General features: G+C 38.8%; 1 protein-coding gene across 1 annotated transcript; it reads left to right on the plus strand.

Annotated features, from left to right (window-relative positions):
- Nucleotides 1–9755: 9755 nt before the first annotated feature.
- On the plus strand, nt 9756–11977 carry LOC124778688 (52 kDa repressor of the inhibitor of the protein kinase-like). Its single transcript, XM_047253664.1, has 5 exons — nt 9756–10443; nt 10497–10967; nt 11081–11417; nt 11612–11785; nt 11890–11977. The coding sequence occupies exons 1-5, from the start codon at nt 9756–9758 to the stop codon at nt 11975–11977; spliced, it is 1758 nt and encodes a 585-aa protein (XP_047109620.1).
- The last annotated feature ends 132202 nt before the right edge of the window (nt 11978–144179 follow it).

Below are 144179 nucleotides of genomic sequence, written 5' to 3' on the forward strand. Positions count from 1 at the left end.
TGTGTTATGTGGACATGTGTCCAGAAACGCTTACTTTCCATGTTAGAGCTCATTTTATTACTTCTCTTCGAATCACAGTAAATGTTCAAAATGTCCTCCGTTAGCGAGAATACATGCATCCACCCTCCGTCGCATGGAATCCCTGATGCGCTGATGCATCCCTGGAGAATGGCGTATTGTATCACAGCTGTCCACAATACGAGCACAAAGAGTCTCTACATTTGGTACCGGGGTTGCGTAGACAAGAGCTTTCAAATGCCCCCATAAATGAAAGTCAAGAGGGTTGAGGTTAGTAGAGCGTGGAGGCCATGGAATTGGTCCGCCTCTACCAATCCATCGATCACCGAATCTGTTGTTGAGAAGTGTACGAACACTTCAACTGAAATGTGCAGGAGCTCCATCGTGCATGAACCACATTTGTGTCATACTTGTAAAGGCACATGTTCTAGCAGCACAGTTCGAGTATCCTGTATGAAATCATGATAACATGCTCCATTGAGCGTAGGTGGAACAACATAGGGCCCAGTCAAGGCGTCACCAACAATGACTGCCCAAAATCTGTGTTGTTGACATGATTGCACAATTGCATGCACATTCTCGTCAGCCCACACATGTTGATTATGAAAATTTACAATTTGATCACGTTGGAATGAAGTCTCATCCGTAAAGAGAACATTTGCACTGAAATGAGGATTGACACATAGTTGGATGAACCATTCGCAGAAGTGTACCCGTGGAGGCCAATCAGCTGCTGATAGTGCCCACACACGCTGTACATGGTACGGAAACAACTGGTTCTCCCATAGCACTCTCCATACAGTGACGTCGTCAACATTACCTTGTACAGCAGCAACTTCTCTGACGCTGACATTAGGGTTATCGTCAACTGCACGAAGAATTGCCTCATCCATTGCAGGTGTCCTCGTCGTTCTAGGTCTTCCCCAGTCGCGAGTCATAGGCTGGAATGTTCCGTGCTCCCTAAGACGCCAATCAATTGCTTCGAACATCTTCCTGTTGGGACACCTTTCATTCTGGAAATCTGTCTCGATACAAACTTACCGCACCATGGCTATTGCCCCGTGCTAGTCCATACATCAAATGGGCATCTGCCAACTCCGCATTTGTAAACATTGCACTGACTGCAAAACCATGTTCGTGATGAACACTAACCTGTTGGTGCTATGTACTGATGTGCTTGATGCTAGTACTGTAGAGCAATGAGTCGCATGTCAACACAAGCACCGAAGTCAACATTACCTTCCTTCAATTGGGCCAACTGGCAGTGAATTGAGGAAGTACAGTACATACTGATGAAACTAAAATGGGCTCTAACATGGAAATTAAGCTTTTCTGGACACATGTCCACATAACATCTTTTCTTTATTTGTGTGTGAGGAATGTTTCCTGAAAGTTTGGCCGTACCTTTTTGTAACACCCTGTATACATAATCTCTTACACTCACCTATCCAATGTAGCCCCAAACTTTTCAGTAGTAAAATCTTGGGTACCTCACCTAGCAGCATTCTCCAATTAACTACTCTCAGAAGTACTTTCAAATTACTCACCATTACCAATGTCAATTTCATCTGAACTTGAAATTCCTTATAGAGTTCAGATGATGATGAAAGTAGTATAGAGCAAGATGCAGAAGAAGATGCTGTGCACTTTTGTTCCTCTTGACTTTTCTCTTCTTCCAATTTTCTCTGCCTCACTCATTTTTCTTTATGCACAAGTATTCAGTCTACTCCTACAAGTTAGGCTTTATGCTCTGGCTTTTTCTGTTGAAGTAAAACCATCTTGTCTTCTTCCAACTTGATTATCTGTAGAGCATGGGAATGTGCAGTATCAAATAAACTGTACAAATTATTTATAAACTTCTTTTACAGCACTCAAACATGTCTTGAGATGATTTTGCGATTTTCTCCAACCCAAATGCAAAATTATAACGTTTTGTGAATAATGCTGAATATCTCTTGCCAGAATTCTTGTTCTCTTCCAAAATATATGTACTTGGGAACCACAAGATCAGCACTTCCATTAATAGTCAACTGTACTTCTTGTATGTTGTAAAAAACTTCTCTATGTAATAGTTATTTGGCATTTTATATTTCACACTAACAACACATGTCTCTTGGCACCACATAATTGCTGCGACATCTTAAACAGAGACTGTAAAATACATGTGATACAATCAGAAACAAATAAATAACTGACTGCACTGGACATACACACACTCTGGCATAGGTTACAGTGCTTCTATTGCAACAGAATTTTGAGCAAATGTGTTTTAGAGTCACATGAACAACACAGGATGGAGAACACACAAAAATATTAAAGTCGGAAAATATGGGACACCTTAACTGACACATTCCATAATAGATGAACACTGTTTACAAGTTCTCAAAAGATTCCATCACACATGTGACCACTGAAATCATGACATCACCACAACACACATAACAAAACAGCACATTCTGCTTTGTGTACTAGTGATTAGGCGTTACATGCAGGTCCAGTGAAGTTACAGCAGTGGGATCACATCAGAAACCTCTGCTTCATACACTTAAATTGGGTATACAGTGGGATGAAACTACTGCTGATATAAATAGGACTCAAAACTCACAGCCTCCATCTTTGGCATCAGGGGCTATAATTTTATGTGGACTGTCACAGCCTCATACTAGCAGTATTGTACTGTAGCCGATGCTGTAAGCTTGCTACTTGACTAACCATGCTGGCAGTGCCACCTTTAGGCCTGTACTGTAAGTTCACAATTTTCCCAGCAGACCATAATACTGTGGCTGACTGACCTGTGTGACTATCAGTTGCAGTCACATCGTGAACATCTTTCAGGTAAAGAATAATTGAACACTGCAGTCCCTCAAGGGAATGTGTTAACCCCAATAATGTTCCTCATTTATGAAGCTAGTGTGAAAAATTTGGAGTCATTACCACATACTAGAGCTATTGCAGTGATGATCCCACATAATAATAGGTCATCCTTAATGGGTAAATACATGATGTGTAAGTGCTCTTGTGCAGAGATTCATGGTGCAGATGTCTTCCTTAGCCCAGTCATCAAACAGCAGAAAAAGTCAACTAGGCAAAAGAAATTGTGTAGTCACAAATTTTTGCACGGTGGTACAGGGGAGTGTCATGAACAACATACTACAAATCCCGACTAGTGGGATGTCATCGAGGAGGGATTGTTGAAATGTCACTTTTTGTTGTTGTTACTGAATAGCTCAAAAAATATTATATATTAAATTTCCTGCAGAAAAAGTTCTATTTATTTTCCTCCATACCTGTAGTTTCCAGGTCACAGTGGACAGAAAAACTGCACATTGTCAAAATAATTGTTTTAGCAGTATGTTCTACACTGCTAGAGAGGAAATTGATTCTTAGTCACCCTTTACAGCAGCTGTAGTTTTCTTCTGGGAAAGACGATATTCTTGACTGTGAGCACTGCTTGAGTTGGAGTTTACAGACAGACAATACCTCCCCAGCATTTCCTGTCGACTTCTCATATGTGAGTAGACAAAATAACTTTCACTAAGCTCATGTTTATATAGTGGAGTTACCTTCAGTTTATCAAGTGAGTACTTACTCACAGTTGTTAAGTCAGCTATTATGTGAAACAATTCAACAGCTTGAACTGTCAACTCTCTATCACATTGAAGAGCCTGTCCCAAGCGTAATGTGCTATCCACATATTGATTTTATTGTATTAACTTTAACTGTCTGGAATACTTTTCAAAGCCTGAGGGGTATGAAATACATCACCCTCGCCTCTGCACTCCCAACATCTGAACTGACTCAGAGGAATAAACTATACCCTTCTATAATAGATGTGGTAGGTCACGTGTGTTATAGAATTTCAGATACTTCAACAGATACTGAGATGACAAAAGTCGCGGGATAGCAATATGTATGTATACAGATGGCAGCATTATTCTCTACACAAGGGCATAAAAGGGCAGTTCATTGGCAGAGCTGTCATTTGTCCTCAGGAAATTCCTGTGAAACAGTGTATCATGTGATTATGGTCACACAATGGGAATTAAAAGCCTTTGAATGTGGAATGGCAGTTGGAATTAGACACAGGGGGCATTCCATTTTCAAAATCAATATTCCATGATCCATGGTATCAAGAATGTGCAGAGAATACCAAATTTCAGGCATTACCTCTCACTACAAACAACATAGTGGCCAGAGCTTTCACTTAACAACCAAGAGCAGCATCATTCACATAGAGATGCCACTGTTAACAGACTAACAACATTGTATGAAATGACTGCACAAATCGAAGTGGGACACACAACAAATGAATCCAATAGGTCAGTGTGATGAAATCTGCAATTAATGGACTATGGCAGCAGATGATTGATGTAAGTGCCTTTGCTAACAACACAAAATCACCTGCAGTGCCTCTGCTGCACTCGTGACCATATTGGTTCGAGCCCAGATGGCTAGAAAAATGTTGCCCAGTCAGATGATTCCTGATTTCTGTAGGTAAGACCTGAGTGTGGCACAGACCCTCTGAAACAATAGACCCCAAGTTGTCAAGAACTGTGGAAGCTAGTGGAAGCTCCATAATGCTGTAGGCTGTGTTTATAGAGAATAGACTAGGTCTTCTGGTCCAAACTGATCACTAACTAAAAATGGTTATGTTTGGCTACTTGGAGACCTTCTGAAGCCATTCATGGACTTCATCCACCCAAATAATGATGGAATTTTTATGGAGGACAATGTGAAATTTCACCGGGCCACAAGTGTTCATGACTGTTTGAAGAACATTCTGGACAATTCAAGTGAATGATGTGTCCATCCAGGTCGCCCGTCATGAATCCTACCAAACATTTATTTGATATAACTGAGAGGTCAGTTCAGGCACAAAATCCTGCAGTGGCAATGCTTTCACGGTTATGGATAGCTATAGAGGCTGAATGTCTCAGTATTTCTGCAGGGGACTTCCAATGACTGGTTAAGTCCATGTCACTTCAAATGGCTGCACAATACCAGGCAAAAGGAGATCCGACATGATATCAGGAAGTATCCCATGACTTTTGTCACCTCAGTGTAAGTCAAGCAATCGATTATAGTAGGTTATTGTTCTAGACTGTAACATATCAGGTCCATTCAATCATACATATCCACACTTATCTTGAAGACACAACATGAATGTGTGGTTAGTGACACCACTTGGTGCAACCATGCAAAAACCTCCAACTACACAGTTTGTGGAGGATGGAAAATACTGAAATAAAGAAATGTATGAAACCAAAGGAAACTCATACTGATTTTCTGGGCATACTGGAGGACTCTGTTCCTTCATATTCAGTGGTCATCAAGTGACCAAGTAAGTTTAAATTTGGTCAGGAAAACTCTGATGATAATTTGCTTAGTCATCAGCCAAGATATGCCACTAACCCAGAAATAAATGCAGATGCCACTATCCCAGAAGTAACTGCAGAAGTGCATAAAATTGTCTTGGAGGAATGGAAACTGAAAATGCGTGAAACTGCTGAAGCTATAAGTATGTCATCTGAATGTCATATCACATTTTAACAGTGGAATTGAATATGAGAAAACTGTGTGCTAGATTGCTGCCGTGACTCTTAACACAGGATCAGAAATGCAACAGAATGGAAATGTGTGAACTATGTTTGACCTCTTTTCAGAGCAACCAACATGGATTTTGTTTTAGTTTGTAACCACAGATGAATATTGGGTCCATTACTACAACACACAGACAAAAGAACAGTCGTAGCACTGGAAACATGATGATTCAACACAACTGAAGAAATCAAAGTATTGTGTTTCTGTGGTCTCCTACAATGCTACCAATCCACATTGTCACACTGCTATGTCATTGCTCCAGCCCCATAGGAACACTAGCAGAAGCCAGCTGAACTTCTCCTTCCTGCAGAAAGCAGGCTAGATTTGAGGGCATGCACAAGAGGGAAGCAGAAATTCACCACCATCATGTCACCGCCCAGACTTGATGCCGTCCTTGCCATCTGGAACCAATGCGCATCGTGACCTGCTGCTCCAGCTGTGAAGTCTGAGGCGCAGACTCCTGGTATTGCTCATGAGATGGGATTTTAATTTTCTGCCTACTGGGCAATCTAAGAAGATAGCTACTTTTTTCAAGAGAACTTTTCAAAGGATAGTCTCACACAAATATTTATTTGTGTTGTTTTCCTGAGAACTTTAAGTTGTCCAAGAAGTCTTCCCTTTATTGTCAAGAAGGATTTTTCCTATTTGTTTTGAAATGCCAACAGAGTGCAGAATTTACGTTTGTGAAGAAAAAAGATTGTGTCAACAATTTTATTCATGAGTATAATCACTTACTGGAAAATTGCCCCAAGTCGGGACTCTTCATTTTCAAGAATATCACATAACTGCTAAAGATAGGGCTCCTGTGTTATTGTCACTATGTCATTGGCAGGTGTGCCTGTAGACCTTACCCATCTGATCCTCCTCCAGCAGATGTAGAGGGCCAACAGGGCTCTTCTGGTGAAGCTCATGGGTCAGCTGCACTTGTCACTGGAAGTTTTGAAGCACAGTGACACAACCCTCATCCCAACCAGGAGTTCCCACAGACACTGCCTCCCTTCCGTGTGTTTGACCACAAAGTGAAGCCAGATACCTAATGCAGATGGAACAGCATTTCCTCCTCCACAGACTGACAGGTGACACCCGGCAAAACACTTATCATCGGACAAAGCCAGCCCCTTTGTATACCAGCTTATCCAACAGCTGCATCCTTAGGCTGGTCCAGACATTGTTTTCTATGACATTCTGAAGTCCAGTGTCTCTGACTGTTTTGATTCCAATGTTAATGTGCCTGTGGCCAACCGCAGTTTTATTAATTGTCACAGTCTGTCTCATGAATCTTATCAGCAGAGGATTATGCGATTCTGGGGACACTTTCCTGATTGGCATTTCCAGTGTAAACATTCATGTATCCTCCCTTGTGCGTAAGTCTCTCCATCACAATTTCCTCAAACTTAAGGCTACCTCCCTTGAGTCTGTTATTCTTTCAAATTTCAAATAATGGTTAACAATTGTCAGATGCTAATTTAAATTAGTGTATCATATTATGTTCCTTTTCGTTTGCTGAAGAAGTGTTTGAGGGTACTGTGTGGCCACTAACATCACTACTTGTCTGTAGAAGTAGGCAATATTTGTCATTGGAACTACCGTCAACAAACATGATCTAGCAGGGTGTGGTGTGAGCTACCTACATTTCCGGAACGTTCTAGATGAGTCTTGCTATGTTCTAATAGGAATATTTCCCATAAATATTTCCACATCCATCGCAAGAAACTGCGCCAAACGATCGCGTGAACCTCAAAGTTGCTGGCTTGCTGTCTAATGGACACGCACTGTTTCATTGTTGAACCAAGACCCCTCCCTCCCTCCCACCACTGTGATATGATTTCAGCTTCTGTTCTTTAGTCATCGCTCAGCTAGGTTCGGCACCGCATCTACATCTACATCTACATCTACATTGATACTCCGCAAGCCACCCAACAGTGTGTGGCGGAGGGCACTTTACGTGCCACTGTCATTACCTCCCTTTCCTGTTCCAGTCGCGTATGGTTCGCGGGAAGAACGACTGTCTGAAAGCCTCCGTGCGCGCTCTAATCTCTCTAATTTTACATTCGTGATCTCCTCGGGAAGTATAAGTAGGGGGAAGCAATATATTCGATACCTCATCCAGAAACGCACCCTCTCGAAACCTGGCGAGCAAGCTACACCGCGATGCAGAGCGCCTCTCTTGCAGAGTCTGCCACTTGAGTTTATTAAACATCTCCGTAACGCTATCACGGTTACCAAATAACCCAGTGACGAAACGCGCCGCTCTTCCTTGGATCTTCTCCATCCCCTCCGTCAACCCGACCTGGTACGGATCCCACACTGATGAGCAATACTCAAGTATAGGTCGAACGAGTGTTTTGTAAGCCACCTCCTTTGTTGATGGACTACATTTTCTAAGCACTCTCCCAATGAATCTCAACCTGGTACCCGCCTTACCAACAATTAGTTTTATATGATCATTCCACTTCAAATCGTTCCGTACGCATACTCCCAGATATTTTACAGAAGTAACTGCTACCAGTGTTTGTTCCGCTATCATATAATCATACAATAAAGGATCCTTCTTTCTATGTATTCGCAATACATTACATTTGTCTATGTTAAGGGTCAGTTGCCACTCCCTGCACCAAGTGCCTATCCGCTGCAGATCTTCCTGTATTTCGCTACAATTTTCTAATGCAGCAACTTCTCTGTATACTACAGCATCATCCGCAAAAAGCCGCATGGAACTTCCGACACTATCTACTAAGTCATTTATATATATTGTGAAAAGCAATGGTCCCATAACACTCCCCTGTGGCACGCCAGAGGTTACTTTAACGTCTGTAGACGTCTCTCCATTGATAACAACATGCTGTGTTCTGTTTGCTAAAAACTCTTCAATCCAGCCACACAGCTGGTCTGATATTCCGTAGGCTCTTACTTTGTTTATCAGGCGACAGTGCGGAACTGTATCGAACGCCTTCCGGAAGTCAAGAAAAATAGCATCTACCTGGGAGCCTGTATCTAATATTTTCTGGGTCTCATGAACAAATAAGGCGAGTTGGGTCTCACACGATCGCTGTTTCCGGAATCCATGTTGATTCCTACATAGTAGATTCTGGGTTTCCAGAAATGACATGATACACGAGCAAAAAACATGTTCTAAAATTCTACAAGAGATCGACGTAAGAGATATAGGTCTATAGTTTTGCGCATCTGCTCGACGACCCTTCTTGAAGACTGGGACTATCTGTGCTCTATTCCAATCATTTGGAACCCTCCGTTCCTCTAGAGACTTGCGGTACACGGCTGTTAGAAGGGGGGCTAGTTCTTTCGCGTACTCTGTGTAGAATCGAATTGGTATCCCGTCAGGTCCAGTGGACTTTCCTCTATTGAGTGATTCCAGTTGCTTTTCTATTCCTTGGACACTTATTTCGATGTCAGCCATTTTTTCGTTTGTGCGAGGATTTAGAGAAGGAACTGCAGTGCGGTCTTCCTCTGTGAAACAGCTTTGGAAAAAGGTGTTTAGTATTTCAGCTTTCAATGTGACTTGTAAGTGGACAGTGGTTTGCATAGACGTTTGTGCATTGTGAATGTAAAAGCGCAGCGTATACAGTGCCAAAATGACAGATATACATAAGTTTTTTGTACCTCAAAAGTGAATTAAAACTACAAATGAAAGTGGAGGTGTCAAAGAAGATAGTGTCTATGATGAGGTATCACAGGAAATTGGTGAATCAAAGGCAACCATCACTATTAAAAATTCCAGTAGTTGTGCTGATGGAGAAAATAAAGACGAAGCCAGTACCTCTGCTGGCTTCAAGTGCATTGATGAAAAGGGTAGCAGTATCCTGTTCAGTATTCTCGATGTCTGAAATTACATTGAAAAAAAGGATATTGACAATTGCCTAAAGTATAGGATTTTATTGAATCCATAGCAACCTGAAAAAAGTTATAATTTTAAGAATGACATAGACAGTACAAAAAGAACATTTCAACCAGACCGGCTGTCATTATATCCAATGCTGGTATATTCTAAAGCAGTTAAAGGTGCCCTCTGCAACTTTTGTGTGCTTTTCAGCTAACACATAACGCATGGTAGTCATCATGGTACATTCATAAGCCGCCCATTCACAAATTTCGAAAAGTTCCATGAATGTGCAAAAATGCATATGAATTCCGAGTGGCATAAAGATGCAATAGAAAAGTCAAATAATTTCATTAGTGTTGTGACAAACAAAACTAAAAGTGTGGAAGAACTCGCCAACGAGAATCTTCCAAAATTAGTACAAACTAATCGTGCAAAGTTAAAATCAATTGTTTCTTGTGTATTGTTTTGTGCATTACATGACTTACCTTTAAGAGGAGAAACAAATTCAAATGCTGTATTTGATGATTTGTTACAATTTAGATTAGAGTCAGGTGACGAAACACTGTGGAAACGCTTTGAGGATGCACCTAAGAATGATACCTATGTTTCTCATAGAACCCAAAATGATTTATGTGCCAAAGTACTAAGAAATGATTTGATTAATACTATCAATAACAGAGAATCATTTTCAGTTTTGTCAGACAAATCAATGGATATTGCAGGCACAGAACAACTTTCTCTTTCAGCGCATTATTTTGACCATGCAACTAATGTTGTCAGAGAAGTCTTCCTTGGATTTACACCATTAGCAAGGTTAGATGTAAAACATATCTCCAACACAATAGTATCTACTTTATCTGCTTGGGGTTTAAATCTAGATAAAATGGTAGGGCAAGGCTATGATGGGTGCAGTACGATGGCCGGTAAAATTGGCAGAGTACAGAAGATAATTGCTGAGAAATATCCCAAGGCTCGCTTCTATCGTTGTGCTAGCCATAGACTTATTTAGTTGTGAATGATTTGAACACCTTACCAGAGGTTAGAAATGCCATTGGTACTATCAAAGAAGGAATTTCTTTTTTCCGGGGGAGCACGCAAAGGAAAGTCCTAGTTGGGAACCTTCAAAAACTGTGTGAGACACGCTGGTCTGAGAAGCATAAGTCTAGAAGGAAATTTAATGATAAGTTTTTAGAAATTGTTGAAGCATTAGCAATTTTACATAAAGAAGGAGATCGTGAAACTGGTCAGAAAGTCTGGCAACTTTACTGCACACTTACTTCTCCAACATTTATTCTTACATTAAAAGTCATAGCAAAATATTCAGCCAAACTAGAACCTGTCACCAATATCCTACAATCAGTAAACATTAACTTGTTAGAAGTTTCAGAACACATTCAAGGAATTGTAAAAATGTTATTGGATGACAGAGAAAATGCGGAAGCCGAATTTGAAATGATAATGAAAAGTGCTGAAAGCAACTATAGTGCACTTGGAATAGATGTCACTGGCATTTGACAACTGTGAGTGTTGCACAACAAGTGCGTCATTCAAATCATCCATCAGTTTCTGTCACTGAGTACTACAGAAAATCTCTCTTTATTCCATATTTGGATTCCCTAGTCCAGTCCTTGCAAGAACGGTTTTCAGACGATAACAAGGCATCTTTTGAGATTTTCTGCTTGCACCCAAAGGTAATGAAATCCCAAAGCAACCTAGATATGAAAAGGATAATTGAAAATATCAAAAGATTTTATGGCGATCTTTTAGATAATTTCACTGAAGAAGCATGGACATGGATCAGTATGTGGAAACGCAATAAAGTAACTGAAGGAGATATTGCTCAATTAAGCCTGACTGATCTACAGGACAAAGCCAAATTCATGCCCGCCGTAGCTTCAGCTTCAAAGATAGCCCTTAGCTTACTGGCAACCACCTGCTCTGCGGAAAGATCGTTCAGGTACTTAATTAACACAGTAACATTTTTCTGATTGTAATTACTTAATTAGAAAGACTTTGAAACAATTTCGTAAGTCAGATGAAACATTTCTTCTAATTATTTTTAAATCTTGTTTGAAATATTATCATAATAGAGTAGTTGAAGAGGGTTACACTGTATGAATTAGTATAGGCCTACGTCATGTTTGTTTGCAGCACTCACAGGAGTGTGAAAACGTGGCTAAGAACTACCATGGCAGATAATCGACTCAGTTGTTTGTGTATGGTGTCAGTTCATCGTGATAAGATAAAATCAGAGGAGGAATCCTTTATCGAAATAGTGGTAGATAGTTATGGGAAGGACCCGAGACGAATTCAATTTCTGTTTGAGTAATGCGGGTATGTGAGTGGTCAAGTTTTGCACATTATTAGAAACAGAAATGACTTCCACAATTGTATGCCTTCTTTTGTTCTTAATATTAAATTTACAACAGTATTTCAAACTACATTAATATGTTTGTAACAATAAAACAGCCACATCATCCTTACAACCAAAGTTCAAAAAAATTTGTTAAGACATGAATCTGTTATGGGTTGTGGAAATTGTTGTGTACATTTAGTTTTTACTTTACAAAATAGAAAGTAAAGCCCTGCTTTTTTCACTTTTCAGGGAACTAACAGAGAAAAGTGTAAATAGCAAGAAAATGTATTAAGGCAGGCAAAAATGAACGATTCATTCTTACTTATAAAGAGAAAATCATTTATTTTTACCTATTTAACAATCTGAAATTGTTATTATTTATTTTAAGCACCTATTAACATCTCTCAGCAGTGGTGCACTTACTGACATGGCGTTGTGCCTCAAAATGTCCATTTACGAGAGCAATTCAGAATATTCTCACAACATTAACTCTTAAAATGAGACACCTTAACAGCAAACGTGTGAGAAACAGCGAATTCATTTAAAACTGATGTGGCTGACACTAGGGCGTCTGCCTCTAAGAATACAGCATAGCACATGAATCTAAACTTTGCAGAGCTGCCAAATTTTATTTGGAAATGCATTTCCAGTTTTATTTGTCTCCTCTCTATGACCATGTGGAGTCGCCACACTGGGACCAAGTTTGAAACATTTGCCAGTTGCCATTTACTTCAGTATTGCAAGCGAGGGTATGCCGTTAACCATCCAGGCATTTGATCAATATTGCATATTGTAGAGAGATGGTAACTAATAAGGGACTGATGATTAATGAGACAATGATGGTTTGTTTGTGATAGTTTCATAAGGACTTACAAATGAGTGGTCTCAATCCCTTAGGAGTCACAAGAGCCGCCTGTGTTTCCAGGCTACGTTTCTATAATATATCCCGGACGTGCCAGTTTCCAAACATACAGGAAAGATAAAAACTGATTTTCAGCATCTTGAAGGCCTGGTCAGACACAACACCACAGTCTGCCTGTGCAGGCCAGGCACAGCGGATGACCAGGACAAGGAACACTGGACAGGCAAAAGTGGTTGCTGCTGCATCAGCTGTCACACCGTGGAAACAGGCGGAACCTCATCACATAGCAGCCTGCACGTGTAGCATGGTATCAAAGATCTGCCTCGCACCGTTGCTGTTAAATGCATCAGCAAATGCAAACAGCTGCTCCGGGCTGCTGCGAATCTGTCTGTGATGAAATTCGACGTCAGCTGGTGCGGCGACCCAGCCAGAGTTGCGCTCTGTGTGACCGACACCTATATACAACAACGATGCGGCCTTTTCGTTGCCATTGCTGTTCAAGGCCACAGGTCGGACCACCAGGCCACGATGTTTCTGACCAGGTCTTTAAGACCGGTTGCACTCACCGTGGATATTTTCCGCCATGTCAATTGACCGTCACCATTGTCAGAAGTCCAGTGTTTACACACATGGCAGTAAAATCACCATCGCCACCCCACAAGTCAGCAGATTAAAGGCAATGTACTTTCATCATCAAACCCATTCATTTAATTTTAGTGTGTTACGTAAATTATTCATTGTTTTTAAATGTACAGTTTTGTTTGAAATGAACAGACAGTAAAATCTAAGTATTGTTATTGTGTCGACTAATGAAAAGGAGAAGGGAAAACTGAACAATTTGGGATCATCATCCAATTAATTTAAGAAGAGGGGAGGATGGAGCTTTCTAAACATTGTTTGAAGGGAAGAATGACAAGATACACTTCAGTTACTTCCGAATGTCGAATTTTTAACAGCAGGAAAACAAGTAGTTCAGAGAGAAAAAGCTTAGGACAGGATCAAACGAAAATGGCGGCAAAATGTACAGTCTGCTAATGTAAAAACAGGTTTTACTATAGTTATAATGTTAGTTTTTTATGTTCATAACTCTGGAATGGTACTAAAAGTGCATCAGTATTTCTAAATTGCATATAAGGATAAAACATCTGGCTTACCATAAAATGACAAATGCTCTTCAGAGAACAATTTTAATTCAGTAAGTATATTAGAATGTGTAGGCCTATTCCAAAATAGAGCTCTATCACATGAAAGAATTGTTCTTAGTTAGTACACTACGCAGCTGCAGAACACTATTGTTAAGTGCATAAAAGAAGCTTTCACAGTAGTGTAAGTGACTTTGACCAGGTTTACACAGTTGAGTGTAGTGAACCATTTTTTTCCGGACTGTTAATTTAAATCCAACTGCGTTCACTGCATGAGCAGTGTTTTTAAGCGCTTAAACAATTATTAGTGGTAAGAAAACAATTTATTGGTAGAATATGGGTCAGAAACACATCTGCAGCATTTTCAGTGTCATGGTCCACTCTTAGTCAGTAGTGGACTCTTACCCTATCCCCTAAGCTAAGGAGATTTTGTCTCAACTGGGTGCTAGCAAGATTTATGCAAATCTGATCTTTTGACACATACCTGCAAATTCCTTTGGAGGCAGCAACCAGGACATTTTGGTTATCAATATCCCGTTTGGTCTTTTACAATACAATCAGCTCCCCTTCATTATCATCAGTGTATTAGTAATTTTCCAGCAGTATCTTGAACAACTGTTGCTGTATGTTACCCAGGCTGCCAACTACTTGGACAATATCCTGGTTACTGGTGCCTTTGCCTAAGACTTCTTACACAATCTGAATCTTTTGTTTGCAGTGTCTGGTCATGTGGATCTCCAATGTAACAAGGACAAGCGTGACCTGTTAGTGCAATGAGTGGAATATCTTGGCTACATCCTAAGAGCTTCCAGCATCTACCCTGTCATGCAGTCCATTGAGGTGATCCAGAAGCTCCCTGTGCTTTGCCACAAGAATCAACTCGAATCTGTCTTAGGTCATTTCATTCTCCATGCAACAGCTGTCGCAGAGACTCTTCTTCACTTCCTCTGAATGAATGTCCAGTGCCTCTAGTCCCCTGAGTGTGGCAGGGTGTTCTGCTTATTAAATCAGATGCTTCTCAAGCCTACCTGCCTTATGACATATGATAGCTGTGTACACTCACTACTGATACCTCCAATTATGGTGTGGGAGCTGTTCTTTTCCAAGTGATCAATGAGATGGTGCAGCCAATTGCCTTTGTCTCTGAAACTAGTCTCCGAAACTATTTTGCCCAGTGTAATTATGGCCAAATCAAAAAATAAGCACTGGCCATTATTTTTGGGTTCAGAAAGTCCAATGATTATGTCTATGAGCGCCCATGTACCCTCAGTATATACCACAAGCTCCTGTTGCCCTTCCTCTGGGTTTCAGCACCACACAGCCCACCGCCTCCAACACTGTGCCCTGTTCCTCACTGTCTATTCCTATGAGACAATTTTGTGCTCCACCCTCCACCATACCAATGCTGACCTCCTTTCTCGGCTTTCACTAGGAGAGGACCCAGTGTTCAATACTGATCCAGAAGTCTACTGTCACCTTGACCGCAGTTGCTGCCGACATTGCACAGCTACTCCTGGATGTCAACCTTGTCTGACTCCACACTGCAGACAATCCAGTCTTCCACATCTCTTCCAGCACATCTGGCAAAGCTGGCCACCCAACACTAAGGCTGTGGCACACCCAGATCTTCAGCTGTTCTGGGATCAATGACAGGACCTCTCTTCCCAGGACAGCATTGTCCTGCTCCAGGGTGACAACAACTGCACTTGGATGGTTATTTGGCGGCTCTCTGCAATCACATCCTCCAGTTGCTCCACAAAGGACACTGGTGGACTGTTCTTACCTAGTGACTGGCTCACCATCATGTCTATGAGCCATGGATTCTACTATTTGAGATTTGGTCACTGCTTGCTCCACCTGCCAGAGTTGGTGAGGGCCCCACCTCAGCATTACTTAACATGGCCTTCCACTGCCGGTCCTTGGTCCCACATTCATCTGGACTTCGAATACCCCATCCTTGACTCTATGTGGCTTACCATCATGCATGCTGGGTCCTGTTTTCTGTTTGTGGTCTGCAAGTCTTCCAATTTCTCTTCCCACACCATTTGGGCAATTACCCAGATTTTCGCACTAGAGGGCCTCCATAGATCTGTCACTGATAATGGGCTTCAGCTAACTTCCACTGAATTTTCTGCCTTCTGTGCTGCTCACAGCATTGCATTAATTCCCACCGTGCCTTTCCACCTTGCCTCTAATGGCACTGCTGAGCATTTTCTGCAGACTTTTAAATTTCAAATGTCTAAACCACACAAGTGCCACTCCTCTCATGAGAATCTTCATCTTTTTCACAGATCATACTGAGGCACTCTGATGGAGGGCTCCTCTCTGGCAGAGAGGCCCCATGGTTGCCCTCTCCACTTTTCTCTGTCCATTCTCCACCCGACAGACCATCCCCCTTCTCCTCTTCTTCCCACCAACATTGTTTGTCTCCCAGGGACCTGATGTGGGATATGAATTTTTTCTGTGGCTAGCCCCGGTGTCTGACAACCACTGTTTCCCATCTTCTAAGGCAAGCTATGCTTCTCATCACACTCCTCGAGTGCTCCCAACTCTCACAGCACATCAACCAATACTGCCCCTGCCATGGTTTTTGGCCTCCAACAGACTCTGCCATTCAGTTCTGTGTTTCAGATACAAAGGACTCTGAGTAGCTTGCTGCTCACCCAGCAGATGTGTTGCTTCCACCTTCCAGTGTGCCCAGCCAGACGATGCCTCCATTCACCATCCCAATGGATGTCAACACACCAACAACCCCTACCTTGCCCTCTGGCAATGCTTCTGGCAGTGACGATGCCACTGTTTCTCACTCCAGTCTCTGCCCTTCTTGGTCTTTCTCGAGAATTGGGGAAGATATGGTGTGTTTCTGGGGTCTCCTATAAGCTGCCAACCCACAACATTACACAGTTATGCAGCTTCTTGCCCCAGTTCTGCAGGCACATTGGTCAAAGTCAGCTGAACTTCGCCTGTCCTGCAGGAAGCAAGCTAGTTCTGAGGGCACCCACGAGAGCAGTAGACATCACCATGTATATGGATCTTTGGGTGCTTCTGCAGTCCATATTCCTCAGCCAGTTTGGGCACACATTGCCAGACCAATAGCTATCTAGTAGTCGTCCACCACATGTGTGTAACTGCCTTCGTCCAGCGAGCAACAGACAGTTCAATCTACGCCAGCAGAGGCCGAAGTTTCCCAGCATTCTGTCACCGCCCAGACTTGATGATGCCCTTGCCACCAGGGACCAATGCGCATCATGACCTGCTGCTCCAGCTGTGAACTCTGAGGCTCAAACTCGTTGTATTGCTTATGAGATGGGACTTCTTTTTTTGCATACTGTGCATCCTAAGAAGAGAGGCACTTTTTTTTCAATAGAACTTTTCAGAGGATTGGCTCACATAAATATTTATTTACATTTTTTTCCGAGAACTTTAAGTTGTCCAAGAAGTCTTTCCTTTATTGTCAAGAAGGATTTTTCTTATTTGCTTTGAAATGCTGAAAGAGTGCAGGACTTACGTTTGTAAACATAAATTGATTGTGTCAACAAACTGATTCATGAGTGTAATCACATACTTACTGTAAAATTGTCCTAAGCTGGGAAACTTTACAAAGACAATAACGTCAGCTTGGTAGGTCATGGTGTTAGTTTCCGGATATGCAAAAGGAATTCTGCTGATATGTTACCTTGACTCAGGTGAAGCAATTACAGGATAATGTTACACTAACTTCCTGGACCAACTACAGCATAAGATATACAAATGAAGGCCAGGTTTGGCAGGAGAGAAAGTAATCATTCAACAAGACAGTATGCGCACACACAAGTGTCAATGCCATGACAAAAATACATCAATTTAGATATGAATTGTTGCCAAGCTCACCTTATTTGGCCCCATCAAACATCCATCTCTTCCTCAAGGTCAGTATTTTCTATGATGGATAGAGATTGTCTTCAAACGAAGAACGGACAGCCAAAGTTGACAGTGTTTTGCAAGCACAGAGGAATCTAATTTTTTAGTTGAGCTCAAGGTATTGGAATATCACTGGGCCACATGTATTAGTACAAAGGGAGCCTACACTGAAACATAAAAAAGTTACACTAGTGTGATTCATATCCTTCTATTCCACTCTAAGAACTTTTTGAACTACCTCATACATTACTGGCTTGCCACTACAGGCCACACAAGATGAAACAGTGTTACTTGCTGACAACAATAATATAATAATTACAAATAGGACACCAGAAATGTTAGGAAAAAGCTCACACAGCACTTATGTCAGTCCCCAACAGGTAACTCTTAATATAAAGGAGACTAATCACAAGAACTTCTATATAAGTAGAAAACCTAATAGAAAAGCCTTAAAGTACAAAATGAGACCATAGAGGGAGTAGCTGTCCATAAATTTCTCAGTATCTATGTTGATCGACGATCAAAACAACATTTCATTTTATTATCCATGTTATATATGTACAGATTTTTCGAATTTGCTACCCAAGAGCAAGCTACGTGTAGCTGACCATGAGAGGAGCAGAAGACTTTGAGGTTGATGGAATGAGATTTTCACACTGCAGCAGAGTGTGCACTGATATGAAACTTCCTGGCACATTAAAACTGTGTGCCGGACCGTGACTCGAACTCGGGACCTTTGCCGTTCGTGGGCAAGTGCTCTACCAACTGAGCAGGAGAGCTTCTGTAAAGTTTGGAAGGTAGGAGACGAGGTACTGGCAGAAGTAAAGCTGTGAGGACGTGGCGTGAGTCGTGCTTGGGTAGCTCAGTTGGTAGAGCACTTGCCCGCAAAAGGCAAAGGTCCCGAGTTCGAGTCTTGGTCCGGCACACAGTTTTAATCTGCCAATGCACCCATGTATTTCCCCCCAGCCACCCAATCATCTGTCTACCTCCTGACTGTGCCTAACTGCCCAAACCTCTTCACACCAGGTCCCTGTCTGCTCATAGAGTAGAGCCACTACTTGGTCATCCCAATCCCTACCCTACTATGCTTTGATGTCCAAATACTTATAATATAGGTTACATAAAGCTATTCCATCTGTACATTTTGCAAATGTTTCTTGGATGAAGGTTTAGGTACAACACCAACATTTCAATGAAAATGGAAACAATATTAATCAGATGTAATAACATCAATATGATGTCCCTAAGAAAACTGAAGGGAAGGTGGTGATGAATTTCGTGTGCGGAACAGTGAAGCCCTTCTTGATTTCATCCATGATGTGGGATGGACAGGAAATAGGGTTGATCCAAGGAATGGTAGAATGATGGTGATCTGACCCACATTATGCCACGTCAGCAATGATGGCATGTGAATATACAACATACTTGAACATAAAAGAGCAAAACTTCATTGACATGAATCACTTTAAGGGAACTTATTAGTTTATCAATGATAATTTGTGCCGAGTAATTTGTTTTTATTTATTTATTTATCCATCCATAGACAATCAGGATTGTATGGATGTTGTCAAATGAATATATACAATAGGGAAACAAATTTATAATTATCACAATTGGAATTCATGAATATTGTAACATAAAGATACATTGTTAAATCACTTAATAACACAGTTGATAATTTTTACATATTGCTGTATATTTACATCATTCCAAGTAATCCTTGACAGTACAAAAACACTTTTCCTGAAGATATCTATTTCGCTTATGTCTTTGATTTCTCATGGAAGATTTTTGTATAATTTCATTCCATTGTGTAACATGCTGTTTTGAGTTTTTGATTTGTTTTTCCTATAGATGTGAAAGTGTTGCCTGTGTCTTGTTTCATGTGCATGTATGGAACAGTTTATCAGAAACTGATCAATATGTTTTTTATGTATATCACTGTCTGCAAAATGATATTCACAAAAAACTGTCAATATACCCAAAGATTTGAATAATTCTGTGCAATGGGATCTATTGCTACTTTTTGTTATGATTTGAACAGCCCTTTTTTGCAACTTAAATATTGTTTGTCTGTTCTGCTCATTTGCTCCCCAGAAGGATATGCCATAATTATTTATAGAGTGGACATATGCAAAAAATACATTTCTAGTACTCGAGCTACTACACATTGAATTTATTATCCTAAGTGCGTGCACGGCATGCTGAAGCTATTCATTTTCCAAGTACCGCAGGCATGTGACTACGGCCTCCCGTCGGGTAGACTGTTTGCCAGGTACAAGTCTTTCGATTTGACCTCACTTCAGTGACTTGCGCGTCAATGGGGATGAAATGATGATGATTGGGACAACACAACACCCAGTCCATGAGTGGAGAAAATCTCTGACCCAGCCGGGAATCGAATCCATGCCCTTAGGATTGACATTCTGTCATGCTGAAGACTCAGCTACTGGGGGCAGACAGTGCCACAGTGTGCTCGGTCCAATTTAGTTGAGAGTCGACGTGCGTGCCTAAAAATTTTGTTGTTGGTACACATTCTATGTGCTCGTCATTAACGTTTAGCGTGGTACTGTTCAGTTTTCTGTTTAAGTGGAAACTAATACTGTTTTTTTTTTTTTTTTTTTTTTTTTTTTTTTTTACATTTAGGGTTAATTTGATAGCCTCTATCCACTAGCATACATGCTTAAGTGTTTCTGAGCTTTACCATTGAGTACACTTGGTGACTCAGTTTGATTAAGATGTTACCGTCCATCATCAGCAAACAGTAGTGATTCACCATGTTTGACAGTTCGTGGAAAATCATTGATGTATATTAAAAAGATGATTGTGCCCGCAAACTTCCTTGGGGGACTCCTATAATGATGTATTTTCTCTGTCTGAAAGGAATGAAAAGGTATGATTGGAGTTAGTTTGAGTGACCTCCACCTGTTGGATGTTTGCAGGTATGAATGAAACCACATGTTTGTTACTCCTCTTACTCCTAGTGCATTTAGTTTGTTTAGCAAAATTGTGTGGTCTACTGTGTCAAAAGCTTTGGTCAAATCAAGGAAGATCACTGTTATGTGGTCCCCTTTGTCTAGTGCTACAAGGACAACACTTTAGAAATGAGCAACAGTTGAATTTGTGCTTTTGCCAGCCCAGAAACCCAATTGCTCTTTACTCAGAAGATTGAACTTTGTAAAGTGCCCCATAAGCCTGTTTTTCATTATGGTTTCTATGACTTTTGAAAAGGATGAGAGTAACGAGATTTGTCTTCAATTTTCTATAAGTTCTGGGTCACCTTTCTTATTTACAGGTAGGATTTTTGAATGCTTTAGTATGTCTGGGAAGCAACCTGTGATGAAGAATTAATTGATGATGTGACTTAAAGAGTCTTTAATGCTGTCTATGCAGTCCTTCAGTAAGCACGCAGGTACTTCATCTATGGCTGCTGAATTTTTACATTTTGGGTTACTCATAACATTGCATACTTCTTCTGCTGTAGTTGATTGTAGCATCACTGTGTGTGGTATTTTGCTCAGCGTTTGTAAATGCTTTGTTTTGTTGAACTTCTGTTGTAGTTTGGTTTGTATGCTGCTGAAATACTGATTGGCAAAGTTTGCTAGTTTTTTGGGGTCATTTATTTTGGTATCATTGTGATGAAACTGCATGTTTATTGGCTATAATTTTTTCCTGTTAGTTTCCTGTTTGGTGATTTTCCAAGCTAATTTGATTTTATTATTAGCTTTTTCTACAAATTTGTCTTTTTGGTACCTTTTAGCTGCTAACAAAACTTCTCTATACATCTTTCTGTATGTATGATAATATTTATGAAATGCTGAATCATTACGGTAGTTTTTCATTTAGCTAAGGTGCTTGAGAGTTTAAGAGGATTTCCTTATCCCATTGGTTACTCAGTTGTTATTGTTGCATGATTTAGTGATTCTTAGAACTTTAGGAAACATTTCTTCAAATCTGAATTTAAAATTGACATAAACTTTGAAAGCTCCCCATTTATAGTAGTTTCTCTGTACACTTCCTCCCATGTTTCACTATTAATTAGTGAGGCAAATAGAGATCTTTTTGTCTCAGAGAAATGCCGGCCGTTGTGGCCAAAAGGTTCTCGGTGCTTCAGTCTGTAACCATGCTACCACTACGGTCGCAGGTTCAAATCCTGCCTCAGGCATGGATGTGTGTGATGTCTTTAGATTGGTTAGGTTTAAGTAGTTCTAAGTTCTAGGGGACTGATGACCTAAGTTGTTATGCCTCATAGTGCTCAGAACTATTTTTTTGTCTCAGAGAAAACCCTACAGTACTTGTGTATTTTAATGTTATTATTTAACTCTATGCCTAATTTTAATAACTGACTTGAATGGTCTGAGATACCAAGGTCATCTATGGCAATGTCACACCTATCTTTCTGTATGTCCGTTAGCATATGGACAGTACTTGAAGCTAAATGTATGGTTATCCTAGTGGCAGTGTTACTTAATGGTAATATACCATTGGTATACGTAATGTTCAGAAAGCTGTTGCACCACATATCTGGGTCCATCATGTGAATGTTTAGTTCTCCAAAAATGATGATTTTTCTTTTGGGGCTAGAGACCATATCTAATGCTTTGGTTAACTTTATAGTGAATGTGTCCATGTCACCACTGGGAGCACAATATATACACAGTACAGTCAGTCTTTGGAATACATCTAGGTTTTCTTATCTCTAAAGCTGATATCTCTATGCGAGTATCCTCACTTAATGCCAAAACATTGTTTCTTATTTTATATATAATCCCCTCCTTCACATATATTCATGATCCACCACATTTCACAGTGCTTCTATTGTAATGACAGGCTTGACTGTACGAATTTAGTGCTACATTTGTTAATTCTGAATGATTACGCCAATGTTCTGGTATGCAAACAAGTGAGCTGTCAATAAACACTTCTAATTGTTGCACTTTGTTTCTTATGCATTGCATATTTTGGTGGAAGACTGAGAAGCACTGAGCACTGCTTACCTTGAATACTTTATGTTTCTCTTGCCTTGGTCTAAACATGCTTTTGGTGATGAGGTGTTACAGTTATCCCACTGATTGATGCACTGACCACTGTTTCTTCTGTTGGACCCTCACATTTTCTTGCTGTTTTTGCTGAAGATGATTCTGGCACTGCCTCTATTTGTTCAAATGATGATCCTGGCTGTGCTGATACTGTGGCTGCAACTGACTTTCTAGTTATGGAGTTGTTATGGTTTTTTCCGTATTTCCTTCCCTCGACTGTGCACTTTACTGGACATTTTGTCACTGATTTTGGTTTGTCTGTGTTTGCTGTTTTATTACAGTCTTCATCTAGAACCAAGTATTTATTTGATAGCAGTATCACCAGAGCTGCACTTACTGTTTGTTTACATGCTTTAGTCGGGACTAGCTATGTTTTCTGCATAGAAAGACTATTCACAGCAACATCTTGTGCTACGTGATGATTTTACTCCAATCCTTGGTATTTTATTTCTAGTTCTTGATATTTCTTCTGGAGTTCATGGTATTGCATGGTTATAGTAACTAAATTGTATGTAAGAACCATTATTATTGTTTCTTTTGATTTTAGTGTGTTAAACATTTGGTTTTTCAAGGCACTTGTAAAGCACTGATGGCATATCTAGTCATGATCAACTTTTATATACTTCAGATTCACTTTTACACATTTATCGTGGTACCCCAACTTGCACTCAATACACAGGGTAACTCACATAACCTTTTTTAAACAAACTTTACACACATAACTATCACATTTTATAGTAACTGAGACATCATTACATGAGGAGGTTTCACCCGACACCATATTGACCAATAATTTTAAATTATCAGCTGTGCTGAATTTGTTGGATTTGGGAGAAGTTTAATTACAAGGTTAATTATCATGCAGTCATAAATGTTCCTTAGACTATCATTAGACCATCACTTGAAACCCAAGTTTCACTGGCCAACTGGTTAATGCCAATACAGTACAGTCACACAATTTCTATGGTACATTTCACAAATGTTTCAAATAAAACAGGATCATTATACACATTAGCTTCACTTCAGTGGCAATGCTACAGACGTTATGGGCCAATTATCATATTACATTCATGAGTGATCATCTGTCATTTGATACACTTTGTGCGCACTGAATGTGTTCCCTTCTTCAAAACACTGTACTCACATATGTTCATGATTCTATGCCCATTTTATTGTCAAAAAATCAACAACATTTTCTCTTGATGTTTATTGTTACACATATTTATATAAACCTCTCTCATTAAAGTTCCAAAAATCATGACAACTACAGCAATTGAACAGCACCACCTCATATTTTCATGAATTCATTAAGCTGATATGTGGAGCAAGTAGCTTAATCTTAGCCAATGGAAAATATATTATGTCAAACACAAAAGATCAATATTCAGAAATCATGCATGCATCTCTGAAGAAGGATGAAACTTACGAGTGTAGAAGACATCCCACCAAATTGTACAAAATATCCCACCTCTACGAATGTTGGTTCAGCTTTAGTCACACGCAAGACCAACTTCTAAATGAATGACTATCATGTCACCTCATAGAATTGGGTGTACTGCCGGTGGAATGCATCTTCCCAACACGATATTTCGATGTTGTAACTCCGCGTCTTCATCAGGTGTTCCCTGAGACTGGTCGACGAGCTGACCTTGTCCCATATTTATGCCTGGGTGGTGTGTGGTGCTCCCTATGCAGTCCGCACCCACCGTGGTCATTTCTGGTGGTGGTATCAGTCTCTAGGCACTCCATCTTCAGTCTGCGCCTGTTGCGGCTCTCTTCTGAAGTAACGGACATCCCAAAGCGTTTCCCATTGGTTCCGTGTCTGATAGGCACAATCCCATCATTATCATGCCTCTGTTGAAGTTCCTTATGCTGTCCGTGACCGCGCGAGTTTCTCTCCAAGGAGCTTGCTGCCACCTGGTATAGTGTATGCTGTTCTCTTCTGTTAATTATGCCCTTGGACGTCTGTAGTCCATTCCTGTAGGAGGGAACTTTCTTCCGCTGTTTCTGTAGTAGTTCCAAAGCAGGATTCCACACAGTACTAAGCTAATATCCTGCTTCCCGGTTGATCAAGTTCTCCACCATCTTGATTTAAATCAATTCATTAATGCCACTAGCCCAGAAGTGGGAGGTCTGAGCCAGGATTCTGGTTTTGTCATAATCCGTGGTGTGCTCAAGGTCCAGGCAATGTTCTGCCATTGCAGATGTAGTTATCTGTCGTGGCCTGGTGTGTCTCTGTTGTTTTTTACATCTTATTTCAACTGTTTTGGTAGTCTGACTGATGTTATACATCCCACATTCACAGGGTGTATGGTAGACACCAGTTTTCCTTAACCCCAAATCATCCTTGACAGCTCCAAGGAGTGTCTTTATCTTGCTAGGTGGGCAGAACACACTCTTGATATTTTGTATCTTCAAGCATATGGTAGAAAGGCTACTTTCCTGGTCTCTTCTTCCTGCTCCTCTCCTGCTGCCTCAGGCCATCTGGTGGGTTCGAGGGCTTTGCGGATTTCCCTGGTGGAGTATCCGTTGTCTGTGAACACTCTTTGTAGATGTTCTAATTCTGCTGTCAGGCTGTCTGAGTCAGAGAGTGTTTTGGTTCGGTGTGTGAGTGTTCTCAGCACTTATGCATTACACTCATGAAAATATTCTGCTCAACCATTCCAATTGATCCTGTGTTCCTACAATGACGCACACAAATTCCACATGTAAAAATTAAAAAATCCAATTTTATGCATTACAATAATGCAATATTCTGCTCAGCCATTCCAATTGATCCTGTGTTCCTACAATGATGTACACTAATTCCACTACAAATAACATTTCCATAAATCTTGAAGAGGGTAAAATCCTTTAATTCAATGACGACTTGAGTTTCCTCATAAATGTGCACCAGGATTTGAAATTCTTAGAATGAAAAAAATGTCCCATATACAGTGGCTGGCACATTTTGTTCCTTTTGTTCAAAAAATGGGTGGCTTCTTAATAATATTTTCTTCGCCACTAGATACCTTACTATTTTTACCACTTTCTTTTAACACTTCTGAATGCTTTGTCCCTCAAACTGATCAAAGCTTTCTAAACCTTTTCTCCCACTAATCTCTGACATTGGCAACTTGTGGGATGTGGTCCATCCATTCATTCTTTCCCCTCATGTGAAACATTAGCTGTGCTGTTGTGTAGTGTGTTGACAAATGAGTCAGATGATTCACTATCTTCTCAAATGGATTCATGTAGTCAATCTGTAGCATTACCTCATCATGAGAATATGTCCTTATGAACCTCTTATGTTCTCAAAGCATCCTTCCAATTTCATTATCTAGTGCTTTCCACTGAGACCATGTGGTAAGATAGAAACTGTTGTAAAAGGTCATATGTATTTCCTTGGATTATTCCAGGTTTTTCTTCATTAGTATCCCCACACTGATTCCATGCTACTGCTGTCTTTCCTTGCTGGTGAGGTTCCCTGGCTCTTCTACTTTCTGTTATACTTGTAATGTGACTTCAACTTCTTTGTTCAACAGTATTACAAATGCTCTTATCCACTGTTGTTCCTTAACAATAGAATTTGATCTGAAAACTTGGGCACTACCATCTGAGGCTACCATCCTTCCACAGTAGCTCCACTTTAGCTCTTTCACTGCCAGTGAGAAAGAAAATCTTACCAGTAGAGAAGTCAATATTGTGTCCTCACAGATAAAATAAAGGCTCAGAATACAGTCAACAATCAAGTCTTCAGCTAGTAGAAGGGTGCATGGTATTGCTACATTTTCTAGTTTTACTGACATCTCCATCTTTCTAACATTTTTGGATCACATGCAAGTGCCTTCAATAATCTTGCAGTTCTGAACAGGAATGCCATGAAACTTGGTTTTTGTGGACAATTTACTGAAAGAACTTCTTGAAATGACATTGACAAATGCTCCTGTGCCTAGAACAATAGTTACTGGAACATCCTCAATCATAGTAGCATGCCATATTAAGTTATTTTTCAAAATATTTGCACAAGCTTCCAATTTGAAAAGATTAGGCTCTGAATAAAAACTTTCTTCCATAGTATTACCTGTACACCACTGAACCCTGATTGGGCAAGAAATGCCTTTTGAAAATCCTCATACGTTAAGGGGTCAAAAGTCATGTGATACCACACAATATAGTGTTGAACCCCCTTTTGATTGGATAATGGATGGAGAGGGTTGTGTGGGTGCACAACAGCAAGGTCTTCAGTGCCCGCTCAGTAACAGATTGAGACGAGTGTCAAGAAAAGACTCAGGACAGTAAGATAAAACAGAACCTAAAACATAGGTAATGAGCTTGGAAAAATGTGGGCCTACCTACACTGAAGTGTGGGATGAAGCATGCCGCCAGCAGTAAAACATGGACAACACAGGAAGAAAGTGGTAGAGGGAGCTAAAACAATATAGCAGATGCAAGTGGCTGGCTGACTGCAAGGAATAGTGCACCATCTCAACATGGCATGGACTCAACAAGTCATAGTAAGTCCTCTGCAGAAATATTGAGAGGTACTAACTCTGTAACCATTCATAAATGCAAAAGTGTTGCCAGTGCAGGATTTTGTACTTGAACTGGTTTCTTGATTATGTACCATAAATGTTTGATAGGATGCATGTTGGACACTCTGGGTGGTCAGATTATTCACTCAAATTGTTCTGAATGTTCTTCAAACCCACTGCAAATAATTGTGGCTCAGTGACATGGGGTACTGTCATCCACAAAAAATCTACTGTTGTTTAGGGACATGAAGTTCATGATTGACTGCAAATGGTCTACAAGTAGCTCAACACAACCATTTCGTGTCAATCGTTGGTTCAGTTGGACTAGAGAACCCAGTCTATTCCGTGTAAACACAGTCAACACCATTATGGAACCACCACCAGCTTGCAAAGTGTCTTGTTCACAATTGGGATCCATGACTTCATGCGGTATGTGCCATACCTGAAACCTACTGTCAACTCTAACTACCTCAAATTGGGACTCATATGACCAGGCTTCAGTTTTCCATTCATCTAGAGTACACCTGATATGTTCAAAAGCCCAAGACAGGTGCTGCAAGCAATGTTGTGCTGTTAGCAGAGGCACTCATATTGGTAGTCGGCTGCCACAGCCCATTAACGCCAAATTTGACAGCACTGTCTCAACAGATATAATTGTTGTATATCCCACATTGATTTCTGTGATTATTTCATGTGACGTAATTGTCTATTTGCATCTCTGCACAAATGCTGCTGCTCTCAGTCATTAAGTGAAGACCGTCGGCCACTGTATTTTCCGAGGTGAGAGGTAATGCCTGAAATTTGATATTTTCAGCACGCTCCTAATATTGTGGATCTCAGAATATTGAATTCTCTAATGATTTCTGAAATGGAATGTCTCATACATCTAATTCCAATTACCATTCCACATTCAGTGTCTGTTAATTCCTGTCTTGTGTGCATAATCACATCAGACACCTTTTCACACCAATCATGTGAATACAAATGACAGCTCTGCCAATGCCTTGTCCTGTTATACCTTGTGTATGTGATGCTGCTACCATGTATATACGTTCATATCTCCATCCCATGACTTTTGTAACCTCAGTGTAGGTTTCACATGAATCATTTATTTCAGTTACCCATAGGGCTCCATCACCATTTATATATTCGTTTACATAACTTATCTTTTGTGTCTTGTTGCATGATCATGGCAACACAACTGCAAAGTAACAAATGAATACCACAATATCTTCTTATCTGATGAAAATATTTAAAAATTTATACTCTTAAGCATCTTCCATCATTACTGTTGTGAGTAGTGTTGTTGCCAGCAGCATGTCATGTGTAGAAAGTGAAATATTTTGAACTGGTTGATTTGAATTCAGATTGTTATAGTCTGATCTGGGGCTCAAGGTCAGTGTCATTTTGTTTTCATTCTATTCACATTGACATTACTGCACTGCCCCCCCCTCCCTCCCCCCCTCCCCCAACATCTATTGCCTTTTTCTTCACAATTCTGACTGTTTCAACTATTTTACATTTCCACTGAGAAAAAATGGATTCTGTTTGTTCCCTGATCTTGAGTAATTCACTGTTAAAAGGAACTTTATCATCAGATTACTAACAGCAGTCTTGATTTCCTCATTCAAGCATTGTGGGACTTGATCTTCCTTAGACTTCGCCTAAGCATCTATCTTTATGAGACTTGCTCCTGTGCATGGTCAGCTGTTCTTGTATAATTTTTTTCTTGCTCTAATGGCTAATTCAACACTCAGTCTAAAAGTCAGCCTACCGTGTCACCTAGGGATTCCTGCCTACCATGGTTCTCATTCACTTTCGTTGGTAGCTTCTCCATAGTTCCAGGAATTCTAATTCCTTCACTCTACCTTCCTGTTTCTCCGCTAAATCATAATTTGAGTGCTCACGAAAGCCATATCTCGCCTAATGCGTCTTGCTTCCCCACAAGTACTCATACCTTTTTGCTTTGTGACTTATGCTGCAACCTGAGTGGCCATCTCTGTTTGTTCTGCAGCTAGAATTCACAACTGCAGCAGAATTTCATTTTAGGGATCTTGAGTTTGTGGTCTACATGCCTCTGCTTTCCACTACCTCTTCAGCTGAATGAATATTGACTAAGTCCACCGACTCCATATTGTGTTGAGCATAGGTTTTTACCGTAACACATAAACAAATTTGGATGAGGACCTTGAGCCTACTATTAGATTACAACACAGTTTATCCCTAACACACATACACACAAAATATCATCACATAGATAAGGTTGCTATATTGATAATTGCTGTTAAAAGTAGATCAGAAATACAGTTTTTTATGACACATATTGTGAAAAATACTACACGGACTCAGCACAGATTGCACCTGACCTCCAACCAGAGAATTTTCAATACTTACAACAAAAAATACAATAAATGGTTAACAACAGAATACAATAATAGAATACAAAGTGATGTCTCCTCAAGACCTTTCTAAAGGGGCCCATTAGAATTTAATTGATGCTGTAAGGGTCTACGGGCTGCATGCAGCCGTATGGTATGTAACACGCGTTCGCCAGCCGGCCTATCTGGAATGCTGACAATTTGCTTGGTCAGTAGACACAGCGTCCAGCTGGAGTGCAAGGCAGTGAGTATGCCTCTGGCTGCAGTCCGTAGTATTAACTAGCGTGTCCTCGGGTTGCAAATATGTCTCTTTTCTTAGCTCAACATGGACCCTTTGAATATGACCATAATTAACCGCTGTTAGGATGTCACACACAGTGATGATGGTTATGCAGGGTGTGCATGTTTTATAATCTGCCCTTGTTAATAAGACTGTTTAAACTTACTTCTCCGTGGTTGCGTATTGCCGCCGTACCTCAAAGACCCACAGCTTACAAATCCTGACAAAATATTCATGTAATCATCATCCGGCGAACACTACACAACACCCTTATAGATGTGGTGTCAACATGGGATAATTATGGAAAATCTACAGTTGTGAAGAGGTGCAGCACAACATGAACTTCGAGCACCAGCAGCCTGAACATCTTTCGACTACTCATTGACATCCAACGCTGGAACTCAGGTTGGTCTACTCCAGTTTGGCTAGAATACAAAAGGCAGTGATGGATTTTTATTTTACATTTGAGTGACTCATTGGTGTTAAATTAGACAAAAGATCGCAATCCAGTCATAGTAACATTCTCAGTCTACAAACTGTTATTAATGAACTGCAATAAGAGATTCAACAGTTAGAAGCAGAAAGAAGTGAGAGTAACATTCCAAAAGACTTGGTAAATGATAGTTCATGCAGTACAGGTACAACTACAATAAAGAATTTTTCATTATTGCCATCAATACCAGAGTTCAGTGGGAAACCTGAAGATGATGTGAAACTGCTTTTTCATAAACTTGAAGGTGCCACCCTGTTAGGATCATGGACAGATTCCGATAAGTTAGTGGTTGCCAAATTATGAATTCAGGGAGCAGCACTAGATTTCATTATCATGGAGCCTACTTGCATGAAAACAGAAGATAACAATTACTTTAGAACAATTGTTGTTCAGAGATTTAAATGTAAAAACGCAATCAGATTTTACAGAGAGTAGATTTACAGTATGCGAACGCGATGAGATGAATCTATCAAGCAGTTTGCTGACAGAATTCAAAATATCAACTTTCAAATGTACGAGTTAGTAGAAGATGAAAATTGAGATCGCATTCAGTTGTTCGAAGCCAACCAGGGAGCCTTGGACACATTCACTCATGGGTTGCACGGAGAGGAAGTAAGCAAAGCTGTTACATTGGCACAATGTAAAACGTTTCGGTAAGTAGTAGAATCAGCTGTTGGTTTCGTTGAAGCTCTAAGATGCCCAAACGAGAAGCAGAAACAAGAACACAGAGTTTTCAACACAACAGTACATTGTTACAGATGCAATAATCTGGGTCACAAGCATAAGGATTGTAAAGGGAATTGAATCTGCTATCATTGCAGGATGCAGGGTCATGTTTCGAGAGATTGTTGCAACAAGAATAAAGGTAATGCAAACAACAGACAATCTGCCAGATCCTTAAACGGGTACATGGACATACAGGCCACCACTTCGTCTGCCCCTTGCCAGAGACAGTGATTCCTGTTAGTTCCAGCGAAAATCAGACCAAAAATGACTTCGTGATAGGTGCTGTATACCATGGGAGAAACATCAAACTACTTATTGACACTGGAGCACAGACCTCATTAATGTGGTCTTGCATAGATAAATGGGATAAATTGAAACCACCACTATTAAAAGTGTGAGGGTCAAATGGAGGAAAGCCATGTAACTATGGAGAAGTTGATGTAGAATTAATTCTTGGCCAACACCAAGATGAAGGTGAAAATAAAGATAAAGAGAAATACACAGCAAGGGTGCAAGTAGTTTCAAATAATGGAATGCATTACGATGGTGTACTTGGATTTGATTTCTTGTCCACTAATGAGGCAGAGATATTTGTCACGCAAAGAAAGATCAGACTAGGCCATAGCAACTACAACCTAGGAAATCGTTCTTCAGATCGAACTCAAAGGAGCAGCAATACTGACATCATAGGAATGGACTGCCCAAACAATGCATCAGTTCAAACCATCCGAGTTGATGTTCAAATTGATCAGCCTCAGCAAATTCCCAAGGGAGCAAGAAAGACAATATATGTTGAAGTTAAGTCATCCCGATGCAAGGAAGGAACTCTGTTATTAATTGAGCGATCCAAGAAAAGTGAGTTACTAGATACAATGAATTGTTATGTAGCTAGAAGTGTAGGTGGTGCTACTATGGTGAGACAGAATGTCACAAAAGTCCTGGTTACAATACCGAATAAGAGCAATGAGGATGTTGTTTTGCCACAAGGAACAAAAGTTGCTGAAGTGTCGAGTGTAAGTAACAGTGACGGTACAGATTGCAGATGAGGTAACAAATAGTGCAGTTATAAATACAGATTTTTGTAACAGTACCACAAAATTACAATGAGGAGATGTAGTTAATAATGAACTGAAGTGCACGATTTGGAAGAAGATAGAACATTTGACAGCTGATGAACAGAAGATTTTAGCAGCTGTTTTGTTGGAGTATACAGATTTATTCTGAGAATGTACAAATTTACCTGTCACTCATTTAGTTCAGCACCAAACTCATACAGGGAATGCGTCCCCAATCACACAGTAACCTTACCGAATACCATTTAGTCAAAGAGAGTTGGAAGAAGACACGGTTAAAGAACAGTTAGAAGCCGGAAGTATAAAAACCAAGAGATCCTTTAGACCCACTGTGGTGTTCACCTGTTGTAATTGTAAAGAAGAAATCAATTCCTGGAAAATCATAGTTCTGTTTTTGCATTGATTACCGATCTTTGAATGCCATTACCATACCTAACATTTACCCCGTACCAAATTTAGTGGAAGCCTTGGATTACTTGGGCAGGTGCCGAATTTTTTCAGTATTTGATTTAACAAATGGTTACCACCAGTTGACAGTGCATCCTAATGATCAAGCAAAAATTTCATTTGTAACAGCAACAAGAGTATGCAACTATCTTCGTATGCTGTTTGGACTTCGTAACACTCCAGCTACATTTCAACGCCTGATGGATTCAGTTTTACAAGGGCTCATCCCAACACAAGCACTCGTTTGTCTTGAAGATGTAATAATTTTTTGGTGAAAACATGGAACAGCATACTGAGAGTCAACAAGCTGTTTTTGAGCATATAAGAAGCACAAACCTGTCTTTATCAATAGATAAATGTCATTTTGCACAAAGTAAAGTTAACTATCTTGGTCATGTTATAACCAGTGAAGGTGTTCGACCTAATCCAAAATAAATTGAAGATGTAAAGAATTTTCCTGAACCACAAAATTTGAAAGAACTACAATCATTCTTGGGATTGTCAAATTTCTACAGACGATTTATAGTCAGTTATGCGAATATAGCGTGTCCAGTGACACAGCTACTGAAGAAAGGAGCCACATTTAATTGGTCAACAGAGTGCAAAAAGGCAATGGAAGAACTTAAAACTGCTTTAACTACAGCCCCAGTGTTTGCCTATCCAGATTTCAGTAAACCTTTTATTCTTTCAACAGATGCATCCAATTTTGCCATAGGTGCAATCTTGTCTCAAGAAGTTGATGGTCATGAACGTCCAATCTCATTTGCTTCCAAACAATTAAACAAAGCAGAATGTAATTATACTACTATTGAGAAGGAGCTTTGTGCTTTGGTTTTTGGTATAACACATAACAGATGTTTCTTAACAGGAAGAGAATTTACAGTTATTACAGATCATGCCACACTTAAATGGTTATTGAGCTTAAAGGATCCAAGTTCCAGATTAACAAGATGGGCATTAAGACTGAGTGAGTACCAATTTAAGGTTATTCACTGACCTGGTGAACAATATGTGAATACTTATGCAATGAGTTGAAAAGCCAATGTTTGTCTTACAATAAGTTGAGAAGAAGAGTTAAAGGCAGCTCAAGAAGAAGATCCACAATGCAAATTATTGAAAAATGATCAACATTTTGTCAAAATAGCTGGAATATTGTACAAAATCACTAGTAAAGGAAATTGCCTAGTTATTCCAGAAAGCATGAAAGAGCAAATCATGAGAGAGCAACACAATTCTTTATTATCAGGACATTGCGGTAAAAAAGCAACAAACATTAAAATAGCTCAAATGTTTTGGTGGCCAAGCCACAAAGTTGACGTTTTCGAGTTTGTTTCACAATGTGATTCCAGTAACAGATGAAATAATTTAGGAAAAAGTAGAGAACCATTGCAAGAACTGCCAGAAACAAATGAATGATTTGAACGAATAGGACCAGATGTCATAGGACTATTGCCTAAGACTAAAGATGGAAACAAATACATATTGACAATGTTGGATCATTTCTCTAGATACCTTCTCATTTTACAAATACCTGATCAGAGCACAGAGACTATAGCTATAGTTTTTGTAAAAGAATGGATTCTTAAGTTTGGATCTAATTAAGTATAATTAGTGATCAAGGACCGAATTTTATGAGTGAATTACTTAAACAGACTTGTAAGCTCATGCAAATAACTCAGTTAAGGACTACACCAGCACACCCTGAAGGAAATGGCAGAATCAAGTGAGTCCACAGAACAATTATTAAAATGGTTAGCCATTATGTGAGCAGCAAACACGACAATTGGAATGTCTGTTTATCATACTTGGTAAGTAGTTACAATGCCAAAATGCACAGCTCAACTGGCCAAGTCTATATGAGATCGTCTATGAAAGAAGAATGCATTCACCCTTGGACTTTGTACAGTTAACTATCGGAATCACCAATGAACACATAAGGGATCTAGCATGCAAGCTAAAGGAAGCATGGAGGGGAGTAAAACAGCGAAATTATCAATCCTTTCTTCAGCAAGGAAGACAACATGACCACCAAGTAGCAGTGTCTCAGTATCAAGTTTGAGATCTTGTGTATCTGAGCAACGTGGTGTTAAAGAAGAGTCAAGTCAAAAAGTTTATGAAGTTTTGAAAAGGACCATATCCGATCTCGGAGGTGTTGTCGACAGCCACTCTTAAGCTCTTGATTGTCATACATGTCAATCGTGTAAAGTCATTTCTGAGTAGATTTCCTGTAGTATCGCAATATGACGAGGACCGACCAAGAGGTTGACTGTTCTCAAACCCAGGAAGCAAGAATAGCGAGCTTGCAGTCCAGACTTCAAGGCCAAGGCATCACCACATTCTGAGCGATCCTGTAATTTGCGTAAATGTGTGTATTGTCTGAGAGTGCAATGGGAGTGTTTATTTTAGCTATGTGTTTATGTGAATGTGAAATATTGAAGCTACTGCACAAGTGCAAAGAGAAACTAAACCCTTTATTGCACAGGTTACCCACAAGAAACTCATTTATTTTACGTGCATTGTTAACTCTAGTATTTAGAACTAATTAACCATGTTCATTAGATTCATTTAGAGTCACTTAGATCCAAACACTCTTTTGTTAAGGATTACTGATAGTGTATCAAATGCTAGAGTTGATGCTCTTAACTAAGAAAAGCCTCAGAAAGTAGTTCAAATGATTGTTTGAACAGTGTACTACTACATCCAGAACAATTTTTACAGATCCTACAATCAATTGAGCGAAAGCTAGATGCAATCTATACTATGATTTACCCAGTTAACTCTTACATTTTATATGCTTACAATACATTAACCACCACACACTCTTTAGTGATTGAAGATGAATTAACTGTTATTTTTTCTATACCCATTTCTAGATCAGAACATAATTTTGAAATGTATAAGATTTATAATTACCCTGTGAAATGGAGACAGACAGGTACTCATGTAAAGTACGTACTGAGTGATTATCTACTGATCAGCAAGGATCAAAGATATTTTGTGTCCCTAAACAAAAATGATCTGCATATGTCTAAACATAGTCATAAGTTAATTTCCCTGAATCGACAGTATTCTTAGACAGTAGAGTGTACAGCTGTGAGAAAGAATTGTTTATGAATCATCCTCCAAGAAATGATTGCCCTAGAATTTTAATGCATCTTTATCATCCATTTCTTAAACAATGTTCTGAAGGTACAATTTTCTCATTTAACTCCACCCTTGATGTCACATTTACATGTAAAAATTATGATACACCTGAGCTACCTTTTACACTCATATTGAATAATAGTGTATTAATATTGAATGAATTGTGATTTATCATGTTAACTATTTGATATGCCTAGTGTATTGCCAACTACATTTCATGCAACTGGACATTTTCCACTAACGTGAATGTTATCTGTTTATTACTATGATTCATACATATTAAAATATGGAAAGCATTCCTTATCATGTTTTTCTGAAGACAATAATTTAATTAAGGATGCCCATGAAAATGTAATTTCTTCCAATAATGAGTTAAACTTCAAAGAAGCAGGGAATAGATTAAATCCTTCGATTCATCCAGTAATGTTAATGCATACTTGATTGTCAGTATTGTTTTTCTATTACTGTTGTTAATTTGTCTTTTGTGAACCACATTTGTCATGTATGAAGTTGTCATCCTGAAGGCACACTTCCCTGTACCAAACTGTGTCTGCAAATGAAATACATGTTGCAATGCCTTCTGATGCCACAAATGGCAAAATAGTTTAAATGCCCAGGAGGTTGTTTTGAGCGAGCTATGGTTGCACTTTTTCTCTGGGGAGAGTGATGTAAGGGTCTACAGGTTGTACACAGCCATACAGTAAGTAACACATGGTCGCCAGTGAGCCTATCTGGAATGCTGACAATTTGCTTGGTCAGCACACGCGGCATCTGGCTGGAGTGTGAGGCAGGGAGTATGCCACTGCCCGCCATCTGCAGCACCCTGTATTAACTAGCATGGCCTCGGGAGTGAATATGCCTCTTTTCCTAGCTCAATATGGAGCCTTTTGATACGACCATAATTAGCTGCTGTTGGGATGTCAGACACAGTGATGGTGGTTACGCATAGTGTGCATGATTTATAATTCAAGTTTGTTAATAAAACTGTTTAAAATTACCTCTTGGTGTTCACGTATTGCCATACCTCAGGGACCCAGCACTTACTAATCCTGACAAAATATTTATGTAATAATCATCCGAGGCAACAACACAAACAACCCCTTTATAATGCATTTTACAAGATGAAGATTTAATCATTGTATTATTATATATGAGGTTGATAATTTTGATTTTTAGATTCATCTGATTATTTACTAATATTAGAAACATTATGAGCCTACATTATGTGTTAGATAGAATGTTGGCTGCAAATTACTTACCTTATATGAAAAAATTCCAATCTTACATAAACCAGAGTTTTGCATGTAATGCAACACATAGCTCTGTCATTGACTAATGGCCACAGCTGCAATACTGTGTTTTAGGGAGTTAAATGAAAATTTTCTCCAACAGGGCTTGATAAAAAGTGTAGGTTCTTGTTGCTGGTCCACTTTGCAATGATCCCTCTGACCTGCAAATTCATCAACATGTGAACATGGGTGAAGCTAATAGTAATCAGAGGTAGTTGAAATAATGAGCTCATCTTGAGTTTTATTCTTGAGAAAATACAATAATGTTATACTCTTGCCTATTGCTATTGTGAGAAATATTATTATTGCGCACAAATCAGACAATTTAGAATAATTATAACTTGTTTTGCATCACATTAAAAAGAAAGTAATTACTTTTTTGTGCACCTCAAAAGATGTTTAATGACAGAGAGTAAATTCTTTTCTTTGTCCCCAGAGCCTAGGCATAAAATGATGGGCACCTTGTCTGCTCCAAGGCAGTAGACATACCTGGAGCAAAAAGTGTGCATGTTAGACAAAATACAAAAAGATATACTGCACCAGCCAGAAATGGTCAGAAGTATATTCAGCAACACATGTAAATGAAAAATTCAGCAAATTTATGATTATATTCTAACTAAAATTTAAGGAGAGATTTCCTAAAATAGCACATACTGTGGAGTATCTGCCAGAGAAAACTGGGTAACAAGAGTAACACAGTGCTTAGAACATTCAAATACCTCAGTTCTAGCAAAGATAATGAGAGGGTCTTCTTACAGTTTTTCCTCAAATACAAAAGGACATATAAGAAACTGCTGCATGATGCAAACAGAATTCAAATTAGTAAGGCCATACAGATGTTAAACAATAAGAGCAAAGCAATAACAAATATAGTAAAACAAGAAACTGTTAGCACAAAGCCAAAACAGACAAATACAAAAATCAGAAATAAAGCTGATTAAATAAATAAGCCTAAGGATCTGAATATCTTTATAGACATTTACTTTAGTAATGTAGCAACCAAACTGCAAGAAAAGTTACCAAACACAATATACAGCAACAAATAACTATGAGCCTCACATAACACTGCTGCTGCTGAAATGGGAGAGGAAATCACTCAGACCGTGCATTAATCTAAGAACAAATTGTCCACATTTCTACATGATGTTCCCGTGTGTCTGCTAAGAGACTGTATTAGCAGCATAAAAGCATCTCTAAAATATATCGTAAATAAGTCATTCCCATCAGGTTGCCTCCCTAATTACCTAAAGAAAGCAAAAGTTCTTCCCGTCCACAAAAAAATGTGATAAGGAAAATGTAGAGAACTACCACCCAATTGTTTTCATTTTCAAAAATAATATTAAATATTATGAAAAACTGACTTATGGATTGTTTAAATACAGATCAACTTCTTTGGAAATGATGGTTTGGTTTAGATCTTACCTAGCAAATTTACATAAGAAGTACAATAGGCACATTCTTACACATAAAAGACATAATTGCTCACTAAGTTAACAGTTATTGACAGCAGTGTTGATTCAAGAAACTATTGACAGAAAAGATCACAATGTCACAAAACGCCCACTGCAGGGAGACCACTAAGTCACGGTAAAGGGCTTGTTGCAAGAGCAATCACTAAAAAAAAAAAACTTAAAATAGTCCATCGCTCAGGTGAGAACTGCACTCACTGACACATCCTGTGAAAAACGCATAAACTAGCCCATCGCTTAGGTGAGAACTGCACTCACTGACACATCCTGTCACACAAGCAAGCACTAGTTTCAGTACAAGATCTGTCACTTGTGTGACAACTAACACAACAGCATATCACATCATACAAGTAACCAACTTTTACACCACACAATCCATCAATTAGAGGACCATTGAAATCACAATGCATTCCATCACACATGTGATCACTGAAATCACTAAACTGCTGGAGGACACACAATGAATGGTCACATTCTGTCTTCTGCATGTGTGAGTATACGTTGTATGCACGTCAGTCGAGTGAAGTTGCAGCAGCAGGGATCCATCTGAAACCTCTGCTCCATAATTGTGCTGGACCCCTCAAACTGAGCACACAGTGGGACAAAAATTCTTTTGATATAACCTAGATACCAAACTTGCAGCCCCTGTTGTTTGGGTCCTGTATTATATTTCTATGTATGCTGGCACACTTGCTTACTGACACTGCTACAATGTCGTCAATGCTGTAAGCTCACAGCCTGACTAACTGTACTTCCAGAGCTACCTTTTGGCCTTTGCTATAAGTGCATGACTTGGCTAGATCGTAGCTCTGTGCCTGGTCAAACTGTGAAGCTGCTGGTTGCAGTCGCTACCCCAAACAGGGGAGTAGCAGAACGTTTTGGCAAATTGACCTGGTTAACACACTTGATGCCCAGAGTTTTATAGGACCAGTGGTTGTGCTAACTGGGGAGGTGGTGGCAATGACATCTGAGGGGAGTGCAAAGAGAGGCTCAGAATGGGGATCAACAGAAGTGTCCAATTCAACCCATCTGCTCTGACCCATGACGTAAGGGTGTTGTGTTGTGGTATGTGACATCATTACAGCGTGGAGTTTATGAGTTGGTTGTGTTTGTAGAGTCGTCATGTTGTGTTTGATGGCACCATCTCTCTCTCTCTCTCTCTCTCTCTCTCTCTCTCTCTCTCTCTCTCTGTGTGTGTGTGTGTGTGTGTGTGTGTGTGTGTGTGTGTGTGTGTGTGTGTTTGGGATGGTTGACCTACTTTGCAACACAGAAATATGTTGGTGGTAAGCAATTGTTTTTTTGGGGGCTCTATCTTTCTCAAGTTGTAATGTTTTGTGTACTTTATTGTCTATTGAATGTGTTTTAATTTACATAGGGATGTTTGACTTTTGAATTTTTGAGATGTTTCAGTTTTTCTTTTGTTTTTTGTAGTTGTAGGTGTTGGTTTTTTCGTATCAGTAGTTATGGTTGACCTATATAGGTCAACAGAAATGACTGATTCCAATTTTCATAGTTTTATGTGTAGGTATTGGTGTTTTGGTATCATCAGCTGTCGTCAAGGGAAATGTCTCATTCCAATTTTCGTAGTCTTTGCTGTAGCCGTTGGTGTTTTGGTATCGTGATCTGCAATTGACATATATAAGTCAAGGGAAGTGTCCAATTACTGCAGATTTCGATTTTTTTTAATTATGTGTGTTTTGGGATCATGGGGTGACTTTTTTTTTACAATTATATTTAGCTGTTCCTTACCCCAGGGCCACCAATTTCCTGCAGCTGTCCCATTAGTTTGATTGTAGGGAGATGTTATTGTCCTATTTATATGTATTTTCATGTTTGTTGCCTTGTGTATGTGGTGAGAACATAGGCGCCATATTGGAGACACTTAGAATAGCCATTTCCACTATACTGAAGATGTCATGGGTCAAAGCAGATGGGTGGAATCGGATAATTCCATATGACCCAGATGGAAAGTACATATCAGCTTGATATTGCCCAGTGTCTCTGCCTGAGTGTTCCCATTTATGGAAATTTTCACAATATGATGACCTTATCTAAAAGTCTTATCAGGACTGGAATATAGACAATTTTGACAAGACATGATCTTCTCAACCCTGACCATTACACACATGGCAGTGAGTAAATCTGAATGAATGAAGGAAGCTGGGATGCCATGCTGAGAGTAAAGTTGAGGACTGGTGTGTGCAATATGGGAGTGCGGGCCATCCAGGAATGCTGGAATGTCAGAGACAGAAATGGTAGCAGAGAATTCAACAAATTCTCTGCTACCTGAAGGTGCTTACCACAGACCATACACCAGCACACCCACTGAAGCCTTGAGGTGGGTCTTAAAATGCAGTAGTTCATGGTGTGTAATAGCAAATTAGAGCTGCTATCAAAGTTTGGTGCCATCACTCAACCATATCATTGTGGGCTGGATGGCGATGATGAGTGCCAAAGAATTTGGCAAGCTTGTTGAACGCCTAGGATTCAAATTGCCTTTCACATCCTGTGGTTATGCAGAGAGGGGAAACATAATGAGTGCTCTACTTACTGACAAATGCTCTTGCCACAGTTTCATCTGAGATGTATGGAATTGGTGTCACCTCTGGTCAAAGTGGGATATAAGCAATGTGAGTTAGAAGATACCACAGACCATCAGAGATGAGGAAGTGACAATATTAACATGGACATGAGTAAGCCTCCCTTTAGCCTGAGGGAAATCACCAAAAGGGGCATGGGTGTGTAGGTCAACCTTAATAGGCAGACACACACGCAGAATAGGTCCCAGCTGCAACAGTCTGAGCAGAAGAAAGGCCACACATAGCGATGAATCCTAAAAGTAGCTTTAATATCAAGGTGTCACAGATTGTGGATGGTGTCAAAGGCCTTCTGGGGAAAAGTGGCTGGTAGGAAAGTTTGTAATTGGGCAGTGGAGGTTTCACAGTACAGTTTGTGTCTGCACCAGTCTGAGGCCACTGTTTTGGTTTTTGCAATAAGAGGCCAGCTCCGTACTGACCTCTTATGCTGCAGTGTCTGTTGTGAAATTGATGCAACCAGTGACCCCAGTGACACATGACAGACAGCTGCATTAATATTGTCCATTCTGGAGATACACCAAATGCCAATGCTGGACTGAGAGATATAGTCCAGGTGGTGGAACTGACATGGTGAACAGTGATTGTTGTCTGTTGCAAAGTATACATGATGGGCACATGGTCTGGAAATGTAATTAAGTTCCCGGCCTCCAGCAATGGGCAGAAGTAGCAGATTGGCTCATTGATGACAAGCACCTTCCCATCATAAGCACTCTAATGGTGTTTTAAAGCAGAAGCATCTTTGAAAAGAAGACAAGTGGCTGTCATGAACCACTGAGGTGTTGTTGCAAAGCTGCACCTAAGGCATAGTCTCTGGCATCAACCGCCAGTGCCAACTGGACATCACATGCTGCATGAGCCACAAGTGCAGAATGGGCAAGGCTCTTCTTGACAGCAGTGAAGGCGGTATTAATTTAGTCCATCCAATAAATGAAAAGACTAGGAAGAGCATCGGTCAGTAGCTCTTGAACTGAGGCTGTGCTAGGGAAGAAATCTGGTGTCCCATGAATGTCACCTGGAAGACACCAAATATGCATTTGGAAGGATTAATGGTAGCCCCAAAACTGTTTAGCCATTAAAGCACTGCTGAGAAATATTCAGTTAGTTAGTTACAATATTATGAAAAAGATAGACTGCCCCTCACTATACAGCAGAGACATTATGTCGCAGACAGCACATTAAAAAGACTAGAAAACACCAAAGCATTTGGTCAGGAGGTCTTCCTTTGAAATAGACAAAACACTCAAACACACGCACACACACACACACACGCACACACACACACACACACACACACACACACACACACACACACACACACACACACACACACGCACACACATTCAGGCAAACACAACACAAACACATGACCACTGTCTCTTGCCTCAACAGCCAGACAGTGGTCACGTTTTGTGAAATGCATTTGTGTGAGTTTGTATAATGTCTATTTTGGGAGAAGGGCTTCTGACTGAAAGCTTACACGTTCAGTAGCCTTTTTGATGTGCCTGTCTGTGACTCAATATCTACACTATATAGTGAGTAGCAAACTATCCTTTCATAATATTGTCATTATTCCATCCTGAATTTTCCATTGCTTGATTTAGTTACTTAGTAGTTAGTTATTTTTGTGTTGCTGGGATCGTTTTGCATGACAATTTGTAATGATGTGGAATGAGAAATTTTATATTACATGCTGAACATTTATATGGCTTTTTTAAAAATATAGGTTTAGTTAGTCATTTTAATTTCCATCCACTACCTTTCACACATTAAGATAAAGCAGTTCTCCTGCTGAATAGAAGCAGACATGAAGGAGAAACTTTTAAGTTTGTTTTCAAATTTAATTTTGCTGTCAGACATTTTATGTTACTGGACAAGTAATTAAAAACTTTTGTTGCAGCACTATGCATCTCTTTTTGTGCTAAAGACAACATAAAGTAATAAATGTATTTTTTATTCTAGTATTCTAATTATGTATAGCAATGTTCCTTTTGAACTGTAGTGAATTACTTACAACAAACTTCATGAGAGAAGAAACTCATACACGGTGAAACAATAGTCAGAATTCCCAACTTTTTAAACAGTTTACAAGATGTTCGTGGGTGAGCACTGCATATTATTCTTACAGCATGTTTCTGAGAAAAGAATGCTTTCTTTCTTAAACATGAGTTACCCCAGAATGTTATATGATATTATTGAATAAAAATACACAAAATGTGTCACCATACTGATCAGTCTCGTCACAAGATCTACTATGATACTAAGTGTAAAAGTGGCTGAACTAAGTAGTTTTAGGAATTACAAAATGTGCTTTTTCCAGTTTAAATTCTCATCAATGTGGATACCTATTTATTATTTCCTTGCTGTGTATTACACTTATCACTGGTGTAGTACAACTAGATGTGCAGAACTGAATATGTCACATCTTTTTAAAATGAAGCGTGAGACAATTTTCAAAAAACCAGTCAATCATACTTTTAAGAAATTTTCTAACCATTTTTTCAGTTTCTGTATGTATGATGGGATTGATTACAATACAGGGAGTACATGGACAAGAAAAGAAAATCCATTTTTTTCCATACCTCCCAGTTAAAAATACACTATTTCCAGGGTGAAAATGTACTATAACTCTGGTAAAAGTAAATTTTTTCTGTGTGACTACATACATTGGCTCAGAGCTGTAAATCTTGTCATTCCTTTGAATGGTGAATGTGTTATGCAGTGGCAAAAAATTTCCTGGGGCTTTGGAAAACAAAACCCAGCAGAAAAACAATGCATTTTTGAAAGATCTTTAATGCACAGCAACATTTACAGTTTATACATTTGCATTATGGAAGTATAATAGAACTCCTGCAAATACAGCATAGTAACTACTGAAACACTGAAATCAAGTTTGGGATGTGGTTTTGTCAGACGGTCATAGTTCATGTCACATGATCCTGCAAGCTTTTGACAGCAGATATTCAGAGCACAAGACATGTTATGTACTCCCCCAATAGTGACATCACTGTTAAGTAGTGCAGACACACAAATAGGAAAAGCTGATTATTTAAATTAATGTACATACAGCATAGCTGCAAGAAAAGCTAAGCTTTGACATATAATATTAGTCCCCAAACATTTTTTGCTGTTTTTCTTTTCTGATCTCATGATTATGCAGGATCCTAAGAACACAGCTTAAATTGTGCAACTGAATATTTCTGACAAGCCTTACTATAAATTTCATTGCTGTGTGTCAAATGTTTCATGGGTTACTTGCCTGAATACATGTTCTGTTGAGCATTTTTACTTTAGCATAGAAAAGCCAGTTATATATGTAACTGCTCAAGAACTCACTTCTCCCATTTTCCTTTTTAGGACAATTAAACTTTTTGCCAGTCTTATTGCATAATTTATAATCTATGAAATAACTAAAATAAATATGAAGAACTAACCTTGAAACTTGGTGTTTTTCAACTTGCTTTACCCTTTAAGATATAACAAACCACAAATATGGCAGTAAAATACTAAATAACAGCATAAATGTCAGGTCTTCATTGTTAATTTGTGAATGAATGTCTAATGCTCTGTGATTTAAGAAAAGCATTGCACATTGTCACACATAAGATAATTCATCTTGTATAAAAAGAAATATATTTTGAAAGTAATACTTCTCCAACCACCATTCATTATATTTTCCCACAACTTGTAACAAATTTAAGCAGCTGTAACATTACACTGACTGAAACAAGGGCCATGAGAAAGGCATGTTGAAAGCAAGTTGTTGTTATGAATTACTGCTTAGTCTTTGATGTATTTTGCTGCTGGCAGAAACTTGTGTGTGCACTGTGTACTTCTTTTCTTTGTAAATGGCGCTTTTTCTTTGTAATTAATGTTTTATTTTGGAATTATTCTCTCATTTTTGTTTAATTGCTGAAATATTATGCTGCAGCGGTGGCCTACAGTAAAACTCTTTATTAGAGATATCTATTACTGCCAATCGAAATTTAAAAAATTTAACTAAAAACTAATAAAATGAAAAACTCACAGAAGTCTAAAAAATTCCTAGGTTTTAACCATTTGCCCTAGCGCGTATACAACCTGGAATACTACTGTTATCTGCCTGTTGTGTATTTGCTGGCATATTGTTTCCACTTACAAGAAATATTTTATTTTCCCCTGTCAGAATTATGTCCCTGGACTACATTGGCTATGTATCATCGATACCATAAAATGTCAGTTTATATCAGAAAATACTGTGATCCACACAGTAAATTCCATAGATAGGTCTCAGAAAACAGATATCAACCAGAACTTTTATGTGAAGATGGCATCTGTTCTGCCGCGAGTAGTGGGTATAATGGCAGGGGCACTACGAATGTATTGTGTGGACTGTAAGTTGAGAATGTGGGTCTCATGGGGAGCATGCTGGCAATAAATCCCTGCAGTCGCACTATCCTCTGTACCCTCGGTGGCTCAGAGGGATAGAGCGTCTGCCATGTAAACAGGAGATTCCGGGTTTGAGTCCTGGTTTTGGTACACACTTTCACCTGTCCCTGTTGATATATACCAACGCCCATCGGCAACTAATGGTATTGATTTAATTGTAATTTCAGAACTATTTTATTATTTAATGCTTATAAAATTTGACTAGTGAACATGTAAATGCCATTCTCAGTAAAACAACTCTTCTGAATCCTAAACTATCATTTGGTGAGGATTTCGCTGTGAAGGTAACACACTATTTGAGAGAAGGAAAGTGGCTACTTACCATATAGGGGAGATGGTGAGCCGTGATAGGCACAATAAAAAGATTCACACAATCATAGCTTTCGGCCAGTAAGGCCTTTATCAGCAGTAGACACACATACACACATGAAGACACACACTCACGCAAACGCAACTTGCACATACATCTGCAGTCTCAGAGAGCTGAAACTACACTGCGAGCAGCAGCACCAGTGCATGATGGGAGTGGCAACTGGTGGGGGTAAGGAGGAGGCTGGGGCGGGAAGAGGAAGGGATAGTATGGGGGGGAGTGGCAGACAGTGAAGTGTTGCACTTTAGACAGAGGGTAGGAGAGAAGGTGCGGAGGGGGGAGGGAGTAAATAGCGGAAAGGAGAGAAATAAAAATAAAAATAAAAATAAAAGAAATTAAAAGACTGGGTGTGGCTGTGAAATGACGGCTGTGTAGTACTCGAATTGGAACAGGGAGGGGCCAGGATGGGTGAGAACAGTGACTAACGAAGGTTGAGGCTAGGAGGGTTACGGGAATTTAGGATGTATTGCAGGGAAAGTTCCCACTTGTTTTTTGACCACAGTTTGTTGTTGGCCGTTCATGCGGACAGACAGCTTGTTGGTTGTCATGCCTACATAGAATGCAGCACAGTGGTTGCAGCTTAGTTTGTAGATAACATGACTGGTTTCACAGGTAGTCGTGCCTTTGATGTGATAGATAATGTTAGTGACCGGACTGGAGTAGGTTGTTTATGGATGGACGAGTATATTGTGTAGGTTCAGTGGACAGTGGAATACCACAGTAGGAGGGGTGGGAAGGATAGTGCGTAGAGCATTTCTCATTTCAGGGCACGATGAGAGGTAGTCGAGACCCTGGTGGAGAATGTAATTCAGTTGCTCCAGTCCCGGATGGTACTGAGTTATGAGGGGAATGCTCCTCTGTGGCCAGACTGTGGGATTTTGGGAGGTGGTGGTAGACTGGAAAGATAAGGCAAGGGAGATTTATATTTGTACAAGGATGGGAGGATAATTACAGTCAGTGAAGGCTTCAGTGAGACCCTCGGTATATGTAGAGAGGGCCTGCTCATCACTGCAGATGCGACAACCACAGATGGCTAGGCTGTACGGAAGGGACTTCTTGGTATGAGATGGGTGGCAGCTGTCGAAGTGGAGGTATTGCTGGTGGTTAGTAAGTTTGATATGGACGGAGGTACTGATGTAGCCATCTCTGAGGCAGAGGTCTACATCTAGGAAGGTGGCTTGTTGGGTTGAGAAGGACCAGGTGAAGCAAATGGGGGAGAAGTTGTTGAGATTCTGGAGGAATGTTTAAGGTGTCCTCACCTTCAATCCAGATGGCAAAGATGTCATCAATGAATCTGAACAAGGTGAGGTGTTTAGGATTCTTGTTTTTAGGAATGATTTCTCTAGATGGCCCACGAATAGGTTAGCATAGGATGCTGTCACGTGGGTGCCATAGCCATACCGCGGATTTGTTTGTAGGTACTGCCTTCAAAGGAGAAGTAATTGTGGGTGAGGATATAGTTGGTCATGGAGACTATGGAGGAGGTTGTTGGTTTGGAATCCATGGGGCATCTGGAAAGGTAGTGTTTGATAGCAGTAAGGCCATGGACATTAGGAATATTAGTGTACAGGGAGGTGGCATCAATAGTGACAAGCAGGACACCATGTGGTAAAAGGAGAGGAACTGTGGAGAGTTGGTCGAGGGAATGGTTGGGGTTACTTTCCTCCTTTCCGCTACTTACCCCCACCCCCCTCCGCACCTTCTCTCCTACCCTCCATCTAAACTGCAACACTTCACTGTCTGCCACTCCCACCATACTATCCCTTCCCCTCCCCCCCCCCCCCCCCAGCCTCCTCCTTACCCCCACCCAGTCGCCACTCCCATCATGCACTGGTGCTGCTGATCGCAGTGTAGTTTCAGCTCTCTGAGACTGCAGATGTGTGTGCAAGATGCACTTGCGTGAGTGTGTGTGTGTGCATGTGTGTATGTGTGTCTACTGCTGACAAAGGCCTTACACAACCTTCTCAGAAGTCATCAGTTCAGTGTTGCTACAGTGAAGAAGAAAGTGCCAGTATGAAGTTAAGGCAGGGGAAGTAAAAAGTCATGAAGCACACCATCAATGAATCTGTGCTACATTTATGCAGAATTTTGGAGATAAAATGATGTTCAGTGTGACTCAAAGAGGTCAAAGGGTGTGCTGAAGGCTGTCTTTGGACTGTTTCCTATGGTGACTGGTACCTGGGTGAATGAGTTAATTCAGTGAAGAATACTGAAGTGCAGCTTAGGGCAAAGGTTGTAGAATAGCATACATGTCTGGGATGGTGCTTGCATTAGGAGTGCAATATTTGCTACAAATTTGTCAGTGTGAGGTGGAGAAGAGAGGAATACAGTTGAGTTGCTCTAAGTTGATCCCTGACAGTTGCAGTGGGCCAGCTATGGTACCTTCACTGGCTTCTCTCAACCAATATCATAATGCCATTTTGTACACATCTCTGTGGCAACACCTCAGTAGATGACTGCTGTTATCACCTGCATCTATTATTGCTTCACAGGTGAAAGCTGGCAACAGAGCTGTCAGGGATCTTCTTATGCTGTCTCTACTATAGGTTCCATTCAGATGGCAAATGAGGCCATTCCAGTGCATAAACTCGAATTCGCCTTAAGCAGCAACAAGTTGCTCCAGTGTGAGGTGTCATAGTCTGCTGAAAACTGTAGGGCCAGGTGTGATGTGAATGTGATCCACTGTGCTGCGTCATATTTCTCTTGGTGCTCCAGGTGGGAGTACGATGGCTGGATAAAGGTCAAGAAGATCTTGCTACTGCAGCTACTGGATGAGCTTGAGCACAAAGTTTTGCATAATGCGACAGAACCACCGTTATGCCACTGGAGTCATTGTCAATGAGATGGGAGACAGGAAAGCTAAGGAGCAGCTGAAAATGAGTTAAGGAATCAGCACCAATGACTGTTTCTGTGACAATTGTGATGGTGAATTTACAGCTGAAGGTACATTGTAATCCTAGATCCAACTGGAAAGAATAGGCACCACAAATGGTGACAGACGAGTTGTTGGGAGCTGACTGCTAAAATAGTGTTGGTCAACACCCATGAGCACGGTGTGTGTGCAAGTCAGACCATACGTCTACAAGAAAACAATGGTCAGATTCTCTGTCTGAGATGAAAAAGCACTTTGAGGCAGCGTGACAACTGTTTGTCCTCATTTGCAGATGCTGCTGGCATTTGGGTGGTTGCACAGTGGGCGAGATTGGGAAGTTTGCTTGCCAAAGGTGGAGTGATTCCAGCACATAGAGGGTTGGTCTTTGGAAGGACAACATTCATGAGTGTGCTGGTAAGGATGGGGTGGTGTGGGAACAGCAGCTGGCTATGCATAACCTACAGACACTTGAGCTGTGAGGGCTTCAATCTGAGCCATAAGCAGCTGGAATTACTGGCTGACCAGGTGGGTACTGAAGAACTGTAGCCCACTGTGCAGAAAGGTGGTGTAGTTATCATGTCAGAGGTGGCGTTGCTTGTGTTGGTAGTGGCAACATGAGCTGCATGAGAACATGTGGCTGCACTTAGGGCTGCAGCTACAGAGTCAGTGCAGGATGCTAATTCTTACAGTGCAAGTGTCTACTCAGTTGCAAGGCAGGCGCGTGCCTGCCGAGGCAGCCAGATTGACAAAAGCACATTGAGCAGCTCGTCTGGAACTTTTCTAATGTTTGACTGCAACAGAATTTTGTACAGACGTGTTTGAGAGTCATTCAAACAACATTGGAGGGTGAGTACAGAAAAATACTGAATTTGGAAAATAAGTGGCACCCTAATAACAAATCCCATTGCTCAAGTGACCAGTATTTATGCTACCACTGCAGCCACAACAGGCCCCATCACACAAGTGGCCACTGAAATTAGGACACCATCACAAGATACATAAAAAACCAGTGCATTCTGCCTTGTATCTCTGTGATTAAGCATTATATGCAGGTAAAGTGAAGTTACAGCAATGGGATCACATCTGATACCTCTGAATCATACACTTAAATTGGGTGTACATTTGGATGAAAATATTGTTGGTATAAAATGGACTCAAAACTCTCAGGCTCTACCATTTGGCATCAAGTGTTATATTTGCATGTGGACTGGCGCATCATCATACTAGCACTGTTGGACACTGGGCAATGCTTTAAGCTTGTTGCTTGACTAACCAGTGCCATGTTCAGGCCAGTGCTGTAAGTTCACAATTTGCCCATTAGATAGCAGCACTATAGGAGGCTGAACTGTGTCACTGTCAGTTGCAGTCACTACATGGTGAAACATCTTTCAATTATAATATAACTGAACATTGAAGCCCCTCAAAGGGATGTGGTAGGTGCTAGTTTGAAAACTTCAGAGTCATCATCACATATCAGTGCTAGCGCAATGATGTTCCCACATAATAATAGGTCACCCTTTATGGGTAATCACATGATGTGTCAGTGCTCTGGGTAGAGGTCCATGGTGCAGATGTTTTTCTTAGCCCGTTAATAACAACCAAAACAAAAAAAAGGGGGGGCGTCACCTACAGGAAAGAAATGATGCAATCACAAATTTTTGTACAGTGCTACAAGAGAGTGTCACAAACAACATATTGAAACTCCTGAGCAGTGTGGTTTAATGGGGGTGGGGGAGAGGGGGGGGGGGGGGAGGAGTTGTTGAAAGTTTGCTTTCTCACGTTTTTCCCAAGTAAATAAAAAAATGTGTGTCCTAGGAAAAATGTTTCCCAATGAAAAATCAAACTACATTAAATTTCCTACAGAAAGTTTCCTATTCATTTTTTTATCTAGGCCCAGTATTTCCTGCGTTGCAAAGTATGGAAAAATTGCATGCTGTCAAAATTATTGATTTAACAGCCTACAATTAATGTTTACTTTTAGTGGTGTGGGTTGAAAACGTGTACTAAACTTGTGTACCACATCTAAGTGCCATAGAGCCCTATTAATGGATGAATTATGTTCCGTGGGTATAACAGCGTGAAAGTGGAATATCTGGAGTAGAAGAACGAGGGAAGGTAGGTTGTCAGATTGTGTTCGGGGACTTCCTTCCTTCAAAAATTGGCAAACTGAATGTTGAGCAGGTTATTCCCCATTGTATCTATCCCACTATGTCATAAGAAGAAACTGCAGGATGTTCCATGAAATTATGCTGATCCTTCACAGTGGGCCATATCAGCTACTGGTGGCACAACTCACAGACATATACGGGGGTTGTTTATTGTATACTAAATGCATTAACACTACATGAAATGCAAATATGAGTACTAGTAACACTAACACAAGAAATGCACATGGACATAATATACATAGATACATGCATACTGTTCTACACTGCCAGAGAGGAAACTGATTCTTATTCATTCTGTAAGGCAGCTAAATTGTTCCTCTGGGAAAGGCTATTTTCTTGACTGTGAGCACTGCTCAATTGCCAGGTTACAGATGGACTTTACTCTTCCGGGATTTCCTGTCCTGTTCTCTTATATAGGCAAAATAACTTCACTAAGCTTGTGTTGTGTTTATGTAGTAGAGGTACTTTCAGTTTACTGAGTACTTATTCACAGTTGTTAAGTGGGCTAGTATGTGAAAATACTCAACAGCTGGAGTTGTCAACAGTCTATTATACAGAAGATCCTATCCCAAGGGTAAATCTGTCAGTATATTGATTTCATTGTATCCACTTTCATTATCTGGAATAATTTTCAAACCTTGAAGTGTATGCCTCCGGTCTGCCGACATCTGAACTGACTCAGAGGCATAAACTCAAAAACTCTATAATGTAAGTGGTGGGTTACATATGTGTTATAGAACTTCAGATATTTCAACAGGCACCGAGGTTACAAAAGCAATGGGATAGCAATGTTCACATATGAACATGGTAGGAGTATTGTGTACTCAACGTATAAAAGGAAATTTCATTGGTGGAACTATAATTTGTACTCAGGCAATTCATGTGAAAAGGTTTCTGATGTGATTAAGATAGCACAGTGGGAATTAACAGACTCTTGAATCCAGAATGGTAGTTGGAGCTACACACATGGTGCATTCATTAGGGAATTCAGTATTTCACAATCCACAGTATGAATAGTGTGCCAAGAATACCAAATGTCAGGCATTACCTCTCATCACAGACAAGGCTGTGGCTAGTGGCCTTCATTTAATGATGGAGAGCAGTGGCATTTATGTAGACTTGCTGCTGTTAACAGACAAGGAACACTGCTTGAAATAGCTGCACAAGTCAATGTGGGATATACAACAGATGTTTCCATTAGGACAGTGTGGCAAAATTTGGCGTTAATGGGCTATGGCACAGACATCTAAGGCAAGTGCCTCTGCTAACAGCATGAAACAATCCACCAAGATACACCAGTAGCCCAGAAGTAACTGCAAAAGAGCATAAAATTATCAGGAAGGAATGCCAACTGAGAGTGCAAGAAATTGCCAAAGATATAGGGATGTCATGTGAATGGGCATATCACACTTTAACAGTAGAATTGGACATGAGGAAATCGTCTGCTAGACAAGTGCCATGACTCTTTAATGGAAGATCATAAATTCATTGTTATGGAAATGTCTGATCAATGTTTGACCTCTTTTCAGGGCAACCAACAGGAATTTTGTGCCAAGTTTGTGATCACAGATGAATAGTGGGTATATTACTACAACCCAGAGACAAAACAACAGTCAAAGCACTGGAGACATAATGATTCATCACTACTGAAGAAATCAAATGCAATTCAGTCAACAGGAAAGTAATGGCATTAGCTTTTTGAGTTGGAGAAGGAATTCCGCTGATAGATTACCTTTACCGTGGACATAAAAGTACAGGATAATACTATGCTAACTTCCTGGTCAAATTACAGCTAAAAATATGTGAATACAGGTCAGGTTTGGCTGAAATGAAAGTCATCATTCATCAAGACAGTGTGTACACATTCATACCAATGTTGCTGCCATGAAAAAATCATATGATCTAAGATACGAATTATTGCCTTATTTGGCTCTATCAGACTTCAGTCTCAATACTTTCAATGGTGGACAGAGACTATCTACATACAAAGAACTGACAGCCAAAGTTGTTGTTTTTTTGCAGGCATAAGGGATCTAATTTTTGAGATGAGATCAAGGCTGTGCAGTCCTAAAGCACAAAGCACGCATTGATCAGCACAGTACCGAAAACAGAGTCGAGTAGGTACTGTCTCATATGCCAATAGGAAGAGTAGGCAGAGCCACACCTCCAGAAACTCAGAGTTTGTCTCCTCCAGTCAATGCTGATTTAACAAGTGACCCGTAGTTGGTCAGCCCAGTTTGCTTACAGACTTCAAGAACATCAGTACTGAGTATTAGAAAGACAATACTTTGCCTACATTCTGTGAGTAGTAATAGACTGTCAGTTTACTTGCAGACAGGAGTCACAACAAGTTAAGTAATAGTTCTCTGTTTTGTAGAAATAAAGTGTTATATTAATCTTCAAGTGTCTTGTAGATGATTTTGGATTCCTGTCACCTACCTTCATTGTACTTTGCTCGCAGCTCGGGATTAATATCTCTCCATTTTCTTTGAGAAGCACATTTCAACAAATTGTTCTTTCTTTTGCCTGGCTTCTACTTATAATTTTTTGTGGTGCACCTCTCTTTAAAATGCCCTCTAGTCCAGCAGCTCATTACGACCTCCATGCATTCCATCATTCCTACCTTTTGATGCAAAACAACAGGAATGGAATGAGTACTATGCTCAGTTCATTGCTCATTGTGCCAAACATCAAACGTGAGGCACTGCAAAACTTCATTATTTCTTGTCAATGGCTGGCACAGGAGTTTACTACCCCACTCAGAAGTCATTCCCAACTAGTATGCTGGAGTTGCTAGATTTTGATGATCGTTTCCTGCCTCACTAAGTATTATGAGAATCAGGTACAGGTTGTTGCAGTTCATTATGAGTTCTTTTGTTTGAGGAAAAAGCCAGAATGGTCATATTGTCAGTGGATCACTGAACCTCAGGGTTTGACACAACAGTGACCTTTTTGTTGTAGCTGTGGAGAGTACTATAGTGCTGCAATGATCTGTGATGCAACTACACACAATGTGCCAGACAACAGGATTCATTAACAAATTCTAAAACATTTTGATCTTAAATTGAAACAAATTAATGAACATCAGGACTCACGATACATCATGCAAAACTTTGAGGTAGCTCGAATTTGCAGTGCAATGCAAATTGTCAAACCATTATGGCCTAGCAACTGACCACCACACACAAATAGGCCACCTTGCTGTAGCCAGAGTAAAGGCATTTCAAAGAGTGTGTCTGCTGTGAAATCATGTCCCTGCTGCCTTCCACACATAAAAGACAACATTAGCCTTCATGGAATATGACTTGCTTTGCTTGTGGAAAGCCAGGTCACATACAGTCTGTGTGCTTGCAACAGAAAAAGAATTCCACCCACATTCACTCTTGTAAGCTCACTCAATGAATGGAGATTTTTATAAACCAGCTACCAGTACTGGTAACAATCAAACTAAGGATGTTCCTTCACCCCACCTGACTGCTGTGCAGTGACAGTTACCCAATTGATAGAGGAGCTTCCTAATTTATTTTCTGAAGGATGTGGCAGAGCAAATAATTTTGTGGTGCACATTACAAATGAAGGACAATGTGCTACCCAAGTGTTCTTGGTGCATCCCATCCATTATGCACTTAGAGAAAATGTTCCAAGTGAGCATAAAGAATGGCAAGACAATGGTGTTATTGCTCCTATCCAGGCCAGTCAATAGGCTTTTCCCTTAGCAATCTTAGCAAAGGCCTTCTGGAAGACTTTCTCTTTCTGTTGACTTTAAATCCATGGTGAATCCACAATCAATAATTGATACTTATCTGTTGCCTCACCTTGAGGAATTGATGTACAGGTTTTGTGACAGTCACTATTTTTCAAAAACTGACTTACACAATGTGTATTTGCAAATTCTGCTAGTTGTGGATCTCAGAAAGTTTTATAATCAACACACATTTTGGGTTGTTCAAATTTTTGTGCATACCCTTTGGCAGCACTTCCACACTTGGCATATTCCAATGCTACTTGGAATAGCTTACTGCAAAAGTTCAGCAGTGTTCAAATTACGTGGATGCCACTGTGGATACAGAATGTTCACTGGAGGAACATATCAGTACCCTTCATATGCTTTTTCAAGTACTTTCAGCTGCACGTTCAAAGTGTCACCAGGAGAACTGTATCTTTTTCCAGACTGAAATTCAGTATTTCGACCACATTCTTAATAGCCAAGGTGTTCCTTCCTTTCAATCACATTTGTTGGCCATCCAGGACCTCTCAGCCCCGTAGAACATGACAGAATTACTGTCAGTTTGTGGGAAGTTGACATATTGTACATATTGTAATGACAGGTTGTGGCTCCACAGTCTATGGACCACAGTTTAGAGGCTCAGGACCTTAAACAGTTTTGTGTGGCCAATGATATCACTCCTATTACCTGTGGTCTGTTTCATCCTCAGTCAAATGGAGAAGCTGAGCGATTTGCGCATATGTTCAAGTAACAGATGACCAACCTATGTGCCTCCCACACATGGGAGAAAGCATTACTACTCTCCCTCATGGTTGACCAATCACCAATCCCAGCCCCCCCCCCCCCACCCGCCCCCATGGTCCATCACTGGAGGAGCTTCTACAGTGCCAGTGCCACCGCACACTGCTCCAGTTGGTGCACTCACTGTAGTGCATGGCACCTCCCATGCTCTGCAAATATCGCTTTGTGCCTAATGCTTCCACTCTTTTCAGAGTTTTTGGTTGCACGGGTGCTAGAAGAGGGGAACAATTCTTTGAAATTTGTGTGCTTGCATATATTTACTTTAAGGACCTGCTTGGTTGCTGTGCCACAATTAGAACAAGATTCATGCTTGTCACTTGTGCGAATCTTCCACAGGTTTTCTGTCCCCAGATTCACATCCTATCAGGATCCTGTGACTGGTATGGGTGCAACTGGATGCCTCTTCAGCACTGCCTGCGAAACCGGTGGAGCAGGATCCCATTGTCCTCACCACTGCCTCAGCTCACCTTCCAAGCAGTCATCCCGGTGCTCGCGATGGACCGGACACTGTCGTCATCATTGCTATCTCCGTTTTTAATCACAGCAGCTCAGGAAGAGAATGGACACCTTTCCAGGGTTTTCCAACTGACATTCCAACAGAGCACTGGAAAAATGTTGGAGATTTGGCCAGGGGCTTTGTGTTGCTCCCAATTGTGGCTTCCCATGCCATACAGCTTCCTGCCCCTCCCCCACCACCTGTTTCTGTAAGATGGCTCCCTACACAACAATTGTGCAGCATTTAGGGGGGAGGAAAATGCAGCCCAAAAGCATTGTCTGAACACCAAGCAGAGCAGTACCATGAAATGACATCAAGACTGCAGTGACCCACATATCAAAGGAAAGAGTGGGCAATGCCACACCTTCAGGAAGACAGGATTCGATGCCCCCTGTCAACACTGATTTAACTTGCAGTCCATCACTGGTCAGCTCAGTGTGCTTGCAGACATTGAAAGCATCAGTACTGAAAATTAGGGAACTTATACTTAGCCTGTGTTCTGTGAGTAGTAATAGATTGCCAACGTACTTACATAATATGAGGCGCTACAAGTGAAATTATGGTTCTCTTCTTTGTAGAAATAAACTGTTACAGTTATCTTCAAGTGTTTTGTACAGGCGATTTTGCACTCCTGCCAGCAACCATCACAACACTCTCCTTCCTTGTTGGTGTCGGTGCTGACTCCCACGGTAGCTGACGCAAGAAAGGCATTGGAACATCATTGGGGCAAAAGTGTTAGTATACAGAAGACAACATTGAAAGATAAAAAAGTTCCCCTGATGTGAGTCGTTTATTTCTATTCTGTTCAATAAACTTTTCAAACTACCTCATACATTAATGGCTTCCCACTGCAGGTAATAGGAGGTGAACAGTGTTACTTGCTGACAACAGCAATATAAAAATTGAAAAAAGAACACCAGAAATGTTAGGAGTAAAAGCTAACAAGGCACTTATGTCAGTCCCAGTTGGTTACTCTTAATATAAAAGAGACTAATAACAGCCGGCCAGAATGGCCGTGCGGTTCTAGGCACTGCAGTCTGGAGCCGAGTGACCGCTACGGTCACAGGTTCAAATCCTGCCTCGGGCATGGATGTGTGTGATGTCCTTAGGTTAGTTACGTTTAATTAGTTCTAAGTTCGAGGCAACTGATGACCTTAGAAGTTAAGTTGCATAGTGCTCAGAGCCAAGACTAATAACAAGAACTTCTATACAAGTAAAAACCCTAATAGAATAAGCCTTAAAGTACAATATGAGACCATAGAGTCTGTAGCTAGGACAAAATTTTTAGGTATGTATGTTGATCAGCAACTAAAATGCGATGAACGTTTGTCATTTTCGTACAAATGTGGGTTCCAGCTTTCACGTATATAAGCTTTTGTGTTGTGTATGTGCACTTTTTGCAACAAAAACATTTGAATATCATTGCAAATATTGCAATTGACCTTCCCCCCTCCCACCCCCCCCCCCCCTCCAAAAAAAAAAAAAAATAGTTGAAGACATTTATGTGAGTTGATATCATGTGATTTGAATTGACTTGACATGCAATGACGTGACGGACAGTGTCAATACACCTTGAAATTATGGTGCCACGACGTGACAGTGCCATGACAGCTAGTGTGAAATGGCATTAAACAAATAATATGTTACCAAAAATGTGAGTTATGATTTGTGAGTGCAAGCACTGTATAAATTTTGGATTATATGTGGGGAAACAGTGCCCGAGTGTAACGTGGCATGTATTAAACTACAAGTTAGTAAGTCAGGAAACCAATAACATTCTAACATCTTGGGAGAGTAGTGTGAGTTCAGTTGATATTTACTTGCCAGCTGTTGGTAAGTTTACCATAGCAGACAGCATTTTTAACTTTGAGTCTTATTTCTTTTATAAATGTGTTTGTGGCCTCTGATTTGTCCCTTCATGAAGTCTATTTTTGGCTACAACATTTGGATTTAGTCTTACTTGTATTTAACTCTTTGTCACAGCTGTAATATTATAACCTACGCTATAACATTGATACCCACCCATATTATTTCAACTCACACCATACTGAAAGCCGTGAAACTATAAAAAAATTTGATGCATTCTTTGTGAATGGTAGCTCATGGTACTATTACAGGAGGGCACAAGGTGTGGCATCATGTTAGCTACATGAGTGATCCCGGCTTTAATAATCGTGTATTATTTTCAATCTTCAATGGCGACTTGTTACACTGAGTTCAAAAAATACCCTGGGAGGTGCCGGAACGCCATTCTTACAACTACTTGTACCTGTGGGGTAAAGTGTAGGCAATTTACATGTAAAAGATCACGTTATTACAATGTAAAGGAAGAGAAAGCGAATGCAAAATAGTGGATTTGTTCATATTCTGCAGTAGATAGCATTGCGATTGCTTAGTTCTGGAAAAAGAAAAATCACATCTGACAGAGCAATTAGTTGAAAGACAACTCCAGCTTACCAGTAGACACTTCCATAAATTCATATGCGTCGGACCCCTTGTGCAACATGACACATGTTCCAAGTTAGACCTGGTCTACTTTTTCTGTTCGTGTCACTGTGCAGGGGTAAAGACACTGATATTCTCATACTGCAAGTGTTCAGCATGTAAACATAGTCAATTTGTTAACAATGGTACACACCTACTACATTGGAAGTGCCGGCTCCTACCTGTTTGGAAAAAGAAGTAATAATAGTAATAATACAGTAATAAAAATAATAATAACAAGACCCGGGAAAAGAATAGGCCTCCGGTATGTTCTGCCAGTCATAAAAGGCGACGAAAAGAACAAACCACTAATACGGCTAACCCCCCTTTTAGTGAGATTAGTTGGTTCAGGACAGAACTAAAGAAGCCTTGGACAAGCACCGTCATAGTCGGGGACGATGTTTGAACCCTATGCCCGCCCACAATGGTAACGACACTGCTAGCCAACTGGAAAATAATTTAAATCCAAATAGAGGTGTTTTGCAGGATATGCTTCCTGCAATCACCCTAGAAGGAAAACAAAGACAGAGGATGACATGGTCAGATGAAGTTAATCGACACCTCACGTTCTGTTATTACCAAGCAACAAACCTAGGAACCAACACAACTGGATACAGATCACAAGTATACACAGCATTTATTATCAGATACCCGGAATTCAAATTTTTAACAGAACAATGACTAGCTGATCAGATCCGTGTAATAATAAAAAATAACAGGATACCCCAGTCAGAATTAGAAAACATCAAACAACAAGTACAACAAATACTGGAACAAAATAATGTGCAATCAGAAGAAGAAGAAAATACAGTAATGGACTCAAACATCCCAGAGCAAACAAACAAAGAACAACACGCATCAATTAAACAATCAGAGGAAAACAAAATCTTAAGACAGCCACCAGAACAAGCACAAATAGAACTCAAAGTAACACACATGTTAGGTACTGAAGAAAAATTTACAGCTGACATATATAGAATACAAAGACATTAGACCATTCTTGCATAGACCGCCAAATAACCCACAAGTCGAAACAACAATAAAAACTATCAACACAATCATACACAACAAGATAAATGAAAACACAACTATGGAATAGTTACAACTACTGTTTTACATAGGAGCACTCACTACACTTAACATACACAATAGGCAGAGATCAGAACCAACCTACACACAGAAGAAACCCACAAAACCAGCATGGCAACACAGGCTACAGATCAGAATAGAAAAACTGAGAAAAGACATTGGACAGCTAACACAATTTATAAGAAATGAAATGTCGGAAAAAAAACCAAAAAGGTTAGGTAAAATCTCACAACAAGAAGCAATAGAGCAATTAAATGAAATGAAGCAGAAATTACAAGCATTGGCCAAACGACTTAGAAGATACAAAAAAGTGAAAATAGAAGGAAACAAAACCAAACATTCAACACAAACCAAAAGAAATTTTACCAGACAATAGATAACACACACATTAAAATAGACAATCCACCAAACATAACAGACATTGAACACTTTTGAAGCAACATATGGTCAAACCCGGTACAACATAACAGGCATGCACGGTGGATACAAGCAGAAACAGATACATACAAGATGATACCACAAATGCCTGAAGTGATAATTTTGCAACAGGAGGTCACCCAAGCAATTAATTCTACTCACAATTGGAAAGCCCCTGGAAAAGATAAAATAGTAAATTTCTGGCTAAAGAAGTTCACCTCAACACATTCACATCTAACTAAATTATTTAACAGTTACATTGCAGACCCATACACATTCCCGGACACACTTACACATGGAATAACTTATCTGAAACCTAAAGATCAAGCAGACACAGCAAACCTAACTAAATATCGCCCCATAACATGCCTACCAACAATATACAAAATATTAACTTCAGTCATTACACAGAAATTAATGACACATACAACACAGAACAAAATTATAAATGAAGAACAAAAAGGCTGTTACAAAGGAGCAAGAGGATGTTAAGAGCAACTGATAATAGATGCAGAGGTGGCATAACAAGCTAAAACTAAACAAAGGTCGCTACACTACGCATACATTGATTACCAAAAAGCTTTTGATAGTGCACCCCACTCATGGTTACTACAAATATTGGAAATATACAAAGTAGATCCTAAATTGATACAGTTCCTAAACATAGTAATGAAAAATTGGAAAACCACACTTAATATCCAAATAAATTCAAATAATATCACACCACAGCCAATACAGATTAAGTGTGGAATATACCAAAGAGACTCATTAAGTCCTTTCTGGTTCTGCCTTGCTCTGAACCCACTATCCAACATGCTAAATAATACAAATTATGGATACAATATTACTGGAACATACCCACACAAAATCACACATTTGCTATACATGGATGATCTAAAACTACTGGCAGCAACAAATCAACAACTCAACCAATTACTAAAGATAACAGAAGTATTCAGCAATGATATAAATATGGCTTTTGGAACAGACAAATAGCATAGTCAAGGGAAAACACACTAAACAGGAAGATTACATATTGGATAACCACAGCGACCGCATAGAAGCGATGGAAAAAACAGATTCCTATAAATATCTAGGATACAGACAAAAATGGGAATAGATAATACAAATACTAAAGAAGAACTAAAAGAAAATATAGACAAAGACTAACAAAAATACTGAAAACAGAATTGACAGCAAGAAATAAGACAAAAGCTATAAATACTTATGCTATACCAATGTTGACCAACTCATCTGGAGTAGTGAAATGGAGTAACACAGACCTAGAAGCACTCAATACCCTTACACGATCACAATGCCACAAATATAGAATACATCACATACATTCAGCAATTGAAAGATTTACATTAAGCAGAAAGGAAGGAGGAAGGGGATTTATCAACATAAAATACCTACATTATGGGCAGGTAGACAATTTAAGAAAATTCTATCTAGAACGAGCAGAAACTAGCAAAATACACAAAGCAATCACTCATATAAATACATCGGCTACACCACTGCAATTTCATAACCACTTCTACAACCCTTTAGATCACATAACATCAACAGATACAAAGAAAGTAAATTGGAAAAAGAAAACACTACATGGCAAGCACCCGTATCATCTAACACAGCCACACATCAATCAAGACGCATCCAACACATGGCTAAGAAAAGGCAATATATACAGTGAGATGGAAGGATTCATGATTGCAATACAGGATCAAACAATAAACACCAGACATTACAGCAAGCATATTATTAAAGATCCCAATACCACAACAGATAAATGCAGACTTTGCAAACAACAAATAGAAACAGCAGATCACATCACAAGCGGGTGTACAATACTAGCAAATACAGAATACACCACAAGACATGACAATGTAGCAAAAATAATACATCAACAGCTTGCCTTGAAACATAAACTTATAAAACAACACGTTCCCACACACAAGAATGCACCACAAAATGTACTGGAGAATGATGAATACAAATTATACTGGAACAGAACCATTATAACGGATAAAACAACACCACATAACAAACCTGACATCATACTCACCAATAAAAAGAAGAAATTAACACAACTAATCGAAATATCCATACCCAATACAACAAATATACAAAAGAAAACAGGAGAAAAAATTGAAATATACATCCAATTGGCTGAGGAAGTCAAGGACATGTGGCATCAGGATAAAGTTGACGTTATACCAATTATACTATCAACTACAGGAGTCATACCACACAATATCCACCAGTACATCAATGCAATACAGCTACATCCAAACTTATATATACAACTACCGAAATCAGTAATTACTGATACATGTTCAATCACCCGAAAGTTCCTAAATGCAATATAACATACACCGAACAGTTAAAAGGAGGTCACGCTTGATCAAGGTCCGTGTCACTTTCCATTTTTGACCAGACATAACGTCTAAGGAAAGAAAGAAAGAAAGAATAATAATAATAACACAGGACAACAAAATTTAACTTTTTTCATGCTTGGGAAACAAAGTTAATTTGCATATGAAATCGTGGGAAATGAATACGTAAATGACAATAAAAATCCTGAATTGGTTCGAGTTTAAGGTGATTGTAATGCGTCTGATTTATCTAGTGCTCGTAAGAAATAAACAGGAGTGCACATAGTGGAAGTGGTAAAAAACGACTTACCTAGATATTAGAAATGTGCGTTTTTGTCTTTTGCTTGTACTGTAGGTCTGGAAGATCTCTAGCGATCGTTCAACAATAATCATTAAGCATAAAATTGAACCCATGGCTCTGATATCGTTTTTATATTGTGCGTATCACTTGGTGGAAATGTTCCTCTTGTTCATCGCTGATGGCACCGCAATTTTCACGGAAGAAGTCTATGAGGGGTGGCTAGTGTTTTTTTTACTAATGGGAAGCCTTATGTTAGTTATCCCACTCGCACAGAAAAGGGCAATATCTTGTACAGTCGAGCTGCAGGCCAAGAACTATGGCTGAACTCTAAAGTATTTCAATCGTGTTCACTACAATTCACAGCTCCCAACAGTTTTACAAGTTGGCCTGTGTCTCCTTCCGGCGCACTGGATAACCAGTTAGATTTGTTGGCAACACAATTCCGTTGTTCAGTAACACAGCTTTCAGACTTAGTTTTGATGCATCTATGAACAGTTAACACTCATTTATCGGGATTCTGTTCAGTGTTAAGTGTACTCATTAGACCATTTACATTTTTACAATACTCTAGATCACTTCCCACTGAAAAACATCATTTCAGAGCCTTTAGTGTGTCTGAAAAACAGATACCTTAACGTCTTCCGCAAGAGCTCCCCACTGCTTGAGTCTAGATGCCAGCAATTCTGCGCCACTTTCTGACAACCGCAGGTCCCTCACAAAATCATTTTATTCTTGCTGAGTGACCAGATGGCGATTAGATGATCAGATTTTGATTTTGAAGTCAGGATCAGTGAATGACGACGAAACTACAACAGCTTTTGGCACACCTGTGACGAGTTTGCCTGATGGCTTCATCGGGTGAGTCACTGTAGTAAAATGCGGGAGGTTGTGGAACACATAGTTCTCGAGCGTGTGGCACAGGACGAACGGTTGAAGGGATGTTGGGAAAAATGGAAGGTCACTTTTTTCTGGATACGCGCTTAGTTGGAGGAATCATGTTAAAATTGCAGTTTGTACAATGATCAGTCGGCTCTCTCCATATCACGGGAACAGCAAACGGCATGCTTGGTCTTTTTACATGAAGCCAGTCCCACAAGTCTGTAGAACACGTATTACAACAAATGAACAGCACCCACTTCTCGTCCATATCTTCCTCTTTTCAACAAAAATACAAGTAGTTCGCGTTCTTTAACATTGGCATTAATTTCTTTTTGGACTGGTGGCGTTCTTTAACGCTGGTATTAATTTCTTTTTGGATTGGCAAATGTTACCTCACCGCAAATATAGCAAAAATTGACCGCACTGTTCACATACTCACGCGATATGATTCTGGTCAGCATATATATAAAATTCTCACTTCGACCACTATAAACATACAAGTCCTAGTAGGCCTTCATTTTGGTACTAAATTAGTTTTTTGATCGTCAAGGGTCACCTTATCTCAGACATCAATTTTCTGTGCACTGTTAACAAATTTAGGCGATATGTGTCAAATTAGCCAATTCAACTAACGATAAATGATATAACACAACAAACTGACCTAATATCTCACCACTACCACCTCTGTGAATGCAAATTATAGCTACGCAAGAACTCTATGCAACATGTTTTCCCAGTTAAAGTTTTTAATACGAACTAATGTATGACTTTGCGTATTGTTAATTAATTTCAAGAAAAAGCACCTAACGGTGGTAAAATATCCGCTTTTATGTTTTCAGTGTAAAAATATACCTTTTCCCTCTTAGCAATAATTTGGAAAGCCGCTTAACTACCACATAAAAGTAATGTTAATTTAGGAAGTTTTTTCTGACTGATGAATATCCCAAATCCAGCAGATTTAATGGAAAAAACTACTAAATTGGCAACACTGATGTGATTTTTGATGTTAGGGTACTAGCAATAAGATCAGCGATATAGCTAACTGCCAAAAAATGGATGTTTAATAAAGAAGCAGACAATTGCTGTTGTACTGAACGCTTATTTTGCGCACATGGGCGTATCCGGCGATAACATATTACTTCGACACACGAACCAACCCTAAAAAGCTTAAGTCATAATCGTTATCAGCGCCCTCAAATTAATAATAAATAGATATTTTTTTACATCCAAAGCATTTTCACTGTTGACCCGTGTAATTTACGTTTGGCAGCCGAACTCGCTTCTTGCAATGCCACACAGACAGAGATGTTGTTTAAAGAAATCTTGTAGTAGATAACCTATTTACTGAAATAGTAAATGTACCTCGTAGCCTTTTGTCGTGAAAAAATTAGCCGGCCGGAGCGGCCGAGAGGTTCTAGGCGCTACAGTCTGTAAGCGCGCGACCGCTACGGTCGCAGGTTCGAATCCTGCCTCTGGAATGGATGGGTGTAATGTCCTTAGGTTAGTTAGGTTTAAGTAGTTCTAAGTTCTAGGGGACTGATGACCTTAGAAGTTAAGTCCCATAGTGCTCAGAGCCATTTGAACCATTTTTTTTAAAAAAAATTATTCCGCCGCTATTCTCCTCGCAAGCGAAAATGATGCATTATTCTGAGTTCCACAGTAATAAATTAGTACCTTCAATTTGTGTCATCAGCGAATATCTGAAACTACTGCAGATGTGAATAGGCCCTATTGCATCTGAAAATCATTTACCTGAGAGCAAAATAACATGTACAAACTTCATGAAAACTACTCTCTCTCAGCTAGGAACATCGTAGATTGCAAATAGTACTACCAAAGTGGTTGCGGTCGTAGACTTACGTTGGTCTTGAACATTTCTTTTGCAAGAAAATACGTTTCCTTCATCGCTACCTTTCCAACACGCTAATATGACTCGAATCCTCCTATCCCTTAACCATCTCATATCCAGGATACGCACTGATGACAAACCAAAAACTGAAATACTTTTACACCGTGATTTCATAAAATGCTCGGCTTTTTCTTTTTGAAGGACCTTCACAAATCAACTTTTCATCTCTTCTCAATATTGAAACAAAAAGTTCATAAATGTAATGATTTTTAACTGTATTAAATGAAATATTGTAACCCAATACGGCTTTAGAAAGTGGTAGAGTTGAAAAGCAATACTCAAAAGAGAAAAACGAAAGCCACTTTACTGCGTGCATTACACAATTGGATGCAAGTTTTCATCAAAGACAAGTATATTATCAAACGAAAGAACCTGCAGAATAACGTAGTAGGCTGCTCCTTCAATAGTCACAAAATGTAGTACAAAATTCATTGTATCGAAACAGTATTGAAAAGAGGGTTTCATTATGGATGCTACGATTTTTCAAAGTCGGGAAGTATTTATCAACAAATCTGTCACAGTACACATGCTTGGCGACTAGTTTCGAACGAACTGGTACAATCTCAAGCATGACTTACTGAGGCTGCACTAAAAGTGCCTGATCTTAATAACGAAAATAAAATAAAAAAAACACTGAAAATGCTTGACATCAATAGTTACATTTTGGGGCTACTGTAAGAGTCATAATCTTTTCCTCGAGTGTTTCATCAACCATGTTCACGGCTGACAACAAAAGGGTGCCGACAATACGGCCACTGCCCGGCAGCAGCCTCAGTCTCTGCAGCACTGCAGCGCCCGCGACACGGCAACCTGCCACACAGCTGAGATTTACGGGAGCTCCCAGGAGCAATAGCAGTTATTTAACCTTCCGTATGAATATCAAACGTCTACTGTGAACGATGACGGGGTGATATTAAACTGCGCTTCGCTGCAGTCCCGTTTGCAATCATTTATCACTCCTCATGTTTGTTGAGTCTTTGAGCATACAGAGCACCGCGCTTTCCAACGACGTGAAAAGTACGTACCTCATGTCCATTCACCTACAATTGACGAAAGTTACAGCGTAAACCGGTCCAAGTCAGAACTGATGTCAGCTTAAAGATATTAAGTACGAAAGCTTTTGAATGGTTGCCTCGAGTTAGTGATTACCGAAACGTTGCTCTCTCAGCCAAGACCACGCTGTAATGTGTCGACCTGCCACTGTACGTCATTTTAAAACGAAAGAAACTATTCATAATGAGATATAGCTTCCAAGGTTTTCACTGGCCAGTTAAGTGGCTACAACAGTATGTTTGCTGAGAAAGGAAATTTCAACAGTACTCTTACGCTCTGGTTTGGGGTGAGAAAAGGAAACAGTTTCTTACAAAACAAAACTCAGAACTACTGAAAGACTTTTTATTAATTAGTGAACAATCTAATGCGACCACTTTATAATAAGTAGACCTACCTGCTACCTATAATGTACTGACACTGAGAAAGTAAAAATGTGTGTAAGTTATCGATATATTAATGTTATTTTGCTCTTAGGTAGATGAAATTCAGATGCACACGGCTACTGTCTACGCTCACATTTTTAATAGCGTTGGGAAGTCTTTACATTGGCTGGTAAAATGAGGAAAAAATCGTGCAACGCCACTTGAAGCTTGCAGTACCCAGAGATACGTGGTATTTCAACTGCAAAGAGAATAGCGGCAAATGAGCTTACGACGGATGCCTGTGACATACACTTTCTACAGGTAAATATAGATGACATGCGGCTTTCTTGAAACTAATACGAGTATTCTATGGATACTTCCAACACTCTCAGTTGCGAAAATAACTATTTTTCTTTTGCTACAACCACTTTCCTGTATCCCTCGCTGGGACCACCAATTTAACGGATTTTGCAGTCGTGGGTAACAACGACACGAACAGCTCAGTAAATGAGGATCCTCCTGAAAGAACTGTTCAAATGGTTCTCAGCAGTATGGGACTAAACATCTGAGATTATCAGTCCCCTAGACATAGAACTACTTAAACCTAACTAACCTAAAGACAACACACACACCCATGCCCGAGGTAGGATTTGAACCTGCGACCGTAGCAGCAGTGCTGTTTCGGATTGAAGCGCCTAGAACCGCTCGGCCACAGTGGCCATCCGAAAGAAGTGTCTTATAGTCAGAGAACAATTAACCTTCGTTTTTCAGAACTCTGATCTTCGATTATTTCGGAAAATAGAACCAAGCATCCTCAGCTGAATTATTTGTATCTCCTCCACAGTGTTTGAGACAGCTAAAACAATAGTTGTCCCGCAATGTAACACTGTGATGTACAACTTGTCGTAGACTCCTTAACATTGGCATTCTATCTAATTCTCATCATTATTGCCACGCTAACGTACCCATTTGTCTCGTTTGTAAATCGTTCAAAATATGCTGAATCACTCCATTTCAGTATTATTTCTGCATCTCGTTTTTTTTCTGTAAAACTGGATTAACAGAGCATAGCAGTTCGCTACATTCCAATTACACTACAGTTCAGTCCTCTGAAACAGGCTGATAGTGTGTGCAAATCTTTATAAATGATCTTTTACTTATATTAATTTACTTTTACCGACATGAACCGATAGACCTACCAATGTTTTAAACAGACTGGCCGTGTATTCTGGGGCTGGACATTATAGTCTTCATCTCGCCATCCTGGTTTAGATTTTCTATGGTTTCCCTAAGTTAGGCTTCTTCAGGCAAATGCCAGAAGAGTTTCCGCATAAGGCTACTTCATGTCAAACCATTGTCTGCCGGACATACGATGCGTAACTGTCTGTAGATATGAATTATGATGTCTTCGTTGTTCTGAAATTGACAAGTGCAATATACCTGTAAACCTTATCCACGCACGAGTAAACTACTACTACTACTTGTAGCTATGGGATAAGAAACGATTTACATGCAAAAGTTTATATTGCTACAATGTCAAGGGGGAGAAAACAAACTTAACATGGAGGAATAGAGCGAAAATTTGTTCGTGATATTCTGCAATAGATAGTTTGCGATCGCATAGTTCAGGAGAAAATATTCTGGTTTGATACAGCAATTGGTTTAGACACCTCTAACCAGCAGTAGATTTCTATGCTTTTAATCCCTTGTGCTAAACGAAACGAATACCAAGTCCCCACGTCACTGTGCTGGCCATGAGGAAACTGATATTCCCGCGCTGCGGTGTGTTCGACAATGTAAACACGGTTAACACATCTGCGGCGTAGGAACTAACTGCTCCTGCTTGTAACTAGTTGTTTAGGAAAAAAAAATAAATAAATAATGAAATTATGGTAAAAAATATGTTTGGCAACTGAATTTGCATCTTCAAATGTCACACAGATGGACGTATGATTTAAAGAAAGCAAGGAAATCTGTAGATAACATGTTTATAGCAGTAGCAATTGTACCCCACAGACTTTGTCCCGATATCTGAAAACTATTGTTTTCTTGTTCCCCTTACAACTGAAAATGCCACAAGATTCTTAGTTCCACAGGGCTAAATCAATACTGTACCTTCAATTCGTATTACCAGCCAATGTCAAAAACTACTCCAAATATGAATAGGCTCTACAGAAAGTATTCGCATGTTATCTGGTTGTAACTTGTCTGACAGCAAAATAATATACTCACATCTCATACGAACCACTCTCTCCGTTACGAACATTGAAGGTTGCCAGCAGCCATATCTATCATGAAGTGGTAGCATTAGCAGGCCTACGTTGGTAATCAATAAACAGTCTTAAATTGACGCTGAGTTTTATTTGTAAGAAATTATGCCTCGTTTCCTCCATCCCTCCCCCTTCCAACAGACTAATATCGGCCGAGCATCTCTCTGCCATAACCATGTCGGATCCTGGATACGCGCAAGAAGGCAAGCCACAAACTGAATTACATTTATATTGTACTTCCGTAAAATAGTAGAATTTTTCTTCTTGTAAAGTCTTCACAAAACAACTCTCACCTCCTATCAAAACCTAAACAAAAAATGATTCGTGCAGGTATGTAATACTTTTTAACTGCACAAACGGAAATATTGTAACCTTATACGATAGTAGTACGTTGTAGAGTTGAAAAGCAGCACTCAAATGGAACAAGGAAAGCCATTTTATTGCTTGAATTACACGTTCGGATGCAGGTGTTACTGTCAGTTCAGTATCAAAGGAAAAGAACCTGCAGGTTAGAAGTAACAGAAGAATTGATCCGTCAACGGGCTCTGAATGTCGTAGAAAATGCGTTGTAGCTAAACGTTTGCTGAAAAGAGATGGTTCAAATGGCTCTGAGCACTATGGGACTCAACTGCTGTGGTCATCAGTCCCCTCGAACTTAGAACTACTTAAACCTAACTAACCTAAGGACATCACACACACCCATGCCCGAAGCAGGATTCGCACCTGCGACCGTAGCAGCAGCGCGGCTCCGGACTGGAGCGCCCTGAACCGCACTGCCACCGCGGCCGGCTTTGAAAAGAGAACTCATTGTTGGATGCGTCACTTATTTAACATCAGTCGTAGATGCTTGACACCTGTAGTGTTTTTTCCGTTAACCGCGTTCACGGCTGAGAATAAAAGACTGCCGACAATTAGGCCGTTGCCCGGCAGCAGCCTCCGCGAGACGCGACACACACGTCGGAGGCCTCTGCAGATCTGCAGCGCTCGCGCCGCGACATCCAGTCGTACAGGTGAGATTTATGGGAACTACAACAGTTATATTGTCTTTCGTATTACTATCAAGTACGTAAAGAGAACGACGGCGGCTGAAATTTAATTGCGCGTCGCTGCAGTCCTGTCTGCAACCTTTAAAATTCCTCAGCCTTCCCCAGTCCTTGGCCCCACATTCCACCGACACGGAATATACGTAGCTCTTGTCCACTCACCTGGAACTGACGAAATTAGGATGCAGCGTAAATCTGTCCAAGTCAGAACTGAAGTCATCTTAAAATACTAAGTGCGAAATTATTTAATGGTTGCTCCGAGTCATTGATTAGCGAAATGTTGCCCTCTCGGCCAAAATAACGCTGATGTATTGTGTAGGCCTGCTACTGCAGCTCATTTTAAAACAAATGAAACTATTCATGAGGAAATAATTTAATGCTTACTATATTTTCACTGGTCGTGTAAGTGCCTACAATAGTTATGTTAGCAGAGCTAGGAAATTTCAACAGCACACACATCGTCTAAGGCGGTGGGATGGAGGAAACCAAACATTTTATTAAAAATAAAATTCAAAATCATTGAAAAACTGTTTATTAGTTAGCAAACATACGAATGCGGCCACTTTATAATAAGTAGATCCGCCCCTTGCTACGTACTATGTACTAAAATTGAGAAGGTACCGTTTGTATAAGTTACCAGTGTGTAAATATTAATGAATTTTGCTGTTAGGTACGTAGGTAAAATTCTGATACACACGACTGCTGGCTATATTCATCTTTTTAATACCGGAGGGTAGTTTTTACATTGGCTGGTAATATGAAGGAAAAAAAAACGCGAATTAAATGTGCAATGCTGCTTTTAGCTTGCAGAAACAATAGCCACCTCACAGTTTATGTGGAAGGAGAACAGTGGCTAATGGGTTTTCAGATTTCAAGGCGAACGGATCTGAGATACACTTGCTATAAGTAAATATCAATCACATTCGGCTTTCTTCAAACTGATATTGTATAGACACATCTCTCACTCTCAGTTGCGAAAATAGCTATTTTTCTTTTCCTAGCGCTAAAGCCACCTCCCACATCCCACGCTGGGACGCCCTTGTGTGGCGATGAAAGCAATTCAGCAAATTTTACAGTCATTGGTAGCAACGACTCGAATAGCTCAGTAAACCAGGACACTTTTAAAATAAATCTTTTCTTATAATCTGAGAATTAACCATCGGCTTTTGAACTCTGGTATTCGAATATTTACGGAAATAGACCAAATCATCGTCAGTCAAATGATTTGCATCTGCTCCACAGTGTTTTGAGACAGGCAAGAAAGAGAGTTGCCCTGCAATGTATCACGGTGGCGTGCAGCTCTTCGTAGATTCCGTAAAATTTCAGTGCTACATACTTATTAGTTATTTTGTGAAGTGTCACAGTAATGTATTTATTTTTGGTTAAGTATTTTTGTCACCGAACAGCCCACGCTAACAGTCCCATTTGCCTGATTTTTAAATCGTTCACAGTACGCTGAACATTCTATTTCAGCATTACTTAAGCACCTTGTTTTTTTCTGTAAAATTGGGTTAATGCAGCACGATAGTTCGCTACATTCCAGCTACAATGCAGTTCAGTTTCGTAACACAAGATGATATCATATAGGGTTATTGATTTACGTTTGGCGAAAACACAATATTTCAACAAAAGTTACGAAATTTGGTAACGTTCTGCTAACTGCCAGCATACTATGAGTTACTGCACTTTCAGTACATCTGTTCATCATACTGCTGTTGTATTACAACCATAAATTTCCGCAAATTTCACTTACCTCTATGCCACTACATCGTCGGTACTGACTAGATATTAATCACTTCAATATGTAATCGATATATTGGGAAGCTATTTAGCCACGAGCTTCCATACATGGAAAGTGTCTCATCGTTCCAGTTATGGTTGCAACAGTCTGTAAAAAAAGTAATGGAGGTCTCTAATGACTGGCAACAGGTAATGTCTTGGACCTAAGGAGGTTTCCAGTTTCTTCATTAGAATGGATCTATTGATTGTGTCGAACGCCTTGGTGAAGTCTACGAAAATTGCATGAAGCTTTCCCCCTCGGTTTGCCACGGCCATTTCTGTATCGGTTTGGAGACAGTGTATAGCTTGTGCCACTGATATCCCACATCTGAAACCAAACTGTGAATCGGGGAGTTTCTCATCGAGGATATCTCTAAGACGCTTGCACAGTAGTGTTGTAAAGATCTTGAATAGAGTGTTCTCTAGAGCAGTGGCCCTGTACGCGTTTGGGTCAGCCGTGTTACCTTTTCCCATGTACAGTATTATCTTTCGAATATTTCCACTGATCTGGTACAATTCCTCGTTTCAGGCACTCATTGAGGAGCGCTGTGAGGGGAATCACTAGTGCAGGGAACGTAGTTTTCAGGTGCTCGCTATAGATGTTGTCTGGGTCATATGCTTTATTGTTCTTCGTGCTCATAATTCTATGGATTATTTCTTCTTCTGTAAAAAGTACAATCTCCTGCGTAGGGGACCCACGATTTAGTTTTCCGTTTTGCGATGTCTACTGTGTGAGTTGACTTTAGGATGAGTCCTTCTATCCATGATGCTCCTTCATTGACATTCCCTCCTTGCAGCAATGTTATTGCACTGGTGTCGAAACTGCCCAGTGCTGATATGTCTGCCTTCCTCCTTAGCTTGACTGAATTTTTCGGCCTCTTTTTTACTGTGTTCTCTAGTTGTAGCAATGTTTCCACTGGTAGGTGTTTCCTTTCCACTCCCAGGATGATGCGTTGTTCTAGTGGTTTAAGTTTGGAGTTCACAAACATGAGGTCAATTGTGCTTGCACCGTTATGACAGAAGTAAGTGTGGGTTGCTTTATTATTGACAAGTGCAAAGCCTTCCTCTTCCAAGTAGTTCATGACATCTTTCGTTTCCCGTGAAGGGGTGTCCACAGACTAATTCAGGTCTCCTGCAAATATGACTGTGTCTTCCTGAGTGGTAGTATCCAAACACAAACTGATTTACTCCATAATATTTACTGCTGTGAGCTCAGGCTGAACGTACACACGTATAAGAACACAAATGGCGGTCGTTACTACTAGAGAGTGCCTTGATTTGTGGGAAACTGAGAAGGGCGAGAAAATTTTCATGATGAGACATGTGATGCCGCGCTTAGGTCTGTCCTTTGGGCATTATTCCGCCACAACATTGATCGCGTAATGTATGTTTACTTTGTTACTGTCTTTTGTAAGGAATGTTTCCGTCAGGAACACTATATCACAAGGTCTAAAGAAATTATCTTGAACACATGCTACTGCTGTGATAAGGCCTTCAATATTCCAGTTTAATATTTCGAATCTGAGTTTGTTGTGAATGGTATTACAACCTGGGGGCTTCAGGTCTCATACTCCAAGAAAGGTACTGTCTCACCGGCACTCCCATTGGCCACAGTTCTGGCTGTATGGCTTGTTCGCGGCAGTCAAAAGCCACCCCAATTTTGAAGGCCATTAGGTGGCCCTTTGTTTCCAGCTCATCGAACTCGATTTCTCCCGCTATTTCCAGTCCATTGAGGTGTCTGACGATTTCCTCCTTTGTGGTGTCCTGATGGGGTTGGCCCACATAACGTCAGGTGGTTCGCTCTCCTGCTCGAAGCTCTAACCCTGTTGGGTGCATTGTCCCTAACACAAAATGACGTTCATTGTTTTATCTCCTGTCTTCATGTCGTTTCCTACGTTTTCCCCTTTTGACTAAAGTGTAGCCCTCGTTTTCTTCTTCTTTTTCTTCCTCGACCTCCGCCAGTGGCAGCGTGACATTCCTATTTGAACCTCCCTCTCTATAATTGGCCACTTCCGCTGGTAAGGGTGTGGTGGCCCTCATTGTATTCCTCTCTCTATGACTGGTAGCTGACAGTTGTGGTGTTGCCAATCTCTGGTGGCATTCCGATCACTCAGGCGCTAACACGACCTATCCTTGAATGAAGAGAAGACCGTCTCCATGACATTCAGAAGAGGAGGAAAACCCGGCACTTTCTACGTTGGAGAGACACCACTAAAGTCAGTCATCAGTTTTACGTACCTAGGATTTACCCTTCAGTCACAGGGAACAGTATTCACTGCAACGAGAGACATAAATGATATAAAGTCGATAAGCCCTATGACTGTTTGAACGTAAAAATTGAACCTGTTGCAATTTACGGATTGGAAAACATATTGATTCATCTGAAGAAGACAGACATCGAAAAAATAGAGAAGCTGAAGGCTACTTACTTAAAAAGGGTGCTATGTCTCTCGAAATACACACTCACGTGGCTTGTGTATGAACTGGCCAGGGATCCCTTCTTCATAGGAGAAATGCGGCTGAAGCACTTACTACCAGAGACGAAAGCCTACTAGGTCTTATTGACGGAACCACATGAGAAGAAACGCAAGATATGGAAGCATTTCTACGTGACAGACGCCATGACAAACTGTGAATGGACGCAGGGAGGATACGAACTCCGCCACGTAGTGACAAGACCCTACGTGCATGGATTTCACCACAAATTGTGCAACACCGAGATTTCTCATGAGCCCAGCAGGAGCTGCATATGTGCCATGTGCAGTGACCAGTGTGAGTGATATCATGTGTTAATCTGTAGGCTGAGAACAGAATCGCTGGTGAAATTCTGCAGTGACTAAGAATAATAATAGTGAATAGAGAATAATTCCTGTAATTCGCGCACAAAATGGACAGTTTGTCTGCAATAAATCTATTATTAAAAGTAATGGAGACAGATGGAGAGCTTGTCCGCTTGCAACACAGACTCCTACTCGCAAACGATACCTGTCAGTAACTTACATCTAGTATCTAAAAGTTGATGTGTCTAACAGAGTACACTTACATCTGAACTTTTATATGATTGGTTTTATCCCAAGTAACTACACGTAAGTTTCATATGTAATTAATACTGCCAATTTTTGATACTGGCAATTGGAACTATCTGCCACGTTCATAGCCTTTCCTTCGACTGCCTTTCTAAGTGATATGAGCGAAAATGCTTCAAAATCATCGTAAACTAATAGTCGTGATCGCTATCTAGTTTCATAACTACTAAAAACAACACAAATTAATAAAATAGTACGTTAAAAATCGCACACAGTACAAATCTCATTGTAAGAAGGCTCAGTTATGTGCATAACGTCTTGAACATTAAGTAAAGCTTCATCAAGAATGTCATCACCATTGTCACAAGGCGTTGTGACCCTGTGAATCAAACTTTAAATCCTGGATGCTTACCAGATTCTCTTAGAGCTTGCTGATGTAGTAGACCAGACCTTTATTCTATCTGCCCACCTGCTAATTGTTCTCCCCCTTGGTCTCGTGTACTTGATCTTTCCCTTGATGATTATTTTCTCCATCTGTTTCCAAAACCTGGTCAAAGAACTGGAGAATTTTTGTTTGACACAAGAAGAAAGGTGCCTGGAAATAATGAGTTGCTCATAATGGACACATCTGTCCTCTTTTAGTGAACTGTATGCGCAGTACTCTGCACCAACACAGTGCATCAATACGTTGCTTGTCTTTGGTCTTAAGACTCCAGATTTCGCAATCATGAGGCATATATGGGAAGCAAAATTAATCCCTGCCTGCTGTTTGATGAAATGACATCATGAACTCCCATTATCTATAGAACTGACAAGAATTTGTTTGGTGCTTCCTTCTTCCTTATGATTGCTTAGTATAGTCTACTGCCCTAATGCCTCTGAACAGGGGCAATTTTTAATGGTTCTAGGTGAATATTACACTTTTCATTTACTTTCCAACTGCTCACCTCCTTACTAACCATTGGGGAGAACGTAAGTTGCAGTGTGATATTGTCATAATTTTGATACCTGCCACCTCCCAGTTTGGTCCTAATGAGTCTCTTCACTATAAAAGCATGTTAAAATAAACACACACACATGGTCTAAAATATAGTACCAGTAGGGAAAAAATTTGAGAATGTTACGAAATTCTAGGTTGGCTAAGTTTTGCAACTTCTGCTAAGCTTCTGAATGCAAAATTGCCAAATGATATTGTCAATTCTAAATGCAAGGGAGACATGGAAACTGGAAATAAGAATAATGTACAAAAATAATCAGTCGCCAAAAGAAAAAGTAGAAGTATAAAGTGGAAAGTAGAATAGAAGCAGTCAAAAAAACCACAATAAAATAATTTTATACGGATGTGTGGTATCTGTTCTTCGGGATGTATCCTAAAGAGTAGACACCGTGCAGAATCTGCAGTTAAGATACTTATTATGTATACTGATGGTGGAGTGGGGGGGAGAAAGGAAAGGCAACAGGAGGAAATGCAGAAAGGGGCTGCATTGGGAATTTATGTGGATTTGCAGTGATGCATGAAAATGTGTGTGTTGGACTGTACATTGAATCCAGGGCCTGCTGCTTACTATGCAGTGGCATTAACCACTGCAACAACCAGACACAGTGTTCATCACAAATGCATCAACTATCTTGCTGCATTCCCTGGCAAATGCACATTCCCACACTGCATCATGTATCTGCAGTCCCTGTTCATGTCCTCCAGACTCACTAATTTTCCACAGGAGGTAGGATATTATCCACAATCTTTGGTGAGAATGCACATTTATGTTTGACCTCCTGTGTGAATCTAGACTTAGTGAGCACAAAGGACACAGACAGGGACTACAGATAGATGGCACTGGGTGGGCTGGGGAGCACAACGATAAAGTTCCCTCATTTGAAATAAATGCTGCGTCTGGATGGTGCAGTGATTAATGTAACTGCCTAGTAAGCAGGAGATCTCATGTTTGAGTACCAGTCTACCCCACACTTTCCCTCATTGCTGCTGATTCTGCATAAAGTCCTGATGCTGCTGATATCATCAGTTCTTTCCCTTTCCTTTCCTTTCACCTTGCTCCATCTTAAATTTACATAACAATAAAATATGCCTTGAGAGGTAAAAGATGAACAGAAAAAGACCTGCAAGGAAGAACAGTACTGAGGAGGACAATATAAATTGCTAACTGGCCATCCATATTTAATTTTACATGGGTTTCCTTAAAAACTTCAGACAAATGACAACTGTTTTCTCTTCAAAATCACTGCTGATTACCTGTATTACACATGTCCAAATGAACTGGTAGTATTCTTCACTGATGACTTCTCTGCCATTCTGTTCTACCTGAGCCTGCTGGCTCATGGAACTCAAAACATGTCAGTCAAAAATAAATATCCTCAAGCTACCATCCACATAAATTATTTATTCTCATTTTGCATCTGATATGGTCTTAATAACCAGGTCATCTGCCTACTGGGAGATAGTGTCCCGGGCAATTTCTGTACCTTGTACAGGTTCTTCCAGCTGTAATTTAGTCCCACAACTGTGTATTTTGTACCATCCATTAATGTGGTTGTGTCTAAGTTCCACTTGGTTATTAAGAAAATGCTAACACATACATAGAATCTTCCCTATATATGTATTAAATTTACAACCTTAAACTGCTTCCTATCACCATTTATTGCAGTGTAAAAGAACACATCACAATGTCAAAAATCCTCCGTGTCCAACCATCACAGAGCTACACCACTGATCAATTTAACCGTTATTCAGTGATGTCTTAAATGTCCTCACCATTACTAAAATGCTGTGACAAAAGCTACTTTTTTCCATGTATAGTGGAAGAAGTAGTAATCAGTGGTTACCAAATTAAAACTTTAACAGCTGTGGATGTGTTAACGCACTTGCCTTTGTACCTGTCCCTGTGTGCTCTGAACATCTTTACACGAGCCACCAGTCCTTCTATGTTGTACTCTGAACGTGTCTACATGTAGACACATTCAGAGTACCAGGTAGAAGGACTGGTGCTGTACGTAAACACATTCAGAGCACACAGGGACAGGTACAAAGGCATGTGCATTAACACGTCCATAGCAGTTAAAGGGTTAAGGGTGTACAGAAGATGACCAACAACATCTATTCTAACTTATCAAGCTTTATTTCATTTCTTGTGGCATTATGTGAACAAAAATTATTACACAGCAAAACCATGCAAGGACTTAATAGGCCATGTGACTTGCTTTAAACTGGTATTCATATCGTTTACAATATTTCACTGTGCGCTGTTGAAATGATCGTTGTGATTCACTCCCTAAATATGTTTTTCCTGTCCCAAAAATGGTAATTGTAATCTACTACGAAGTGAGCAGTTTTGAAATAATTGGCACTATTGAAGGCTTTTCTCTGTACATTACACAAAAATGTCTGGAGGTTAAAGGGTTTGCCTTTCTTACACTGACAAAATTGACTGTGTAATTTTCACAGTTGTAAGATTTGTGATAGCAGAAGCCATTCCAGATTTTAGTCACACAAGGCACAATACTGTAGTGCATACTGACCCAAACTCCATGTCACAGATATACTCATACATGTTCATTAACAAAATTGAAGCTACATTTTCAAGGGTATTTGGTTTTTCAAGGTTCAGTTATTTGGCAATATCAATAGTATCATAATATATACATGTATATGTTTTCCAATATTATGACCAATCGCAATACTTTAAGGTGAATTAACATAGGACTTGATAAGAGTGCAGATGGTTACTGGAAAAGTAAACATTTCAGAAATACTCTGTGAAGTGAGGAGCCTAGTGAGAGAGGGAACTATGTTACTTTGAGAAGAAATGGAAATAAATAGGGTTTTCTAAAACATTGTATTAAGATCTTATTTTTACAATAAAGGGTTAACTTTTTCCTTCTTAACTTTTTCTCAAACACATTGTGCAAAAGGAAAAATTTAAAGTTTAATGCAAATAGGAATGATTACAACACTGTATGCCACAACAAATACAACAATTTAAAAAAAGTTAAACACACGCATCAAAAAGTGTTATCCTGGTTGATATATTGTTGGTCAACCATAAATCGTCTTATCAGGCTTCCATTTCAACAAAAAAATGATTTCATTAAACGCCAAGAAAAACTAGGGAAATGTATGGAATTAGTGGAACAAGGTCTTTTAACTTCAGGGTTGATCAGGTCTTCTGTGTGGATAGAATATTTCCTCAAGAAGTTTAGTCATATCAGGATAATCAGCCACTGGGTCTATCCTGGTTTTGGAGCGATGACCTGGCACTTTTTGAAGCGTTCCAGTCCATGTCATTCTTCCGTTGTCTATAAAATTTTGGAGCACCAATTTTCCTACTATTAACGGTAACATCATTTCCTACAACACAACTTCTAATTATTTTATTGTTCAGCTACTGAAAATCCCTGAAACTTTCTGTTGTCGTTGGAATGACCTTAAATGGGTTTATGACTGTAGCATTTTTCACAACTTCACAGCAATGGTCAGCTGTGTATATATGATCTGTTTTTCAGATTTCTTTTTTTATTGTGTCAGAATCTTGGTCAGTGCATAAACAGGTACATCCAGGAAAAAGGGAAATAATGATGAATGGTGTCATAGAGTCCTTTGAAAATAAGAGTACACACGAAACACGGTATTGCATTTTGTTTTTTGTCCAGGGCAAGATCTGAAAAAATCAACTTTCTTTTATAATGAATATTTGAGGGATCACTCTGCACTTTTATGATACATGATGCATTTTCTGATGAACTGCATGAGGCAATATCATATGGCCACAAGCACATAATACCTGAAATGGAGTTGCATATGTAGAAGCCAAGTTGCATACACACTACCTGCCTTTATGTAGCACAATGCCTCTCTTTGAATTTTATGTCTCAGCAGTGATTATTGGAAATCATTACTGGAACAAGCCTTTGTGTTTTACCTCAACATCGCATATGCTTTGTCAGATCAAAGATGATGTAGCCTGGCATCCAAAGGAATATCATTGTTTGGAGTAGCACTGTACTCATCAAAAGTTTTACATGTGTCTGTATGTGGTAACATGAAACTTATAAAAATTTTGCACTGAAAACTTTATTATATGCTCCCCATTTTACACATAAAACTCATGTTTGTAGGAATTCTCCACCACAGAAATGGTGCATTTCACATTTACAAAGTACACTGAAGTGGACTATTAAGGTAAGGAATGAGGGGGTTCTCCATAAAATTGATGAAGAAAGGAATATATGGAACACCCTGACAAGAAGGAGGTACAGGATGATAGAACGTCATGAAGCCAGCAGGAAATAACTTCCATGGTACTAGAGGGAGCTGTAGAGAGTAAAAACTCTGCAAGAAAACAGAGAGTGGGACATCCAGCAAGTAACTGAGGATGTAGGTAGCAAATGATACTCTGAGATGAAGAGGTTGGTAAAGGAGAAGCATTCATGGTGGGCCATATTAAACCAGTCAGAAGACTGATGACACAGAAACGTACACCTAACCTGTATTGTCTTTCCATGAATAATGAAATCTGTATTTCTGCAACTTTGAAATATAGCCTCGAACAGTATCCAACCTGGTAGGTTTTCTACATCTTATCTATACATGGCATGCGAAGATATGATGTTTTAATTTCATGAGTATTTTCATACCTAATTAATCTTCATGAGCATTAAACACTTTCCTGTCCCCTCTAGCTGTTGACGCCTTTTTCTGTGATGATGCAAAAATTGCTCAAAATGTTTCTAAAACATACTCTGTGTTATGTTACAGTCACAATTTTCCCTTGTGAGCAAATGACGTCTTTCTTCTGAACACTCCTACATCATGTTTTTTAGCATACCTTCAACAGTAGCCCTTATGCTCAGCAAGACCTCTGAGATTTCTATTCTGAATAGTTTAGTCCTGCAGCTTGTAAAACTCACAAAATAATGAGGTTTCAGAAACTTCATCTAACATTAAATAGCTGCTCCAGATGAAGTTAGATACATCTGATTTGTTTTTTTCAGTCACATCCAGGTCCTTATTGCTTTACTGTTACTTACTTACTGGTTTTATCACTCACATATTCATGTCCACTGCTGTTTTCCCCTTCACATCTGCTGCCATTCATTTATGCAGATTATGATTGAATTTTTACCACCTTTCCAACATTTTCTGATACACAGTGATCCATATTTCTCTCACTATTGTAAAACATTGTTATCAGAAGTGCAACAACTTACATACATGGAAGAATGACATAACATGTTCACTACAATGAAGACACAAAATGCAAATTAAGTTTAAAATTGCAAATGAAGATGGATATAGAGGCAACAATTATATTTTGGGACAATATGTTATTCCCATATAAGTGATAAACCAATCTGTAACAATTCTATGTTGCTACATCTGCAACTCACATAGTAGACATCATTATGTAGCACAGCCCTTCCTCTTATTCAAAATGATCATAAGGATGCATTCAAGGATTTAGGACAACTGCTGCAGAAAGTGCAGCAGCTATGTCATGTGGTTCTAGTTCAAAGGATAGATGCAAGGTGGCAGCAAATATTGAAAAGAGCCAAAGCCCAATTTTTCATTTTTGTGGCATAGATCCCTCTCACACTACACACCACAATTTTTCCTAACTGAAGTAACAACAAACACAGCCTACAACGACAACGTAAAAGAGGTGAATTATCAAGCTTATACTCAGCTAATATTGACAGTGGAGGTCAACTTACCCAGGGTCAGATTCCTGTAATTACTTTTAGGAAGTGTTCACTTTCTTTCAGCCTTTAAATTGTGCAGAAATATTGCTGCTCATAGGAGATTCCCACAGTAGTAGGAAATTATTAACTAAATGTGGAATGTTAATCATAAGGTTTAGTGATTTGTCCCTTTGATGTTGATGTACCTTAATTCTGATACTACTTGACCCTTAGAGCACCAGGAAGGTAGGGATGAGGTGTTTCTTAAAGTGGTATACCTTTGATGATTTCTAATTGAGGAATTCTTGGCAGATTGAACAAGAGGCCATTTATGCTAAATCTCAAATAAGAAAAATATGAACTATATGTAATGTAGAAGACAGCTACACCCCAGTTACAATTATAGTACAGAGAATACCTCAAAGTATGAAAGGACATAATTGTGATATGCTAAAATGACGTAAACCAATCTCTGAAAACAAAATTACAACCACATGGCCTGCTGCGAAAAAAAAGAGAGAGATCAGAGAGTGTGTATTCTACATATTACACTTCTTCTTAGAGAAAATGAAAATGTCAGTTATCAGCCAAAGTTAAATAGTTTATTGGTCCTTTTAATCTTTTTGTTTATCAAGTACATTATAGTACTGGACAGGTCCTGGACAGGTCACATTTCTGGAACTTACTATAGACATTAAAAGCAGCCAAAGTTAATCATGAATATTAAATATGACAGTAAGTACAAAAAAAATTGCAAACAAGTTTACATATACACAGATAATTTTCATCATAGCAGACAGTAGTTGTCATGCATCTGTTCAGTCCACTCCTGAAGTATCTTTTCTCATTTTCATGTCACAAGGTAGTTTGTTATAGAGATTGGCTGCTGTTTCGTGTGGTCCATCTGCTTTAGTGCTTTATTTTAATATTGGGCATAAACAATGAGCAAGCAGTAAAGAAAACCAAAGAAAGATCTGTAAAGTGAAATTAAGTTGAGGCTGAAGAATTGAAAATCCAGACATTTGCAGACGGAACTCTAATTCTGTCAGAGGAAAAATTACTTTGATGAACAGTTGAATAGCATGAATTGAAAATATGTTACACACATGAACAACAGTAAAATAAGGGCACTTAAATGTGTTGGAATTAAATCAGGTGCTGCTGAGGGAGCTAGAAAACGAATTAAAACTAAAAGTAGAAGTAAAGTGTGTTACTTCAGCAACAAATAAATGACAATGGCCAATCAGAGGATATAAAATGCAGAACAGCAAAACCAACATAGGAGGTCTGAAAAAAAGATACATATGTTAATGTAGAATAAAAATTTAAATACGTGAAATGTACTCACAGACGTGATTATGAACAACCATCAACTGTATAAGGAATTTCAACAATGAAATCTGTTGTGCACTGGAACCCAAGCAAGGATTTTCTGCATTATGTAAGTGGTAATCTTAACCACTTTGGCTTCCTGTGCAGGACTCATACCCAGATCCAAGCTTCCATATGTCATCAATCTTGTGCTGCAAGCTGTACTCACACACATATTATGTAGTGGCAATACCTGTACAGGGGAGGATATTTTAATTGAAAGTCACTGAATGATATCAGCAGAGAAATACAAAATTGCAATGCATGTGTTGTTAAGAAGAATGATGCAATGGTCCTTTGGACACACATGCATTCATGCATGTGGTTGTTCATATTTGCAACATCAAATAAATTTCACGTATTTCACAACAGCTTAAGTTGCTGCTGTAAATTTTCCTTGAGACATACTTGCATATCTGAAGGAACATTATATTGTTCTTCATAACAACTCAAGCACCACAATATCGTGTAAGTTTAAGTCTTAGGAAATCTTTTCAGAGCATATTTGTCTGGAGTGCAGCCTTATATAGAAGTGAAACTCTAATAATAAGCGGTTCAGACAAGAAGAAAATAACAGATTTTAAAACGTAAACCTACAGGAGAAAGCTAAAGATTAGAAGGGTAGATCATGTAACTAATGAGAATGTACTGAATCAAATTGAGGTAAAAAGAAATTTATGGCACAACCAGAGTAGAGAAAGAGATATACTGATACGGAACATCTTGATGCATCAAGGGATTGTCAATGTGCTAATTGCAGAAAATGCAGGGAGGGATGGGGTGGAGGGAGGGCGGTCTGTAGCAGGAGTATCCATGCAGATATGTGCACAGGACAGACTACTGGGGATAGGTGCATTAAATCAGTCTTTGGTCTGAAGACCAAAATGACAACATCACAGAATATTATATATTGCCCATTCATCAAAAAATTAAATGTTTTGTTCAAATGGATTTTGCAGCCACATGTACAAATGATAAAATTACATTTCCCCATATGCAGAACTGTCATTGCTGTTTTTTTACTCTATGACAAGTTGTGGTTGCTAAGTTATTTCAAGAGATTAAGTATAACATTTGCAATATCATAAAAGTTTTACTGATCAGCCCTCTGGTTCAGGCAAATGAATTACAAAAGCAATGTTTGAGCTTTAATGTACAAACAGAGAAATTTTGCTGGACAAGTAGTGTTTCATTATTTATATCTTATTTAGACAGAGAAACCATGATTCCATTATACGTTTTCATAAAAGATGTCCATGAGGTGGAAAGCTTATTTATAAAATGTAGGACACTTGAAATATCTCTGAACATTCTAAATTCACAGTAATACACTGAACAGATAAGTGAATCCAGTAATGTTAGTGAAACATTATGAAAGAGGATTTTAGTAAGGCATACAAAGAAAATTGATGAATCAACAGCACAAATAATTTCATCCGAAACAAGTAATTCATTTTAGTCCTAATGGATGTAACAGAATGTGAAATAATGAAAATAAGGAAACAAAGTAATTGGAGCATTTCTACATCTGGCTAAGGTCTTTGATTCAGTGATCATGGAATAATTTTATCCACATTAGAACCTTATCACATAATAGAAATGTTTTATTTCGTATCTCAATGACAGACAGTGTGCAAATGTACATTATAAAAATGAAGGTAAGATCCTAATAATAAAACTGGAATACATGACTCAACTATGAAGTCCCCCCGGGGCTAGCATTCTTGGGCAATGTTTATTTCTTGTACATACTTATGACATAACACAGCTGAAAGATTCAAAGCTAGTGAACTACAAATAGAAATGTTTTATTCCACCATTGAGCATATTTAGATGCAATTGGTGTCGTCAGTGTGTACATAATAATAACAACAATAATAATCACGGACTTGACAAATGTTATTAACTACAATATAATAATCCAGGACAGATGCAATATAAATTTGTGCAAATGTAAATAACAACAAGAAGATTCCTAATTGTTCAATTACAAGATAAATGAACTACATAGTTCAGTGAATGACAAATAAATAATCCAACAGATAATTAACAATAAGTACATGAAACAGTAATAAAATAGTTGCACAGTGTGGCATAAGTATAGTTTGCAGTTAATTTATAATTCATTCTCACAAGCAAAATGGGTCATTTGTCACATACTCAAGGAACTCTTGAGCAGAGTAAATTACTTTACTTTTGATCCACCTTGAAAGACTAGTTTTAAATTTATTTACTGGCACTGTGTAGGCATTTTCAGGTAATTTGTTGAAGTAGACAGAACCAAGATGTGTAGCTGTTGTGTCTCTTTGCAAGCCTAGCATATGGCATATTAATAGTATGTCCACTTCTCATGTTATGGTCATGAACTGTTCTCCTTAAGTCAAGTCAGATTCTCAGATTCTCTTTAATGAAGACAAGGAAGTTGTAAATATACAGGCCAGGCACTGTCATTGATCTCAACATGATTCACAAGGGCTAAATTACGATATGCACCTTATGGCTTTCTTTTGCCATTTAAACCCTAATTTTGAGCCTACGCAATTGCCCCATTATTGTATTCCATAACTCAGGTGTGAATGGAAAAATGCAAAATACGCATACAACAGAAATTCTTTACTGACACTGCTCCTCAGCTGATACAGCAGATATATGGCACGTGCCAATTTGCCACGTATCTTCCCTGTGTGAGTATTTCAGCTGAGCTATTTATCTATATGAAATCCTAATAATTTTACTGTTTTGTTACCATGACTGGTAACATGCAGGTTGAATACAACAGCTTCAGTTTTACTATCATTCTTCTGCAGTACATTTGCCTCAAACCAAGTAATGCCCCTCTCCATTGCCACTGCCATGCTGTGTTGCACATTTTCAAGATTGGTATCACATGTGGTGAGTGTTGTGTCATCAGCATATAGCACTACATACACGATACAACTGCAGGTGAATCATATATATAAATAATGAAAAGGAAAGGTCAAACAACAGCTCCTTGAGGTACCCCCTTTACAACTGGGAGACATTCTGACATCAGATTATTTACCTTAACTAACCTTTTTCTATTATCCAAGTATGACTGCATTAGGCATAGAGCAGTCTCTCCTACTCCTTAGTGGTAGAGGTTTTTTAATGACAATATTGTGGGCGACCATATCAAAAGCTTTCCTGAGGTCCAGCAATGTTGCACAGTTATCTTTATTTTCAGAACAATTGTATGTTTTTGCTAGCATACTCTCAACTGTTTAGACTGTACCAAGGCTAGATATGAAATTATACTGTGAGGAAGAGAGTATATCATTATGTTCAAAATATTGATTCATCTGCTTATTCATGCAGAATTCTATTAATTTTCATATTATGGGTATAAGTGATGTTGGTCAACAGATACCTGGTGATGCTATATCTCCTTATTCATGTACTGGTTTAACTACAGATATTGTTAAACATTCTGGATAATAACCATCATTTTCAATTTTGTTGAGTATTTTAGTCAATGGTGTTACAATTTCATTTCTGAAGTACTTAATACTTTAATTTGAGAGACCATAGTAATCCTCTGCTCTAGAATAACTATTAATCCACTTACAATAATATATGGGGCATTCAATGAACCAACTCACTAGAATAAAGTAAGGCTAATTACTTTTCTAACTAAAAAATGCAGATTTACACAGTACACATAATCAAAATTAGTCGCCAAAACTGTTGGCATATTTATCCCATTGAGACACTCATATGTTACTCTACAGAAAACTGCAATACAGCAAATTCCCAGCAATGACAGTGCACATGTTAAACCACTTACATTAACAACTCATGAAGAATGCAGGAAAAAGATTTTGTCACATCAAGCAATATGTCTCTACAAAACGATATATACTCTATACAAAACATCAACTCACACAAAGAGATAGGAACACAACTTTAGAATCACTCTACATAAGAAACTATAAACTAAATGACAGTCGTTTTTCACATACTCAGTCAAATGATATGAAGAGTCAAGAGAGAAGAGAACTGCATATGAAGAAATATGCCTCCGAAACACAACATTAATACCAATCATCAAACACATTTCAAATATCTCAACTGGACACAGACACAACAACACAATGCATTCATACAACAGATCTCTCTTAGACAGTATTTACACAATACAAAATTAAAAACACCAAAAATGAAATTACATGAAGAATCAAGAAAGAAGATTACCAAACATGAAGAGAGAAGATGAACTTCCACAAACAATGACTCTACACAACACAAAAAAGCATCCAAACACACTTCAGTACACTGACACAAAACATGCAATGGAGGATATGTGATGGTCACTGAGACCTACAAAGCCGTTAGCTGCATCGTAAAATTGATACATATTAAGTGATGACACTTACCACTGAGTGTTCTCACAATGAGCAAACATGAATTTATCTAGAGAGTAACTAACATATGCAAATGCATACTGTGATTAATAAGGTAAATCACTGAACGAGATGAAAAGATATTACTAATAAAACAGTTCATAACCAATAGATTGTGGTCAGAGTCCACATCTGCCCCTGGAAATGTCTAACGATTTAAAACCTGATTCCTAAATCTCTGTCTTCTAATTATATAATCTATCTGATACCTTTTAGTATCTCCAGGATTCTTCCATGCATGCAACCTTCTTTTATGATTCTTGAACCCAGTATTAGCTATGATTAAGTTATGCTCTGTGCAAAATTCTACCAGACGGCTTCCTCTTTCATTTCTTCCCCCCAATCCATATTCACCTACTACACTTCCTTCTGTCCCTTTTCCTACTGACGAATTCCAGTCACCCACGACTATTAAATTTTTGTCTCCCTTCACTACCTGAATAATTTATTTTATCTCATCATAAATTTCACCAATTTCTTCATCATCTGCAGAGCTAGTTGGCGTATAAACTTGTACTACTGTAGTAGGCATGGGCTTCGTGTCTATCTTGGCCACAATAATGCGTTCACTATGCTGTTTGTAGTAGCTTACCCACATTCCTATTTTTTTATTCATTATTAAACCTACTCCTGCATTACCCCTATTTGATTTTGTATTTATAACGCTGTATTCACCTGACCAAACGTCTCGTTCCTCCTGCCACCGAACTTCACTAATTCCCATTATATCTAATTTTAACCTATCCATTTCCCTTTTTAAATTTTCTAACCTACCTGATCAATTAAGGGATCTGACATTCCACGCTCCGATCCGTAGAACGCCAGTTTTCTTTCTCCTGATAACGACGTCCTCTTGAGTAGTCCCCGCCCAGAGATCCGAATGGGGGACTATTTTACCTCCGGAATGTTTTACCCAAGAGGACACAATCATCATTTAATCATACAGTAAAGCTGCATGCCCTCAGGAGAAATTACGGCTGTAGTTTTGCCTTGCTTTCAGCCATTCGCAGTACTGGCACAGCAAGGCCGTTTTGGTTAATGTTACAAGGCCAGATCAGTCAATCATCCAGACTGTTGCCCCTGCAACTACCGAAAAGGCTGCTGCCCCTCTTCAGGAACCACACGTTTGTCTGGCCTCTCAACAGACACCCCTCCGTAGTGGCTGCACCCACGGTACGGCCATCTGTATCTCTGAGGCACGCAAGCCTCCCCACCAACGGCATGGTCCATGTTTCATTGGGGGGGGGGGGGGGGTGGGGGGGGGGGGGGTTCTGACATATAGAGTATACAAATGAAAACAGGAAAAAAACCTAATAAACCTAAACATCTGAATTCCTATTATGTCAGTATACAAATGTGACAGAAAACACCGTATGTGGAGAAAATACATTGTTACCATGTTTCCAGAAACAAACGTGAAAGCTGTCAATTATTGAGTAAGTTCAATGAAAGAATAAATCCAACTCTAAATCTCCAGATACATATAGAACTCTATGTATTATGTAAAAGTGGCAGAACAAAATATACCACATATCCTCCATACATACTCATATCTTTCTCAACAGATAACTGCAATACAACACCTATTCAAACACTCACACTCCACATATCAAACCATTTACATTTACACTACACGAAGAATGCAGAAAGAAGATTTTGTCTCATGAAGATATATGTCTCTACAAAACACTATATTCTAAACACAATAAAACCACTCACACAAACACATCAGAACACAAATTTACATCACTCTACATATGAAATTCTAAACGCAATTACACTCATTTTACACACTACTGAGACAAATGACATGAAGAATCAAGAGAGAAGAGAACCGCACATGAAGAAATGTGCCTCCGAAACACAACATTAATACTAATCATCAAACACAGTTCACATATCTCTACTGGACACAGACACAACAACACACTGCATTCATACAACAGATCTCTCTTACACAGTATTTACACAATACAAAATTAAAAACACCAAAAATGAAATTACATGAAGAATCAAGAAAGAAGATTTCCAAACATGAAGAGAGAAGGTGAACTTCCACAAACAATGACTCTAAAGAACACAAACAAGCTTCTTAATACATTTCAGTACACTGACATAAAACATGCTATGGAGGATATGTGACGGTCACTGCGACCAATAAAGTCATTAGCGGCATTTTAAAATTGATACATATTAGGTGATGACACCCACTACTGAGTGTTCTCTAAATGAACGAACTTGAATTTATCCCGAGGGTAATTGACGTACGCAATTGCGTACTGTGATGAATACAGTAAATAACTGAAACAGATGAAATGGTACTACCAAAAAAACATGACTAATGTAGCGCACTATATGCTAAGTTCACTGATGGATAAAAGTATCGCACACCTCGGTATTGAAACAGGATACATTTATGATGTATAAAATTCTGGCATGTATTGGTTACAAATGAAAATGGGAAAAAAACCTAATAAACATAACCATTTTAATTTATACTATGACTGTATAGTAGTGTGCCAGAAAACTTTCTATGTGGAAAAAATACATTGTTACCATGTTTCCAGAAACAAATGTGGAAGCTGTAAGTTATTCAAAAAGTTCAATGACAGAATATAGTCAACTCTATCTCTGCAGATACATATAGAACTCTATGTACCATGTAAAAGTGGCAGAACAATCTATACCACATATCCTCCATACATACTCTTATATTTCTCTACAGATAACTGTAATACAACACCTTTTCAACACACACACCCCACATATCAAACCACTTACATTAACAGTACATGAAGAATGCAGAAGGAAGATTTTGTCTCATGAAGAAATATGTCTCCACAAAACACTATATATACTATACAACAAACCCACTCACACAAACAGATCACAACACGACATTACATCACACTACATACGAAAGTATAAACCCAATTACACTCATTTTACATACTTCTCAGAGAAATGAAATGAGGAATCAAGAAAGAAGAGAACCGCACAAGAAGAAATATGACTCCGAAATACAATATTAATGCTATTCATCAAACACGCTTCAAATATCTCAACTGGACACAGACACAACAACACAATGCATTCATACTACAGAACTCTCTTACACAGCATTTACACAATACAAATTTAAAAACACCAAAAACGAAATTACATAAAGAACCAAGAAAGAAGATTTCCTACAACTGAGTGTTCTCTCATTGAGCGAACATGAACTTATCTAGAGAGTAACTGACATATGCAGTTGCATACAGCGATTAATAAAGTAAATAACTGAAATAAATTGAGAAGATACTGCTAATAAAACATGACTAATATAGCTCACTATATGCTAAATTCATGGATGGATTAAAGTATCGGACACCTCGGTATTGAAACGTTTTAGCACTTTTGATGTATACAATTGAGGCATTTATTAGTATAAATATGAAAGTGGGAAAAAAACCTAATAAACCTAAACATTTGAATTCCTATTATGTCAGTATATAAGTGTGACCCAAAACACTCTATGTAGAAGAAATACATTGTTACCATTTTTCCAGAAGCAAATGTGGAAGCTGTAAGTTATTGAGAAAGTTCAATGACTGAATAAATTCAACTCTATGTCTCCAGATACATATAGAACTCTATGTACCATGTAAAAGTGGCAGAACAATCTATACAACATATCCTCCATACATACCCATATATTTCACCACAGATAACAGCAATACAACCCCTATTCAACATTCACACACCACATATCAAACCACTTATATTAACACTATATGAAGAATGCAGAAAGAAGATTTTGTCTCATGAATAAATATGTCTCTACAAAACACTATACACTCTATACAACAATCCCACTCACACAAACAGATCAAACATAATTTTACATCACTCCACATATGAAACTATAAACCAAATTACACTCATTTTACACAATACTCAGACAAATGAAGTGAAGAATCAAGAGAGAAGAGAACCACACATGAAAAAAAATATGCCTCCAAAATACAACATTAATACTAATCATCAAACACACTTCAAATTTCTCAACTGGACACAGACACAACAACACAGTATTTACACAATACATAGTTAACGATGCCAAATATGAAATTACATGAAGAATCAAGAAAGAAGATTTCCTAACATGAAGAGAGAAGATAAACTTTCACAAACAATGACGCTCTAAAAACACAATCAAACATCCAAACACACTTCAAAACAATGACACAAAACATGCAATGGAGGTTATGTGACGGTCACTGAGACCAACAAAGTCATTAAATGCATCGTAAAATTGATGCATATTACGTGATGACACCTACCACTGACTGTTCTCTCATTGAACGAACATGAACTTATCTAGAGAGTAACTGACATATGCAGCTGCATACCGTGATTAATAAAGTAAATAACTGACCCAGATGAAAAGATATTACTACTAAAACATGACTAATATAGCTCATTATATGCTAAGTTCATGAATGGTTAGGAGTATTGGAGACTTTGGTATTGAAACGGATTAGCATTTATGATTTTTACAATTCAGGCATATATTTGTATACAAATGAAAATGGGAAAAATACCTAATAAGCGAAAACATCTGAATTCCTATTATTTCAGTATACAAGAGTGACAGAAAACTCTGTATGTGGAGAAAATACATTGTTACCATGTTTACGGAAACAAATGTGCAAGCTGATAATTATCGAGAAAGTTAATTGACTGAATAAATCCAACTCTATGTCTCCAGAAACATATAGAACTCTATGTACGATGCAAAAATAGCAGAACCATCTATACCACATATCCTCCACACATACTCGTATACTTCCCTACAGATAATTGTAATCCAACACCTTTTCAACACTCACACACCAAATATCAAAACACTTACGTTAACACTACATGAAGAATGCAGAAAGAAGATTTTGTCCCATGAAGATGTATGTCCCTACAAAACACTATATATTCTATACAACAATTACACTCACACAAACAAATCAGAACACACTTTTTCATCACTCTACATACGAAACTACAAACCCAGTTACATTCATTTTACACACTACTCAGACAAATCACATGAAGAATCAAGAGAGAAGAAAAGCGCACCTGAAGAAATATACCTTCCTAATACAACATTAATACCAATCATGAAACACACTTCACATATCTCAACTGGACACAGACACAACAACACAGAATTTACACGTTACAAAATTAAAAACACCAAAAATGAAATTACATGAAGAATAAAGTAAGAAGATTTCCAAACATGAAGAGAGAAAATGAACTTTCACAAGCAATGACTCTACGCAACACAAACAAGCATCCAAACACACTTCAGTACACTGACACAAAAATGGCTATGGAGGATATGTGACGGTCACTGAGACCTACAAAGCCATTAGCTGCATCGTAAAATTGATACATATTAGGTGATGACACCTACCACTGACAGTTCTCTCATTGAGCGAACATAAACTTATCTAGAGAGTAACGGACATATGCAGTTGCACAATGCAATTAATAAAATAAATAACTGACCCAGATGAAAAGATATAACTACTAAAACATGACTAATATAGCTCATTCTATGCTAAGTTCATGGATGGTTAGGAGTATCGGAGACTTTGGTATTGAAACGGATTAGCATTTATGATGTTTACAATTCAGGCATATATTTGTATACAAATGAAAATGGGAAAAATACCTAATAAGCCAAAACATCTGAATTCCTATTATGTCAGTATACAAGTGTGACAGAAGACACTCTATGTGGAGAAAATTCAATATTACCGAGTTTCCAGAAACAAATGTGCAAGTTGTTAATTATCAAGAAATTTCAATGACAGAATAATTCCAACTCAAAGTCTCCAGATACATAGAGAACTCTATGTACCATGTAAAAATGACAGAACCATCTATATCACATATCCTCCATACATACCCATATATTTCTCTACAGATAACTGTAATACAACACCTTTTCAACACTCACACACCACATATCAAACCACTTACATTAACACTACATGAATAAATCAGAAAGAAGATTTAGTCTCATGAAGAAATATATCTCTACAAAACACCATATACTCTATACAACAATTCCACTCACACAACCAGATCAGAACACAACTTTACATCACTCCAAATATGAAACTATAAACCCAGTTACATACATTTTACACACTACTCCAACAAATGACATGAAGAATCAAGAGAGAAGAGAACCGCACATGAAAAAAAATATGCCTCCAAAATACAACATTAATACTAATCATCAAACACACATCAAATTTCTCAACTGGACACAGATACAACAACACAGTATTTACACAATACAAAATTAACAATGCCAAAAATGAAATTACATGAAGAATCAAGAAACAAGATTTCCAAAGATGAGGAGAGAAGATGAACTTCCACAAGCAAAGACTCTAGACAACACAATCAAGCTTCTAAACACACTTCAGTACACTGACACAAAACATGCAATGGAGGATATGTGATGGTCACTGAGACCAACAAAGTCATTAGCTGCATCGTAAAATTGATACATATTAGGTGATGACACCTACCACTGACTGCTCTCATTGAGCGAACATGAACTTATCTAGAGAGTAACTGACATATGCAGTTGCATACTGCGATTAATAAAGTAAATAACTGACTGAACCAGATGAAAAGAAATTAATACTAAAACATGACTAATATAGCTCATTATATGCTAAGTTCATGGATGGTTTAAAGTATCGGAGATTTTGGTATTGAAACGGATTGGCATTTATGATGTTTACAATTCAGGCATATATTTGTATACAAATGAAAATGGGAAAACTACCTAATAAACATAAACATCTGAATTCCTATTATGTCAAAATACAAGAGTGACAGAAAACTCTCTATGTGGAGAAAATACATTGTTACCATAATTCCGGAAACAAATGTGCAAGCTGATAACTATCGAGAAAGTTAATTGACAGAATAAATCCAACTCTATGTCTCCATAAACATGTAGAACTCTATGTACGATGCAAAAATAGCAGAACCATCTATACCACATATCCTCCATACGTACTCATATACTTCTCTACAGATAACTGTAATACAACACCTTTTCAACACTCACCTTTTCAACACTCACCCACAACATATCAAACCACTTACATTAACACTACATGAAGAATGCAGAAAGAAGATGTTGTTTCATGAAGAAATATGTCCCTACAAAACACTATACATTCTATACAACAATTACTCTCACACAAACAAATCAGAACAGAAATTTTCATCACTCTACATATGTAACTATAAACCCAATTACATTCATTTACACATTACTCAGACAAATCACATGAAGAATCAAGAGAGAAGAAAACAGCAAGCAATGACTCTCCATAATACAACATTAACACCAATTATCAAACACACTTCACATATCTCAACAGGACACAGACACAACAACACAGAATTTACACGTTACAAAATTATAAACTCCAAAAATGAAATTACATGAAGAATCAAAAAAGAAGATTTCCAAAGATGAAGAGAGAAGATGAACTTTCACAAGCAATGACTCTACGCAACAGAAACATGCATCCAAACACACTTCAGTATACTGACACAAAACAGGCAATGGAGGATATGTGACGGTCACTGAGACCTACAAAGCCATTAGCTGCATCATAAAATTGATACATATTAGGTGATGACACCTACCACTCACAGTTCTCTCATTGAGCGAACATGAACTTACCTAGAGAGTAACTGACATATGCAGTTGCATACTGCGTTTAATAAAATAAATAACCGAACCAGATGAAAAGATATTACTAATAAAATATGACTAACATAGTTCATTATATGCTAAGTTCTTGGATGGATTAAAGTATCGGACACCTTGGTACTGAAACGGATTACCATTTATGATGTATACAATTCTGGCATATATTAGTATACAAATGAAAATGGTAAAAATACCTAATAAACCTAAACATCTGAATTCCTATTATGTCGGTATAAAGGTGTGACAGAAGACTCTCTATGTGGAAAAAACACATTGTTACCATGTTTCCAGAAACAAATGTGCAAGCTGTTAATTATCGAGAAAGTTCAATGACAGAATATTTCCAACTATAAGTCTCCAGATACATAGAGAACTCTATGCACCATGTAAAGATGACAGAACCATCTATATCACATATCCTCCATACATACTCGTATATTTCTCTACAGTTAACTGTAATACAACACCTTTTCAACACTCACACACCACATATCAAACCACTTACATTAACACAACATGAATAAATCAGGAAGAAGATTTTGTCTCATGAAGAAACATATCTCTACAAAACACTATATACTCTATTCAACAATTCCAATCACACAAACAGATCAGAACACAGCTTTACATGAATCCACATATGAAACTATAAACCCAATTACATACATTTTACACACTACTCTGACAAATGACATGAAGTATCAAGAGGGAAGAGAACCGCACATGAAAAAAAATATGCCTGCAAACTACAACATTAATACTAATCATCAAACACACTTCAAATTTCTCAACTGGACACAGACACGACAACACAGTATTTACACAATACAAAGTTAACAACGCCAAAATTGAAATTACATGAAGAATCAAGAAAGAAGATTTCCTAACATGAAGAGAGAAGATGAACATTCACAAACAATGACGCTCTAAAACACAAACAAACAAATAATCACACTTCAAAACACTGACACAAAACTCGCAATGGAGGATATGTGTCGGTCACTGAGACCTACAAAGCCATTAGCTGCATCGTAAAAGTCATACATATTAGGTGATGACACCTACCACTGACTGTTCTCTCACTGAGCGAACATGAACTTATCTAGAGAGTAACTGACATAAGGAGTTGCATGCTACGATTAATAAAGTAAATAACTGAAACAATTGCAAAGATACTGCTAATAAAACATGACTAATATAACTCATTATATGCTAAATTCACGGATGGATTAAAGTATCGGACACCTCGATATTGAAACGTATTAGCACTTATGATGTATATAATTGAGGCATTTATTAGTATAAATATGAAAAAGGGAAAAAATCCTAATAACCCTAAACATTTGAATTCCTATTATGTCAGTATATAAGTGTGACCCAAAACCCTCCATGTGGAAGAAATACATTGTTACCATTTTTCCAGAAGCAAATGTGGAAGCTGTAAGTTATTGAGAAAGTTCAATGACTGAATAAATTCAACTCTATGTCTCCAGACACATATAGAACTCTATGTACGATGTAAAAGTGGCAGAACAATCTATACAACATATCATCCATACATACCCATATATTTCACCACAGATAACTGCAATACAACACCTATTCAACTTTCACACACCACATATCAAACCACTTACATTAACACTACATGAAGAATGCAGAAAGAAAATTTTGTCTCATGAAGAAATATGTCCCTACAAAACACTATATATTCTATACAACAATTACCCTCACACTAACAAATCAGACCACAACTGATCATTATTCTACATATGAAACTATAAACCCAATTACATTCATTTTACACAATACTCAGACAAATGACATGAAGAATCAAGAGAGAAGAGAACTGCACATGAAGAAATATGCCTCATAAATACAGCATTAATACCAATCATCAAACACACTTCAAATTAATCAACTGGAGACAGACACAACAACACAGTATTTACACATTACAAAATTAAAAACACCAAAAATGAAATTACATGAAGAATCAAGAAAGAACATTTCCTAACATTAAAAAAAAAAGATGAACTTTCACAAGCAAAGACTCTATACAACACAAACAAATATGCAAACACACCTCAGTACACTGACACAAAACAGGCAATGGACGATGTGTGACGGTCACTGAGACCTACAAAGCCATTAGCTGCATCGTAAAATTGATACATATTAGGTGCTGACACCAACCACAGACTGTTCTCTCATTGAGCGAACATGAAATTAACTAGAGAGTAACTGACATATGCAGTTGCATACTCTGATTAATAAAATTAATAACTGAACCAGATGAAAAATATTACTAATAAAACATGACTATTATAGTTCATTATATGCTAAGTTCATGGATGGATTAAAGTATCGGACACCTTGGTACTGAAACGGATTACCATTTATGAAGTATACAATTCTGGCATATATAAGTATACAAATGAAAATGGGAAAAATACCTAATAAACCCAAATATCTGATTTCCCATTATGTCAGTATACAAGTGTGACAGAAGACTCTCTATGTGGAGAAAATACATTGTTACCATGTTTCCAGAAACAAATGTGCAAGCTGTAAACTATCGAGAAAGTTCAATGTCCGAATAATTCCAAACCTAAGTCTCCAGATACATAGAGAACTCTATGCACCATGTAAAAATGACAGAACCATCTATATCACATATCCCCCATACATACTCGTATATTTCTCTACAGATAACAGTAATACAACACCTTTCCAACACTCACACACCACATATCAAACCACTTACATTAACACTACATGAATAAATCAGAGAGAAGATTTTGTATCATGAAGAAATATACCTCTACAAAACACTATATACTCTATAGAACAATTCCACTCACACAAACAGAAAAGAATACAACTTTACATGAATTCACATATGAAACTATAAACCCAATTACATACATTTTACACACTACTCCAATAAATGACATGAAGAATAAAGTGAGAAGAGAACCACACATGAAAAAAAATATGCCCCAAAAATACAACATTAATACTAACCATCAAACACACTTCAAATTCCTCAACTTGACACAGACAAAACAACACAGTATTTACACAATACAAAATTAACAATGCCAAAAATGAAATTACATGAAGAATCAAGAAAGAAGATTTCCTAACATGAAGAGAGAAGATGAACTTTCACAAACAATGACGCTCTAAAACACAAAAAAACATCCAAACACACTTCAAAACACTGACCCAAAACATGCAATGGAGGATATGTGTCGGTCACTGAGACCTACAAAGCCATTAGCTGGATCGAAAAATTGATACATATTAGGTGATGACACCTACCACTGGCTGTTCTCTCATTGAGCGAACATGAACATATCTAGAGAGTAACTGACATATGCAGCTGCATACTGCGATTAATAAAGTAAATAACTGTACCTGATGAAAGATATTACTACTAAAACATGACTAATATAGCGCATTATATGCTAAGTTCATGGATGGTTTAAGGTATCGGAGACTTTGGTATTGATACGAATTAGCTTATATGATGTTTACAATTCCGGCATTTATTTGTATACAAATGAAAATGGGAAAACTACCTAATAAACATAAACATCTGAATTCCTATTATGTCAGTATACAAGAGTGACAGAAAACTCTCTATGTGGAGAAGATACATTGTTACCATAATTCCGGAAACAAATGTGGAAGCTGATAATTATCGAGAAAGTTAATTGACAGAATAAATCCAACTCTATGTCACCAGAAACATATAGAACTCTGTGTACGATTCAAAAATTATTACAGCATTAATACAAATCATCAATCACACTTCTAATTTCTGGACTGGAGACAGACACAACAACACAGTATTTCCTCATTACAAAATTAAAAACACCAAAAATGAAATTACATGAAGAATCAGGAAAGAAGATTTACTAACATGAAGAGTGAAGATGCACTTTCACAAACAATGACTCTACGCAACACAAACAAGCATCCAAACACACTTCAGTACACTGGCACAAAACAGGCAATGGAGGATATGTGACGGTAACTGAGACCTACAAAGCCATTAGCTGCATCGTAGAATTGATACATTTTAGGTAATGACACCTACCACTGACAGTTCTCTCATTGAGTGAACATGAACTTATCTAGAGAGTAACTGACATATGATGTTGCATACTTCGATTAATAAAATAAACAACTGAACCAGATGAAAAGATATTACTAACATAACATGGCTAATATAGTTCATTATATGCTAAGTTCATGGATGGATTAAAGTATTGGACACCTTGGTATTGAGACGGATTACCATTTATGATGTATACAATTCTGGCATATATTAGTATACAAATGAAAATGGGAATAATACCTAATAAACCTAAACATCTAAATTCCTATTACGTCAGTATACAAGTGTGACAGTAGACTCTCTTATGTTGGGAAAATACATTGTTACCATGTTTCCAGAAACAAATGTGCAAGCTGCTAATTATCGAGAAAGTTCAATGACAGAATAATTCCAAACCTAAGTCTCCAGATACATAGAGAACTTTATGCACCATGTAAAAATGACAGAACCATCTATATCACTTATCCCCCATACATACTCGTATATTTCTCTACAGATAACTGTAATACATCACCTTTTCAACATTCACACACCACATATCAAACCACTTACATTAACACTGCATGAATAAATCAGAGAGAAGATTTTGTATCATGAAGAAATATATCTCTACAAAACACTATATACTCTATAGAACAATTCCACTCACACAAACAGATCAGAATACAACTTTAAATGAATTCACATATGAAACTATAAACCCAATTACATACATTTTATACACTACTCCGATAAATGACATGAAGAATCAAGAGAGAAGAAAACCACACATGAAGAAATATACGTCCATAATACAACATTAATACCAATCATCGAACACACTTCACATATCTCAACTGGACACAGACACAACCACACTGAATTTACATGTTACAAATTTAGAAACACCGAAAATGAAATTACACGAAGAATCAAAAAAGAAGATTTCCAAACATGAAGAGAGAAGATGAACTTTCACAAGCAATGACTCTACGCAACACAAACAAGCATCCAAACACACTTCAGTACACTGACACAAAAGAGGCAATGGAGGATATGCGACGGTAACTGAGACCTACAAAGCCATTAGCTGCATCTTAAAATTGATACATATTAGGTGATTGCACCTACCACTGACAGTTCTCTCATTGAGCGAACATGAACTCATCTAGAGAGTAAGTGACATATGCAGTAGCATACCGAGATTAATGAAATTAATAACTGAACCAGATCAAAAGATATTACTAATAAAACTTTACTACTATAGTTCATTATATGCTAAGTTCATGGATGGATTAAAGTATCGGACACCTTGGTATTGAAATGGATTACCATTTATGATGCATACAATTCTGGCCTATATTAGTATACAAATGATAATGGGAAAGATACCTAATAAACCTAAACATCTGAATTCCTATAATGTCAGTATACAAGTTTGACAGAAGACTCTATGTGGAGAATTTACATTGTTACCATGTTTCCAGAAACAAATGTGCAAGCTGTTAATTATCGAGAAAGTTCAATGACAGAATAATTCCAACTCTTAAGTCTCCAGATACATAGAGAACTCTATGTACAATGTAAAAATGACAGAACCATCTATATCACATATCATCCATACATACTCGTATATTTCTCTACAGATAACTGTAATACAACACCTTTTCAACACTCACACACCACATATCAAACCAATTACATTAACTCTACATAAAGAATGCAGAAAGAAGATTTTGTCCCATGAAGAAATATGTCTCTACAAAACACAATATACTCCATACAACAATCCAACACACACAAACAAGTCAGAACACAAATTTGCATCACTCTACATATGAAACTATATACCCAATTACATACATTTTACACACTACTCTGACAAATGACATGAAGAATCGAGAGAGAAGAAAACCGCACATGAAAAAAAATATGCCTCCAAAATACAACATTAATACTAATCATCAAACACACTTCAAATTTCTCAACAGGACACAGACACAACAACACAGTATTTACACAATACAAAATTAACAATGCCAAAAATCAAATTACATGAAGAATCAAGAAAAAAGATTTCCTAACATGAAGAGAGAAGATGAACTTTCACAAACAATGACGCTCTAAAACACAAACAAACATCCCAACACACTTCAAAACACTAACACAAAACATGCAATGGAGGATATGTGACGGTCACTGAGACCAACAAAGTCTTTAGCTGCATCGTAAAATTGATACATATCAGGTGAAGACACCTACCACAGACTGTTGTCTCATTGAGCGAACATGAACTTATCTTGAGAGTAACTGACATATGCAGCTGCATACTGTGATTAATAAAGTAAATAACTGAACCAGATGAAAAGATATTACTACTAAAACATGACTAATATAGCTCATTATATGCTAAGTTCATGGACGGTTTATTTATGATGTTTACAATTCTGGCATATATTAGTATACAAATGAAAATGGGAAAATACCTAATACACCTAAACATCTGTATTCCTATTATGTCAGTATACAAGAGTGACAGAAAACTCTCTATGTGGAGAAAATACATTGTTACCATGTTTCCGGAAACAAATATGCAAGCTGGTAATTATCGAGAAAGTTAATTGACAGAATAAATCCAACTCTATGTCTCCAGAAACATTTAGAACTCTATGTACGATGCAAAAATGCAGAACCATCTATACAACATATCCTCCATACATACTCGTATACTTCTCTACAGATAACTGTAATACAACTCCTTTTCAACACTCACACACCACATATCAAACCAATTACGTTAACACTACATGAAGAATGCAGAAAGAAGATTTTGTCTCATGAAGAAATATGTCCCTACAAAACACTATACACTCTATACAACAAACCCACTCACACAAACGATGAAGAAATATATCTCTACAAAACACTATATACTCTATACAACAATTCCACTCACACAAACAGATCAGATCACAACTTTACATGATTCCACATATAAAACTATAAACACAATTACATACATTTTACACACTACTCCGATAAATGACATGAAGAATCAAAAGGGAAGGGAACCACACATGCAAACAGATATGCATCAAAAATACAACATTAATACTAACCATCAAACACACTTCATATTTGTCAACTGGACACAGACACAACAACACAGTATTTACACAATACAAAATTAACAACGCCAAAAATGATATGACATGAAGAATAAAGAAAGAAGATTTCCGAAGATGAAGAGAGAAGATGAACTTTCACAAACAATGACGCTCGAAAACACAAACAAACATCCAAACTAGCTTCAAAACACTGACACAAAACATGGAACGAAGGATATGTGACGGTCACTGAGACCAACAAAGTCAGCTGCATCCTAAAATTGATACATATTAGGTGATGACACCTACCACTGACTGTTCTCTCATTGAGCGAACATGAACTTATCTAGAGAGTAACTGACATATGCAGCTGCATACTGTGATTAATAAAGTAAGTAACTGTACCTGATGAAAAGATATTACTACTAAAACATGACTAATATAGCTCATTATATGCTAAGTTCCTAAATGGTTTAAGGTATCGGAGACTTTGGTATTGAAACGGATTAGCTTTTAAGATGTTTACAATTCCGGCATTTATTTGTATACAAATGAAAATGGGAAAACTACCTAATAAACCTAGACATTAGAATTCCTATTATGTCATTATACAAGTGTGACAGAAGACTCTCTATGTGGAGAAAATACATTGTTACCATGTTTCCAGAAACAAATGCGCAAGCTGTTAACTATCGAGAAAGTTCAATGACAGAATAAATCCGACTCTAAGTGTCCAGACACATATAGAATTCTATGTACGATGCAAAAATGGCAGAACCATCCATTCCACATATCCTCCATACATACTTGCATGCTTCTCTACAGATTGCTGTAATACAACACCTTTTAAACACTCGCACACCACATATCAAACCACTTTCATTAACACCACATGAAGAACGCAGAAAGAAGATTTTGTCCCATGAAGAAATATGTCTCTACAAAACACAATATACTCTATACAACAATCTCACGCACACAAACAAGTCAGAACACAACTTTTCATCACTCTACATATGAAACTATAAACCCAAATACAAACATTTTACACACTACTCCGGCAAATGACATGAAGAATCAATAGAGAACAGAATCGCACATGAAAAAAATATGCCTCCAATATACAACATTAATACAAATCATCAAATACACTTCAAATTTCTCAACTGGACACAGATACAACAACACAGTATTTACACATTACAAAATTAAAAGCAAAAAAATTGAAATTACATGAAGAATCAAGAAAGAAGATTTCCAAACATGAAGAGAGAAGATGAACTTTCACAAGCAAAGACTCTCTACAACACCAACAAGCATTTCAGTACACTGACACAAAACAGGCAATAAAGGATATGTGACGGTCACTGAGACCTACAAAGCCATTAGCTGAATCATAAAATTGATACATATTAGGTGATGACACCTACCACTGAATGTTCTCTCATTGAGCGAACATGAACAAATCTAGAGAGTAACTGACATATGCAGTTCCATACTGCGATTAATAAAATAAATAACTGAATGAGATGAAAAGATATTACTAATAAAACATGACTAATATAATTCATTATATGCTAAGTTCATGGATGGATTAAAGTATCGGACACCTTGGTAATGAAACGGATTACCATTTATGATGTATACAATTCTGGCTTATTTTTGTATACAAATGAAAATGGGAAAAATACCTAATAATCCTAAACATCTGAAATCCTATTATGTCAGTATACAAGAGTGACAGAAAGCTCTCTATGTGCAGAAAATACATTGTCACCATGTTTCCGGAAACAAATGTGCAAGCTGATAATTATCAAGAAATATAATTGACAGGATAAATCCAACTCTATGTCTCCAGAAACATATAGAACTCTATGTACGATACAAGAATGGCAGAACCATCTATAACAAATATCCTCCATACATACTCATATACTTCTCTACAGATAACTGTAATACAACACCTTTTCAACGCTCACACACCACATATCAAACCACTTACATTAACACTACATGAAGAATGCAGAAAGATGATTTTGTCTCATGAAGAAATATGTCCCTACAAAACAGAATATATTCTATACAACAATTACACTCACACAAACAAATCAGAACACAATGTTTCATCACTCTACATATGTAACCATAAACCCAATTACATTCATTTTACACACTACTCCGACAAATGACAAGAATAATCAAGAGAGAAGAGAACCGCACATAAAAAAAAATATGTCTCCAAAATACAACATTAATACTAATCATCAAACACACTTCTAATCTCTCAACTGGACACAGACACAACAACACAGTATTTACACACTACAAAATTAAAAACACCAAAAATGAAATTACATGATGAATAAAGATAGAACATTTCCAAACATGTAGGGAGAAGATGAACTTTCACAAGAAAACACTCTAAACAGCACAAACAAGCATGCAACCACACTTCAGTACACTGACACAAAACAGGCAATGGCGGATATGTGACGGTCCCTGAGACCTCCAAAGCCATTAGCTGCATCGTAAAATTGATACATATTAGGTGACGACACCTACCACTGACTGTTCTCTCATTGAGCGAACATGAACTTATCTAGAGAGTAACTGACATTAGCAGTTGCTTACTGCAATTAATAAAGTAAATAACTGAAACAATTGAAAAGATACTGCTAATAAAACATGACTAATATAGCTCACTATATGCTAAATTCATGGATGGATTAAAGTATCGGACACCTTGGTATAGAAATGTATTAGCACTTATGATGTATACAATTGTGGCATTTATTAGTATAAATATGGAAATGGGAAAAAAACCTAATAAACCTAAACATTTGAATTCCTATTATGTCAGTATCTTCGACCATAGATATTGGTAGACTGGTCATGACGTATATTTCGTGGCACCAACATCTCTACTGCTATACCACGTGACTATTGGCAATACAGTGGTGGTATCCTGTTGTGCTTATGGTTGTACCGAGCGTTTTGTGAAGGGAAGTAACATTAAATTTCACGTGTAAGTATTATTAGTATAATTTAGCGGCATTTCTTGAATACTGATAAACTATTGTGTGTATCATATCCTTACCCAGAACGCCACAGTTACGTAAATTGGTGGTTTGAAGTGCTGTGTGTGTTTCCAGGTGCACAATGCAATCGTATATATTTCTTGAAATGGTAAGCTACAAAGCTGCTTTTTCTCTTTCGTATAGGTTTCCAAAGGATGAAGGGCGCTGGCAGATGTGGATACAGGCAGTGAAAAGAAAAGATTTCAAGCCTACTGCGCACACACGCATCTGTTCGAAGCACTTTGAAGAAGATATATATAAATACATAAAAACAAAGATGATGTGACTTACCAAACGAAAGCGCTGGTACCAAACGAAAGCGCTGGCATGTCGATAGACACACAAACAAACACAAACATACACACAAAATTCAAGCTTTCGCAACCAACGGTTGCTTCGTCACGAAAGAGGAAAAGAGAGGAAAAGACGAAAGGATGTGGGTTTTAAGGGAGAGGGTAAGGAGTCATTCCTTACCTTAGGGTGAAAAAAGGACAGGTATACACTCGCACACGCATATCCATCCGCACATACACACCTATATATATATATATATATATATATATATATATATATATATATATATATAGGGTGTTCCAGCTATCTTGTCCACCCAAAATATCTCTGGAACAATAACAGCTATTGGAAAACGACTTTCACCGGTATCAATGTAGGGCTGGGGCCCGTGAATTTACATATTTGGAAACATTCTAAAACGAAAGCGTATGTGTTTTTTAACACGAACTTATGTTTTTTTAAATGTACCTCCTATATTTTTTCTTGAGCAATCCATAGCATGACAAAGCACATACACAATGGCGTTGATTGCATCGCAATATTCCCATTACATCCCGAGATATTAAGAAGCAAAGTTGACGCTTTAAACACCCGACATGCGCTGCTAGCGCACGTCCTGAGGCTCAGGCGTGAACCCCATGCAGCTTGTAACCGCGATGTGATTGACATGCTTAATCACACTTCCATACTTATCAAGAGGTCCTAAACGAATAATACAGTATGCTACCATCCTGCATTAACGTCGTACATTCCAGCAGGTATTTATCCCATAGGCTAGGGGTGATGCGGTTCTGTAACATATCTGTGTACCGCAACCTTAGTCACAAAGTTAACTTCGCTTATCGTTAATCCGTTACTAAAAAGGTAATGCCGTTCAATGTTAAAACTTTACTTTACTGTACATCTAGCGAAAGTGACAGTTAATCATTCACTCGTAATAGTAAAATTCATGTTGATGGTTTTAGTGAAACGCGCAAGTGGACTAAAAGTTTTACCGTTTTTTAGGTAAAAATGTTTTGATTTGGGAAGTTCAGGTAGGACATAGAAGATGAATGTAAACATTGTTTAACCAATTAGTTTTATTATCACATAATTATCAATGTTATGTTTATCCAATGCGTTAAATGACAAATTGTTGCAAACAAATGTTTCTTAACATCACTGGGTAAAATGGCCCTTTGTAGAAACTTCCACTATGATACCAGCACTACATACTAAACATAGCGTACACATCTCATGCTCAAAGTGATGCCCATTGGCTTGCATACATAGGGTCACTCTGCGATTGAAGGATGCCCTACTTCGTGCTACTGTTTCCTCTTTGAGGGCTGTACAAGCATCAATAATGCGTTGCTTCATGTCCTCTGGTGTTGTTGGTTCATGTTGGTAAACAGCATCCTTCACTGTCCCCCAAAGAAAATAATCCAGCGGTGTAAGGTCCGGAGATCGGGCAGGTCACCTAACTGGGCCACCTCGTCCAGTCCACCTACCACGGAACTCACGGTTCAGAAGTCGTCGTGCTCGTAAGGCGTTATGTGCAGGGCATCCGTCATGCTGATACCACATGACCATTCTCCGGTTCAGAGGTACGGTGTCCAAGAGAACAGGAAGATTGTGTCATGTAAATCTGGAGTATTGTCTGCCATTTTGGATGCCATGTATAAAGAAAGTTCCGATAATGGTATCTCCAATAATCCCACACCAAACATTAACTTTCCACGGACGTTGATGCTCTACCTGACGGAGCCATTTTGGATTGTCTGCGGACCAATAATGCATATTCCTCATATTGACAATTCCTTTGTTGGAGAATGATGCCTCGTCGGTAAAGAGAACATCTGCAAAAAATTTTGGATTAGTCAGAAGTTTTTGCTGAGCCCACCGACAAAATGTTACCCTATTGCGGAAGTCATTTCCATGAAGATCCTGGTGTAAATAAACATGGTAAGGATGAAATTTATGACGTTTAAGAATACGCTGTGCACTTGATTTCGACACACCAATTTCACGTTCAATTTGACGTGAGCTGATTTGAGGATTCACAGCTATGGTAGCGAGCACAGCAACTTCAGCATGTTCATCTGTGCGTGTGCTGGGACGATGTCGAGGTCTTGGATTTAAGCTTCCCGTTTCACGTAGACGAGATGTGAGACGACCAAACATCCGGCGCGAAGGCGATGGCTTGTCAGGGAATCGTCTTCTGTACAGTCGTTCTGCCTGAACAGCATTTAGTCCACCTACAACAGGGTACAGTACAGGTATGTAGAGTAGGGTAGAAAACACACATATTAACTTAATAATCATAATGTTCGCTAACAGTACTATCAACAAACAAGCAATCTCATAACGTATTTCCCGTCAACGTACATTCTCCATAGATCAGCAGCATTTCTACCGTATCTTCATGTGTGTACATTATACTGTACAATATAAGTTCCACAACACAACGTTTATTCACAATGTGTACTACCTCCGTGCCGTCACTAGATTACTCTGATGCACGATTACACTGGCAAGCGGTGTACTGCACGCCAAAGCAACAACAAATGGGATGCTCGGAGGGTGGTGGAGTACAGGAGTTTGCCTGGGTCGCAAATCATAAACAAGGCGAAGTGGTAACTGTGGCAGTAGTGGGAACTACTTTGGACACTTGACTAGGTAGAGCCAGGCCTGCGCGACAGGCACAATGGGTCATATAACGCATTAGATAAACCTTATTTTGGGTGTGCAGGATAAATAAGACAACCTGACGGGTGTACACCGATCGGTACTGGTTCATATTGTGTACGTAGATACGTAAAACGTGCAAGAGGGAAACCATTATGTGCTTATGAGAGTTGATGGCAGCAGACCGTATTATTCGTTTCGGACCTCTTGATAAGTATGGAGCTGTGATTACACATGTCAATCACATCGCGATTATGGCCAGCATGGGGTTCACGCCGGAGCCTCAGGACGTGCGCTAGCAGCGCATGTCGGGTGTTTCAAGCGTCAACTTCGCATCTCAGTATCTCGGGATGTAATGGGAATATTGCGATGCAATCAACGCCGTTGTGTATGTGCTTTGTCATGCTATGGATTGCTGAAGAAAAAATATAGGAGGTACATTTAAAAGAACATAAGTCGTTTTCCAATAGCTGTTATTGTTCCAGAGATATTTTGGGTGAACAAGATAGCTGGGACACCCTGTATATATATATATTTATTTTGTGTGTGAGAGAGAGAGAGAGAATGAGAGATATTTATTACCAATAACCCTTCCCACTCCAAAAGCAATGGCAATGTGCTTTGCTACTACATAAGAAGAAAGGATGATTTTTACTATCCTGGATTAAATCGGACTTTGGTACAAAAAGGGGTGAATTATGCTGGTATTATTTTAAAGAACAATTTGCAAAAACAAGTTAGGGGTTTGATTTCTCATCAGGGTTTAGTTTTAGTTTGTACTTCCCAGTTACAAAACATACGAATATCAGAAACAAATACTGAATACCATTTGCAAAAAGGTAGTTGTATGGCCTATGTTAGTTTCCAGATAATAAGCTGTAATGTATGGGATGAATAATATGCTGCTACAAAAATCTTTGGTCATTTACCAAAAAGCATTAAAAGCCTGACAGATAGCCAACCAGCATTTAAAATCAAACTAAAAGAATCTACACTCCTGGAAATGGAAAAAAGAACACATTGACACCGGTGTGTCAGACCCACCATACTGGCTCCGGACACTGCGAGAGGGCTGTACAAGCAATGAATACACGCACGGCACAGCGGACACACCAGGAACCGCGGTGTCGGCCGTCGAATGGCGCTAGCTGCGCAGCATTTGTGCACCGCCGCCGTCACCGTCAGCCAGTTTGCCGTGGCATACGGAGCTCCATCACAGTCTTTAACACTGGTAGCATGCCGCGACAGCGTGGACGTGAACCGTATGTGCAGTTGACGGACTTTGAGCGAGGGCGTATAGTGGGCATGCGGGAGGCCGGGTGGACGTACCGCCGAATTGCTCAACACGTGGGGCATGAGGTCTCCACAGTACATCGATGTTGTCGCCAGTGGTCGGCGGAAGGTGCACGTGCCCGTCGACCTGGGACCGGACCGCAGCGACGCACGGATGCACGCCAAGACCGTAGGATCCTACGCAGTGCCGTAGGGGACCGCACCGCCACTTCCCAGCAAATTAGGGACACTGTTGCTCCTGGGGTATCGGCGAGGACCATTCGCAACCATCTCCATGAAGCTGGGCTACGGTCCCGCACACCGTTAGGCCGTCTTCCGCTCACGCCCCAACATCGTGCAGCCCGCCTCCAGTAGTGTCGCGACAGGCGTGAATGGAGGGACGAATGGAGACGTGTCGTCTTGAGCGATGAGAGTCGCTTCTGCCTTGGTGCCAATGATGGTCGTATGCGTGTTTGGCGCCGTGCAGGTGAGCGCCACAATCAGGACTGCATACGACCGAGGCACACAGGGCCAACACCCGGCATCATGGTGTGGGGAGCGATCTCCTACACTGGCCGTACACCACTGGTGATCGTCGAGGGGACACTGAGTAGTGCAAGGTACATCCAAACCGTCATCGAACCCATCGTTCTACCATTCCTAGACTGGCAAGGGAACTTGCTGTTCCAACAGGACAGTGCACGTCTGCATGTATCCCGTGCCACCCAACGTGCTCTAGAAGGTGTAAGTCAACTACCCTGGCCAGCAAGATCTCCGAATCTGTCCCCCATTGAGCATGTTTGGGACTGGATGAAGCGTCGTCTCACGCGGTCTGCACGTCCAGCACGAACGCTGATCCAACAGAGGCGCCAGGTGGAAATGGTATGGCAAGCCGTTCCACAGGACTACATCCAGCATCTCTACGATCGTCTCCATGGGAGAATAGCAGCCTGGATTGCTGCGAAAGGTGGATATACACTGTACTAGTGCCGACATTGTGCATGCTCTGTTGCCTGTGTTTATGTGCCTGTGGTTCTGTCAGTGTGATCATGTGATGTATCTGACCCCAGGAATGTGTCAATAAAGTTTCCCCTTCCTGGGACAATGAATTCACGGTGTTCTTATTTCAATTTCCAGGAGTGTATAAATGACAGCTCCTACTCAGTAGACGATTTTTTAGGTATAAATAAGTGATTGGAAGAATTGTCATGTAATGATAGGTCTACCTTTCATTAAACTGACACATCATTGTGAAGTATCGTATTCACGATCTGTGGAACAAGTATTCATGTAAGTAGGTACTGATTTTGTAGATATCTTATTTGATACATCTACAAAACAAACTGTTTAAACCAAAAAAGAGCTTTCAAATGAAACTGCTTTACGTTTTGTGGGTGAACAACACAATTGAGTTCGTTACATTCGATGTGAACACGTGAGTTTACGTTACAGGTTTCGTTGTTTATGCCGATTTATGAAGTCTATAACACTTTCTACAACCAAGGCACTAAAACACACACACGCAATATTTACATTTTATGCAGTGCATAACGCGTATTGTTAGTAGAGAATGCATCTCATAATTGGTAACACTGAAATATTCGCAGCGAATATATTGCCGAACATCGAAAGTGTTTCAGCAGTTCACAAAGTTCATTGTGAAGTAATGGCTGTAAAACTAAATTTGTACAGTGGTTATGCAATAATTTATCACTTCTAGCTGTGTTTGCATAAGCTACATTTAATGTGGTGAAGTTAGCAGGAAATCCACTGAGAAATACTGGAAGTGAAATCAGGAATCAGAATGCTGCCTTGAACTACCGCCGAAGTTCTGCCAACAGTCACGTGATTCTATGTTGCAGCCACGCCAGATGTATAGCCGCTGCACTGCTTGCCCAGTCTATTAGTATCTATGGTCGAAGGTCAGTATATAAGTGTGACCCAAAACTCTCTATGTGGAAGAAATACACTGTTACCATTTTTCCAGAAGCAAATGTGGAAGCTGTAAGTTATTAAGTAAGTTCAATGACTGAATAAATTTAACTCTATGTCTCCAGATACATATAGAACTCTATGTACGATGTAAAAGTGGCAGAACAATCTATACAACATATCCTCCGCACATACCCATATATTTCACCACAGATAACTGCAATACAACACCTATTCAACTTTCACACACCACATATCAAACCACTTACATTAACACTACATGAAGAACGCAGAAAGAAGATTTTGTCTCATGAAGAAATATGTCTCTACAAAACACTATACACTCTATACAACAATCCCACTCACACAAACAAATCAAACACAATTTTACATCACTCCACATATGAAACTATAAACCCAATTACACTCATTTTACACAAAACTCAGACAAATGACATGAAGAAACAAGAGAGAAGAGAACCGCACATGAAGAAATATGCCTCCAAAATACAGCATTAATACAAATCATCAAACACACCTCAGATTTCTCAACTGGACACAGACACAACAACACAGAATTTACACGTTACAAAATTAAAAACACCAAAATTGAAATTACATGAAGAATAAAGAAGGAAGATTTCCAAACATGAAGAGAGAAGATGAACTTTCACAAACAATGACGCTCTAAAACGCAAACAAACATCCAAACATACTTCAAAACACTGACACAAAACATGCAATGGAGGATATGTGATGGTCACTGAGACCTACAAAGCCATTAGCTGCATCGTAAAATTCATACATATTAGGTGATGACACCTACCACTGACTGTTCTCTCAATGAGCGAACATGAATTTATCTAGAGAGTAACTGACATATGCAGTTGCATACTGCGATTAATAAAGTAAATAACTGAAACAATTGAGAAGATACTGCTAATAAAACATGACTAAAATAGCTCACTATATGCAAAATTCATGGATGGATTAAAGTATTGGACACCTCGGTATTGAAACATAGTAGCACTTATGATGTATACAATTGGGGCATTTATTAGTATAAATATGAAAATGGGAAAAAAACCTAGTAAACCTAAACATTTGAATTCCCATTATGTCAGTATATAAGTGTGACCCAAAACTCTCTATGTGGAAGAAATACATTGTTACCATTTTTCCAGAACCAAATGTGGGAGCTGTAAGTTATTGAGAAAGTTCAATGACTGAATAATTTCAACTCTATGTCTCCAGAAACATATATAACTTTATGTACGATGTAAAAGTGGCAGAACAATCTATACAACATATGCTCCATACATACCCGTATATTTCACCACAGGTAACTGCAATACAACACCTATTCAACATTCACACACCACATATCAAACCACTTACATTAACACTACATGAAGAATGCAGAAAGAAGATTTTGTCCCATAAAGAAATATGTCTCTACAAAACACAATATACTCTATACAACAATCCCACACACACAAACAAGTCAGACACAACTTGTCATCACTCTACATACGAAACCATAGAATCAATTACATACATTTTACACACTACTCCGACAAATCACATGAAGAATCAAGAGAGAAGAAAACCACACATGAAGAAATATACCTCCATAATACAACATTAATACTAATCATCAGACACACTTCACATATCTCAACTGGACACAGACAAAACAACACAGTATTTACACATTACAAACTAAAAAAACACCAAAAATGAAATTACACGAAGAATCAACAAAGAAGATTTCCAAACATGAAGAGAGAAGATGAATGTTCACAAGCAATGACTCCTTACAACACAAACAAGCATCCAAACACACTTCACTACACTGACACAAAACATGCAATGGAGGATATGTAATGGTCACTGAGATCTACAAATTATCATATTAGTATAAATATGAAAATGGGAAAAAAACCTAATAAACCTACACATTTGAATTCCTTATATATCGGTATACAAGTGTGCCAGAAAACTCTCTATGTGGAAAAAATACATTTTTACCATGTTTCCAGAAACAAATGTGCAAGCTGTTAATTATTGAGAAAGTTCAATGACAGAATAAATTCAACTCTATATCTCCAGATACATATAGAACTCTATGTATGATGTAAAAATGTCAGAACATCTATACCACATTTCCTCCTTACATACTCGTATATTTCTCTACAGATAACTGCAATATAACACCTATTCAACACTCACCCTCCACATATCAAACCACTTACGTTAACACTACATGAAGAATGCAGTAAGATGATTTTTTCTCATGAAGAACTATATGTCTACAAAACAGTATATATTCTAATCAACAAACCACTGTCCACTAATAGTGACGTCGTTGTGCGACCTACACCAGTCAGACACAAGCCTAGCTTCATACAAATCATTGATGATGGTGCATGGTTTTCATTTTAATTTATAATAGCTGCTTCACACCAAACTCGGTGCGGAGCGTTGCAGTTTCATCACACTGTGCCGTCTGTATTGCGGCCGAGGAAACGCGCATGACCACTATCTAATGTCATTTCCCTCCTTCTTCATTAATTTTAAGTGTTAATTTTAATTCTTGATTCCCCTTTGAGGCTAGTAACTGTGTCATTCTGCCACCCACCAGTGGGCCAGACATCATTACTGTTGTCTTTACATATTTTTTGTTCTATATTTCATGGTCTATCTTACAACGGCCAACCTGTTACGGAGAACTGTTGTATCTGAAAGTAACAGGACAAGGATGGTAAATTGCTCGAATGGCCAGTGAAAGAGGAAATATTGTACAATCCTGGACTTACAAAAGTACGACGCTGTGCTTCACTTCTGTAAAAAGGTAAGTGGTATCATCATTCTCACACTGTTTTACATGTTTGGCAACTTTAAACATGTGTTGTTCAGTAACTCATATTTTGGCATTTTTTCTGTTAACTACATCATTGATGTTAACTTGCATTTTAATGTTGGCTTCCATTGTTAAAAGTTTGTCAAACATGTCTGTCATTGTGCTGTTCTATCACAAGATGGTACACTCATCTTTCTAATGTTTTGCTTAGCCCTTCATGCTGCCATCTTGTCCTTGCTTAATAATTATATTGCACCTGCACATAGTGTCAAAACCTCAGTACATTGTCCAGCTTCATTTTATTATCATTCAAAGTCAGTGTTACCATATTTTACTGTTACTATTAGTCAATGCCGAAATATTAAAAATTTTCCACTATGAATACCAGTGACGAGACACACAGACAACCGCATCTGGATGACAGTACTGCTGCCGATGCGATAATGGCGGGAATGGGTTCCGAAATTGATGTTTTTGAAACCGGAAGTGCAAATGCTCCAAATTTATTGGAATCTGAAGACATGCAATTGGAACAAGTGAAGTAACTGCACAAGTGACACAGTCGATTGCATTGTTTGGAGATTCTTTCTAAGTTTAACAGATACGTTCAATAACATCTCTTCCAACATGTCAAAAAAGCTGGAAGAGAAATTCAATGAACAATGCATTGAGTTACAAGAAAGCTTTAATGGACAATGTACTGATTTACAAGGTAAATGCGATGCACTGTGTCTGATGCAAAATTTGAAAATTTGACTAAAAATATCCGAGAAAGCTTTAATGAACAAAGTATGGAGTCTAATGCAAAATTTGCTGATCTGACTAAAAATATTCAAGAAAGTTTTAGTGAGCAAAGCACTGCATTAGATGCTAAATTTCAAGGCTTATCTAAAAACATTCATGGGAAATTTGATGATACAGTAGTCACTCATCTGAACAATCAACTGGATGCAAACCTAGTGCTAATCTGAACTGAAATCTTGAGTTTAACTGAAGCATAACGTGAGATCCCGGATCAAGTTAAGCGGTTGTCTGACAATGTGAAGGACTTAAAAGATACGCAGACAACTGTGCAAGTGAAAATGTCAAATTTAACAGACCAGTTTGCAGGACTTTCACTTGAGCAAGAGTGCAAATTGCAGCAAAACCTCGACGCTCAAGGTGAAACACTAAATAGGGAATTTGGTGAACGGGTAACAGAATGCAATAAAGGCATAATTCAAAAAATGCAAGAGTCACCACGTGTGCCAGATTAACTTCCACAATTTCTGCAAAATAATCCGGCGGGGACAACACAGAATAATATGTCACCGCAACATACTGGACATTACAGTCCGTATGGTAATTCTCCACTTGAATCTGTGGGGCCAGCGAATGTTTTAACTACGGTGTTGCTAGAAGAAGGGCTGTTGAAACACCATCGGTTTCAGATTTTTATACCGGAGAAGAAATTCCCACACCCCATAGTTTTTATCAGAGGTTCCTCGGCGATGCTGCCCATGTCACGGAATGACAGGCAGGAAATACAATTCACTGCAGCGTGCATGCAAAGAGAATCCACACTGTGGGCTACTACCATTGCTGAACATTGTAAAACATATGAACAGTTCGAGCAGGTGTTTTTGGCCAAGTATTGGTCACCACATGTGCAAGCCAAAATGAGACACGAGGTATTTAATCCCAAAAAGTACCACCCTAAACAGGGAACGCTTTGAAAGTACTTTGAGCAGTATATTAACAAAACTAGGTACTGGGACAACCCCATCATGTTGAAAGATGTGATCAGGACATTAAAAGGTAAATTACCGGTGGATATCTGAAAAATTACTTCACGCCCCAGAAGATGACATAGAAGGATTTTTATTGGTTGTACATGTGCTTGTTTTAATCCATGATGACGCATGGCACACAAATGGCAGTAGTGGTGCACTAGCAGTGCAGTCTTGCAACCATAAGAACAATGGTTGGAACGGCACTGCTAATAATGATGCGGCCCCGCACAAGCAAGATGCGCAGCAAATTACAAACGAGAATCAACAGCCGCATAACAGTAGCGGATTTCAAAGTCGAAATAAAAATAATACATTTAACCCTGTTTATCATAATGGTTGCAACAGATCAAATGCAGAACCATGGTTGTCCAGACAGAGCACAGGTAACTGGTGGCCGAAAACTCCCTGCAAAATAATAATCTGCCCAACACCAAAATGGACTGGAATCAAACTGCTTCCGAACCAAGACCACCAGCCAGATGGTCACAAATCCCAGACATGATACAGTGCAAATAGTGGAGTGTGTAGACGAGCACCCTATGCAAACTTCGTATGCATCAAACTGACTGTGGTCTCATTGCACCCCCTCATCATGATCGCAGGATTTAATGGGGGCAATGGTACTGTTCATGTAGCGAACATGCTTCGTTACAATGACAATGTAGATATATGAGCAGAACTATCAGGTGATCCAATACCTTGCAGAGATACTTGGGTAGATCAGGTGCAAGCAGTTGTAAATGGGATAGTTGACGGTATTCTGGTTACCATTATGATCGACACTGGTGCGAGTATAAGTGTGATAGCTACTCATTTTCTGAAAAGAATCCAGGAAAACACAAAGTACTGACAAGTCCTGTACAGAATTGTGTTATGTCAGGAGCTACTGGCGCATGTACACAAAGGGTAGAAAAGCAGGTACTGGTCTTAATTGAATTCGAGAGCAGAGCCATGGAGTGCACGTTCTTACTAGTGATGGTATTGATGGTACCTTGCTTGTTAGGGATGAAGTTCCTAAGATGGAGGAATGCGTGTATCAATATCCAACACAGAACCTGCACCCTGACTATTAGTGAGAGGGAGATAAAGTTAAATTTAATTCATACAAAGGCACATCAAGTCAGTTTTCATACAGACCTGTCTATCCGAGTAGTGAGTGTAAATCTACTGGTGCAGACAGTCACTTACCCCACAACCAATCAGATCTGGTGTTGGCATATTCAGATGATGATCTACTCGATGTAAGCAAAATACATGCTAAGGCATGAGAATCTGAGGAGTTTTAGCGAACAAGAAAGAATGATCTTATCCATCTCTTAACCTAGTATGTACATGTCTTTTCTAAAAAGGCCGGTATTATCAAAGGATACATTTACCACATGAATGGTGTTCCCCATGATACTTATTGCAACAAGATCTATGCAATCCCATGGGCCTGCAGGGATGCCATTAAACAAGAATTACAAAAGATGCTCGAGTGGAATATAGTTTAAACTTCATTCTCTCCTTACTGCAGTCCATTATTAGCCATTGTTAAACCAGGTGGTGGACTGCACGTGGTCCTTGATGCGCACAACATAAACAAAATTATTGTACTGGTATGTACACATCTGGAAGCTCTGGAAGGGAAATTGCAAAAATATTCAGGTGTGAACTTTCTAACCACACTGGATCTTGGATCATCGTATTGGCAGACCCAGCCGTCGGAAGTTTCAAACAAATATACTATCTTTGTATCTGCTGGATGGTCATACCAGTTCAATGAGCTACCGTTCAGGTTAAACGTCAGCTCTGGCGTATTTATTATGGTCCTTGACACTGTTCTCAGTCCAGGGTTGTTGGATAAGTATGTTGATTTATTAATCGCCACAGCTTCTTGGAATGAACACCTAGAATTGTTAAAATAAGTATTAAAATGATTTTTGGACTCAGGTGTTACTGCAAACCTAGAGAAATTGAAATTTGGCAAGCAGCAAATCAAGTTTTTAGGCCGCATAATATCTCCGTCAGGTATTGTTACTGACCCGGACAAGATACAGGCAATAGCTAAGTGTCCGACACCCATGACGAGGAAACAATTAAAAGCTTTCCTTGGCATGACATCTTTCTTTAGATAATTTGTGACAAACCAGCTGTTGAACAGTCCAGAATTACAAGCTTTGTTAAAGAAAAATGCTCCCTTGTCCTGGACTACACAGTGCCAGGAAGCGTTTAAAAGAATTAAAGATGCATTGGTTCGTGCCGGAATTCTGGAACATCCCGACGTGCAAGAAGATTTTTGCATTGCCTCAGATGCATCCTATTTGGGTTTGGGCTCTTGTTTACTTTGAATGGTTGTGGTTGATGGCCAAATGCAAGTTTGAGTTATTAGCTTCACCAGCAGAGTATTAACCGAGTGTGAAAGATCCAACTCAGCTACGGAATTGGAAGCTCTCTGTGATGTATGGTCTTTGAAGAAATTTAATTAATTTATTTGCTGTCGGTACATTAAAGTGTACTGCAACCATAAGGCACTTAGCTTTCTTCTGACCTGTCGGCTTCTACACCAGAGGTTGATGCAGTGGGTCCTATTTTTGCAAGAATACGATTTTGAAATTATCTATATAAAGGGCAGCAAAAATATTATTGCTGACACCTTATCCATGTTGCTGTGTGGTCTTCCTGAGTTCAGTGAACTTGTCGAGCAGGCCACCGATTACGAAGTGCTACTGATGAAAGGTCCTGTCCATCACAGGTACTATTTAGAAATGTATAAGAACATGAAAACCGTGCAAGACATAGATCCAAAGTGGGCAAAAGTTAAGGGTTTGTTGGCAGAGCAGCCTACTCACAAACTAAGTCAATTCTACACGGTGCACAATTACGTGTTATTCCATAGGAATTATTCCGATACAGAATTGTGGTGTGTGTGCATACCCCATGTGTACCAGGATCACCTAATCTGGTATACACACATGTCCTGGGGGCACTGTGGAATAGAAAAATGTAAGCAGAAGATTGCCACTTACTGTTACCTGCCAAACATGCACAGTCGCGTGCTTCATTTGTTAAGAACATGCGTTGCATGTAAGAGAACCAAACCTATGTGCATACCAAATAAGATTCAGCTGCATCGCATCCTGACATCAAAACCTGGAGAGATTGCTTCAGTTGACTTGGCTGGACCATACCCTCATGGAAGAGGAAGTGTCGATTACCTGGTGGCTATAAATGATATGTTTTCCAAACACATACGTTTGTATGTAACAAAATCAGCTCATGCCACACACGTTGTTAAGAGACTGAAGGAAGATTATTTCCCTTGTTTCGGTACGCCGAGTGTGATTTTGTCTGATAATGCATCTAATTTCACTGGGTGAGTTTGGTGTTTGTTTCTGCGAGAGCAGAACATCAAACAGATTTTAATTTCCCTATTCCACCCAGAAAGTAATTGCAAAGAAAGAATATTCAAAGAATTCAACTGTTTTATCCGGACTTACACTTGATTTAGTCACCCTCTTTAAAGAAATCATGAACGACCTTCCACATCTGTCCACAGGGCACACACCCAATGAAATAATGTTAAATAAAACAGAAGAATGAGTGGGTAGCTGCCCTTCCACTTGCCCCGAGATGCAACATCTTGTGGGAAGAGAAGACTAGACAGGTGCTCGTGTCATTAAATACTAGCGCTGAGAGATGAAAATGAGTATACGACAAAAGGTTAGGATGAGTACAATCATTTAGCCTAGGTGAAATGGTGTTACTTTGGTCCCACTCTAAACCATCCTAAAAAGAGAGATATACTGGCCTGTTCAGGATAATTAAAATTCCACATGACGGGTGTTACTTGTTACAGTACCGAAACCATGTAAAGTGAAAGGGCTTTACCAAAATCGGGACCTCAGAAAATTTATAAGATAGGATCTTGGTTTGTTCTTATAAAGAGAGAGAGATAAAGGTGTACTTAATTTGTCTATGATGGATTATCTTATTATGTTCCTAGAATAAGTATATCTATGTAAACCTGTATGTAAACATTTGTGATAGTGTAATTATTGGAAGAAAAAGCTTGCTGCTCTAAATACTAAGAGATAACGAGTCTCAAAGAGAGCCATAAGCTGTGTACCAGCAAATGGTTTGAGATTTCATAATAATTTAAACTATGTTGTCATGTTTATTCATGTACTGAGGACTGTGTTTGCTACACACAAGCTAGTGCCTTCTGCACAACAAACTTTTGTTTCGTAAGCAAAAGCTTACTAAATATTTTCTATTTTGACATTTTTTATAGCAATGTTCATTTGTTAGTAATGTAAGTAGTAATGTAGCATTTAGTCAAAGAGAATCCTATCCTTGCACGAACTGTGTTACCAGTTAATGAAAAGGATACAATGATTACCTGAAGGAGAATGATATCTGTGCTTTGTGTACAATGCATATTGACAATCTTGCAAAGTTTCTAAATAAGCTACAAACCGTAGCAAACATGGACTTAGCATTTATTGCTGTTCTCTGATGATTCATGAGATTTTGGTCTTAAGTTTCACCTGTATATAGCAATTTTCAAGAACTATGAGCTGAACTCTGCTATGAGAAAGTAATTCTTAGATACCTAAATAGTACGCAAAACATAAATGCAATGATTTCTGTGTTTGCTCAAGTGGATTATGATTATGTGTGGTTTTTAAGTGTATTTGTATCTATACTTTGTGTATCAGTCGCGGTTGCAAGCCTTGCTGTTTTTCTGGCTTTGGTCACTTTGTTTTGACTTTCTGTCATGTATGGGTTCAGGAGGCATAATGTCCTGACCTTTACTTCTGTTCACATATTTATTAGATCATGGAACGTTTGTTAGTGCCCGACTGAACGACTGATTTCAGATTTGGAAAATACAACCGATTTTATGTCCCTTTTTGTGGCTAAGAATATACCAAGCTAGAAAAATGACCATTTGTATCTGACTAAAGTATACTTTTATGTAGCTGAAATCTAAGAAAACACTGTTGTCATGAACTAGAGACTGAAGTGCAAATGTTGTGCACAGTTCCAATGCACAAAAGTTCCGAGGACAGTTGTGTGACAAATAAGTAATGCAAAGACACTCTGTGGAGTGAGCACAACTAGCAAACCCTTCGACAAAGCAAACTTTCTCACCATCATGTGGGATATATAAACACAGAACATTATAAAGTGAATAACTTGGTGGTGTTTACTCACCTCTATCTGGCTTTGTTCGGATGGTATACTGCTGTGTTGTGAATGCTCTGGACACTGTAATCCTGTGATGCTGCAGGTAGTCCACAGTTCACAAACCACTTATCACTGAATCAGAAACACAAGTGACGAATTAATTAGTGTGAGAATTCAAAAGTCACCTGCCACAAATATTTGAACAGTATTGTATACAGAGACGATAGACAGAGCATCATATCAACCTACGAGCAGTGTAAATAAAATGAGTTCATAGATCAACAGTTCATGACCAAAAAGTTAATAAAACCTGAAACCACACCATAATCTTAGTTCAGAACATAGAGTTGGCAGCATTGCATAGCTATGTGTCTATTAAGCATTGATCCATGTATAAATTTTATTCCATGATCCCGTGGAGTACTGGGCAACAGTTGGCAGCAAATTGGAACTCAGCGGTGTGCACGTGCGCAGATATTATGCAAGTGCACTCGACCGTAGCTGCGCGGAGCCAAACAAACACCAAGTCTACATTGAGATTGTATAATTTAACATTTCCATAATGCAACTCTACCAGATTGCCACGAGTCTACTTTGAGTTTGTATCCACTCATTTTCTCTGAAAATACTGAGGCCATCATGCGCAAGAAGACTTCAAGTCTACTTTGGTTTATATAAATTCCTTATATGTTGGACATTTTCCGCAACTACCAATACAAGAAGACTTCAAGTCTACTTTGGTTTATATAAATTCCTTACACTTTTGACGTTTCTACGACTATCACTGCAAGAAGACCTCAAGTCTTACATTGTTTTATGTAAATTCAATAACTTTTGCACATTTCCCCCTAAACCACCAACACCAGGAAGACGTCGAGTCTACATTGACGTTATATACATTCAATCTTTCTTTGAACTTAAAAAGTTGACAAATTGTCAAGACCTTCAGTCTATTTTGACTTATACTATTTTATTGTCTGATGAATTCTGTTTTATGAAGCATCTCCAGCTAAATTATTACACTATGGACAATTCATAGTAAAGCTACTTTTTGTGAATCATTGCCTGTCTATGGAATTTGACCTTTTAAGAAACAATTCTTATTTTTTTAACTCTGTTCTATGTCAAGGTGCTAGTATGGTTGTGTCATGAGTAAATATGTGAATAACCTGTATTCATTGATTTTTTACTCCTTAAAATGTTTCATGTATTGCACAATTTATCTGAATACTTAGATTGTCAATCCATTGCTGATTCACATGCAAATGCCTTGTACCATGGCTTGACCCTAATGTTAGTAGAAGACTTGAAGGTATTCGGTGGTTTGTATGCCTTCAAGCATTCGAGTGAGCCATTGTAGTATTAATTTTTAATTAGTTATTTATTTTGCTTGTAAAATTATTTCCGAAATTTACAGAGACCAAGATTCCATATTACATCCTGTCTTATAATTTCATCTTGTGTACTTATATGATGTGGAAATAATACACTGATACCATGTTGCCAGAAACAAATGTGAATCCTACTAACTACTGACAAAGTCCAATGACAGACTAAATGAACCTCTATATGTACAGATACATAAAGAGCTCTGTGTACTGTGTAAAACTGGCTGAATAATCTATACCACATATCCTCCATACACACTCGTATATTTCTCTACAGATAACTGCAATGCCACACCTTTTCAACAATCACAGTGCACATATTAAACCACTTACATTAACATTACATGAAGAATGCAGAAAGACTATTTTGTCTTATGAAGAAATATGTATCTGCAATACACCATACACTGTATACAGCTAACACACTCACACAAGCAAATGAGGATACGGCTTCAGAATCACTCTACAACTGAAACTATAAACTCAATGACAGTCATTTGACACACTACTCAGTCAAATGACGTGAAGAATCAAGATAGAAGAGAACCATACATGAAGAAAGATGTCTCCAAAAAACAATGTAAATACTATTCAACAAACACATTTCAAATATCTCAACTGGTCACAGACACAACAACACAATGGATTGATATGACAGAACTCTTTTACACAGTATTTACACTAAAAACGCCAGTAAATAAAATTACATGAAGAATCATGAAAGAAGATTCCAAACAAGAAGAGAGACGGTGAACTTTCACAAATAAAAACTCTATACAAAACAAGCAAACTTCCAAGTACACTGGCATAACACATGCAACGGAAGATATGGGACGGTCACTGAGACCTACAATGCCATCAGCTACATCTTAAAATTGATACATATTAGGTGAGGACACCAACCACTGAGTGTTTTGTAAATGAACGAACATGAGTGCATCTTGACAGTAATTGATACATGCAACTGTCTACTGTGACGAATAAAGTAAATAACTGGAATAGATGAAAAGTCATTATTAATAAAACATGACTAATATAGCTCACTACATGCTAAGTTCATGGATGTATTAAAGTATTGTACACCGAGGCATTGAAATGGAATCAATGTACGAGGGCAGTTCAATAAGTAATGCAACGCATTTTTTTTCTGAAACAGGGGTTGTTTTATTCAGCATTGAAATACACCAGGTTATTCCCCAATCTTTTAGCTACACAACACTATTTTTCAACGTAATCTCAATTCAATCCTACGTCCTTACGCCACCTTGAAATGAGGGCCTGTATGCCTGCACGGTACCATTCCACTGGTCGATGTTGGAGCCAACGTCGTACTGCATCAATAACTTCTTCATCATCCCCGTAGTGCCTCCCATGGATTACGTCCTTCATTGGGCCAAACATATGGAAATCCGATGGTGCGAGATCGGGGCTGTAGGGCGCATGAGGAAGAACAGTCCACTGAAGTTTTGTGAGCTCCTCTCGGGTGCGAAGACTTGTGTGAGGTCTTGCGTTGTCATGAAGAAGGAGAAGTTCGTTCAGATTTTTGTGCCTACGAACACGCCAAAGTTGTTTCTTCAATATCTGAAGAGTAGCACAATACACTTCAGAGTTGATCGTTTGACCATGGGGAAGGACATCGAACAGAATAACCCCTTCAGCGTCCCAGAAGACTGTAACAATGACTTTACCAGCTGAGGGTATGGCCTTAAACTTTTTCTTGGTAGGGGAGTGGGTGTGGCGCCACTCCATTGATTGCCGTTTTGTTTCAGGTTCGAAGTGATGAACCCATGTTTCATCACCTGTAACAATCTTTGACAAGAAATTGTCACCCTCAGCCACATGACGAGCAAGCAATTCTGCACAGATGGTTCTCCTTTGCTCTTTATGGTGTTCGGTTAGACAACGAGGGACCCAGCGGGAACAAACCTTTGAATATCCCAACTGGTGAACAATTGTGACAGCACTACCAACAGAGAAGTCAAGTTGAGCACTGAGTTGTTTGATGGTGATTTGTCGATCATCTCGAACGAGTGTGTTCGCACGCTCCGCCATTGCAGGAGTCACAGGTGTGTACGGCCGGCCCGCACGCGGGAGATCTGACAGTCTTGCTTGACCTTGCGGCAATGATGACACACGCTTTGCCCAATGACTCACCATGCTTTTGTCCACTGCCAGATCACCGTAGACATTCTGCAAGCGCCTATGAATATCTGAGACGCCCTGGTTTTCCGCCAAAACAAACTCAATCACAGCCGTTGTTTGCAATGCACATCCGTTACAGACGCCATTTTAACAGCTCCGTACATCGCTGCCACTTGTCGGAAGTCAATGAATCTATACGAGACGAAGCAGCAATGTTTGAAAATATTCCACAAGAAAGTTCCAGTTTTTTCAACCAAAATTGGCCGAGAAAAAAAATGTGTTGCATTACTTATTGAACTGCCCTCGTATATCGTATACAATTCTGACATATTAGTTTAAGAATGAAAATGGGGAAAAAGGGCTAATAAATCTAAAACCGTGAATTCTAATTATGTCACTATACAAGTGCTCCAGAAAATGCCCCTTGTGGAAATTATGTATTGAATCCATCTTGTCAGAATCAAATGTGCATCCTGCTAACTACTGAGAAAGTCCAATAACTGAGAAAATACAATATATATCTGCAGATACACTCCTGGAAATGGAAAAAAGAACACATTGACACCGGTGTGTCAGACCCACCATACTTGCTCCGGACACTGCGAGAGGGCTGTACAAGCAATGATCACACGCACGGCACAGCGGACACACCAGGAACCGTGGTGTTGGCCGTCGAATGGCGCTAGCTGCGCAGCATTTGTGCACCGCCGCCGTCAGTGTCAGCCAGTTTGCCGTGGCATACGGAGCTCCATCGCAGTCTTTAACACTGGTAGCATGCCGCGACAGCGTGGACGTGAACCATATGTGCAGTTGACGGACTTTGAGCGAGGGCGTATAGTGGGCATGCGGGAGGCCGGGTGGACGTACCGCCGAATTGCTCAACACGTGGGGCGTGAGGTCTCCACAGTACATCGATGTTGTCGCCAGTGGTCGGCGGAAGGTGCACGTGCCCGTCGACCTGGGACCGGACCGCAGCGACGCACGGATGCACGCCAAGACCGTAGGATCCTACGCAGTGCCGTAGGGGACCGCACCGCCACTTCCCAGCAAATTAGGGACACTGTTGCTCCTGGGGTATCGGCGAGGACCATTCGCAACCGTCTCCATGAAGCTGGGCTACGGTCCCGCACACCGTTAGGCCGTCTTCCGCTCACGCCCCAACATCGTGCAGCCCGCCTCCAGTGGTGTCGCGACAGGCGTGAATGGAGGGACGAATGGAGACGTGTCGTCTTCAGCGATGAGAGTCGCTTCTGCCTTGGTGCCAATGATGGTCGTATGCGTGTTTGACGCCGTGCAGGTGAGCGCCACAATCAGGACTGCATACGACCGAGGCACACAGGGCCAACACCCAGCATCAAGGTGTGGGGAGCGATCTCCTACACTGGCCGTACACCATTGGTGATCGTCGAGGGGACACTGAATAGTGCACGGTACATCCAAACCGTCATCGAAGCCATCGTTCTACCATTCCTAGACCGGCAAGGGAACTTGCTGTTCCAACAGGACAATGCACGTCCGCATGTATCCCGTGCCACCCAACGTGCTCTAGAAGGTGTAAGTCAACTACCCTGGCCAGCAAGATCTCCGGATCTGTCCCCCATTGAGCATGTTTGGGACTGGATGAAGCGTCGTCTCACGCGGTCTGCACGTCCAGCACGAACGCTGGTCCAACTGAGGCGCCAGGTGGAAATGGCATGGCAAGCCATTCCACAGGACTACATCCAGCATCTCTACGATCGTCTCCATGGGAGAATAGCAGCCTGCATTGCTGCGAAAGGTGGATATACACTGTACTAGTGCCGACATTGTGCATGCTCTGTTGCCTGTGTCTATGTGCCTGTGGTTCTGTCAGTGTGATCATGTGATGTATCTGACCCCAGGAATGTGTCAATAAAGTTTCCCCTTCCTGGGACAATGAATTCACGGTGTTCTCATTTCAATTTCCAGGAGTGTACATAAAGAACTCTATGTACTGTGTACAAATAGCTGAATAATCTACTCCAATTATACTCCATACATACTCGTATATCTCTCTACAGATAACTGCAATACAACAACTTTTCAACAGTGGCAGAGTACATGTTAAACCACTTACATTAACACTATATGAAGAATACAGAAAGAAGATTTTGTCTCATGAAGAAATATGTCTCTACAAAACAATATATTCAGTATACAACAATCCCACTCACACAAACAAATCAGGGCACAGCTATAGAATCACTCTACAACTTGAGATATTCGCTATTTTTGACTTCATTAAAACAGCAAATACGAGTAGTTAATACTTTCAGCCGAAAGGCAAATACTTGTTTGTAAATAATGATTAATGTATAATGAGGCGTCGCATAGCGACGGTGGAATTTTCTAGTGATGTAATTTGTCGTCTTTGAGCGGCAATAAAAACAGAAAAATACGGATAGATATACGATCCTTCACTATTTTGTTCGCTGGAGAACAAATGAAGCCTTGAGCGCTAAAAAGACTTTTACTGTTTTTCTCGAGTAAGACGGACGCAGATTTGTGGCGGTCTGATCTAATTATTTTTACTAAATAAATAAAAACGTGTTCCGTCTAAGTTTTGAGTGAAGTGTAGGAAGAAGAACTGTTGTAACTTACCGTGACAAAGCACGAGCGACTCAAGAGGACAATGGCTATATAAAAGAGCGCTCAATGGACATGATATGGACATAAAAATCTACCGTCATTGTAGTATTAAGCTTAAGGTACGATATATGTTTTAGTTTATAATAAATATTTGTTCTGGGAATACTGAATCATTTAGCAGTGCTCATTCCTATTATCTCCTCAGTATTATTTTCATTTTAATTATGCATTTTGCTAATATTACAGACTCCAAGATCAGCAGTCCAATGTGCGTGTTACATTGATAAAAAGAAAACTGTTTTATCGTCTTCTTGCATCAGCTTTAATATTGAATTTCTCTTTTGTGTGATGTTACAGTTGTTTTTGCGCCCTTAAGAACTTTCTGGTCCCTTAGGAATTTTTTTTGTCATAACAATAACTTCACAACCGGGTATGATCGTATCTACGATCATGAAGTAATTAGAAAGACGATAACGCAACTTCTTAATCAATAGCACGCTAGTTGTGACTGCCTCAAGCCACGCGAAACCGCAAGTAAAAACTATTCACATCTCATAATGCAATATTTTATGACAATGGTCAATCCATGATTCTTACGCCAATTGTGATTGATAAAACAGTTAGTTAAATCTCAATTTCCAACTTTCCATTGAATAGCAACATCACTTCTATTTTGTAACATCACACTTGGCGCCCGAACAGGGACTTGACCAAAAATTAGTTCAAATGCTTGGAAAATTTTCTATGTGCTTGTCTTAATAAATGTTCTGTCGTTTCATGTACACATCATCTCTCTGTGGGAATGACGTAAAATATGCTGGTCAATAACGCAGTTTAATTACCGAGAGAAAAGAAAAGAGACGTGAATTTGCTGAGACAACATAGCGGTAATCAAGCCATCAAAAAGTAAGTCAGAATTTTGTATACGCAGTGTAGTGCTTCAGTAGCAACGTTGCTTTTCCAAGTCGATCCACATCCTTTCTATCTCCTTCCCGCTGTAGAAAATCTGCTTTATTTTATCTTTCAAAGTAAAATTCTTCGTAGTCTGATAACAGAAATTATTTTTCTCCATTGTTAGTATAGCTGTATTACATTTTCAACATGGTGGATAGTGTGTGCAATTTGCAGTGAAGAGCATCTTCATTCATTTGTCTGAAACGCTTAGGTTCCATCTTGTCTTCTCGCCAGATAGAATTTCATTTGTTGCTCACGCGAGGGTGGTGCTCTTAGCGGACTCACCACGTCACTGACAAACGACGAAAGCCTTGCGTAGCACCTGATTTACTGACGAAAATGGCAGATAGTAAACAGAGACAGGTGACAACAGGAGACGGGAGTGAAGACGTTAATAGTATTCCATACCCTTTACGATCGCGAACGGTAGGTTCCCGTGTGGAAACTGAACTAACCATGTCTGTAACAGGGGAAAGTGACCCTGAAGTCCAAACTCGTCCCGCTGCAGCTACAAATGACCTCGGTGCGTTAATGGAAATGCTGAAACAACAGTTTGACGGAGTAAATGAGAATATAGAAACACAAAATGAGACTATAAAAACACAAAATGAGACTGTTAACGCCCGACTAGATGCTGTAAGCGAATCATTAAAAACAGAGCTAGGCACAATCAAAACAGATCTGCATAAAGAAATTACGGCTGAATTAAATATCCATTTGGGTGAGGTGCAAACTAAGATCAGTGATCAAATTCAGAAAATGCAGAAACTGGTGAAAAGTGAAATAGCTGAAGTATCTGGAACATTAAACACAAAAATTCAGGCAGCTACCAAAGAAATAAACTCAGTTAGAAATGCAGTATCTGACATTGAAGGTGTAGTAGAGGATCTGTCGGGGCAGATAGACTCAATCAATATCGAAGAACAGGTTAAGAGCACCGTGAAAGCACACGCGGAGGCATTGTCGGAACACTACAGTGAATGGATAAAGGGTAAAGATATTTTTATCGAAAAGAAGGTCAGGGAGGAGCTTAGGGAGACTGTCAAGGATGTAACTTATGAAATCTTAGCTGCTCCTGGTAAGTCAGGAGACACAGTAGTTTCTGAATTGGGACAGATTCGGAGGACACTTACACGGGATCTTCCCGAGTGGAAGAAGCAAGTAGTGGACGAAGTCAGAATGCTGAGAAACTGGGTAGAAAATCCGCACACACATACGCAAACTATAGGGAACAACTCTTTAGACGGTGACGAATGTCAGTCAACTCCTTATCGTTCACCGCCTGATTACATGCAAAACAACAGTCCTGTTGAGTCCCGAGTAGGGAAACTAAATGATCCGCCCACAATTGTGAGTTTAATGCAAGAGGAAAGTGTGATTAAGCATCGCACTTTTCCTGTTTTTCATCCGCAGAAGCGAGAAATACACCCCATCGTGTTCCTAAAGAATTTTTCTGGCATATTTCCCAGGAGCTGGACAGACAGACAGCGTATTCAGTTCGTCACTGGCTTTATTTCTGGTGATGCAGCATTATGGGGAACGGAAATGGTAGACATGTGTAGGAATTATGAAGAGTTTGAGAAAATGTTCTTGGCAAAATTTTGGAGTAATGGGGTACAGCAAAGATTAAGGAAGGAGGTGTATGGTGCGGAAATTTTCAATGAGAAGCATGGAAGTCTCCGGCGATACTTTGAGAAGTATCTAGCAAAAATTAAATTCTGGGATTCTCCGATTTCTTCCAAGGACGTAATTATGATTCTCAAAAGCAAACTCCCTGTGTCTATTAGAGAGAAATTAGTAAATGTGTCCGAAGAAGACACGGATGTATTCCTTTCTGTGCTGGATTCCTTAGATTTAATTAGCGAGGATGTGCGCTCCGAGGTTGGCAGCGGCAAATTCTTCCCTGGCAGCCGGCAGAATGCATCGCACGCGGACAACAATGCGCCCAAGGAGAGAGCGAGCTACTGCGACCGCTGTTACCAACCTGCCAGCGGTTATCAAAACGCAAACGGCAATAACTTTAAACGGAAGCAGAAAACCAATTACAGTAATCAGCAGAGATACCACCCAATTTACAACCACCAGGTACAACATCAGTACGGAAACCCACCCTTTAATTCTGCGCCTGAGCAGTATGGAAATTCTCCACAAACTAGTGGTAATTTTTCAAATGGGCCAGTGTACAATCAAAGTTATAGGTCGAAAAATAGCAAGTGGCATGGGCAAGGCGGAGGCCACCCAGCACATCAGAACAACTTTTCACAGAATAGAGGACAGCGGAACAATTTTCAAACGGTACCAAATGCGAACTTTCCTTCACAAGGAAATGGTTCTGCCAGCAACCAAAAGATCGGGCGACAGCCGCCGTCTCAAGTATTTTATTCACAAGTGAATGCACCCAGTGGATTTTACCCCTCTACACCGGCATTTGTACCACATAACCAGCACCAATATGAAACGGAACAAACACTTAAGGCCATGAATGACAAACAGGTTAAACATCCTGCGGAAAATTAGAGGCAGCGCCTTTCAGCCTCCTAGAGGTCGCTGCCGGTTCCAGTGGGGGTACTAACGAATACTCTGATTCTGAGTATGTTAATGCGATACGGTACGACCATGAGACCGACTTACGAGATGACCTTGCACCTGACCTAGAAGCTCAAGTCATTAACAACATTTATGATGAACAGGTCCAGGCTTCGATTAAGATTTATATTGCCAACATTCCTTTCACAGCCGTTGTTGATACAGGAGCAAACATCAATGTCATGTCACCATGTCTCTTCAGACAGGTGTCTTCTGTTTCAAAAGTTTTATCATTGCCGATTCAGGGCTGCTCCATATTGGGAGCGATTGGTCCATTGAAACAGAGAATTAGTTTACAGACACAGCCTCAACTGCAGATAGCATCTGTTTTTGTTTCTTACCTCTTGCGTACTGGAAATTTCCTTGTGTGAACTGTTAATGATAAGTATTGTGTTGAACAGCGCACTGACTACATGGTAACGGCTACTACATGTAAACTTTAAAGTATTAAATGTTAAGTATGGAAAAATTGTTTATAGTAATGGACATTGAACTGATATTTCTTCAACAAGCTGAAGCAGGAAATTGGGGTTGCACCAAGAATTTCAATTTAATTTTAAGTTAGTAATAAGAAAAAAAAGTGCTTGCGAGGTGATTGCCCGGAGCTAAATAAAATATGTAAAGGTGAGAAATGGAGGAGGATGCGTAAATAAGCACTTCTCTCAAGGTACAAGAATATTTATAGATTTATTTTTAGTAATGTAAGTACTTGAAATTCTGTAGTAAAAGCCCAAATTACCTGCTTAAAAAAAGGGGTACATGTTCAAACACTCCGGACAGTGGACAGGAGTAGAAGAAATAGCTTAAAGTTCAGTTAAAGCGTGCTGCTAAATGGAAAAACAAGTGGTAACCCACATGTGTTCACGCAAGGAGACAATAAGCTGTAGTAAACTAAGTTAGGTGAAATACAGTACAAATAGAGGCAAACCATGAAGCATCAATAATGTAGCGTAAGTACTCCACGAGGCCACTAATTGCTATGAAAGTAAACTATTTCCCTGTGATCTGAGCCCAATGTAAAGAGTATATGAGGAAATTTAGCTGACGAATTGATTTCAGTAGAATAAAGGTACTAAATAACCACACAGCAAGCCCCCTGTATCATAAATAAGTCCAAGTAAAGATCTTCAGAAGATTTGTAGTGTAATCTAGCGACCATTCAATACCCTAATTGAAGGCTAATCTAAAGAACAAGCAATGCAGTGATATTTAAACTTAATATTGACTATAACCTGAGTAAGACGTAGAAGTAGCAAAGCATGCTGTAAGGAAGGAGGTTGAAGTTTATATATGTGCCTATGTTTATTAAGATAATTTTATTTACATGCAGATTTTATTGCAAAAATGTCTCCTAAGACACTCCTCTTATGAAATCCATTTTCCCTGTGCCCGTTCCTTTTGATCCTGGTTCATTAACCCAGACCAAGGGTCGACTTGTAAAAGGCAAGTGTGCTTCGAAGCAAAACAGTGCTTATGAGAAATGAGACACGTAGCGTGATGAACTTCGCTAGCTTTGGTAATGTTTGTTATGGACCGGTTGCGTAAACCCAGTGAACTGTCGGTAATTCCATTCATGCAAAAAAAAAAAATAGTAGACACGCGTTACCCTATTTTTTTTTAACAGAGAACGATTGCTGAGTACATGAAGCGAAGAGGGAGAACTATTGTTATCCAGTCTGCCCTCAAATATAAAAAAAATTTGGCAAGCACAAAGGAAAGCACAAAAAGAAAAAAAAAAGATTCAGCGTTAAATGTGTACTCGTTAAGTAGTAGATATGCTGCGTGGCAGTAGATAATGATCTTGGGTGCACTAAAGAATAAATGCAACGAGTGTTGCGAAACCTGTAGTTTTCATAATGAGGAGATGAGCACTTAAAAGAAAGTTTGAAAGAATATTTTTAGGTTCACTAGTGAAAGTAAACCTTGAGATATAAAGAGTCCATTATAAAGCAGTTGTTCACTGGACTTAACAAAAGGAGTGACCATTAATTGTAAATATTAGCTCGTAAGTGATATTTTGTAAATAGTAGAATGTAAGTCTTTCTATACCAGTGGAGGAAACGTGCAAAATTGATTGTTTTGTAAATGAACTCCATCGGCGAAGGAACTAAGCACGAATGCTGTGTGAAGATGCACACTAAAGTGTGACGTGCATAATAAAAATAACTGTTCACTGTATACTAGTGGTAGTGTTGTACTGCAAGTGTAAAAAAGAGAAGTCAAGGCTACGACAACAGGTGCAACGCAAAGTTCAGTGTTGTTCTAAGTGCAGCGACAGCTAAAACATTCGTCGTCACTTACCTGTGAGCCTCATGGGAGGCAGTTGACAGAGAAGTATGGAGGCAACTTCAGTGTCCGGCTCCTCCGATGGGAAATGCGCGCGAGGTGTTTGTATCGATGCACTCGTGTGATACGAAGTTCACAAAAAAAAAGGGGAGCAATCGACGACCGGCAGCTCTGTTACAGCCTGAGCGCGAACGGATACTAAGTATTGGAGCTCACGCAACACTGTGCAGCCGCTGTGAGTGGCTGACGTGTGGGTGGCGAAACAATCCAAACTTTAAACTGCTAACCGCCATGACTTCAATCGTACATACTGGAGGAAAGACATTTGTACACTTGTGTGACTACATTTTCATATGTAAATTAAGCAATTTTCTTGAGTTGAAGTTAAGATGAGTGAGAAGTAGATTGTTAGATTACTCAGGCCTTAAAGCCATTAATACCGGCACTCCTGAACACTGCTAAAATGAATTATAATCCTGTCTCTTGATGGACAAAGAAAATGAATGTGCACTATAGGAAGACCCTAAACTCCAGACCAGTCCCGAACCTTAACAAATGTATCCAGTAGCTTGTAAGTCATACTAATAATTTTCCACTTCTTCTGTTTCATATTGTAAATAAAAACCCGGGAAGCCACTTGAATTCCTGGCACCACAGTGGAAAGGACAGATGTACTGCATGATGAACGCCGTAGACAGCTAACACAGAAAGTGAAAGCATCACGAAGTGTAGTGCTACATTATTAAACTGTAATTGAACCACAAGGAGTCAACAGATGCTCGAACATTGTCCACTCTAGTTTAGTGAAAATAAGCACTCACTGTACTCATGTATTAGTTGTTAAGCTCAAGAGAAAGTAATTTCTGAATTCTATCCCCTGAAGAGCGAAATGAACGTTCACTTATTGTTATAAGCAAATATGGACCAAACTTAAAAATGCACATAAATGTTAGTCTTGGTATTATGGAATGAAGTGACTGATGAACAAAGAATGAAAAACTTTATTTTGAAAAATGATAAATATCTGATATATGTTTATAAATGTAATTTCAATTTAAGTACATAGTAAGCCAGTAACATTATGTAAATGTCACACCAAAAATCACGAATATCTCATGAGGACATGAGAATCGAGGTAATCCTTCGGCATTCCCTCTCTCCTCATGGGAGGCAATGAGATATTCGCTATTTTTGACTTCATTAAAACAGCAAATACGAGTAGTTAATACTTTCAGCCAAAAGGCAAATACTTGTTTGTAAATAATGATTAATGTATAATGAGGTGTCGCATAGCGACGGTGGAATTTTCTAGTGATGTAATTTGTCGTCTTTGAGCGGCAATAAAAACAGAAAAATACGGATAGATATACGATCCTTCACTATTTTGTTCGCTGGAGAACAAATGAAGCCTTGAGCGCTAAAAAGACTTTTACTGTTTTTCTCGAGTAAGACGGACGCAGATTTGTGGCGGTCTGATCTAATTATTTTTACTAAATAAATAAAAACGTGTTCCGTCTAAGTTTTGAGTGAAGTGTAGGAAGAAGAACTGTTGTAACTTACCGTGACAAAGCACGAGCGACTCAAGAGGACAATGGCTATATAAAAGAGCGCTCAATGGACATGATATGGACATAAAAATCTACCGTCATTGTAGTATTAAGCTTAAGGTACGATATATGTTTTAGTTTATAATAAATATTTGTTCTGGGAATACTGAATCATTTAGCAGTGCTCATTCCTATTATCTCCTCAGTATTATTTTCATTTTAATTATGCATTTTGCTAATATTACAGACTCCAAGATCAGCAGTCCAATGTGCATGTTACATTGATAAAAAGAAAACTGTTTTATCGTCTTCTTGCATCAGCTTTAATATTGAATTTCTCTTTTGTGTGATGTTACAGTTGTTTTTGCGCCCTTAAGAACTTTCTGGTCCCTTAGGAATTTTTTTTGTCATAACAATAACTTCACAACCGGGTATGATCGTATCTACGATCATGAAGTAATTAGAAAGACGATAACGCAACTTCTTAATCAATAGCACGCTAGTTGTGACTGCCTCAAGCCACGCGAAACCGCAAGTAAAAACTATTCACATCTCATAATGCAATATTTTATGACAATGGTCAATCCATGATTCTTACGCCAATTGTGATTGATAAAACAGTTAGTTAAATCTCAATTTCCAACTTTCCATTGAATAGCAACATCACTTCTATTTTGTAACATCACAAACTGAAGCTATAAACTCAATGACAGTCATTTTAAACAGTGTTCTCATTCAAATGACATGAAGAATCAAGAGAGAAGAGAAACGTTCACGAAGAAATATGTCACTGAAATACAACATCAATACTCTTTGACCACAGACCCAACAACACAATGGATTTATATGACAGAACTCTCTTACACATCATTTACACAATACAAAACTAAAAACACAAGTAAATGTTATTACATGAACAATGAAGAAACTAGATTTACAAATATGAACATGGATAATGAACTTTCACAAACAAACCCTCTATACAACACAAACATGCTTCCAACTGCACTTGAGTACACTGACATAACACATGCAATGGAGGATATGCGACAGTCACTTAGACCTACAAAGCCATTAGCTACATGTTGAATTTAATACACATATGGTGATGACACCTACCACTGAGTGTTCTCCAAATGAATGAACATGAGTACAACTCCATAATAATTGACACATGTAATACCATACTGATACGAATAAAGTAAGGAACTGAAATGTATGTAGATTTATTAGTAACAATACATCACTAAAATAGGTCACTACATGATAAGTTCATCGACGGATTAATGTATCGGACACCGTGATATCAAAATGGAATTAATATAAATGATACATAATTCTGGCATATATTACTGTATGAATGAAAATGGGAAATAGAGCTAATAAAGCTAAAATTATAATTATAAATTACAGACTGCAGCAAGTGTGTGGAGTGCATCCATCTGGGAATGGAAGGTAACCTGAGGAAGAAACAAGAACTCTAATTATGTAACTATACAAGTGCACCTGAAAATCTCTTTAAGGAAATAATATATTGAATCCATGTTGTCTGAAATAGATGCGCATGCTGTTAACTACTGAGAAAATCCACTGACAGAGAGAATGTAACTGTACTTCTCCAGGTACATTAAGAACACTACGTACTGTGTAAAAATGGCTGAATAATCTACACCGCACCGATAACTACAATACATTTCACCAGTGCCAGTGCACATGTCAAAAAACTTACGTTAACATTACATGAAGAGTGAAGGAAGAAGATTTTTGCTCATGAAGAAAGATGTCCCTACAAAACAATTTATACCCTATGCAACAAACACACTCACATATGCAAATCAGGACACAGTTTTAGAATCACTCTACAACTGACACACTGTAAACTCGATGACAGTTATTTTACACACTACTCAGTCAAATGACATGAAGAACAAAAAAGAAGAGAACCACACATGAAGAAATATGTCACTGAAATATAACATCAGTACTCTTCACCAAACACATTTCAAATATCTCAACTGCACACTTAGAGAAGAACACAAGGGATTCGTATGACAGAATTTTCTTACACAATTTTTCCACAATACAACATTAAAAATACCAGTACCCAACATTACATGAAGAATCAAGAAAGAAGATTTCTGAAAATGAAGACAGAAGAAGCACTTTCACAAACAAAGACTCTAGTATTACACAAACACGCCCTCAATTACACTCGAGTACACTGACATAACACATGTGATTGAGGATATGGAACTGTCACTGAGACCTACAAAGACAATACCTACATGTTAAAATTGATACATATTTGATGATGACACCTACCACTAATGAGTGCTTTCCAAATGAAAAAACATGAGTATGGCCCCAGAGCAAAGGATACTGGGAGTAGCATACTGTAACGAACACAGTAAATAACAGAAATGTATGTTAACTTGCTATAATCAGTTCATGATTTACATAACTCACTGAATGCTATGTTCATGGATCATGCACTGAGATAACAAAACAGAATTAATGCAAGTGATACGTATTTCTTGCATATATTACTTTCTTAATGTCATAGTAAATAAAATGACTAATGTTGCTTGAAATGTGAATTCTAATTGTGACACTAAAGAGTGCACTTAAATTACTGTTTATGGATGTAATATGTTGAAAATGTGCAATCTGAAACATATGTACATGCCATTAACTACTGAAAAAGTGCTATGCCAGAGAAAATACAACTGTATATCTCCATAATCATAAAGAAGTCTATGTACTGTTGAATTTTTGCTGAGTTGCCTGTACCACATATCCTCCATTCAAACTCATACATCTCTCTAATGATAACTACAATACAACACTTTTTCAACTACGAGAGTGCACATGTTAACCTGGCTACCACAATATTACATGAAGAATAAAGAAAGAATATTTTTTTTCCCCCATGAAGAAACACTACAACTGCCGTACCACTGAACCATTCACAATAAGTCACATTCTGTCCTATCTTCCTATTCATAATAAATCCTACTTCTGTTGTACTGTATTCTGCTGCTCTCAATAGTACACTATACTGACCAGAAATTTTGGTTATCTTTCCATTTCACTTAACTGATTCCCACTGTATCTGGATTGAGCCTTAGTAGTTTTGTTTTTGTATCTCCTTGCTTCCCTACCATGTTGAAGCTTCTGGCGTTCCCGCGGACCAACAGGCAAATCAGTGTCTGACTTGGAATACATTCCATTTTAAGGATGGTCTCCACAATTGTGCAAGATAATGGAATACCAACTGTAATTTATTTTCCCTGCATAATGCAGTGTCCATTTTATGTTCAAAATATGGATTACCCTCATGTTAAATAAATATCCAAAAGTAGATAGTCTGCCACTTGGAACTTGGTGGGGGGGAGTGAAAACTTGAAACCAGAAGCTCTAATATCGGAACAATTGGTAGCTGCCTGGAATGTCAATCACTGTTACAACAAAAATAAAATACCTTAAAAGAGAGAAGGGAAAGAATAATATGAAGATCATAAATTCACTGAGATACAATGGCATGGACACAAAGAACTGCAGACAGATAAAAAGAAACAAATAGTGCTTGGATACAGAAGGGTTTATTCTATATTAAAAAATGTTAGAAGTTATAATGCACATGATCACCCGGAAATGGTCATAAGTATATTCAGGGAACATGTAAATTCAAATCTCAACTACATTAGAATTTAGCTTATGCATTTTAAAAGAAATGGATTTAACTATATTTGTTATTTATGATGTTGATATTTTTGCTCTGAAATTTGTCTGCTTCTTTAATAATATTAGAATCTTCATGAGCTTATGTTATGTGCTGGGTAACACGTTGGCTGCACTCCAGCTGCAAGTTACTTAAATAAAAAGACAGCGAAAATAATCAATTTATGAAAATATAATTTTATTGGATACTTAAAAATCTACTAACCAAGTGGTGGCAGGAGACCAGTCATAAAGTACAGAAATTTTGAAGCTGTCAGAGCCGGAGCATCCTACTTTTGGTGGGAAGGGTTAAAGGGAAAGGAAAAGATATGAAGGGGAAGGACAGGTGACGTTTAGAAAATGGGGAGAGTTGGGAAGAGGAACCCTGGGTCAAGGGAGACTTTCTGGATAGGGTAAGAAGGAAAGATAGATTTCTGAGGATTGCACTGGTCAAGAGCTGAAACTCTGAGCACTTAAAGGTGGAAGATAGGGCAATATGGAATACAGACATTACTGACACAACATGGTGCACAAGTTAATAAGTGCAGAAAGATAAGTATGTGGTAGATGGGAGGAGGAGGGGGTGGGGGGGGGGGGGGGGAGTGGGTTGTAGGCTTTGGGGGGAATAGACAAAGTCAGAAAACAAAGATATAGAAAACAAAAAGTGAGTGAAGCAATGAACGCTGAAACCAAAAAATTAACAAAATTGAATGCCAGGTTGGCAGTGAGAACCAAGGACATGATGTAATGCCAGTTCCTGCCTCCAGGGTCCTGATAAACTTGTGTCTGGGGGAACAATCAAGATGACACACATGGTGAAACAGTAACTGAGGTCAAGACTGTCATGTTATAGAGCAAGTTCTGTAACAGGATACTGTGTTGACAGTATATACTCTCTGCCTACAAAAATTCACCCAAACTGATAACTTTGTGGTAGTAAAGTGCTGAACAGTATTTATGTAATAGCTGGTACAGGAGATGGGTCATTTGATAGGTGGCTCTCCCTTTTGTCATCTGCAGAGCTGGTGATGGTAGTCCTACAGTGGGGACAGTCACAAGGGTAGGAGCCATAGGGTAGGGAAATGCATGCATGAGATCTGCCAAGGATAATGCGGAAACTGGGAGGGAGATGAGAAGCTATTCTAGGTGTGGTGGACAAAATGTTGGACAGAGTGGACCTCATTTCAGAGCATGATTTTAAGAAGTCATAGCCTTGTCAAAGTAGCTGATAAACACTTTCAGGACCATGGTAATACTGAGTAATGAGAAGTGTATTCCTAAGTTGTTTTTTGGAGGACTCAGCAGTAGCAGGATTGGATACGATGGCCGTGGAAATCTGCTTTCAAGCTGAGGTGGTGCTGTAGTTATGTCTGGAGAAGACTGGGATTAGAAAAGTGGTGTACTGCTGTAAAGAGCCTGCATCTGAACAAATTTGTATGCCTTGAATGCCAATGCCGTACAAGACAAAATTAGGCTTAAAAAAATGGAAATTCAGTGTTTTATTTAATAAAATTCTGTGATTCTTCCAGATTCTTGAAATATGCACTTTTTATGTGCATAACCTCATCAATTTTGTGTTTAAATGTCTTTTTAAAGCAGATGGGGCGAATGCTTTCTATGTGCCTAGGACACCAGAAGAAGTCTGCTAGTATCAAACATAGGCCTTAATTCGAGGAAGAAATATCTGAGGATGTTGGAGCACAACACTGTACTGTAGTAAAACATGGAATGTAGGAAAATCAGAACAGAAGTGGACTGAAACATTAGAGACGTGCTGCTACAGAAGAATTAGGTAGACGGATGAGGAAACAATTGGTGAGGTTCTCTGAGGAATTAGTGAGGAATGGGATATATGGAATAGACTCACTGAAAAGAAGTAGGGACAGGAAGATAGGACATACATTAAATTGTCAGGGAGTAACTTCCATGGTAGCAGAGGGAGCTGAAGAGGGTAAAAGCTGTAGAAGAAGATAGAGACTGGAATACATCCAATAAATAATTGAGGACATAGGTTGCAAGTGCTATTCTGAAATGAAAAATGCAGAACCTTGCCTAAAATGTCTCATTATTTAATTTAAATGATTAATGGAAAATCTCATATAAAGATATTGAGAATATCTTTGGCTTCCCTCTGACAACCATGCCTCCATCGTGCTACCCTCCCTGTTTACCTTTCCCTGTTGCTTCATAACCTGGGTTGTAACTGAATCCACTTTCCCTTCTTCCCTTTCTTTCCCCTCTCTCCTCCCTGACGAAGGAACAAAGTTCTGAAAGCTAGGAACATAAATTTTCTGTTCTGTTTTGTGTATCTATCGGCTGTACTGAGCTAAGTACTGGCCAGCCCCTCTATCTCTTTGTTAGTATTTGTTTAATTATTTAATTTTGCCAACAACAATTGATTGTGGTCAGGGATTTATTGCAACTAATTCTTCTGTCAATATAAGTAGTTTACTTCATTTTACTGAAACTTTTTGCATGTATTTAGTTGTAAAGTAGTTGTTGTTACTGTTTTGGGAGCATTTCAAAAATTTTTCATCATAAAATGTAAAAACTAGTTTAATTGAAATCATAAATTGTGTGGTAAACTACACATATGTGTTGCTGTAAACTGTATTAAAACTAAAGTAATTGTTATGTCACAGTGAAGTGAGGTTAGTCCTAATACTTCATGGTGCCAGTATGATAGACGTGAAACAAAATGACAAAAACATACACATGCGCAACCAATGCCAGAAACTGTTATGGTAGAACTAAATCCATTATAAAGAGATCTGTGTGTTTCTAAACTTCTGTAAAAATGTTTACATGGAAAAATGCAGAATCCACGAACATTTTTCAATAATTGTGTTTCGGAGTGCTTGCCAAAAACAGCATTTTTTGGCATGTCAGCCTTTCAGATTATTGTGATGGGTACCATAATATATTTTAATGATGGAATAATAAGCAGATTAAAAAGCATGAGCAGACTAAGCATCATAACTGGAGACAATATAAAAAATGGGCTTCTACACTTGGACTGGCAGTGTGTCAAAGTTACTGAAAGCATGACAAAGGTGGCCAGAGCAGAAAGAAAAGTAAGAAAAACAAAGACGACTTGTCCAAGACAGGCATGAGCATTGGTTAATGACCAGCAACCATCCTGCTGTATTTTAAGAATCAAAATGAAAATTTCCCCAAACACGGCTCAATCCAAAGTTCAGGTTCTTGTTGCTGATCCCCTGTTCAGTGATCCCTTCAACCGACAAGCTGCACGTACTTATGAAAATTAGTCAAGATAATGGTAATAAGAAGTCATCAAAATAACTATCTCACCTTGAGTTTTATTTTTGAGGAAATGCAATAATCCTATTCCCTTGCCTACTGCTATTGTTAATCATATTAATAGCATTCACAATCTGGGCAGTTTAGTATGGTTACAACTCCTTTCACGTAATATTACGAAAAAAGAAATTACCTTTTTGTCTGTCCCACTAGACAGTTAACAATTGAGAGCAAATTCTTTTCTTCATCCCCAGAGCCATGCCATTAAACGATGGCTACAGATCTCAGAACTCTAAGCACATTGTATGCTTGCAGGCAGGGTATGTGAACTATGATTTCTGGCACATCGTATGTACATAATTGACAAAACATGAAATGTTATACCACAATGTCCATTCCCCTAGAAGAGCAGAACCTTAACCCTCCAACAGTGAGTGATTTTCTGATTTTTCCAAGGAAAATTTCTCTGTTTTCAATAATTAGACTACTTCCAAGTTTAGTATTATAGGAATATAATAAGAAAACGAAAAACTTACTACAGAGTTCACTTTTAATTGAAATTTAAGATAAATAATAAAGGAAATGTGAAAAGTTCATGCAATATTGTAAAAGCTGAATAACCTTACTGACAAATTTTCTGAGCAGCTCATTTCTTAATAGAAGGTTTCATACACAAGTCCAGTAATACAGATACAAAACTGATGCCACTTGAGGTATGAGTGTAAGTATATGGATGAGACTAGATACCATAAAAAATATGACTCTGACTATTACAGGTATGAAGATGGTGATCTCCAATGTCCCAAATGTTTACTTTAAAAAAAAAAAAAATAAAAAATAAAAAAATACAACAACAACTTTCACGTGGGAAGAGCAGCCTATGATGGTCCAGAGCAAAGGAAAATGATTTAATGCAAAAATAGCTGCCTATTATGTTCCAGAGCGACAGAAAGGTAGCTGGTGGAAAAATCGCAGGTTCTGGTGTGCAGACAGAGTAGAAATTACATTTGACTCAATAATAACAGGACCTGGAAAATGGTCTGGAAAAAGATGACTGCACACATCATGTCACTCACGGCTGGAGGGTTAAGGCATTAATATTTCTGCTACCGTTCCTTGTTAATAACTGCTAGGGTGAAATTGTTTACTGTTCTGCATACATCTCATCAAATCCAACTGAAGTTACAGAACATTAGAGAAATGGGCAGAATATCTGCTTTAAAGTTTTTTTTATGTCCATAAACGTAAAAGTCATGTAATTGTTCATCAGGGTGGCTATTCAAACTTGAAAAAAAAAAATTCCGAGAGAATTCCAGGTGCAATTAGCAGGATTGTGTCCAGAAACTCCTGATAAATTTAACAGAAATTATTGGTGAACAGGGGCAAGTGGTAGTGGTGGTGGTTGGGCCAACAAATGACAATAATTACTTTTCTTTCCTCTCAGCTGAGCTATATGCCAGCCACAAGCAATAGTTTAATAGGAATTTTTAGGTGTCAATAATTTGGATGGGATAATATTCATTTAATGAATACATTTTGAAAAGTTATTCGAAAATGTGTGATTTACAAAACTCAATAAAATTCGGTTTTAATATGTTAAAAATTCACAATTCCCTGAGATTTTATGAGATCCCTGAAATTCCCTGAGATTTCCCAGATTTTTTCCGATGTAAAATTTACACTATGTGACCTACAGTATCCGGACACCACAGAAAACATACGTTTTTCACATGAGGTGCTTTGTGCTGCGACTTACTGCCAGGTACTCCATATCAGTGACCTCAGTAGTCATTAGACCTTGTGAGAGAGCAGAATGGGGTGCTCCACAGAACTCACAGACTTCGAATGTGATCAGGTGATTGGGTGCCTGTACGCGAGATTTCCACACTCCTAAACATCCCTGCGTCCACTGTTTCTGATGTGATAGTGAAGTGAAAACGTGAAGGGACACATACAGCACAAAAGCGTACAGGCCGACCTCATCTGTTGACTGACAGAGACCGCTGACAACTGAAGAGGCTTGTAATCTCTAATAGGCAGACATCTATCCAGACCATCACACAGGAATTCCAAACTGCATCTAGATCCACTGCAAGTACTATAACAGTTAGGTGGGAGGTGAGAAAACT

This window comes from Schistocerca piceifrons, chromosome 1, assembly GCF_021461385.2.
Source record: "Schistocerca piceifrons isolate TAMUIC-IGC-003096 chromosome 1, iqSchPice1.1, whole genome shotgun sequence".
Lineage (NCBI taxonomy): Eukaryota > Metazoa > Arthropoda > Insecta > Orthoptera > Acrididae > Schistocerca > Schistocerca piceifrons.

Bases quoted from the DNA above. Each gene is read 5' to 3' on its own strand.
- LOC124778688 (XM_047253664.1), top strand. From the start codon at position 9,756: ATGCATATGAATTCCGAGTGGCATAAAGATGCAATAGAAAAGTCAAAT. The intron at 10,968-11,080 runs GCATTTGACAAC...TGGATTCCCTAG, and splicing joins ACTTGGAATAGATGTCACTG to TCCAGTCCTTGCAAGAACGG. The intron at 11,418-11,611 runs GTACTTAATTAA...GTTTGTTTGCAG, and splicing joins TCTGCGGAAAGATCGTTCAG to CACTCACAGGAGTGTGAAAA.